This window comes from Chaetodon trifascialis, chromosome 4, assembly GCF_039877785.1.
Source record: "Chaetodon trifascialis isolate fChaTrf1 chromosome 4, fChaTrf1.hap1, whole genome shotgun sequence".
Taxonomy (NCBI): Eukaryota; Metazoa; Chordata; class Actinopteri; order Chaetodontiformes; family Chaetodontidae; genus Chaetodon; species Chaetodon trifascialis.
In genome coordinates this window covers 31434915-31579093 of record NC_092059.1, presented here as the reverse complement: position 1 = coordinate 31579093, position 144179 = coordinate 31434915, and the positions used below count along the sequence as shown (strand labels likewise).

The 144179-nt window shown below is 41.2% G+C and overlaps 2 protein-coding genes across 2 annotated transcripts; both read right to left on the bottom strand.

Annotated features, from left to right (window-relative positions):
- Positions 1-29521: 29521 nt before the first annotated feature.
- trappc8 (trafficking protein particle complex subunit 8) lies at positions 29522-118961 on the bottom strand. The gene is made up of 29 exons (XM_070960386.1): positions 118621-118961; positions 112582-112791; positions 103153-103242; positions 102254-102428; positions 101662-101815; positions 98037-98133; positions 97235-97497; positions 80737-80852; positions 80454-80604; positions 77295-77395; positions 77023-77128; positions 76340-76471; positions 75703-75927; positions 75223-75328; positions 60969-61163; positions 60635-60795; positions 60440-60514; positions 59478-59583; positions 59083-59240; positions 49477-49910; positions 47052-47208; positions 46875-46971; positions 45401-45469; positions 45241-45299; positions 42861-43067; positions 42535-42636; positions 34327-34466; positions 30803-30892; positions 29522-30506 (listed from the first exon to the last, which is right to left on the bottom strand). Exons 1-29 carry the CDS (start codon positions 118775-118777, stop codon positions 30272-30274), a joined length of 4368 nt encoding a protein of 1455 aa, XP_070816487.1. The 5' UTR covers positions 118778-118961; the 3' UTR covers positions 29522-30271.
- A 6561-nt stretch (positions 118962-125522) lies between these two features.
- commd2 (COMM domain containing 2) lies at positions 125523-142828 on the bottom strand. Its single transcript, XM_070960799.1, has 6 exons — positions 142650-142828; positions 136640-136717; positions 130703-130785; positions 129141-129215; positions 128925-129023; positions 125523-128494 (listed from the first exon to the last, which is right to left on the bottom strand). Exons 1-6 carry the CDS (start codon positions 142714-142716, stop codon positions 128297-128299), a joined length of 600 nt encoding a protein of 199 aa, XP_070816900.1. The 5' UTR covers positions 142717-142828; the 3' UTR covers positions 125523-128296.
- Positions 142829-144179: the final 1351 nt, after the last annotated feature.

The following is a 144179-nucleotide window of genomic DNA, read 5'->3' as shown; positions in this document are numbered from 1 at the left end:
ATAGAGGTTGTGTGGCTCACCCTATGATAGGCGCTGATAGATTCCAGAGGTCCGAAAGATTCGAGAGTCATGGACTGAGCCAGGCGACTTTGCCACAACATTGCTGATCAGACAGTCAGACCATCTGAAACAGTAAGATGAACACTATTAAACCTGTCAGCACACAACACAAGCAATGTGCAGTGTTCATTAATTGACAATGTCAAAAAGTCATGTTCACCTGAACATTAATGCTGTGAAAGGATTTCCTATTCACAAAATCCGCCTCATGGGCACCTGAGGGGGATTTTATCTTGATATTAGTGCAGTCCAATGCACCAATGACATTGGGGAAACCTGTAACACAAAGCAATGAGTATCCTACTATGACTGTTAACAGTTGTCCTGTAATTTGTAGTTTCTCTTACCTGCAATCCTATAAAACTCCTCCTTGATCTACTACCTCAAAGAATAGATAATCAAACCGTTCCCTCTACTCACTTTTTATTGCCATAAGGTGTTTTGATATATCTTGGAAATTGCATTTCTGGGTACATTATGTGCCTTTCTTTCTATGTACTTTAATACAGCCAGTGTTTCAACTTCCAACCAATCATAGCACTTGGGGTGCAAGTAGGATGACAGATGAAAAGTCCACAGTCTGTGTGCCTCATGTCATCTGTACAGTAGCCCTAACTGTGCATATTTTAAACAGACAGACACCACCAAAATTCCATTTCACCTTTTATTCTTTTAAGATGTGTCATCTTCTTGGAGGTGGGGGAGGAAAGGAGAATAATGATTAATACATTATTTGTGTTACAGTCAGCATACAGTGTGCATTGAAGGCATAACTCACCTCCCGCTCAAGTTTTTATTATTTCGAGGTCCAATTTTCTTATTGTCCTCCTTTTACTTTCGGACTTCATTGCGAGGTCTTCTAGCTTTTTTTTTGTAGGCCATCTCCACATCTGCCAGTTGTATTTGCCACCGTAGATGGGTGGCATACAGCTGTCTGATAGTTTGTGAGTTCTGTAAACGCATGACAATTTGCACAGCGGGAATTTTGCATAATGGGAATGTCCTTCCATTAATGCTCACTATGTTGCCAGGCTGGCTTTCTCCCAGTACAACATCTGGATCCTGTAACAGAAATGAAATTTTGTGTGGGCACCAAATGATGACTCCTCACCACTGCAGACTGAATAGTACTTCCACAAGCTTGACATGATACCGCATGCCTTCGAGAATCCAGAGAGATGGTCTCCTCATCTTCGCTGTCATCTGCTGCTGCTGCTGCTGCTGCTGCTGCTGCTGCTGCTACTGCTGCTGCTGCTGCTGCTGCTGATGCTGATGCCGCTGATGCACTGGTGCCTTCACCCTATCACATTTAATGGGATTAATATTGAAGCTAGTAGACGAGACATGCCAAGCCTACAGTACAATACAGTAGAGTACTCACTGGATCAGCATCTTCTGGTGTTGGTGACTCTGGTGTTGGTGGCTCCAACAGTGTGACGATGTTGCCAGAAACTGCAAGGCAAACCAAAGTCAGACAGTCCAAATGGATTCGATATGAATGTGGTTATGTCCCATGTAGAAATGGAAGAATGTACCTTGAATGAAGCAGGTGGCATCGTGGGAGGGACATATGTTTGTGTCTGTCCCACATGTATACCTATTGTAACCTAAAATTATTATTACCACTATCATTCTAATTTTATTACTTAGTATTGCTATTATTATTAGAATCTGATGTTATATGGTAAAATTATTATCTTTTAAATAATATTTATATATATGGTTACAATGACTTGTTGATGGTGTTGAAGCTGGCAGTGTAATGATAATAATAACTCTCTATTGTTGTTGATAATATTACAAAAAAACACTTAAGGAATACATTTATCATTATCATTATCCCTGTTATTACTAGTACTATTATTATGATAAATTATTAATATCTTGATATTGTTATTACTATCATTACAAGCACTATCTCTATTAATAAACCACGTTATATTATGCCACCATTAATAATATGTGCAACAAATAAACACACCACACAAACTATACATAATATCAGCAACATACCTGATACCTACATCAGTTCGAATTATTACACCCTCTTCTTATTTTTTTATTATATTTTCATTATTAATATTACTTTAATCATAAGATTTTATTTATCCCTTTGTTTTCTCTCTCTCCTTCAATCTTCCCCCTTCTATCTTCCTCACCCTTGCCCAATGCCTCCACGCCAAAAAGAAGGGGTAATATCTCAAAAAAAAAATTAATAACCCACATCCACCCCACGAACACCTACTCCCATTGGGTCTGGGGGTTGTTCTGCATGGGTGAAGAAGCAGTAGGTGGTGTTACCCGAAAATCGGCCTCCTCCCCAGGGTCTGGGAGCGACTGAGGTAAGACAAAGCTCTGGAATTTAACTCAATTAATAATTTATCAAAATAAATTTAAAGAGGCGAATGGAGGAAGAGAAAGAAAAGGAGAAAGGGGGAAGAAGAGGGAGGGAGGAGAAAGGGAGAGGGGGTAAAGGAGAGGGTATATTTATTTATTTATCTATTTATTTACTTATTTACATATCTCCTTTATATTTATTATTATTATTTTTATTATTTTTGGGCTGCACAGTGGGGCAGCAGGTAGTGCGCGTGCCTCACAGCAAGAAGGTCGCCGGTTCGATTCCCGGGTCGGGCCTTTCTGTGTGAAGTTTGCATGTTCTTCCCGTGCATGCGTGGGTTCTCCCCGGGTATTCCGGCTTCCTCCCACAGACCAAAAACATGCTCATTAGGTTGATTGGTGACTCTAAATTGCCTCTAGGTGTGAGTGTGAGTGTGAACAGTTCTATGTCTGTATATGTTGCCCTGCGATCGACTGGCGACCGGTTCAGTGTGTACCACCCGTTGACAGCTGGGATAGGGTCCAGCCCCCCCGCGACCCTGAAAGGGATAAGCGGCATAGAAAATGGATGGATGGATTATTATTATTATTTAAGTATTTATTTATTTATTTATTTTCTCTCGCACACGCGCGCGCGCACACGCACACACACACACACACACACACACACACACACACACACACACACACACACACACACACACAAGCTGCCTTTCAACACCCTCAACACTCAACATACAATTAACAGACTTGCCATTATGCCTGTATGTTTGTCTATCTTGCCTATTGTCTGTCCTTTTCTGTTGTCTCAGTCATTCACCTGTTGTGTACTTGCATCACCTAATAATAATAATAATAAAAAAAAACAACTAACCAAACATTGGACTTCTTGTACTGCCTACTGCTCCAGCATACTTTTACATAGAGACTCCATTTAAACTTTAAACTGTAGACACAAGTCTTGTGTATTGGTGTATTGTTCCACATTTTTATAGGTCATATAGTTTTTGATCAATCACTGTTCAATGACCATGATGAAATTTTGAGATTATAATGGGTGTGTATGGCATGGAATGCTCGTGTCAGAGTGCATGATGTCATCACTCAGAGTGGGAGCCAGTACTTCTCCAAGCACTCCTCTCCCACACACATAAACACACATATGTAGCTTCAGCTGCAGCTATGTAGCTGATTCAAATGATCAGCTTGTCATCAAGCTCTGCAGTGGCTTGATAACAAGCCACTTATCTTACTTACTATTACTGGTGAGTTTGAAATGTTAGTAATGTAATGACTGTTGTTGGCCTGTTAGCATTAGCCTCAATGCTAGCGGCTAATGCTAACCTGAGGTCCTATGAACTTGGTGCATACAGGTTTGACTTTTGATGTCTGGTTGTTGTGCTAATATGCTAATGATAAGCATTCTAATGCTAACATGCTAACCTACGGTAAAATGATTCTTAAATGCATTCTAATGGTGTTTGAGATCTTTTTAATGTGTTATTTGACATGTTAATGTTAGCTTAGCATTAATTGTTTGAAATCTCATCATAATGTACACACTCCAGCAGTAGCCCCCCAGGGGAAATTGTCTAGTTGTTTTTTTTGTTTTGTTTTGTTTTGTTTTTTTTAAGCAAGCTGTTAGGCTGTCAGCCTCCAAAAAGTTGGACCCAATGATGCAGACCCGGAGACAAGACTAAAAATCAAAACGCAGTTTATTAACAAAAGGAAAACCAAAAGCGCACTCAACAAGTAGACAGAACAAACGAAAGATGCACTCAAAAGGAGTGGAAAAACAAAAGGAGCTCTGACAAAGCGGGTATGACAAATGAGGCACGCCTGGAAGCGGCAGGTAGGCACTGAAACAAAAGAAACAAAGCACACTATGAGTGGCTGGAACAAACAATGGAACATTAACGACTTTCTGGGAATAGAGAGGAGAACAAAGATGATGTCACTTTTTATGAATCTGTACATATCTGTGATAATGTGATCTTGTGTTTACCTTTTGTCATGCTTCACTAATGGACCCCAGCCTACGCGGCCCACGGAGGCCACGGCCTCGGAGGTTCTTCCGTCGGCCGCATCAACTATCGGTAAATGGGACGGTCTAGCCTTCGGAGCATTTCCTGATTGCATCATGACGTCATAACTTCTTCCCTCCTAACCCGGGAAAAACACACATACAGAGACAAAAATTTAACAGACGACAGATGACACAACATAAACATGATTTTGACGACACATTCGTCCAGGAGCGTGAGCACAAATTTATGGTTAAAACTTTAACACCAAACAATCAGAGAAATCTAACAGATGACTCCAGCTGAAAGGCATGTTTGACAGCTGGTGGTCGGAAACGAGGAGAACTTACAAGGATGGGAAAATCCAGTCATCTGAGGAAAGCTGCGGCGGGTAGGCACAACTATGTTGAGAATGGACCAGAGTGGGGAGATTCTGACATTGATATTGATGAAAATGAATGTATGGATATGAGTCAGAGTAGTGAGCGAATGGGTGTCAAAAGAGGGGGTGATTTTGCGGAAACCAGCGCTAAGAAAACCCACAATATGGGGGGCAGTTATGGAGCAGGGATGGAGGAACAAGATCAGGAAGGGTTCGAGTTTAAAATCATACTGAGACTTGGTGAAGAGGGGGGAATTTCCTCAATGAGCACAATGAAGTTGACAACTGTTTTGAGAAATCAGGTGGGGGACATACACTCAGCTAAGGTTTTGAAGGATTGCAATCTGCCGATTGTTTGCAAGAGTGAGGAACAGAGAGAGCGAGCAAGCAGACTGAAAGAGATAGGGAGGTTTAAAGTGGTGAGTGTAAGCCGTATTGACAGAGGAAGTAAGTGGAGTAAAGGAGTCATCTGGGGGGTGCCAATTGGGCTCTCAGTGGAGGAAATAAAAGCAAACCTTAAAGGGGGGACTCGGCGGCTGCAGGTAACTCCTGAGGGAGTAAAGAAGAACAGTGAGAGTATTGTGCTTGAGTTTGAGGAGGAAGTGCTCCCAACGAAAGTCACTCTGGGCTTCTTCAGTTTTAGTGTGAGGGAATTTGTACCAAAGCCAATGAGGTGCTATAACTGTCAAAGATTTGGCCATACAACTAAAACATGTAAGGGCAAAAGAAGATGTGCTAGATGTGGAGAGGATCATGAATATGGGCAATGTAAACAGGAGCAACCAAAGTGCTGTAACTGTGGTGGCAGTCACAGTGTGGCTTATGGGGGTTGTGAAGTGATGAAGAAAGAAGTGGAAATACAACAGGTTAGAGCCCAGAACAAGATCACATACGCAGAGGCTGTGAGGAGGGTAACTCAGAGAGGAGGAGTTGAGGAAAGAAGCAGTTGAAAGAAGCAAACCATTAAAGAATCAGATCAGGTTAATGAAGTGAAAATAATGATTGACTTAAAGAAACTTGTCACATTCATTGCAGGAGTAGTCAATGCAACAATGGAGGTTAAATCAAAAACAGAAAGGCGGCAGTTTACCATCTTAACATCAGTGGGTTGTCATGGCAGGAAGTGAGGCAGGACCTCTGTAGTCAAGCGAGCCAGGAACAGTCATGGGCTGGATAGTAGTAGTGAATGATCCTCCTACTACAATGGAACGCTAGAAGTTTGTTAGCTAATGGACAGGAGTTTAAGAAGTATTTGGATGATTTATCCAGTAAGCCAGATATTATTTGCATACAAGAAACATGGTTAAGATCAAATTTAGATTTTAGAATAATTGATTATACATCTGTTAGGTGTGATAGGAGGGATGGAGTAGGAGGAGGATGTGCTACATTTATTAGAGAAGGTATTTCATTTAGAGAGGTGAGTAAAGGAAATGAACAAGAATATGTGACAGTGGAGGTATGGACAAGGGAAGGGGAGTTTATAATTGTACATTATTATAATCCTTGTAGGAAATTAGATTTGAATCTGTTGGCACAAGGGTTGGATGGCACCAGGGTGGTGGTATGTGGGGACTTTAATGCACATAGCACATTATGGGGAGGGAATAAGACAGATGCAAATGGTGAGGTTATTGAGGACCTGTTAGAGGGAAAAGGTATGGTTTGTTTAAATGACGGGAGAGGGAAAAGATTGGATGTGCACACAGGAAAGACATCAGTACTTGATTTGACTTTAGTATCCAGGAATTTAGCAGGGTTATGTGAGTGGGATGTGTTGGGAGACACATCAGTTGGAAGTGATCATTTTCCGGTGTCTTGTAGCCTCACACTACGAAGAAGCCACAGCAACCAAAAAGGGAAATACTGCGGAAATGGGTCTTTAGCACTGCAAAGTGGGAAATGTTTAATTATATATGTGAGACTGAAATAGATAAAGTTGACTTAAATGAAGATGTTGAGCTCTTTGATAAAAAGCTTAGAGATATATTATCAGAAGCCGCTAACAAGTCTATCTTTAGAAGTAAGGGACGAATGAGGAGGAATTAAATATAAACAGGCGCAAGCAAAGGTAAGGAGAACAATTCGTAATGGTAAAAGGCAAAGCTGGCAGTTTTTTTGTAACAAAATTGGGAGGTCAAGACCAATCGGAGATGTGTGGAATATGATTAAAGGTATGAGGGGAATCACAAGGGAGTGGCAATACCCAGTACTGAAGATGGAGGTGGAGACAGCAGTATCTGATGAGGAGAAGGCAGAGATGTTAGCGAAAGCTTTTACTAAAATCCATAGTTCTGATAATTTGTCCGAGGAAGGTAAGAGAGGAAGAGAAATAACAAGATCAGCATATCCTGGTGGCCTTGAGAGAAGGGATGATACACACAGTGCAATGGATGCTCCATTTACATTGGGGGAAATGAAGAGGGCAATAGCAAAGTCTGGCTTAACATCTCCAGGGAAGGATGAGATCTGCTATGTAATGCTGAAACATTTAGGAGTTTTAGGATCTATGAAACTGTTAGGGTTTTATAATAAAGTATAGGAAACAGGAAAGTTGCCAACTAGTTGGAAAGAGGCTGTAATTATTCCTATGAGGAAACCAGGCAAGGATCCGTCAAGTCCAATGAACTATAGACCAATAGCACTGACATCACACATAGGAAAGATAATGGAACGAATGATTACAGAAAGGTTGGTATATTACATGGAAAGCGGAGGAATTCTATCACCTCATCAGAGTGGGTTTAGGAGGGGAAGAGGAACCATGGATCCTGTTGTGTGCTTAGAAACAGAGATTAAAAAAAGCGCAAGTTAATAAAGAATCTGTAATGGCAGTCTTTTTTGATGTTGAAAAGGCATATGACATGGTTTGGAAAGAGGGATTAATGATCAAATTAAATATGATGGGGATATCAGGAAGATTATTTAATTGGATTAAAGGTTTTCTATTTGATAGATTTATACAAGTCAGGATTGGAACCGCTTTATCAGCAAGATATGGAGTAGATAATGGTACTCCACAGGGCAGTGTCATCAGTCCAATACTCTTCTCTATTATGATTAATTATGTTTTTTCTCAGGTTAAAGATGATATCGGAAGATCTTTGTTTGCTGATGATGGAGCCTTATGGAAAAGGGGGAAAAATATTAATCATATTATGAGTAAAATACAAGAGGCAGTTACTGTTGTGGAAAAATGGTCATATTCGTGGGGGTTCAAGTTTTCAGTAGAAAAAACCAAAACAGTAATGTTCACGAGAAAGAGAAATGTTGAAGATAAAGATGTCGCGGGGGGGCCAGAGCCTATCTCGGCTGTCAACGGGCGAGAGGCGGGGTACACCCTGGACCGGTTGCCAGCCGATTGCAGGGCACATACACACAACCATTCACACTCACACTCACACCTAGGGGCAATTTAGAGTCACCAATTAACCTAATGAGCATGTTTTTGGTCTGTGGGAGGAAGCCGGAGTACCGGGAGAGAACCCACGCATGCACGGGAAGAACATGCAAACTTCACACAGAAAGGCCCGACAACTAAGGTACTCTTGTCATGTTGGGAGAGAGAAAGAGACAAAAAGAAGTGTTTTGCATGGACTAGTGGGGAAATACAGTAGCCAAAGACATGACACTGAGTGTGAAGGCATATACCCCTACAGTACATTTATCAGTGAGTCCACCCTGGCTTATTCCCCCAGTGACAGTTGATTTTTATATATTGGAAAAAATGAAATTACATAAAGAGTTTGGAGACATTGGAGTGTTGGTCAAAGACAGATTACAAACAGTATATCAGTCATTTGTCCAAGTATACACTGATGGATCCAAGGATCCTCATACAGGGAGTACTGGGTTTGCTTTTAGTATACCAGCATTGAAAGTTTCCATGAAGAGAAGAACATCAGATCATCTATCGGTATATACAGTTGAAATGTTGGCAATTGCAGCAGCATTACAGCAGATAGAAGAATTAAGAGTAAATAAGGTCATTCTTTGTTCAGATTCATGTTCCGCGCTGATGTCAATACAATCATTTACATCTCACAGTAGACATCGTCAAATATATGAAACATTGTTTAGAATCAAGAATTTGAAAACTGTATTAAGCTTTATGTGGGTCCCAGCCCATAAGGGAATAAGTGGAAATGAATTAGTTGATACATTAGCAAAACAGGCTCTAGCAAATGAAGAGATTATGGACATTAAACTCAGTGAATCAGAGGCAAAAGCAATAATCAAAAGAAACATCACTAAAGAATGGCAGCATAACTGGGACACTGGAACAACAGGAAGACACCTTTATTCAATACAACAAGAAGTGGGTACACCGAGGACAGTGAAAAGAAGTAGTAGAGAGGAAAACATCATAACAAGGTTGAGGGTTGGACACACAAAACTCAATAAAACACTTCATTTAATAAACAAACATCCTTCAGGACTGTGTGAATATTGTCAGGTACAGGAATCAGTAGAGCATGTAATTCTCCACTGCCAAAAGTATTCCAGAGAGCGAGAAACACTAAAGCAAGAAGTCATGAAACAGGGCATAGAGGAGCTAAGCCTAAAAAATGTATTTGTCTGTTGCTTAGGGGGTTTAATTCATTTTATGAAAGAAACGAATCTGATTAAAAGAGTCTAGGTTTTTTGTTTGTTTGTTTGTTTGTTTTGCTGCTGCTGCTGCTGTTGTTGTTGTTGTTGTTGTTGTTGTTGTTGTTGTTTTCCTCCTTCTATCTCTGGTCCACACTCCAACATAGTAGGTGGCGGTAATGCTCCATAAAGCTGGTTGCCACCTGCCATAAAACAGGAAAAAGAAGAAGAACAACAACAGCAGAAACTTAACCGACAGACGACGGAAACATAACGGACAGGTTTTTTTGCGACGCCAGCGGCTCGTTTATCTCCGGCTGGGAGAGCGCCGTGGGGAGGTAACGTTAACCGGCTATTTTAACCCATATTAATGTTCATACATAGCTACCATAGTTCGTGGTAATTAATATACCCGTTAATAAACGATACCGTTTAGTGACAAACGCTTGCCATATAAACTATGGACTGACATATCATGTATCATGTATTAAGACTCATTTAACCATGAGTCTTGATACAGGGTTCTGTATGCTGTAATTTTAATGCTATGTTTTCAAGATCTGAAAAGTGCTTGAACAGTTAAATGTGTACGAACCCTGTAAATAACCCTGACTTAATTCAATAGCCCATTAAAATGTTGTGTTATTAACCATCAGAACCATATTGAGAAGCCAAAGTGTAATAGATGGAGAAATGAAGCATTATTGGTCTGAGCTTTAACATTCACTAGAGTTGTCGTATCAACTAAAATTCAGTTGCTCTTGTTTAATCCTCCTGTTCTTACCCTCCTTTCTCCATCCAGGCAAGGGTGATGTACTGCTGCATAAACATCAGTATTCCTGTTCTGCTATTATTTTTCAACGATCATGACACCAGACAAGATTTTAGGCTTGAGCAGAGAGTCCCTGGTGGTGCTGCTGGAGCCTCTACACCAGGAAAGGCGACATGGATGGGGTGCCACAATAGAGACCTTGGTCTCTTCTGGCTGGTGAGTGGGACATCCTCCAGTTGTGGTGGCAAGGGTGTTCGGGATGCCTCGCTCCACTGTTCACCGCATTGTCCATTGAGTTACTGAGGAGGTGGTGGCCATTCGCCACAGGGTCCTCTACCTCCCCAAGACCGCAGAAGACCTGGCGGCAGTAACTCAGGGGTTTGCAGGGCTGGCAAGACACAGAGCTTTTCGAAAAGCTGTTGGAGCAATCGACGGCTGCCATGTGAGGATCAAGCCTCCAAGCAATCCTGATGGTCACTGTTATCGGAACAGGAAACTGTTTACTTCAATAATCTTGCAGCACCACCAGGGACTCCTGCTCAGCCTCAACTGTATATATGTTCTCTGTAAATCTGCAAATCTCTGTAAATAGTAATTTCTGCTGATCTTTTGTAAATAGTTGTACATTTTGTAAATAGAAATATTCATATTGTATTTTTGTAAATATCTGTAAATATCACAGAAAAAATAAACTAATTGTCTTAAAGTAGTTCAAAAGTCTAAATATATTGTAAATAAGAAATGGAATAGATAATGTAACAAGGTTATAAGATTTTAATTTATAACACAATATTTTTAATTAACAATTTAAATCTAACAACACAGAACGTAATCAAACAGAAAAAAAACATTACAAAAAACATCAGCACCTGTCAATCATTTTTTGTCAATCCCATTTTTGCAGGATTGTTCTAAACATGAGTGAAGCATGACAAAAGGTAAACACACGAGATCATATTATCACAGATGTGTACAGATTCAGGGCTGCACAGTGGCGCAAGCAGGTAGTGCACATGCCTCACAGCAAGAAGGTCGCCAGTTCGATTCCTGGGTTGGGCCTTTCTGTGTGAAGTTTGCATGTTCTTCCCGTGCATGTGTGGGTTCTCTATGGGTACTCCAAAACATGCTCATTAGGTTAATTGGTGACTCTAAATTGCCCCTAGGTGTGAGTATGAGTGTAAATGGTTGTGTGTTTGTGCCCTGCAATCGGCTGGCGACTGGTTCAGGGTGTACCCCACCTCCCGCCCATTGACAGCTGAGATAGGCTCCAGCCCCCCCGCGACCCCGAAAGGGATAAGCGGCATAGAAAATGGATGGATGGATGGATGTACAGATTCAGATGCCTCAGCAGTTACCTCCATCCGATTGTGGCTGTGTTTTTGGCCCCTGTAAACAGGTGGTCCACGGAATTTAATAAATTCCTCCGTCTGCTCTTTGCTCACAAAATGACATGTAAAGCATATTTTCTGTTATGTCAACACAAAAAATTATTGTTCGATATAATAACGACAATAACAATAATAATGGTGCTGCTGGTGCTGTTGGTCGCTATTGTTAAAAAAAACAATCGGTGCGCAACGCATCTTGGGATATGGCAGGCCGCGAAGGATAGTAGCGATGCATCCTCCGAAAACAGGGAAAAGGAGGACGCATTTGTCGGCTGCATTTGGAGGACCCTTCGAATTTGGACGAATTGGGACAGCCTTCGCACAGCGATATGACGTAATCGGCCTTCAAATGTATTCTCCGAAGGATGCAGCCCCTGAATTGAGACACAGCCACACTCGCAGGAAGAACAATCAGAGCATGCAATGTGGGAGACAAACGGCCAGAGACGGGGCTTGAGAAGAGAAGACCGCAGAATTAAAAAGCTTGTTTCAAATGAGGAAGAAGGAGCCAGTGAGCTTTGATTCATTCATGCATCCCTGTATGCATGGGAAGAGTAATGTGCCATATTTAAAATCATGTGAGTTAAAATTACAGTTAAAAATGTGTATTTTTGAAGTGTTAAAGCTAAAATGTAATTTGATAAATGTGATTCATGTGTATTTAAAAATAGTTAAAAGCTGCTGAAGATTGTAAGGGTAAAATCATGATTGAACAGTGGTTTAAGAAGTATTGAAGTTATTTTGGGTGCTTTAAATGATGGTATTTTCTACTTATGTTCTAGATTAATTTCTAGTAGGTTAAAAATTGAGTATTTCTGTTTATCTCCATGATTAATTTCTAGTAGTTAAAAATTATTTGAGTTTGCTTTATATTTAATTGTGATTTTTGGGTTACATTCTTTTATGGTGCTCTTGGTCTTTGAGTGAAAACCAGTCCTATCTCCTGAAGCAAGCTACTCTTTCAAGAACTTGACACACACACACACACACATATATTTATATATATGGTGGCAAGGTGGCACAGGTGGTAACACTGTCGCCTCACAGCGAGAAGGTCCCGGTTCGAATCCCGGTGTGGGCGCTCCACCATGCCTTCAGTGCCTGCTGCTCAAGGAAAAAGGGAGCCTTTCTGTGTGGAGTTTGCATGTTCTCCCAGTGCTCACCTGGCTTATCCTCCATAAAAATACCCCCACTAAAATCATGCAAGAAGATCACCACCTGACCAATGGTGACAAAGAGGAACTGGTCCCCGGGCGCCAGTCGGCTGGCAGCCCACTGCTCCTGGTCTGCCGCGGAGGAAGGATGGTCCAAGGATGGGTTAAAAGCGGAGAATAAATTTCAATTCAATTCAGTTTATTTGTATAGCGCCAAATCACAACAGAAGTTGTCTTAGGACACTTTCCATATAGAGCTGGTACAGACCAAGCTCTTTTATCTACAGAGAACCAACCAAACAGACAGACAGACAGAAATGCAGTCAGAGACAGAGAGAGAGAGAGAGAGAGAGAGAGAGAGAGAGACAGAGAGACAGAGAGACAGACATGCAATCACAGTAACAGTGACAGTGGATGTAATAATAGCAGTAGCAGTTGCTACTTTCACATATACATGCTGTGTGCAATTTCCCCTTCTAACTTTGCATGTTGTGCATAAAAAATGTGACTAATAAAGGGATTTCTTCTTCTTTTTCTATGATGCTGCCGTAGAATGGTGGGTTTCCTCATCCTGTGCAGGAAGCGCAGCCATTGCTGTGCCAGTGATACGGTGTTCACAGACCAGGGGCCTCATGTACAAAGACTTGCGTGGATTTCCTACTGAGACATGGCGTATGCTCAAATCCAGAAAACATCGTACGCACAAAAATATCCAGATGTATGAGGTTACGTTTACACTTATGGAAAGAGGCATATGTTCTCCTGTGTGTTTGGCCTCTCGTTTACACGAGTTTTTTTCACGAAAAATGATCATTTTTAAAAACTCCAGCCAAAGTGGAGATTTCTGAAAACACCAGTTATGTGTTGGTGTGTAAACAGGGTTAAACGGCGTTTTAGGTTCCGAAATGTCACAACAACAACTGAAAATACTTAACGTCATGTGAGCGACCTATGTTTACACTCGCGCCCATAGGTTTGGCATAGTTATGATGGCCCTCAATGGCATATTTATCCGGGTTCATGTAAATGACAACAATTTTGAAAACGATGTTGTGTGCACAATGTTATTTTTAAAAACGGAGGGGCTAAAATATCTGTTTTCCAAAATACCCTGCTACATGTAAACGTAGCCTCAATCTGTGCGCACGCATGAATCCAAGCACATTTCCTTTGTACATCCCAATCAACGTGGAATTGAACGCACATGTTGGAGTACCAAACCCCTACCACGACCGTATTTAAATACGCAAATCATATTTAAGTGAACCCTGCACCTGGGATTCCCGTCTCTGCACAATCAGAAAATCAAAAAAGAATGAGTAAGACGGGAAAGAAAAAGAATTTCACCAAAAGCAAATTGGAGGCGCTACTTGCTGAAGTGGAAGTGCGCAAAAATGTGCTCTTTGGCACGCTGTCTGCAACAAACGCAAGAGGAGTGGGTGGGAGAGTGTGTATGTGAGGCTGTCAATGCTGTGGGGTCAGAGAAGTGCACACAAGCAGAAGTGAAAAAGAAGTGGTCCGACATCAAGATGGATGTGAAGCGGAGGATGGCTGCCCACTGCCAAAGTGTGGCCAAAACAGGCGGGGGGACAGGAGAAGAGGGGCCCACTCCGTTTGAACAGAGTCGCCACAATTATGGGTGACGCTACCAATTGTGATGGCCATGACATCATGGTGTTGTCAGCCTGAGCCTGTGCCTGTGAGTGCAGCTCCTTGATTGGAGTAATATCAGACACCTGTGCTTATGGTGAGGAGGTCACACAATCTCTCTCTCTCTCTCTCTCTCTCTCTCTCTCTGACCTGGCCTCCACACAGATATCACATTTGGGTTTAGTTATGTTAGTTTAGGTTTAGTTCAGTTTGCATTTTTACAACACTTACACACATTACCTTCACTCATGCACATCCTACACTACTGACTCCACTGATTTACACCCTTTGGCATGGCAGCATATCAAAGAGGATATCAAAGAAAATGTCGTTTCTCAATACCAAATACACCAAGTTTGGACTTACTTGGCAGTTTGGATTTAGAAAGTTCGACCTGGGAGTACAGTCTCTTCAGGACGAGAGGATGCAGGACGGTCATTCTGCATTTGGGACAGCAGCATACTTGATGACGTTAGCAGGACGACACATCTCCGAAAACTTTGGAGCAAATTTTAAACTACGCGCTATCGTGATAATTCGACCACAGATTTTAAGTTTTAACATCCATTTTCTCACATACAATAATCTTAAAACCACATTCCGTACTACTAAAACAGCAGTATTTCCAAACTTGTAACTTTCAGTTGTGAGTCTTCTGCTCTGGCAACCTTGCTACGAAATGCAATCTGGGATACGTGGCTGTCCCAAGTCCACACAAGTCACCACCCGATGCATCCTCGATAAAATGGGAGGTGCAAGAACACATCCGGGTATTTGACTGTACTTGGCAAGATGCAGACTTTTGAATTGGAACAGTACTTGGACTGAGACTGATGATGTTTCTCAAGTACACAAGAACACAAGTACAGCGAAGAAAACATATTGAGAAAGGCCTTTTGACTCATGTTTGAATACTCAATTTTAAAACAAAGGAGAGGACACGCAGTCACAGCCACGTGCCACAGACTCGGGGGATTCCTCCAGCATCCCCAGCATCTCTGGCGCCAGTACACCGCATCCACCGGCTGCTGCTGCTGCTGCTGCTGCTGCTGCTGCTGCTGCTGCTGCTGCTGTCTGTCCCTTTAGCAGACCGATTGCCCTCTGAACTGAGTGCGGGAATGGAGGTCATTGTACGCTCTGCTCTTGGTCAGTCTGAGGGTTGGTGAGAGGGGTCATCAGCCAGCTCTTAAGTGGGTAGCCACAGTCGCCTGGGGTCAATTGAAAGCAGACAAAGTAAACTGGATTTACAGTTTCCATTTGTTAATTTTGTACACTACTTACATGGATCACACACTATTATTGCAAATTAGTGCAGAAGTGCGCCGGGGAAAAGGTGAGGCTGATTAAGACTTTTCACATTTTCACATCATTTCACACTTTACGCACCGTGGCAGACCAGGAGCGGGGTCTACTCCCGGTGGGACATGCCTGGAACACCTCCCTAGGGAGGCGTCCAGGGGGCATCCGATAAAGATGCCCAAGCCACCTCAGCTGACTCCTCTCGATGTGGAGGAGCAGCGACTCTACTCTGAGCTCCTCCCGGGTGACAGAGCTCCTCACCCTATCTCTAAGGGAGCGCCCCGCCACCCCGCGGAAGAAACTCATTTCAGCCGCTTGTATCCGGGACCTCGTTCTTTCGGTCGGTTCTTCTAAAAGAGCTTGGTCTGTACCAGCTCTATATGGAAAGTGTCCTGAGACAACTTCTGTTGTGATTTGGCGCTATACAAATAAAATTGAAATTGAATGACCCAAAGTTCATGACCATAGGTGAGGGTAGGAATGTAGATTGACCGGTAAATCGAGAGCTTCGCCTTTCGGCTCAGCTCCTTCTTCACCATGACAGACCGGTACAGCGACTGTATTACTGCAGCCGCTGCACCGATCCGCCTGTCAATCTCACACTCCATCCTTCCCTCACTCGTGAACAGGATCCCAAGATACTTAAACTCCTCCACTTGAGGCAGGAACTCTCCCCCAACCTGAAGGGAGCAAGCCACCTTTTTCCGGTCGAGAACCATGGCCTCGGACTTGGAGGTGCTGACTCTCATCCCAGCTGCTTCACACTCGGCTGCGAACCGCCCCAGTGCATGCTTAAGGTGCTGTTCCCCAGCAGAACAATGGAGTCCCCAGTTGGAGCACTTTCCAGAACTCCTCCCAGGGACTCCAAGAAGGCCGGGTACTCTGCACTGCTGTTCGGCTCATAGGCCAAAACAACAGTGAGAGACCTATCCCCGACCCGAAGGCGCAGGGAAGCCACCCTCTCGCTCAGTGGGGAGAACTTCAACACATGGCGGCTGAGCTGGGGGGCTATAAGCAAGCCCACACCAGCTCGCCGCGGGCAACTCCAGAGTAGAAGAGAGTCCAGCCTCTCTCAAGGAGTTGGGTTCCAGAGCCCAGACTGTGCGTGGAGGTAAGCCCGACTATCTCTAGCCGGTACCGCTCAACCTCCCGCACTAGCTCAGGCTCTTTCTCCCACAGTGAGGTGACATTCCATGTCCCCAGAGCCAGAGTCATTGTCCAGGGTTTGGGTCGTCGGGGCCCCTGCCCACGACTGCCACCCATATCACATAGCACCGGCCCCTTCTGATCCTTCCTGCGGGTGGTGGGCCTACGGGAAGGCGGGCCCACATTGCTCCTTCGGGCTGTGCCCGGCCGGGTCCTGTGGGCAAAGACCCAGCCACCAGGCGCTCGCCGGCGAGCCCCAACCCCAGGCTTGGCTCCAGGATGGGGCCCCGGTGACGCCAATCCAGGCGACGTATGCTTCCTTGATTTTATCTCTTTCATAAGGGGCTTTTGAACCGCTCTTAGTCTTAGCCGAACTCTTCTTTTCTTTAACCGTCAAGGCAATCAAGTAATAATATTTTCCAGATATTTCCGACCGGCCATCAGAAGTGTTTTCAAGTTTATTACTAGCTGCAAAGTTTAATGACATAATTCCCCTACACATGTATACTTTAATCTCCACTACAAACAACTTCTTCATTACGACCAACAATGCACTGCTACAGCAACCTAAAAGGATCATCACTCAGGCGTGATGTATCACTCCGCTGAATTTTAATTTAATTTCATTTTAATTTTAATCTTAAACACAGCATGAAAACAAAATAGGCCAATATAAAATTTAGAAGTTAATCAACATAAAATGAGAGTCCTCAAATTAAATTTACAAAGTTTACAAAAATAATTCCTATCTTACACTCTTCCCTGTCTTCAAATGAAATTCAATTCAACATTCCTTTATTCGTCCCTCGAGGGGAAATTCCGAAATGTCCTCATTTCAAATAAATCTCATCTACCAAGGTAAAGAGAAAATTAATTCACTAAAACAATGCAACAGACCCATGAGTGAGAAAACAATATAACTTATGCGTCTTAGAATGACTGAAAAAAGTGTCCCATTTCAAAACATTCATGTGCAAAATATTACATGAAAACATAGTAACAGTCTGTTTCATTACTGTAATTCCATTGATTCCACTTGTTTTTGTCTTTTCTTCTTTTTTTGTATTCTTTCTAACAATTCAATTCAATTCAATTTTATTTGTATAGTGCCAAATCACAACAGAAGCTGTCTCAGGACACTTTCCATATAGAGCTGGTACAGGCTGAGCTCTTTTATCTACAAAGACCCAACAATTCCCTCATGAGCAAGCACTTGGCGAAAACTTCCTTTTAACAGGCAGAAACCTCAGGCAGAACCAGGCTCTGGGTGGGCGGCCATCTGCGTCGACCGGTTGAGAGAGAGAGAGAGTGACAGAGAGAAATTCAATCAGAGAGAGAGAGACAGAGAGAGACAGACAAAAATGCTATCACAGCAACAGTGACAGTGGATATAATAATAGTAGTCCATGGGAACCTGCGAGACAACTAACAATGTCCGTATACGCAAAACTAGTGTAAAACCTAAACACTGTCCCATCAAAAGTACATTCAGTACATATTTGTCCCTTGAACAAGTGGGGTTGGTCCCAACAAGAGGCACTGAGGACAGCAGACAACCCGCCTTGAACGAGCTTTACATGAGCCAAGTGTCCCAACAGGCACTGTTGGAGCAGCACCAGACCATTGATTTTGTTGTGGGGAGTGAGCCAGGTTATGCCGAATATCTGGGGAGAGTGTCCTGAGCATTTGTCCCAGGTTGATCTATGTGGTTTAGTTGATCATAGTGAACAACTTTAGGTCCAGCTTGAGGACGTCTGAAATCTGATAGCCTGTATTGGAGTCCTTTGTCATCTGAGGAGAAAACTTTGTAAGGACCAGTCCAGTGAGGGTCAAGGTTCTTTCTCTGTGTCGTGGGATCATCCATCCACACAAGATCTCCACACTGATGAGGTTTGAACTTCACATTTGTTGAAGTAGTACTTAGGCTTAAGTCTCTGCTCCTCATGTTGAGAGCGAACAGCTTGGAAAACTGTGTCAAGAAATTTCTCCAATTCTGTGCCATAGTTCATTTTTCTGGCAGAGGGACAAAAAAAAATTCATTCAGAGTTGACAGTGGGTGCCTTTAAGATCACAGTCTTAGCTTTGACAAGCTATGCAGGTGTACTTTAATGTCATTTCTAGAGGAACAGGTCAACAGGGTTGAAAATATTTTAAAAAGTATATATATGTGTGTGTGTGTGTGTGTGTGTGTGTGTGTGTGTAGTGATATGTACAGGTAAGTTAAAAGTATGTTAAAATAAACAGCAGAGTATCATGATACTATGTGTAGTAGTATCAGTAGTAGCAGTATGTGTCTGGCAAGAACACTGTGTAGAATAACCTGCAGGACTATAGAGTAAGTTGAAAATAGCAGCAGGAATATGCAGTAAATTAAAAAATAAGCAGCATAAATATATACTAAGGTTAATTAAAGTGCAGTTGTGAAGAATGACCTGAGGTGGTAACAATGCAAAAAAAATACTCATTTAGATTTCAGCAGTCTGATGGCCTGGGGGAAAAGCTGTTACAGAACCTGGAGGTCCTGCACCGAAAGCTGCAGAACCTCTTTCCAGAGGCCAGCAGGGAGAACAGACCATGGTGGGGATGTGAGGAGTCCCTGACGATGTTTCTGGCACGGGACATGCGCTGTTTAAGTGCAATGCCCCGTGTGGGGGCAGGTGGACTCTCCTCGTTCTGTGCAGAAAGTACAGACGTTGCTGTGCCCTCTTGACCAGTGACATAGTGTTCACAGACCATGTGAGATCGTCTATGCTGTGCACCACCAGGAACTTGATGCTGCTGACCACCTCCAAAGCCATGTTGTTGAGAAGTGGAGCATGACTGGGTTGGTTCTTCCTGAAGTCGACAATGATCTCTTTGGTTTTATCCACGTTCAGGGTTTGCTCCAGCCCACCAGCTGCTCCACCTCCTCTCTGTAGGCCAGGTTGTTGTTGTCCTTGATGAGGCCCACCACTGTTGTGTCATCTGCAAACTTCACAAAGTGGTTGGTGGCAGCCTTGGGGGCGCAGTCATGTGTCTTCAGGGTGAACAGCAGTGCCTGAGGGTGATGACACGGGAGGGGTTCTGTCCGACCCGCACCGACTGAGGTCTTTCGGTGAGGAAGTCAAGCAGCCAGCTGCACAGGGGGGTGCTGAAGCCCAGGGCTCCCAGTTTTTCTACCACATGCTGTGGAATGATGGTATTGAACACTGAAGTCCAGAAACAGCATCCGCATGAGTGTTTTTCTTCTGCTCCAGGTGTGCAAAGCTCAGGTGGAGAGCGGAGGAGATGGCGTCCTCAGTGGAGCTGTTAGGCCGGTAGGCAAACTGGAAGGGGTCGAATGTGGGAGGGAGTCCGGAGATGTTCTGCTCTTTTAACAGCCTCTCAAAGCACTTGATCTACTCAGGCTGGCCTGCTGACTTCACAAACAACCATTGGATGATTCCACAGGCATTTTAAAAGGAAACCATCATGTGATTGGATAGCAACTCCAATCACATGAGTGAGTGATCATGTGATTGGATGACAACTCTGCTGCTATTGGTCATCTGTGTGCCACAAATAATAAATACATATTAAATTCATATATCCATCCATCCATTATCTATACCGCCTATCCCTTTCGGGGTTGCAGGGGGCTGGAGCCTATCCCAGCTACAATGGGCGAGAGGCGGGGTACACCCTGAACCGGTCGCCAGCCGATTGCAGGGCCACATGCAAAGACAGACAAACATCCACACTCACACTCACACCTACAGACAATTTAGAGTCATCAATTAAACTAATGAGCATGTTTTTGGTCTGTGGGAGGAAGCCGGAGTACCCGGAGAGAACCCACGCATGCACGGGAAGAACATGCAAACTTCACACAGAAAGGCCCCGCCTGACCCGGGGATCGAACCGGCAACCTTCTTGCTGTGAGGCACCCGCACTACCTGCTGCGCCACCGTGCAGCTAAATTCATATATTATATAATAAATTAATATATTAAAAATAGCTATTATATTGTTATATTTATGTATATATAAAATATAAATGACATATATATTTTATTTGATTGATGATTCATTGATTTATTTGGCGATCCACCTTCTACACTGATCACTGATAAGAGTCTCTGGGTTGGGCCATGCCGCTGGTCCATGGTGCATGAAAAAGAGTCTAAGGCCTTTAGAAATGCTTCTTTGCTGCCTCTGGGTCATACTGAGTTGGCGCCTGTCGCTTTGAAGGGGACTCGATGCAAAGCCTCTTGCGGTGTGTCGCCACATACTTTGGGTCACTCTCCAGCCGATTTTGCAGTGTCTGGCAGAGTTTGGAGAGCTAGGACACTCCTTCTTGCTTCCAGCAGCTGTAAATACAGGTATTAATATAATATTAGTACTGCTAAGAAACAATAACACATGATAACATATGTGAGCATATTTGTCAAAAACAATGCAGATAATAAATAAAATTCAGCCCATTTTTACATTGTTGTGAAAATAAAGCAGCATTCATGGGACTCTTACCCGCTTCCTTCTTTGTCTGCTGCGAGCTGAAATCTTCACAGTTGCTGCCTGAACTGAAAGAGCTGGCTGGGCATACCTGAAGCTCCTCCACACCATCTCATAATATGTCTTACAGGCCGCTAGAAGAACATATATATTGGTTTGAAATAATTAAGACAGGCTTCAATAAAAACAACAACAAGAAACAACAGAAAGGGTTTAAAAGACTGCTGCCCACACCATCCATGTCTGGACTCCCAGATAAAGTCGCCATCAAATATGACGTCACCGTTTCGTTGTGGGGCGAGTTTAGTCTGTAAAACACAAAAAGTACAGGTCATGCAACGTTTACGTTTACTTATATTCTGCAGAATAGTTCCTGTGTATTTTATTAATTTACCCCTGCTCAGGTTCATATCGCCTGTCGTGTCCTTTACTATTGTGCAGACGTCGCACCTTTTCCTTTAAAATACAAAATACATTGTAGTGTTAAATGTAACGTGAACGATTACCAAACGTTCGGAACGTAGTGCAATAAGAATAATAAAGGTTTGGCGCCCTAAAAACTGCACAATGTGGTACTAAATGCTAACGTTACTTACGTAACTTGCGCACCCGTCTCTTCGTCTCCGCAGTTTCAGTTCGGTCGGGGCTGCTCCTCCAGAGCGAGCAGTCTGGCTTTTATCACGGTCATTCTCCTCGCCAACTGCGCAATCAGCTGCGTTAGCAGCCGAGACAATCCACTAAAGACGCACAGCAGTTTCTTCTCTAAATTGTTTGGACTTTCTGGATATGGTCGCTCCGCAGCCAGGCCGTTCACTCGTCGCAGAGGAGTGCCTTCTGGGATGAACTGAAGACGACGTCCGGCCATTGTATGAACAGAGTTAAAGTTTAGCAGGACCCGAAACGTAACTGTAGTAATCCAAGCTCAATTCGCGTCCACAGACGCGCCGAGGTCATTTTATGTCGACGTCATTGCGTCAGAGGAGGCGTCCAATCATATGCGAGGTCGCGCTCTCGGAATTTCTCGCGAGACCATTTTTGTTGCGTAAATGAAAAACATGCTGTGATTTTGTTAGGTACTTTGATTTTCTAAATTGATTTTCTAAAGTGACATCACCAAAAATAAAAAAAAGAAAAGTTACTTTGGTGTATTCCCTTTTTATTCCTACTTAAAGAATCATCAGTGGACTTACTCTGCAGGAATTTTGCAAGCTAATCACACAAGCATTGTTCATCTGGTGTTGTGTTGGCAAAATGCAAAAAATTGTGACCAGTGTCCAAGAACTGTAGATGCTTTAATTTTCACAATTTTGATTTAGCAATTTAAGTGGAAAATTAAAGACCTTTGAGAGTCAGGACACTTATCCTGTATGTAACCTATAAAATGATTTAAACACACTTTTAAATCCTCATAAAAAAAAAAAAAAAATCTTTGTATTCTCTAGGCACAGAACACACACACACAAAATTCCAATTTGCATTTGTATAGCTTTGCAGCATTTACATTAGCATTTTATCACCTCATGGTCACAGTGGCTGAGGGAGAACTTCCACGGCAATTTACAGTGATGGAAATTGACGGAAATGTGACTTTTCATGCAGTGATCATGATGGGAGTGCGTGCGATTGGCTGGAAGTCATTGAGTGTTGTGGTCTTAGGTTTCTTTGGCATTGGGATGATGGTGGCAGACTTGAAGCATGATGGGACTTTGGCTTGATACAATGAGGTGTTAAAAATATCGGTTTTGCATTCTCTGTGCACCTGTCCAGGTATATTGTCAGGGCCTGGGGCCTTCTGGGAGTTGACTCTCCTCAGAGACCTCCGTACATCAGCTGTGTTGACACAGAGTGCCTCTTCATGCTGCTGGGGAACAGCTGTCTTCGCAGGAGTGCTGTTTAGTGCATCAAACCTCCCAAAGAAGACCGTTGAGGAAGTCTATCATCATCACAAGCAGGAGAGGCTATCTTGTAAATTGTGATAGCCCGTATGCTTTGCCACATATTCCTGGTGTTGGAGGCGTCATGGAAAAAAATCCTGGATTTTTAGCTGTGGGCACACTTTGCTGGTCTGATGGCAGGGTTCATGTTGGCTTTCGCTGTTCTCAATTCCTCCGCGTCTGAGCCTCTGGCTGAGTTCCGTGCCTTAAGCATTTTCTGTACATCCATAGTCATCCAGGGTTTTTGGTTGGCCCGGGTGGTGATGTTCTTCATGGTGCTGATGTCATCCACGCATTTGTTGATGTAGGCTGACACAGACATCATATATCATATATATTACATATTGGTATGATCATTGTAAGAGGTAGTTTCCTTAAACGTGTCCCAGTCAGTGCACTCAAAACAGCCCTGTAGTGCCTCCATAGCCCCCTCAGACCACACCCTCACCTGCCTCACTGAAGATTTTTCTCTGATCAGTAGGGGCTTATATGCAGGAATTAAATCGTAATTCCAACAAGAGCTGGCGATCATATACTATTTTGCTTAGATTACTGACTGATTTTGCCATCCTAGGTGGCATAATGTGATCTTAACTGTCGGGAGCTCATGCAGGCGCAGCCAAACAGGGCACCGCCATCTTTACATACATACTCATCTTACATTAGTTTTCCCTCCTGAGGGTCAATTGACTGTCCAACCAATGGTTTTGATTACATGAAGTCCATCTCCTACACTCCGGATTACCTCAAGTGGGTTGGCTACATCTTAGTCAATCAATCAATAACTCTACTTCAGAGTCAATTTCAGGCAGATAAATGTTCTCAGATGAGGCCAGTGATCAATATCACTTTTATGTGGAATGTTTCCTTTATGCGCAGGCATAGCAATCCCTAGGCCTGAAACAATGCTAGTTAGACAACCTTCTTTTGACCAATGATTCTCAGCAAAATCTTTGACCTTCTTCTCTGAGGGTTAAGCTTATTCACTTGTCCTACTGCACAAAATGATGCAGTGCTCCCTGACTCAAGAAATGCATTGCACTGTTGTATTTACCTTCCTGGCCTTAACTTGTACAGGCATTGTTGAGTGCACTTTCCAGCTGACTGTGAATTATAAATTGGATTTTAAGTTCGGTGCTCTGTCCTCTTGAGTTGAGTTTCTGGTTTTTATTTTAATTTTGATTTTATACCCTTTTCTCTTACTCCCTCCTCTCTACTGCACATGTCCTTTTTTTTGGTAATTTTCCACTAAGCTTTTGGTCCATGCCATGGTTTGGTACAGCTCATTAGTCACAGCCTACATGACATCCTCTTTTAGGTGCTTACGTGACTTTCTCATTTTTGGGTATTGCTCAGTGGAAAATTACTTAATTCCACTCCCAAGATCATAAATTGTTTTTCATTAACTAAGCTGACCTTACAAAAGCTTGTACTTGATTCTATCACTCTTATTCCTATGATTTCTTTACATTATTTGGTTATAATAACAACGTCTTAAATTCAATCATTGTTATAACTTATGACAAAAGCTCACGTGTATTACATTACCATACCAGGATTGAGTGATAATGTCCTTTTACTCACAGATTTGTATGTGTGCTAGGGGAATAGGGAATTCAACCTCCTTTCTTGTGTCCTATCCACAAACAGCTGAAACACACTGTATTTTCTCTTAGGAAAGTGTTTTTTTTCCCACTATGTCCACCCTTTTCCATCTGTGGGGGCATCTCCAAAGCATGTCCACCATGTCAAACACATTTTCATTGGAGGCAAATTCATTTTCCTCAGTTATTTTGCCATTTTTCTTATCAGCAACAGCTACAGTAGTGGAAAAAATATTTTATCCATTATTCTTATTCTTATTCCTTTAGACTTAGACCCCCCTCCTGCTCTTCTTGATTCAAACATTTGACACACTGTCAAAGCATCAGTGGGGAATTTTCTTTAGCTAAACAGGTGCACCCTCAAGGTAAATGAGAGCAATATCTGTATTTGCAGCGATTAGAAAATCGGCAACAACATGACCTGTGTCCTGAGGGGGCTTTCAAACTTCAAAAAGCCACTGTTTCACATCAAGCCATTAAATCTGTGTTTGTTATGTGTTCGAACCAGTCACTCAGGGTCACCTGGTCCTCTCTGAGGGGCAATGAATGACTCATTTAGTGATTTTGCATTTTAATACAGCTGAATGATCTTTTCCAATTTGAATTGCCCATTTTTGGCTCTTGCACTTAGTGTTTGAAGAATATTTCTCCGAACTCTTTCTCTTTTCACCATGTTCCCCTCTGCTAAAGAAACTCTTAAGATTTCTAAAAGTCTAGAATATAGAATTAGGATGATTCCTGCTAATCATCAAAATAAAAAGAGAGCATTTAAATTTTATAATCAACTAAAAGAAAGTGATCCTCACATGCCTCAGAGAGAGAGAGAGAGAGAGAGAGAGAGAGAGAGAGAGAGAGAGAGAGAGAATGGACTGGTGAAACCTTTTTAAGTCACACAGTAGGAATTTCTTCAGTTGAAACAGAAGAAATCATTAAAATCATCTGTTGAAAGTAAGACAGTGAATATGAAATATTCACTGTATAATATATTTCAATATGATCTCTGTACAGAAGGCAGCACAGTACAGATGGCCAGTGAAGGAACACAGATGCTTCACTTGACCCTGTTGCCCCTCTAAAAAAGATGATGATACAACAGAGGAGGTTAGTTCCATGGTGAACCCCCCAAACCCAAAGAAAAAAAGTAAACTTAAAAAAATTGAAGTAAACTGAAAGGAAATGGCGTTCCAGGAATTTGGAGGAATTTTGTTTTGCCTAGCTAGTCTTAAAACATAGAGAGCTTTCCTCTCCACTGTGATAGAGCAGCCTATTACTTTCACTCACAGAGCAAGATAAGAACAATCCCAGGTCTCTCTTCAGCACTGTAGCCAGACTGAGTCATAATACCATTGAATTGCGAACCACCTTAGCCCTCAGTGGTATTAACTTCATAATAAAATTAGACACAGAATTCATCATCATTCATCCGCTGAAACACAGAAGCCATAGAAATAATTATTAAACCTGTTTTTTTTTTACTTTTTCTCTTGTTAACCTTCACCAACTAATTTCATTAATTTCTTCATGAAAATCATTAACTGTATTTTAGACCCCATCCCGACTAAGCTGCTGAAAGAAGTTTTATCCTTAATTGGCTCCTTTTTATTAGATATGCTAGATGTAATAAAAGCCTACTCTTGATCCAGGGGTTTTAGCCAATTATACACCTATATCTAACCTCTTCTTCTTGAGAATGCAGTTGCTAATTAGTTGTGTGACTTTATTCATAACAACAGTTTATTTGAGGATTTTCAGTCAGGATTTAGAGTGCATCATAGCACAGAGACAGCACTGGTTAAAGTTACAAAAGACTAATTGCATCAGACAAAGGACTTGTATCTGTACTGGTCTTGTTAGAGATTAGTGCTGCATTTGACACCATTGACCATGGTATCCTATTTGAGACTGCAACACTTCATTGGCATAGAGGAAACTGCACTAAGCTGTTTAAAATCCTACTTTTCACATTGATTTCAGTTTGTACATATTACTGATGACTCCTCTCTGCATGCTAACAGAGATTTCCGCAGGGTTCTGTGCTCAGACCAATTCTATTCATCTTATATATGCTTTCTTTAGGCAACATTATCAAAAAAACACTCCATACATTTTCAAACTGAATTTATAGTACTAGGCCATAACACCTTAAAAACTCACTATCTGATGATATAGCAACTATGGATGGCATTGCGCTGGCATCCAGCAGCACCGTAAAGGCACATCCTATCTCAAGACGATTTAGAAAAACTAGTCCATGCACTGCAGGCACTCTGCACCGCCCCCCTGTAAAATCCAGAATAATCCAGAATAGAATCCAGAATGAAAATCCTTCTTCTTACTGAAAAAGCCCTAAATGGTCAAGTACCATCTTATCTTGAAGAGCTCATAGTACCCTATTAACCCACTAGAATCCTGTTCCCAAAATGCAGGCTTACAGAAACAGAATGGGAGCGAGAATCTTTACCTATCAAACTCCTCCTCTGTGGAACCATCTTCCAGTCTTTGTCCAGGAGGCAGACCATCTCTATATTTAAGAGAAGGCTTAAAACTGCACTGCAGCTGCTACTAATATTAGTCATATTTCCATTATTATTACATCCATAGTGCTATATTATGTACATATATGTCACAAATAAGTACATATATCACATACATTATTCTATCATATATGTATGTGCTATGCTATACATACCACATATAGTTGAGTCTATTATTAGAGGTGTCACTTTGTCTTCTGATTGCATTTCTGTCTGGTTCTGCCTGAGGTTTCTGCTCATTACAAGGAAGTTTTTCTTGCCACATTTGCCAAGTGCTTGCTCATGAGAAAAATTGTTGGATCTCTGTAGATTAAAGTATTATCTGTACCAACTCTATATAGTAAGTGTCCTGAGACAATGTCTGTTGTGATTTGGTGCTATATAAATAGAATTTAACTGAACTGAACTTTGCGTGCAGCTGCTGCACAGTCTCTCTTCTCTTGGAAGCCATGTTTTTCTATAGTTGCTGCTCTTGATGGCCTCCCTGAGTCTGTATCGAGTCAAGGATTACCTTACTTTTGGGTCAGTCACAGTGGTCAAGTATTCTGCCACTGTGTAGTCTCCGTTAAGGGCCAAACAGCATTTAGTTTGTTCTGTTTTTCAGTTAATACCTTCCAATGTGTCAAAGTTTTCTTTTTGTTTTCTAATAATGTTGTATAGTCCAATGGGTTTCCTGTCTGTGGGCTCTTGTGAGCAGAGTTTCAGAACCATGTGGCTGAGGGAGCATCTCTCTAGATGGGTCTCTCTATGTGAGTACACAGTGACACAGTACACATGTGAGTATACAGTATATATATATATGGAAAAAATTTGAACCTTCCAAATTTCTACAATAAACACTTGGTATATGGAACCAGATTGAATCAGGCAGAACGAAATAATCTTTTATCCAATTCAGTTTAAATACTCCAATCATGCTTTCAAATTCAAAAGCTTTCAGGCCACAATTGCTATAGTCATTTTTCATTGGTTTCAGTGCCACATCAGTTTCTGGTATCATTAATTCTTCATTAAGTACATTTTTGTCACCCTCAGTATTTTTTAATGTCCTCTTTGATGCTCTCAGATGACATTTGCCACTGTCGCCAAGTGTTTGCTCATGAGGGAATTGTTGGATCTCTTTAGATAAAAGAGCTTGGCCTGTACCAGCTCTATATGAAAAGTGTCCTGAGACAACTTCTGTTGTGATTTGGCGCTATACAAATAAAATTGAATTGAATTGAAATTTAATTCTAATCACATCCAAGTTTCCTAATTAGGGCTTGGACTGTATCAAGATCATTGGTAACCTCACCAGTTTGCTTTTGTTTTGTTGGTTTTGCTTTTTTGGGGGGGACTGGGCAATGGTGTGTGCTCATTGGGACTTTTAGCGAAATCTTCCTTAAAGTAGTCATGGTCTTGTAGCATAGTATCTGCTTGGTCTGCATTAGCCATCTTAGTCAACCCCTTTATATTTAGAAACAAAGAGGAATTCCGGAGGTGTAACTCAACAAGCCAAACCCTAGAGAAGTTATGGTGTGATTACTGACACATTTGTAGGTGTCTTTGTTGAGGTTAGTAGGTCTAGGACGTGGTTAAAATATGTTTAAATGGCAGCTGCAAAAGTGATACTGTTCAATCAGCCACCTTGAACTGCTAACCAATATATTTGTTTATTGTCCAAGATAGGATGCTAATGTTGCTGCAATACTGGTTCTCTTCACTGATATGTCTGCTCTCTGCAGGTGAAGAGGTGATTAATGCAACTCTGATACCAGTAAGTATGACTTCCGATTTCAACTCAGTTGCTGTAGTTTCCCTGGTTGCCTCGGTGAAAAGGTGAATCTGAATGCTGCAGCCACCCTTGCTCTTCTTGCCACTGACCTTAGCAACTGCTTGCCATTTCAAACAACCTGTAGTCAACCACTTCATTAAATAAAGACAAGAGGGACAGAGTGTGTTCAAGAGCTAGTGAAAAATGTCAGGACTCAGTGAAGTATCCAGACCTGTAATGTTGTGAACTTGGTTACCTCTGACAATATTTCAATAAACGTTTGTTACAGTGCTGAGAGTCAAGTCTTAAACCAGTATTTCAGTTTCTATCGTTCTATACTTTATAGATCCAGAGCAGTGAGGGCCAGGTCTTATAAACCTCAAATTTTCCCTGCTCACATATCAGTCTCCCACAGCACTTACAGTATCATTGTTACATTTTTATTTTCTATTTACACCAAATTTGTTATATAAATATAATACAGAATTTTCAGAAAAGCTGTCAAGTCAATGCATAAGAGCTCAATCAGAATATGGTGAGGTTAAACACAGGGGGGTATGCTGATTGGACAGGTTGCACTCTAGAAAATCAACTACATGCACATGAGGCAATATGGATAGTCTTTAGTACTAACAGTGAACTCACACACAGAATGAAAGGTAAGAAGGGGTTCCTTCACAAGCCTCTTGACAAGGACATCAGGAGAAGCTGGAGATTCAGTGAAAAGATGGCTGGGGGGTGAGGTGAGGTGTAGTTCTTGTTGTTTGTCTATGGCTTTAAAGCTTTAGATCAGAGCCAACATAGCAAGAGACAACAGAGTGTCAGAGAACTGGATGGTAGGAGATTAAATGTGTGTGCTGAAGTGGGCCTTGTAAAGAAAAAGCAAAACTCTTTGATGCTTGGCAGATGAAAGTAAATAGTTCTGAGGTTCATAAACTGTCTAACCACTTCATCTGTAACATCAGCTCATCAATATCACTATAAACTGTAGCGGCTTGTTTTAAAGAAACCTTTTTCAATTTTACTAATTGGTACAAATAATCTCAATCATGTTTCCCGCTGTCCATTATTTATCAAGAAGAACATGTATGGTTATGTGTTTTGAGGACTGCTCAGTGGTCTCTGTGTCCACAGAGTCCAGATCATTCTGTCAGCAGGCCATAATGTTCTGCTCAGGCATTGTTGATGATTATGAGAGCAGGACTAGCTGTCTGCTGACTCGTCCCACACATGCCACCCTTCTCTGCTGGCGTGGCGAAGACTCGTGGTGTGTTGAGGTTGTAGACTCCTGCCTGGAGGAAACAGGCTCGCAGAGTCAGGCACAGCACCTCTTGAGGCTTCAGCTGCAGCTTGTACTGGGTCTGACCCACCCAGGTGAATGAGCTGTGGACCTCCAGAGACTCTGGGCTGGAAATGGCATGGATGGATGGAGATCTTTATCACTTTATCCAAGACTACTGAAAATTTAAGTTATATTCAACTGGCCATCAAGTTAAAGTCCTGTTGTCAACATCTTTCCACGGTCAGATAGCAACAACATTCATTGCACTCATATCATTGAATACACAGGTTAAACATTAAACATAATCTTGATGATTTCATGGCAACTGCCATTGTCATTTTGGGCCTAGAGATTAAAAACTAATAGCAGTTGGCCTGTGTTACAAACTGGAGGTGTGAAGTTTGAAATATCAAAAACTTACCTAGTGCTTTTGTGCCGCAAGTCAATGATGACATCCACTTGAGCCAAGGAACAGTTGGACAGAGTCAGCGTAACTGGTACCATACAAAGACTAGAGACGGAGAGAAATTTTTAGAACATATTTAGAACATTGGAGAAATTAAACAAAAACCCAAAGTAGACTAAACTGTTATCTGACTCTAAACAGAGAATATAAACTGGCTGAATATCTCCAGTCTGTCAGAGATACGAAGCAGAGATGGATCCTGACCAGATACAGGCTCAGTGACCACCAGCTGGCAGTAGAAACAGGAAGACACAGACAGACATGGCTGCCCAGAGACCAATGTATATGTGGTCACTGCTCGACAGGGGAGGTGGAGACAGAGATGTACTTCCTCCTTCACTGTAACAAGTTCTCTGCAGTAAGAGACTTCCACTATGGGGGAAACCCCCAGAGAGGAAACTGTCCGACCTCCTGGGTGAAGGGACAGCAGCTTCTCTGACAGCTAAATATGTCTCTGCCTGCCATAGCCTGAGGGACTCACAACCACCATTGTAGAATTGTACTGTGTGACAATGGACTGCATCAGTAGAACATGCATATATGACACCTGTTTATTTAATATGTATACAAAATATGTAATGTATATGTGTGAATCTTTGTGTTTCATGTTTAATATGTGAATCTTTTTCTTTAATGTTTAGTGTATGAATCTTTTTGCTTCATGTGTAGTATGTGAATCTTTTTCTCTTTAATGTGTGAATCTTTTCTTAAATGTTTAATATGTAAACCTACTTCTGCTTTGGCAACAACATGTCTTTGTTCATGCCAATAAAGCAATTTGAATTTGACAAAAAATTTTGAGAAAACCAGCTTCACTAACAGTTTTATTAATAAGTTAATCTTGTTTTTATTGATTAGCACGCATCTCTGCATTTCTGACTCAGTAGATGTCTGCACACCACCAGATGCTATACTCGACAAGATCTCTCCATTAACACAAAGAACTCATCGGTGTCCCCAGCCCGGACTGCATGGAACCTGGGTGTGACACTGGATGACCAGCTACACTTTGAAGCTGTATTGCAAACATTACTGTGACAAGACACTCCTGCAAGTTCATGCAGCATCAGAGGGATGTGCAGGTTCAGAAGGCAGCGCAGATTCTGGTCCAGGCTCTTATCACCTTGCTCCTAAACTACTGCAACTCGCTGCTGCCTGGTGTGCCTGAATGTGCCATCCAACCTCTGCAACTCATCCAGAACGCAGCAGCCTGGCTGGTCTTCAACTTAAGTTTTGCCACACTTAACTTCTGCTTGGCACCCTGCACTGGCTATCGGTGGCTGCTCAAATCCAATTCAAGACAGTGGCACTTGCCTACCATGCTGGGAGTGGTTCAGGCCCATCCTACATTCAATACATATATATGTCCACCACTCTCTGCTACTGCCAAATGGCTTGCTTGTCTCTCACTATGACTTGCGAAGAGGGCCCAGCACAACAAATGACTGTTTCCTGTCCTGTTTCCTGGCTCCACAATGGTGGAAAGGGCTTCCAATTGATATCAGGACAGCAGACACCTAACACATCATCTGTCGCAGGCTGAAAACTCACCTTGGGCCACAAATACTTCAGCTTCAAGCTGTTTGTTGTATTTGATGGAATTGGATATACAATTTTTTCAAGTTTTGGGTTGCATACACATGGCTGAAAGCACATATTTTAAGTTGCTTCTAGAATATGTCCATACCGATCAAGAGATTTTAAGGCTGAATCCCATTTCACCCCTTGGCCCTCCCCCTTGGCCCTACCCCTCCGTTTTGCGCGTTCACGTGGAGGGGTAGGGGTGTCCCAATTCCCATTATGACGGAGGGGTAGGGGGAAGTGGTAGGGCTATGTACCCCTCCAAACGGAGATTTTTCCGAGGCACACTCCAAACGGAGGGGTACGACAGATTTCTCAGAATGCCTTGCAAGACCGGTATTTTCTCCATGAACGAAGTTTTAAAATGTACGAAAACCACTTTATTGTCTATTTTAACGTTGTTTCAATGTGTAGTGGTCATTTTCCTCGTAAAAAAAAAACCCCCGAAAAAAATCGATAGTAGTCAAGGCTTCAGTTACGTGGTTACCGTTGCCAGGCTGAATGCCACTAGCGGTGCTCTGTGGGCAGCCTGATAATCTGCAGTGATAACGTTATCAATAATAACTTTGGCAACCTCGCTGCTGGTATTCAGTTACATTGACAGCGTTGTGGGATACAGCATGCAGGAATGTCATACACAAATCGAATGTGACGGTAGCATTAGCTTGTCGCATCTGCCTACTTAAGAGGCAGCGGCGACTACTGATGACGTACGTGATTGTCGAAGGGGTGTCCCAATTCGGAGGGGTTGACTTTCGGCCCTACCCCTTGGCACTCCGTTTCAAGGGGCAAGGGACAAGGGGTAGGGCTAAGGGGTAGGGGTAGAAAAGAAAAATGGGATTCACCCTAAAACTTGCATTGCTATCTTTTGTATCAAGCTACTCAAGACACATCTCTGCCACTCATACACTCATCTTCTTGGGACAAACATTGATAACTAGTACGACATCGGTAACTACAGTGCAGAGCACCACGGTCCTGTAGTGCATAGGCCTGCTCCACCTAAACCAGATATCTAACCTCTTCACCTCTCCCACTCTTTATATAAACTGAGAGGGTGTTACACAGGATGTTACTATGTGTGAAAAGAGGAAGAAAAGATTAGATAACACACACAAACCTGTGTTTGGAGAAGCTTTTTAAAGTTTGTGAAAAGCTGTCTACAACCTATACCTAATTACGGTTCAAGCCCCTTTGTGTTTTCCATTTTATTATTACTATTAGGATTCAAGCACAGAGGGGTCAGAACCTGTTTGTGTTTATGCTGGTTTATTGTGATTATTGCTATCATTATTAACAGTGGTCTCATGTCATGTTCAAATAGCTGTGGATGATGTAGCTGAAATGATTTAGATATATGAAACTCAGCCCCACAACTGGAAATTAGAAATATAAGCAAAACTGGCCAGATGGTGGTGTTGTAATTAAGGTCCTTAAACACAATTTTTGAAAGGTCATGTCCATCCACTGCAAGTCCTATTGACTTGAAACTGCACACACAAGTCCAACTCAAAGTATTCAAAAAAGCCTTTTTGACTGTGCCAACACGAAAATGGGTACATAGCATCGAGGGACTGAGCTACACATTTCAATTATAAATTAGCAAGATTGGTCAAAAAACATGACTGTCCTCAACCACAAACTTCACAAGGGTAGAGTTAGCAGGAAAATGGCTACAACTCATTAATAATTAGTCCAATCATCATAAATCTGGGTAAATTTCTTCAGGCCATGAATGGGAATAGGCCTGCATGATGAGTCTGGCCCATAGTGGATGCCATAAATACCAAAAATGTGGACCTCAAAATCCAGTGGATATATTTTCAACAATTTCAACAGATCATTCCTTGTTTAAACAAAATTTATTTAGCTGCAGTGAGTGCATGTGTGTGTCCCACCTATCCTGGACAAAAAGATGTGTGTAGGTCTCAGGGTAGTGCAGGTTTGTTTTGATGAGTTGGGACAGCTCTGCAGAGGGGAGGGTGACTGGAGGAGGAAGCTCTGATTTGAACTTAAGCAGCATCATCTCCTGGGCTTCCTGCAAAACACACACACAGGCGCACGCACACACACAAAGTTGATAAACAGGCAACACTGGCACTGGCATAACCTTATATTTTCTTATATTTTGTTTTGGTGGTGGTCACAGAAGAGTTTGTGTTTGCATCTAAAGCTGCACATTCTGTATTCGGCATGTCTTAAGAATTTTGATTACAGCAAGATTACTATTTGTCTGGTAATGTAATTCCAGGTGTAAGTGCTGGCAGCAAACTATTAGTAGGGGGACATATATGTGTTTATAGTTAAGTCAACATCGCCAAGAATCTGACATGGTCCAGGCACATACACACTGTGCATGTACTGGGAGTGTAGCCTCTTTTGTTTCACAGAGAACTGGCTAAGTCATCTCATGTGGGACTCGCTTGTCGCTTTGAATGGATTTCAATTGCTGAGAGCGGACAGGAGAGCAAAGGTGAGTGGTAAGAGGAAAGGTCAGGACATTGCAATGTCTGTGAACAACAGATGGTGTAACCCAGGGCACATCAGTATAAAAGAGCAGCGCTGCACAAGACATTGAGCTGTTGAGAAGTGAGCAAATTGGTCAGGAGAGCTGGCTCTGTCCTGGACTGACCTCTGGACATCATCAAGGAGGTGGGTGAGAGAAGGCTATTAGCCAAGCTGACATCAATCATTGACAACCCATCCCACCCCCTGCATGAGATGGTGGGGGCCCTAAGCAGCACCTTCAGCAGCAGACTGCTGCATCCACTCTGTAAGAAGGAACGCTGACACAGTTTGATCAGACTGTTAAACACTAGTATTGTTTTAATGTAGCACTGTGAGCAACAGTGGAAAAAAACTGTACTTGGATGTGCATGTCTAAATCCATGTGCAATTCTTAATTTCCTGTGCAATTTTTCAATTACTCTATCTCAATCTACTTAGCAATACTATTTTTCAATGCCCTCCTTTGAATAGAATGTATATACACTATATTGCTAAAAGTATTGGCTCACCTGCCTTGACACACATATGAACTTAAGTGAGATCCCATTCTTTTTTTTTTTTTAAATCATATATTTATCAACATTTTGATTTAGATACAAAGTGTACATAAGCATACAACCCCAACCCAAAACACCCACCAAGCGTCTCCTCAATCAAAGCTTACAGAGAAGAAAGAGAAAAGAAAACCTAATGAAAATAAAAATGTAAGAATACATAGAATTACAAAATTAAATACATAGTGCAGTGCTATTAAAATGTATACAGACAACTGAGTGACATAACCCAGGGGACTATAAAGCCAGTCTAGAGAAAGGCATACAAGTATTATTGTGATATGCCTAATGGCAGATAAATTTATGGCATAAGAAAGTAATCAATTTTACAAATTAACAGAGTGCCTATGTATTGAGTGCTTACAGGACGCATTAGGAAGGAGTTTCATGTCTTCTGGCTCTCAACGAAGACAAACGCTTTTTCTCTCGTTCCCTCCCTGCCCTTAACTGCCCTGCTGCTGCTCTTCGTCTTGTGATGTCTCTGTCTGATCTATTGGAGCCTCTCTCTGCATTTCTCTCCGAAACCTACAATCAGGGATTTGATCAGCTGGTCTCTCAATGCAATTGACCAAATTTTCTCAACAAAGAGACTGGGTCAAGGAGAGCCCTCCTGCCCTAATGGAACGTTTGCAGCCGGATACACGATGGACTCCTGGGAACAGTGGAGGATCGTGTGCCTGTCGATCCTTTCCGTTGAGGATGATGAAGATGTCTACATATTTGGATTTATGATAACAGGCTTTCTGCTGGTTGGAGTTAGCAGCTTCCTGATTTATCGCAAAGTTCGGAATATGTTGGCAGCACTTTTGGCAATCGAGAAGCTGCCCATCATAACTGAGGGTATGTGCAGGGCTGTCAACACTCAAGCGAGATGTGAGCTTGGTCGCAAACTGGATGTTATTCTTGATCAAAATCGCAAACTGGATGCGATTCTTGATCAACATCGCAAAACTGGATGCAATTCTTGATCAAAATCGCAAGCTGGATGCGATTCCTGAACTCCTTTGCAGGGTGGATGCCAACTTGGAGAAGTTGTCAGCTTGGCTGGGCTGAAATTGGCCACCAAATTTGGATATATTTGATGTACAGCCACCGGGAGACTCAGAGAGACTGAAGGTAGACGAAAATTGCAGTGTCGGCCTAACCCAAACAATTGTTATCTTCATTGGCTCCCTGAGATAACCGGCCTTCCCAAAGTCGGTATCTCTCCACTCTCCTGGATGTTATGCAGACAAGACGCTCTGGCCCTTTTTCCCTCTTCCTCCCTCTTGTTCTTATTTTTTCTCATCTAAGTAAACGGGGCGCTGCTCGTGAGAGATTTGTGCGACCCACAGTTCTCCCGCTCCTGTACTCCCCATGCTATTGTCCTTTTTTATGTTTCTTGGACGGGATGTAGCTGAAACAAAATTTCCCCTCTGGGGGACTAATAAAGGCATTCTGATTTCAGGATCAACGTATATTGCAGCTCTGTTTTTTCAAGAAAATGTAAGAAAAGATGTCAGATTTCATTAAATCCACCAAGCCTATGTTTAAGACTATGTCAGCTTCTCTAAAGCCGTCATCTCCGAACACCCCGCACAAGTTTTTGGTCGTTATATATAAGAGATGCTGGGCCATCATCTGAGATTACGATGGAGTCATATACACAATCTGTTATTCTCGGAAAAAGGTCATTGGACACCAAAAAATAATCATTCGTGGATGGCCTTTGGATACATTTGCACAACAAGAGTATTCTTTGTTATTAAAAACAGTCTCCTCCGGGGCTCACATAAATTTAGCTCTTCTATAAAATATTGCAGCGTTTTCCTATTCTGTATATGAGTTGTGCCAGTGCCAGAAGAGCGATCAAGGTCAGGAGAGACTGTGCAGTTGAAATATCCACCAATTATTAATTTTCCAGGTCCGTATAAGTTAACCATTGTAATATTTTCATGAAAGAGCGAACCTTGCAAAATCAGACATCTTCGAGTAGGGTCTGATAATGTTTTCATAACTTGAAAAGGGAGAGCCTTGTGGATCAATGTAATAACTCCCCTAGCATTAATAGAGAACGAAGCGGAGTAAGCTTGACCCGGCCATCGTCTCCTTACCTTTAACATATCACTCGACATTAAAAGAGATTCTTGTAAAAATATAATTGTTGATTTAAGATGTTTAAGCCTTGTCATAACCTGCTTCAATTTAGATAGTTTCCCTAAGCCCCTCATGTTCCAAGTAGTTATCTTTATACCTGTGTCACCATTCATCATTTATCATCAGTGATATTTTGTATTGCAGCACGGTGGAGCAGTAGGTAGTGCGCGTGCCTCACAGCAAGAAGGTCGCCGGTTCAATCCCCGGGTCGGGCAGGACCTTTCTGTGTGAAGTTTGCATGTTCTTCCCGTGCATGCATGGGTTCTCTCCGGGCACTCTGGCTTCCTCCCACAGACCAAAAACATGTTTATTAGGTTAATTGGTGACTCAATTGCCCTTAAGTGTGAGTGTGAGCATGAATGGTTGTATGTCTGTATATGTTGCCCTGCGATCGACTGGCGACCGGTTCAGGGTGTACCCCGCCTCTCGTTCATTGACAGCTGGGATATGCTCCAGCCCCCCTGCAACCCCGAAAAAGGGATAGACGGGTATAGACAATGGATGGATGGATGGATATTTTGTAATGAGTATTGCACCGTGTGTACTCTAAACACAAACAGCCAAAAAGGGTGGAATGATTGAAGTGAGGACAAAAAGAGGGCTGGCAGCACTATGACATTAAATTGAACTTCAGTGAAAGATGAGAAAATCCCTCCCCTGCTGTTATCTAGAACTTGACAGAATCCCTGCTAACCCAATCAGATGGAAACACAACATAAGGCTCGTCTGATCCTACAGAGAGGAGCAGAGTAACAATACTCAAACACGTCCATCATCTGCCGCCCCAGCCAAATGGCATAAAGAGAAAAAAAAACCTTTAGCATTTAACAGATGCAACTTCCTCTAGCTGTCTCATTATTTCCATGAGTATTAAGTAGGGGAAGAAAAAAATAAACCGAGTATTTCCACTATTATCTTCAGTAGATCTGACCAACATGGTGTTATTCCCAACAGAGACCATTAAAGAAAGAGAAAGAAAGTATGTATCCTCACCTCCAGGATCTATACCGGTGCCTGAGACCCGTTGTGCTGGCCGATGGAGAGATTTTGGGCGAACGCTGCAACGTCCTCTGGGTTGTCAAAAATCTGGGACCTCGACCTGTGTGCGTAACCTGGAGCCGCGCTGGGTGTTGGATTCTGTACTGGACGTTCAGGGCTTCAAGATGCTGCTTCACTGTATCAAAGCACTTCCTTTTCATGTGTGTCTCCCTGGCAACATCCTGGAAGAATTTCACCTCCTGGTCTTTAAACATCACTTTCCCTTTGGCCCTGGCTGCCCGGGTTACTCTTTCTTTATCTTTAAAGTTGAGGAAATACATTATCAGCGTTCTGGGGACATTGCGATCTTGGTGGCCTTGCAAGCGGTGGGCTTGTTCGATGAAGACCGGGTAAGGGAAGGAGTCAGCCCCATTTTTTTGACCATTCTTCCCGAAGCACATTTGTGAGGTCACACACTGATGTTGGATGAGAAGGCCTGGCTCTCAGTCTCCACTCTAATTCATCCCAAAGGTGTTTTATCGGGTTGAGGTCAGGATTCTGTGCACGTCAGTCAAGTTCATCCACACCAAACTCTTTCATCTATGTCTTTCTTTCTTCTTCTTCTTCTTCTTTATGGAACTTGCTTTGTGCACTGGTGCACAGTCATGTTGAAATAAGTACACGAACAGCTGCACCTCCAGTCACCAGTCTGTCAAGCTCCTGAAGTTTGCGGACGACACCACCCTCGTCGAACTCATCTCTGATGGCGACGAGCCCACCTACTAGTGATGGGAATTCCGTCTCTTTTTAGAGAACCGGCTCTTTCGGCTCGGCTCACTAAAAAGAGCTGGTTCTTTCGGCTCCCAAACGGCTTTTCAGATTTTTTTGCTGCTTTAATTGATATATTACCAATAATAATGTAACATTATGCACAAAATGAATTAATAATGTAAAAAAACTGTATTATACTTCTTATTTATATATGTTTATTATATAAATATGCCTTTATTTTTTCACTCTACAGTGAACGTTTAACTAATTTAAACTTTTAACTTTTTTATACTAAGCAACTTTAAAGTCAGACAAACTGCTTTATTAACCCTCTCTTGCAGTGAAGCACGTTCTCCGTGATACAGGTCTGGGATCATTTTCTGAGAGAGGGTTTTCCTGCTTGGAATGGCATACACTGGATTGAGTGCATGCGTAAACTTTCTGAAACCCTTGTCATCCACAACTGAAAATGGTTGAAAATCAAGTGCAACCATTTTAGCCAGCTCTTCATCAATTATTTTCTGTCTTGCAGAGGTCAAAGACTTCTGCAAAAACTGTTTCATTGAGCTCTGGGTTGCTGTTTTTGGTGGCTGTGGTGGTGTGCTGCATGATGCTGTTGACACTGCAGCAGCAGCAGGAGCAGCAGCAGCAGTTGCAGACAACACACTGGCACCTTCATTAATACCAGGTTCAACTGGTCGCTTCTCCAGTGGAACTGTTGGGTGGACAGTTCTTAAGTGCCTGTGGTGGTTGTTGGTGGAGCCGATATGAAATTTTCATCCTGCAGACAATGCACTCTGCTTTGGAGCCATCAATATAATTAAAGTGACTCAATATTTAGCTCCTTTTTCTGTTTTCACTCATTTTCTTAACATACCTTTGGTTGATAAATGTCCCTCCGTGTTGCTCTCTCTCTGCTCTCTTGACCCGTTTGTGTGCTGCTGCTGTGTGTGGAACTGCCGCCCCTCCCCCCTCTGCTCAGCGCAGTGAGCGCACTAAGCGGCGCAAACACAGAGACGATACCACACATATTGACCAATTACGTGCGGCTTCAAGAGAAAAAAAAAAGAGAGAGAGAAAAAAAGCGGCTCCCCCAATCAGGAGCCGTTCCCGTCGTTCACTTCAAAGAGCCGGCTCTCAGAGCCGTTACGTTCGCGAACGACACATCACTACCACCTACAGGTGGGAGGTTGATCATCTGGTGAACTGGTGCAACCAGAACAACCTAGAGCTCAACGCTCTAAAAACAGTGGAGATGGTTGTGGACTACAGGAAAAACTCAGCATCACCTGCCCCCATCACCCTCTGTGACTCCACTATTGACACTGTGGAGTCTTTCCGTTTCATGGGAACTATCATCTCCCAGGACCTCAAGTGGGAGCCGAACATCAGCTACCTCATCAAGAAAGCACAGCAGAGGATGTATTTCCTACAGCAGCTGAAGAAATTCAGTCTGCCAAAGACAATAATGGTGCACTTCTACACAGCCATCATTGAGTCCATCCTCAGCTCCTCCATCACCATCTGGTATGCTGCTGCCACTGCCAAGGACAAGGGCAGACTGCAGCATGTCATTAGGTCTGCAGAGACGGTGATCGGCTGCAATCTTCCATCTCTTCAGGACCTGTATGCCTCCAGAACCCTGAGGCTTGCAGAAAAGATTGTCGCTGATCCCCCCCACCCCAGACATAAACTCTTTACACTCCCCTCTGGCAGGAGGCTGCGGTTCATCAGGACCAAAACCTCATGCCACAAGAACAGTTTTTTCCCGTTTGCTGTCAGCCTTATCAACAAGGCCCAGAACCCCCCCGACACTCTTCACACTCCACCTCTGACTCTACTTGTCATTGACATTGCCATAATCATATGCGTTACATTAACGTTCTGCTTGGACTTCCTTTGAAAAAACAGACTGTGCCTCTGTTAAAAAACAACAACAACAAAAAAAAAAACTGACTTGTGTACATATATTTATATTGTTAGATTTTTTTACTTACTGTTACAGTTTCTACTATTGTTATATTTTTTACTTATTTTTAGATTATTTACTTACTGTTTTACTTTTCTAATAGCTTCTTTTTAATAGACGTGTCATGCACCAACCTCACCAAAGCAAATTCCTCGTATGTGTAAAATCGTACTTGGCAATAAAGCTTTTCTGATTCTGATTTTTGATTGTGATTCTGAAGGGTCACCCTCAAACTGTTCCTACAAAGTTGAGAGCATGGAATTGTCCAAAATCTTCTGGTATCCTGAAGCATTCAGAGTTGCTTTCACTGGAACTAAGGGGCCAAGCCCAGCTACCGAAAAACAACCCCACACCATAATCCCCCCTCCACCAAACGTTACACTTGGCACAAGGCAGTCAGACAAGTACCGTTCTCCTGGCAACCGCCAAACCCAGACTCATCTATCAGATCACCAGATAGTGAAGCGCAATTCGTCACTCCAGAGAACGCGTCTCCACTGCTCTAGAGTCCAGCGGCGGCGTGCTTTACACCACTGCATCTGACGCTTTTCATTGCACTTGGTGATGTATGGCTTGGATGCAGCTGCTCGGCCATGGAAACCCATTCCATGAAGCTCTCTATGCACTGTTCTTGAGCTAATCTGAACGCTACATGAAGTTAGGAGGTCTGTAGCGATTGACTTCGCAGAAAGTTGCCGACCTCTGCGCACTATGCGCTCTGTCATTTTACGTGGCCTGCCATTTCATGGCTGAGTTGCTGTAGTTCCCAATCGCTTCCACTTTGTTAAAATACCACTGACGATTGACTGTGGAATATTTAGGAGCAAGGAAATATCATGACTGGACTTGTTGCACAGGTGGCATCCTATCATAGTGCCACATTGGAATTCACTGAGTTCCTGAGAGCAACCCATTCTTTCACAAATGTTTGAAGAAACAGTCTGCATGCCTTGGTGCTTGATTTTATACACCTGTGGCCATGGAAGTGATTGGAACACCTGATTTCAATTATTTGGATGGGTGAGTGAATGCTTCTGGCAATATAGTGTATATAGAGTGTGATTTTTTATTTTCTATTTTGTATTTTATTCCCTTATATGCCCTTTTCATATTCCTGATACTGTCGCTGCTGCCTGTAACACCCTAATTTCTCCTACGGAGGATCAATAAAGTGTTATCTTATACTATACCTCTTTGGGAGTCACAGAACTGGCCTCTTTGCCAATGGTCTCCAGTGCCACGTGGAGCTGGCCCTCTAGGATTAGCTGTTTGTTGTCCTCAACCACATAGGCCTATACAGACACACACAACACAAACTGGAAACTCAAGCACCAATTTCAATTTAAACAAAAAATGAACCACTGTGCTAGGTTTGTTTAGATCTAACAACTAAGTTTTGTCCATCGTCTAGAAAACAAAATGCCTACATCATGAAGGGAGTCCAATATTAGACTTATTGGCCTGAAACTGACACTGTGTCATGGAGATGGTTATCATCTGGCTCTGTTATATGTACCTTCCAGATGATGATAATGTTGAGGTCCAGCTCATTACATTTCTTCACAATGTTGGTGATATCAGAGGCTCTGTCCTCAGTGGGGGCACAGCTCTGACTCTTGATGCTGGATGCTGTCTTGGATGATGCCACATCCACTTGCTGAGACTCTGAGGTTCGACAGCCACGGAAGAAAAAATCTCCACAGGGTGTGGAGGAACTGATGATCTACACAGAAACAGTAGCAAGAGGTGAGGGCAGAGAGAGATAGCACAAAATACACAGAAAGAACACTCAGTGTGCATATTACACGAGCTAAAGGAAAAAAAAGAGGAGCAATTCTTCATGAATTAAAGTTGCACTAAGCAGCCCATTGGTCAGCCAGTCACCAGTATACCATTGCTTACATGTTCATCATGCAAACCTTTACCTAGTGTTGCTTTCGTCAACGAAAATTCTGACTAAATATCGACGTCACGTGACGAAAACGAGACAAGACGCAACATAAATGCTGGTCATGTGATGATAACTATAATTAAATATGTAATGCAATATTGTTGACGAATAAAAACGAGACTAAATGTGGTTTATAGAATAAAAACTCTGCTAAAATGTCTCTTCATTTTCGTTGACTAAACGAGACAAGACTAAATGTTATGACATTATTTCTTCTCCTTTAGTCGCGTTATTCTTATTATGTTGCAGTATTTCTGTTTATCGAGTCTCACTACAGGGGCTGCATCAGGTCGCACTGCGCAGTCGCAGGCGACGTCACGGCATTAGTTCCCACTCGCTGCATTATTTAGAACAGTGGTTTTCAAAGTGGGGGCCGGGGCCCCCTGGGGGGCCGCCAGGGGGTGCTACGGGGGCCTAAGAAAATTGGAGGGAAGTTAAGAAAAAAAAAGAGCAAAAAAGCAAAACATTAGTTCATAATATTCTTATGCTAAACAAATGTAATAATTATTGAAATGTGAATAAAAGTAAGAAAATCATTCTAAAAGTTGATGTTTCGTTCCATATTTTGTAGCATTGTCGGTGGGTTTGCAAAGAGGGTCCCCAGCCAGAAGCTAATGCTGTTTGGGGGGCCATGGCATGGAAAAGTTTGGGAACCCCTGATTTAGAAGATGCAGCTGCGGTAGGTTACCCTTAAGGACAGACAACTGACACAGAGAACAGGAGTGATGGCCGGCCAGCGGGCTTTGCTTGGTAAAATAAATATGTTGTAAATTCAAATCAGAGCGTCTTCCATGTCTGGAATGGATGTATTCTTGAGTCTAACAATAATATAATAATAAGACAACCTTGTTTGAATTGTGAAATGGGTTTGGTTAAAAGAAAATTTTGGTTTTCGTGCATACTACGAGGTACTTATACTATATTGACTGGGTTAAACAGAATTACATCACTAGAAAGAGACTAAAATACAATTTTCATTGACTAAAATAAGACTAAAATGCTCAGACTTTTAGTCGACTGAAACTTGACTAGACTAAAAAGAGTATGAATGTGACTAAAACTAATAAAAACTAAAATGACAGCTTGACACAAAGACCAGACTAAGACTAAAATTAAAACAGGCTGCCAAAATCAACACTACTTTTACCATGGGAATTTGTCATTGTGGGCACCTTAAGGTCATTTGTATTATGCGTTTCTTCTTAATTTCATTTTTTAACTGCATTTACAGCAACAGAAAAACATCTACCATTATGGGGACTTAGTAAATTAATGATATTTTTAAGCATTTACTTGTGTAACCTTTCTGTGGCTAAAATCAATATTCGTTATATTAATGATCGATCACTTGCGTGAAGAATACGTCTCATTGTCATGCTCCTACAGAGAATTACAGCCAACTCCACAGGTCCTCTCATGTCTATGGAACTTTATAGCTTCTTTCAGCTTGTTGTTTTGGTTTTATGGCCTGCAAGTTTAAAGTTTTATTTCACTCTCACTGTGCTCATCAGCATCTTTTCAGCCATAGCAGGCAGCTGTTTTCTTAGATAAAGCTCTAAAAACCCACTATACATGACCTGCCCAGCACCAAATGGCAGACACAGTTAATAAATAGCTGGTGAACATAGTCAGGGATTTGATAACAACCAAAAAAGAACTAAAAGGGTGGTGAATATTGGACTAACATTCATCAGGTAGAAAAAAATCTTGAATCCAAATGAATGCAAAAATTGTTCCACATCCGGTTGATTTGTTCAAAGGCAACTGTTTATTGTGGTGAAATATCATTGTTTTCTTCATAGCAACCACTGGGAGTATCCACACAATGTGAAATCAGGATTATATGACAAATTATCAGTTTTTTCATAAAGCTCTTATTAAGTATCACAATGAGAATGTTCATCAGTCAAATTAAACTGACGACAAAATTTTACTTTCAACTTACCCGTTCATTTCCCAGATTCAGGTCTGCAAAGGTGTATTTATCTACGGCATCCGAAGTACCTAGAAATAACAGACAATACGCATATTGTTCAGATACTTATTCAAAACCACAAATACAAATAAAACAGATTGACACAGTTTGCTTTTTCTGTATGATGTACCTTGGTGGGGCTTGCATCGTGTGGCCCTGAAACACAGCTTGGCTCTTTCTCTACTGATGAGTTTGCAGTCTGGAGAGGAAAAGGGCAGACAAAGAGAGTATGTGGTTGATACTGAAAAAAAATCATGTGCAAGCACTGTATAGATAGAAGAATGGCTGTAATGAATCATGTACTCGTGACGAAACGTCACACTACTAGGTTCACAGTCTGATGCACACAGACTATGCAATATGTAGACTGATGTATGTAGCAGGGAACCAAAGTTCACAAGCATGAGTTCCATCCGTTAACGTTTAGTTGTACGCTATTAACAACATTTGATAAAGTTAGTACAGCAAACCGATTGAAGTGTGCATTGTCAGGTAAGTGAATAGAAACACATAGTACATGCTAATGCACATTTAATAGCATTACCGACCCAGATGAAAATGTCCTGGGTCATAACATATAACATATCATTATGCATTTGTTGTTTTTCCTTTGTTTTCCCTGCTGCATTGAACTCGCACAGAACCATGAATCCTAAACCAGGGTATGAACTGAACCATGACTTCTGTGTGCCATTTACACCCCTAGACAGAATAATGTGTCATTTTTGTTAAATGTTTCAGTAATATTAGAATAGAATATTTATCATACATGCATTATGAAATGTACTTCCTGCTTGTTGGTTAAAGATGAAATACATTTACATTATTTTTTGCCATTATTAGAGTGAAAGGTTTTAATTCAATTCAATTCAATTCAATTCAATTCAATTCAATTCAATTCAATTCAATTCAATTCAATTTCATTTGTATAGCGCCAAATCACAACAAAAGTTGTCTCAGGACACTTTCCATTATAATAGTAATATAGTATTATAAAAAATCATTATTACACGTTAAAAGGTCTAAGAGATTTATGAACCATTTTTGTTAAATGTGCCCTGTAAAGTTTTGTACACTGCAGCATTTTGGGGTAAAGTGCCTTGCTCAAGGGCAGTTCACAGGTGTGTATTTAAGGATGGCTGGGTGATGGCTGGCCTTTCATCCAGATACCACCTGTACGAACCATGCAGCCATCTTAAAATATTATTTGGCAAGCAAAAGATATAGACTTAAATGATAGCTAAATGAATTATGGATTCACTCTTGTTAATTTCCAGGTGATACTTGACAAAAATATAGTTGATCTTCACGTTAACTGGATTTTGGACATGTTTTTTGTTGAGAAAACTAGTTGTGAAATCAGCACGGACAGCAGCTCATTTGTTCAATGTTTTTTAGACACTGGGAAAGGTTCTATTAAATGAAGACCACATCAGTGTTCACCATGCATGCTGCAAACAATAAAGAAATGAAAGCCTAAATACTACTAATAAATACTACTACTACTACTACTAATAATAATAATAATGATAATAATACAAAGAATAAAATTAAATAGACCACTGAAGAAATTAAGCACAGATTACTCATTGTGCCAGACTCACCTTTATCCGTGGCTGGGTTGATACACTTTTGGAGGCGCCAGTGTTGACTGCTGCTGGAAACCTGGACAATGTGGAACTCACGTACACCAGCTTCACTCTGGGAGCCAAGAGGATGCAGATTAAAACAAAGTTTTGAACAGTGGCAGGTACATGTGTGTGGCATGCTGCATGTCTCACCGTATTGATGTTCTCCACATCAATAAAGACGAGTGTCCCACCACTGCCTTTGTCATCCAGACTGTGATGTGGAGGAACACTGCTGCGGCAGGCTGTTGCCTGCACACTCAGAGACCGACTAGCACAGATGAAGACTGTGTGACGTAAGACCCGATGACTTCACATGAAGAAAGAGGACAAAGAGTAACAGATGGAGAAGCGTTGTCTACACAATAATCAGTCTGATCTGCCCTCACTGGTAGGTTAGTGCAGTGTCAATGAAGAGACTTAGTTTATGATAGAACTGTTACATTAAATTCATTATAAAAAGGCAAGAAAAAGTATTTTTAAATTTGATTAATACTATTCTGTGTGTTCAGCCATCATAGATAATCTGCTGAGTTTCTCCTTAATGATTAAGAGGGGATTATCTTCAATACAACATCTTAAATAATACATGCATGGCTAGATACTTAGAAAAATGCCAAAATAACTGAATTAACAGAGTCAATGGCAAAGAATATATATAACCCTAACCCATTAAGCAGTGGGGGATACAAGAAATAATGTCCACTTTGAAAAACAACAGAAGTCCAGATAGACAGAGAAAACATCTCCCTTCTACTACAAGCATATCATTATCCTGTGTAATCTGGTACAATGGCTCATAATGGAGGGAAGCATATATAAACAGCCTTTTTATCTTAAAGAGTTAATAATGTTGTTACTCAAATTATACATCTGGACCAAATGATATTATTTTGGTAGGAATAAATAATGGTGTATGGCAAACATCTTTCCAGATTCTTAAGTATAATGATCAATTCAAAAATCCAAGCGGGGGGGAAGGCTTTGTTTCTATCTCTTGATGTACACATAGTAGGGGTGTCCAAACAAACTACATTTGGTACGCAGACTACAGTTTCTATTTTCAATGCTAGATGGCATTATCACCACATTTAATGATCAGTCAGTAAAAGCACTCTGTGGTAAACCACCCAGCTGGATGTTGTGATGACTGCTCTCTTGAAAAATATAAATTTATTCCCATCAAGAGTGATTCATTAGAAGGAGTCTCAGGCTTTCCCATCAGAATCGTCTGTAATCTACCATTCATATGTGTGCTGGCTTAGTTGAGGGACCGTTCTAGAGCTTTTCAATTATCTGAGATCTGAAATTGATTGTATTTTGAATGAAAAAGTTCACAACCTTGTTTTTGAATGGCTGACAGACCTTGCTTTTTCATCTGAACACGATGAAGCTGTGACTTTTTGAGAGCTAAATCAGTGACGGTATTCCTGTACAACTCACAACTCTGTGAGAAACTGTCCGCAGTTTACAAAATGCAAACATTTCTATGAAAATGGGGAAAATTGTCACTATGCTAACATCACTGATCACAGAATTTGAACATTTGCATGCACTGCTCTTTTGAGGTCTGTTCATAGATTTTTGATGATGTTTAGGTTGGGGGACTGTGACGGCAATGGCAAAACCTTCAGCTTGTGCTTCTTGGGGTAGCCCATTGTCAATTTTTGAAGTGTTTCTGATCATTATCCTGCTAACCCATCTTTAGCTTTTATTACACACACTGTGATGTTTGCTTCCAGGTATTTAATTAAATTCATTCTTACCTCTACCGGTGAAATGTTCCTTGTGTCACTAACGACAGCACAAGCCTAAAGCATGATCAATACACCCCCATTCTTAACAGTTCAGAGATACTCTTTTCATGGCATTCTGCATCCTTTTTTCTTACACACATACCTTTGCTTATTGTGACAAAAAAGTTCTATGACTTCATCATTAGCCATGTTTAGATATTCCTTTGCAAACTTCTGATGCTGAATTTTGTGGTGAGGATGCAGCAAAGGTTGTCTTCTATTGAAAATCTAGCTTTTCTCGTGTGCACCTGCAACATGGAATAACATACAGAATAATCTAAAACTGACCTCATTCTTATCCTCATAAAGTTTTGATATCATTTTATTTCACTTCCAACTGCTGTTTTAGTTGATATATCAGCTTTAAATTTTAGTTGCTATATGTATTCTTAAGGTTTTATTATTTAACTGAAATGGCTTTTTATTATCATTTTTTATTTTTTAGTCGCAATTTTTAACTTAGCCTCCTATTTCTGTCTCTTGGTGTCTAGGATCTTTTGTCCATGTTTTTTACTCAGTTATATTTATAAATGAGAGCTCTTCTACAATGCATTTCCAAGTTAAGATAAAGGTTGAATTAATGTATATTTCCTTTGGCTTAAAAATGCTTAATATTGATCATATGTATTCATTATGAGTTTTTTTTTCTGTGATATAAGCTGTCAATTCTTATGTTAGAATGAGTGGATTTTACTTCTAAATCATTACATTAATCATTACATCATCACATTATGCATCCCCTCAAGCCAACTGACATTCCTTAAGTTTACTTGGAGTTTTACCTAATTTTGTTTCCTTTGTCTGTGCTTTCGTAGTAGAACAGAAAATTGATTTCATGGACTCCCTCCAGGTCTGGTCCTCTGAGCCAGAGAGGCAGCTGGGTGGACTCCCCAGGTTGCAGTGTGCGGCAATTTATTGGGATCTCCATCACACCCGACGGCTGACTAAAATCTTCAGCTGAAACCAACATCTCAAATGCCGCTGAGCCTGGCTGGGGGTGTGTAACCAAGGTTGTATAGGCTGAGATGTTTTCAGCTGAGGTAGGGCTGAGGGGCGTGTCTGGTGTTGTAGCCTGGCTGCCAAAGGTGAAGAACTCGGGGTGTGTGGACACCACTCGAAGGTCACACAAGGCAACACTGCTGACGTTACAGAACTCAACATAAGCCTTTCTGATCTCACCACACAGCAGAGCAGTGGGAAACTGCAAGAAAAAGACCTGACACACAGACACACAGACACAAAAGTTGATAAACAGGCAGCATTGGCATAACCCTTTATTCTAGTTATTTTTAACATTTTGTTTTGGGTGGTCACAGAAGAGCTTGTGAGCAGTCCAATTCTATTATTATTCTAATTCAATTATACACCACTCACAAAAAGTTAGGGATATTTGGCTTTCAGGTGAAATTTATGGTTCAGGCTACAGTGACATTATATCACGAAAGTAGGGCATTTAAGAAGGAGCATGCTATGGTGATTTCCTCATCTCAAACAATTTATTGAAAACAAAAGCCAACATGGGGACATGGAATGTCACCTCACTGTGGGGGAAAGAGCCTGAGCTAGTGCGGGAGGTTGAGCGGTACGGGCTAGAGATAGTCGGGCTCACCTCCACGCACAGTCTGGGCTCTGGAACCCAACTCCTTGAGAGAGGCTGGACTCTCTTCTACTCTGGAGTTGCCCGATGTGAGAGGCGGCGAGCTGGTGTGGGCTTGCTTATAGCCCCCCAGCTCAGCCGCCATGTGTTGAAGTTCTCCCCACTGAGCAAGAGGGTGGCTTCCCTGCGCCTTCGGGTCGGGGATAGGTCTCTCACTGTTGTTTTGGCCTATGAGCCGAACAGCAGTGCAGAGTACCCGGCCTTCTTGGAGTCCCTGGGAGGAGTTCTGGAAAGTGCTCCAACTGGGGACTCCATTGTTCTGCTGGGGGACTTCAATGCTCATGTGGGTAGTGACAGTGATACCTGGAGGGGTGTGATCGGGAGGAACAGCCTCCCCGATCTGAACCCGAGTGGTGTTCTGTTATTGGATTTCTGTGCTAGTCACAGTTTGTCCATAACAAACACCATGTTCAAGCATAAGGGTGTCCATCAGTGCACGTGGCACCAGGACACCCCAGGCCGGAGGTCAATGATTGACTTTGTAGTCGTATCATCTGACCTTCGGCGGTATGTCTTGGACACTCGGGTAAAGAGAGGGGCTGAGCTGTCAACTGATCACCACCTGGTGGTGAGTTGGATTCGCTGGCAGGGGAGGAAGTGGGACAGACTTGGCAGACCCAAACGTACCGTGAGGGTCTGTTGGGAACGTCTGGCGGAACCCGCTGTCAGGGAGGTTTTCAACTCCCACCTCCAGGAGAGCTTCGACCAGATTCTGAGGGAGGTTGGAGACATTGAGTCCGAATGGCCCATGTTCTCCAGTCCTATCAGGTCTGGCTGGCTCACAGGACTCCTGAGGCAGCTGACGGGTACCGGCAGTCCAAGCGCGCAGCAGCTCGGGCGGTTGTAGAAGCAAAAACTCTGGTCTGGGAGGAGTTTGGGGAGGCCATGGAGGAGGACTACCGGTCGGCCTTGAGGAAATTCTGGCAAACCATTCGGCGCCTCAGGAAGGGGAAGCAGCTTTCTGTCAATACTGTTTACAGTGGAGATGGGGAGCTGTTGACCTCGACTGGGGATATTGTCGGTTGGTGGAAGGAATACTTCGAGGATCTCCTCAATCCAACTGTCATGTCTTCTGTAGAGGAAGCAGAGACTGGGGACCTGGAGGTCAATTCATCCATCACCGGGGCTGAAGTCACTGAGGTAGTTTGTAAGCTCCTCGGTGGCAGACCGCCGGGGGTGGATGAGATCCACCCTGAGTACCTCAAGTCTCTGAATGTTGTAGGTTTGTCTTGGTTGACACACCTCTGCAACATCGCGTGGCAGATGGGGACAGTGCCTCTGGACTGGCAGACTGGGGTGGTGGTCCCTCTTTTTAAAAAGGGGGACCGGAGGGTGTGTTCCAACTATCGGGGGATCACACTCCTCAGCCTCCCTGGGAAAGTCTATTCCAGGGTACTGGAGAGGAGAATCCGGCCGATAGTTGAACCTCGGATTCAGGAAGAACAATGCGGTTTTCGTCCTGGCCGTGGAACACTGGACCAGCTCTATACCCTCCACAGGGTGCTTGAGGGTTCACGGGAGTTTGCCCAACCAGTCTACATGTGCTTTGTGGACTTGGAGAAGGCATTCGACCGTGTCCCTCGCGTCATTCTGTGGGAGGTACTCCGGGAGTATGGGTTGGAGGCCCTCTATTGAGAGCTGTACAGCAGGGGCGGTTCGCAGCCGAGTGTGAAGCAGCTGGGATGAGAGTCAGCACCTCCAAGTCCGAGGCCATGGTTCTCGACCGGAAAAAGGTGGCTTGCTCCCTTCAGGTTGGGGGAGAGTTCCTGCCTCAAGTGGAGGAGTTTAAGTACCTTGGGATCTTGTTCATGAGTGAGGGAAAGATGGAGCGTGAGATAGACAGGCGGATCGGTGCAGCGGCTGCAGTAATGCAGTCGCTGTACCGGTCTGTCATGGTGAAGAAGGAGCTGAGCCGAAAGGCTAAGCTCTCGATTTACCGGTCAATCTACGTTCCTACCCTCACCTATGGTCATGAACTTTGGATCATGACCGAAAGAACGAGGTCCTGGATACAAGTGGCTGAAATGAGTTTCCTCCGCAGGGTGGCGGGGCGCTCCCTTAGAGATAGGGTGAGGAGCTCTGTCACCCGGGAGGAGCTCAGAGTAGAGTCGCTGCTCCTCCACATCGAGAGGAGTCAGCTGAGGTGGCTCGAGCATCTCTGTCGAATGCCCCCGGATGCCTCCCTAGGGAGGTGTTCCAGGCATGTCCCACCGGGAGGAGGCCCCATGGAAGACCCAGGACACGCTGGGGTGACTATGTCACTCAGCTGGCCTGGGAACGCCTCGGGATACCCCCGGAAGAGCTGGGGGAAGTGTCCGGGGAGAGGGAAGTCTGGGCGTTCCTGCTCAGACTGCTCCCCCGCAACCTGGCCCCGGATAAGGGGGAGGAGAAGATAGATAGATAGATAGATAGATAGATAGATAGATAGATAGATAGATAGATAGATAGATAGATAGATAGATAGATAGATAGAAAAGCCAACAACAATGGTGGGTATACCACAACAAAAAATGTCAGCGTCTCAATAACTTGTCATGTGCCCTTGAGCATCAACTACAGCTTAAAAACAACGTCTCATGCTGTTCACAAGTCGATTTATTGTCTGCTGAGGCATGGCATCCCACTCTTCTTGAAGGGTCATTGAGGCTCTGGTGTACAGTTTGTGGTGGAGTTACGAGCTTCTACACAGTGACTCAGCTGATCCGTATGTCCATATGTCCGCCATCCGTAAATGGCGCCGTACGAACGCCTCTCTGAGGACATTGACAGTTTGACAGACAGCATCACGGACTACATAAATTTCTGTGTGGAGAACACTGTACCCATCAGGACTGTACGGCGTCACTCAAACAACAAACCCTGGATTCATCCTGACATTAAGGCTCCTTTAAAGGAGAAGAAGAGGGCCTTCAAGTCAGGAAGGAATCAGCTCAGGAGGATAAAGACTAGGAAGGCTGCAGGACCGGACGGCCTCAGTCCCAGGCTCCTCAGATCCTGCTCTGATCAGCTGAGTGGGATCATTGGACATTTGTTCAACCTGAGCCTGAGACTGGGAAGGGTGCCACGCCTCTGGAAGACGTCCTGCGTGGTACCTGTGCCAAAGACCCCACATCCCAAGGACCCTTGCTGCTACAGGCCGGTGGCCCTAACATCCCACCTCATGAAGGCCCTGGAGCGGCTGGTCCTTGCCCACCTGCGCCCCTTGGTGAGCTCGTCCACGGACCCGCTGCAGTTCGCGCATCAGAGTGGACAATGCCCTCGTCTTGCTCCTACATCGAGCTCTGTGGGGGGGAGCAGCATCACAACAGCTGACAGGAAGAGGCTGGACAAACTCATTAGGAAAGCCATCTCTGTCCTGGGATGCCCTCTGGAACTGGTGGAGGAGGTGGGGGAAAGGAGAATGATAGCCAAGCTGTCCTCCATGACAGCCAATGACTCCCACTCCCTCCAATACACACTCACTGCACTGAGGAGCTCCATCAGTGACAGGATGCTACATCCAATGTGTGTGAAGGAGCAGTATCACAGGTCATTCCTTCCTGCAGCTGTCAGACTACATAACAAAAACTGCTCCAAGTAATCTGTGCAATAGTCTGTGCACTCTAACCTGTACATAACAGTCTGTAAATAGTACTTATAATTTCTTAAGAAATTTTTATTTTTTATTCCACTCTTTTGTATATATTTATTGTTTTTGATTTGCATGGACTTGTTACACTACTCTATCTGCTTTATGGTGTGGTGAATAATAAAGTATATCTACTACTTGAGGCACCACAGTCTCCAGCAGCCGTTCCCTAATGATGAAACCTCGATGAGCTGGAGCATTGTCGTCCATGAAGAGGAAATAAGGCCTGTGTTGTTCATGCAGGGGCACAATGACTGGATTAATAATGTTATTCAGGTAGTATGGGCTTGTCACTATACCATTCACAAAGTGTAGGGTAGTTCTGTATTGACTAGACTGTGTCTGGAGTTGAGTAGCATTCATCATCCGGTTCTGCAGGGTACTCTTCACAATGAAGCAGTCATCAGTGTGGGATGTAGCCAAAGGACGTCCACTTCTATGTCTTTCTGTGAGTCTTCCAGTCTCTCTGTATCTCTGTTGCAACCTGCTGATGACTCTCTGTGACACTCTAAGCTCATTGACCACTTCCCTCTGAGAACATCCAGTTTGAAGGCTTGTAATGGTGAGGCACTGTTGATCAATTGTCAGGTGTCGTCTTGATCTCATGATGTAAAAATGTGAACAGCATGATAAAAGGATTGTTTAAATACCAATTCTAATTGAACCGGAAATTCACTGGTCAATTCATGGATGAAACAGCTGTTGTGAATTCTGTCTTTCAGCTCCTTGTTAGAGAACAGCAAGTTGTGCAAAAAGTACTGAAACACTGAACAGTTGGACACGTGCATTCAAAAGTTAAGAGAAGGCCAAATTAAGTTCACCTGGAAAGGCTAAAGTGCATTTTAAGCTCATTCTGAAAATTCAGCCGAATATTCCTAACTTTTTGTGAGTAGTGTATTTATATACCACCAAATCGCAAAAGCAGTTGTAAATGGGACATTTCCCATATAGTGCAGGTCAGAACCATACTCTTAATCAGCAGAGACCCAACAATTCCCCAATCATCAAGCATGTGGCAACAAAGGCGACGAAAAACTTCCTTTTAACATGCAAAAACCTTGAGTAGAACCAGGCTATGGGTGGGTGGCCATCAAGTCTGGTGAAGACTGCCACTTTCCCCATCAAATTCAGATCTAATTCAAGATTCTTGTGGTCACTTTAAGAGCACTGTATGGTCAGGCACCTGACTACATTTGAGATCTACTGCAACCCAATACTATTATCAGTGGGTCTCTGAGAATTTGTCATCAGGGTTGGTTTGTTCTTCACTCCAGGCTTAAAACTAAACAAGATTGAGCCTTTGAAGTTGTGGCATCGAAACTTTGCAACTCTCACTGGATTTGCAGATGCCATGGACTGCTTTAAAAAACAGCTCAAGACTTTCCTTTCTAGTCTCATCTTTATGCCGTTTGGATTTATTTCATTTTATTCATTGATTACTTTTTGTTTGCTTGTCTTCATGACAACTTAGTATATGTCTACTCCTCTATAGTTTGTGTGCTTTGAAAAAGTGCTATAAAAAATAATACTTCAACTCGAATTCAAAAAAACTTCGGACACCACGTAAAACATAAATAAAAGAATATAATTTGTTCATCCTTTTTCATATATAACTGTATTTTCCAGACTATAAGTCACTCCAGAGTATAAGTTGCATCAGTCAAAAAAATGGATCAAGAAGGAGGGGAAAAAACATATATAAGTCGCATTGGACTATAAAGTCGCATTTATTTAGAAATTTATTTCACAAAACTCAAGACCAAGAACAGACATTTAATGTGAAAAGGCAGGTTATTCAACTACACAATAGCACACAGAACAACAGGCTGAATAGGTGTCCAGTATGTTAATGTAACAGTTATTCAGCTACACAATAGCATAAAGAACATACCTGGGAAGCTGAATAGGCTAAATTAACATAACAGGCCAGCAAGTCCAACAAGCAAGTTACCAGTAAGCTCCCGATCTCATTCCACATCAGCGTCACTTATGAACAACTCTGCCAACTCCGGAGGAAGATGAAGCGCCGTCTCCTCTTATGTGAGGTTTTTTCAGGCTTTCTGAATGCTGACAGGATGGTTTTGGTTGTCACTGAAGTCCATGCTTTGTTGATCAATCCGAGGACTTGCTGGGAAGTTGCCGCATCCTCCCAGTTGCCACGAAGCTGTGCTCTCCATCCACTCCTTCCACAGGCAACGCAAGACTGCCTTAAAGCTTCGGTTCACTGAGATGTCGAGTGGCTAGGGTACTTTGGTTAAGCCTCCAGGGATGATGGCACGTATGGAGTTGCAAGCTTTTATTTTATCTTTGAACTGTGGCGTTATGTTCATTCGCATTCTATTCATCACAAGCAGGGCTTTGCATGTTTTAAATAAGTCATAAGGATGCTTAGTGTAGCCCTTTGTAAGCCAAAAGTTCATAATTTCTTAATCCATCCACCCTTTCTCATTCATGGCACGACAACTGTTGGGGGGGGGGGTTCATCTTTTGGCAAGGTTTTCATGACCATCGGTGGCAATTTCGATCCATCTCCACAACATGCTAGCACCACTGTGAAGTGTGATATCTCATGACCAGTTGTCACTATATTCACACTTTTCTGCCCTTTCTCTGCAACACTTCAGCCCATGGGGATGTCAAACGTGAGGAGGTCCTCGTCCATGTTGATAATATGATCCGCTGACACGTGCTCAGTTACCTGCTTTTCAACGAACTCACGAAAATGTCGACCCTGGATTGGAATTCTGCTGGCAGTTTCTTTCTCACTGTTGTCCGTGCTCTGATAGAGAGGTGGTTGCATTGCATGAAGCGGTAACACCAAGAAGGCCTGCCTGCAAAGTCATTTGAGCAGCATCAAGGCAGCACGTTGTTCAAGCACCCATCTGTGGACTTTCTCACTCACTCCAAATTTTGTTTCTGCTGCTCGATTACTGTTTTCGGCTGCTTATTTTACTACCTGCAGTTTGTATTGTGCAGAATAGGATTTTCTTTTGGGGGGCATTTTGTTAGTATTCAGTCTTTCACAGCTGTCTTTAAGTTAATATTTCAGTCATTTTTTTCTGTGATACAGGAGCAGCATATAGTTGTCACAAGCCTAGAGCGCCCTCTCGCAGCTGTAGACGGTAATGTTTACTCCTTGGTTCATGTCAGTCAGTATGAATTAACATTAAAAACATGTTAAATTATATACAGTGGTGGGGATTGAGCTGGTCACTCTAAGACCTGGATACTGTGCTCCTGCAGCCAAGTGCTACTGGCCCTGGATGTGTGGCAAGGGGCATTATCTTGTTGAATCATCCAGTTTTGACCTCGACGGAACAATGCATGTGCAGAAGGGAGCATGTGGGTTTCGAGAATGGCACAATACTTGGCAGAGTTCAATGTGCCATCACAGACAGTGAGATGACTAACACCAGCAGCACTCATGCATCCCCAAACCATAATACTGCCTCCACCATGCTTGACAGTAGGTACTGTACATGCTGGAGATAATGCTTCGCCTGGCCTTCTGCATATCCTCACATTAGCGGGAGGAAGATAAAGCTGGAAACTGGACTCATCTGACCACAGAATCTTCTTCCAGTTCCTGGCTGTCCACTTGTGTGCTTGGGCCCAATGACGCCGGGCTAACCTCTGTCTCTCATTGATCAGGGGCTTCTTGACAGCCTTGTAGGACCTTAAGCCATGATCTTAAAGTCGGCAACGTACAGTGCGGGTGGAACACTGGACACCAGTTTGGTTTGACCACTGCTGCTGAAGCTCCTGTGATGTCATTCAGCGGTTTTCCCTGCACATGCGGATCAGGATGCGGTCATTTCTTACAGAAGGAACCCTTGGACGCCCAGATCTTGGTTTGTCTTCCAAGCTGTTGGTTTGTCTGTATTTCTGCAGAGTGTATCCAACTGCTGAAGGTCTGTATCTGCACTTCCTGGCTATCTGGCAGCAGCTGTACCGTTCCTGGCTGAGAATCTGTATCTTCAGGCGTGTTTCCTGTGTTAGGTTCCTTATTTTAGCCATTTTTGTCTCCGAAGAACTTTCAAATGTGCTTGCTTTATATAGACATGAAGCACAGCAACAAAAATTGTGTCTTTTCATAAAAAGCACGACCTTCATTAGCAGATCACTGGCACCAAAATGACCGAATACTCAAATTTTTTTTTTGTATTTTTATGGAACCAATTAATTTTTAGTTTTTAATGCCTTTTTTAGGATTTGTTTAGTATTTTGGCTGTGACTGTACTGAAAGAAATAGAACTTGAACACCGAAGAGTGATTCTTAATGCAATATTTCACAAATGCATAGGGTGTCCGAAAACTTTTTTCCACCACTGTATATTTTGATATATAAGTCACACCTGACTATAAGTCACAGGACCAGCCAAACTATGAACAAAAGTACGACTTATAGTCCGGAAAATACGGTACTCAACTGATGACAGTACACAGACAACATACTTGTATTTAATGTTTTACCTCATCAACTTAATTGATTTCTATAAATATATGCAAACACCTGTTTGGAACATTCCAGAGGTTAACAGGTTAATTGGTAACATGATTGGGGCTCGGCCGGTCTTAAGCAAGGATGCGGCAAGTTTCACCACTTTGTGAAAGACATAATTGTACAAAACGATATTACTTCATGGGCTCAGGAACACTTTTTATTTATGTTTTATACGGCATCTCAGCGTTTTTGGAATTGGGGTTGTTCTACATTTAGTGTGGTTAACCATGTGCTGTTATTAAGTATTTTTATTCCTTTCTGAGCTTGGCAATATCATCGGTAAGTGCGCCTATCAATTCAGAAACAACATTAAAGGATAGCTGGGATGCATACTTAATTGTCTTGATGCAGAGCTAATCAGTGGTCAGATACACTGAGAGGTAGCATTCCTTTGTGTTAAATCAGCGAAGTGTGCACTGGCCAGTTGTACTATGTGTCAAAATGTGAAATTGTAAAAGTAAATTGTAGTTATAATGACAGTATCAGCACATAACATGAAATGACTGGGTTCGGGGGCAACAGAAAATTGATATCCTTAGTCTTAGTCTTAGCAATGCAGAATGGGATGAGTGCCTCTGCAGTTGGTGAATAAGTGGTACCTCCATTAGGGGCATAGGTGGTGTTATGATGGGATCCAGACGTTGATCAGGACCATATCGAACCAACATCTTGTCCTCTTTGGTCTGGTTGAGTCGAGGGCCCTGGATTTTCAGGTCCTGTCTGCCACGAACCACCATTAAATCCAATGTCTGCTGGCCTGTACACAGGAAGAAATCCACACTGTGTGTTAGTGCAGCGGCAAAATACAAAACACCCTGGATGATCTGTCACTGGGATTCTTAATTTCTTTGATAAACATTTTCTCTAAAAACGGACATAAGAAAAAAGCAATACAAACACAGCACAATTCCTTCACATGTGAGTCAGCAGCATGTTCCTGCGTGACACTTAAGTAGCCAACAATAATTACTGCAAATACAGATGTGTGCATTACCTTCAGTGCTGGGAGCCATCTCTCCAGAGGAGGCAGCAGCTAGGTTGTACACCACACCCACAATATTCAACTGTCCTGTTCTGTGTGGCAACAGCCTGAGTCGAGCCTGAGATCAAAGGTCACATTGACTGTTATTAGCACAACTATATTTTTTTCAAGTATGCCATGAGCCAAAGAAGGTACAGTTCTACATTTTAATGCTCTTTAAGCATTTCAACTATACATGAAATTTGCTTTCTATGTGGCTTTTTACATGTGTGCATGTGCAGGACAAAGATTTCAGACAGAAAAAGGAATGCTGTGAAAGCAGAGCACGTAGAGAGATAACAACATTTAGCAATGCATTCTCAGAGTCAAAATTATTCTAAGGTCTTTTACGTAATCCTCAATGTAATCCTTGTATGTTTGCCTTGTAAAGTGTTTGCTATACTGAAAGACTGTGTTGTCAGAACAATCTGTCTGTCACTGCGCCCTCATCCCTAAGCCTTCACAAAAAAAAAAAAAGGAGTCAGTTCCTTGTACAAATTGGTAAGCTTTGCCTCCTAGATAAGTTTGGGGGAGAGTAAGTGTTTACAGTTTTTTTTTTTTTTTTTTTGCATTAACGGAGTGTTTCTCAATTCCGGTCCATACTAGCTAGCTACTAGCTCATTTGACAGGGTCTACCTTGCAACTGATTAGATGTTTCCAGTACATCCAACCAAGTGTGACTTGAACTTTGATCCTTCATCAGACTGATGATCGATACTGCACTGACTAATAAATCCAGACAACTCTTAATAACACAATGCAAATAAATCAATTTCTTGATCTATACTTTTCATTCTGTCACACACTTGCATTACTGTCTCTGTGGTCTGCTGGTATATCAGAAGACACAAACAATCAGAGCCCGGTCATCACTTCCACACCACAATGGTTGATATTCCATAGCTAACCTTCAGAAAGTCATGTGAGCACCTTACCATTTTGATTTCCTCTGGACCCATATGAAACTCCAAAATGACTTCAGTGGTGACAACATCATCTTTCTGTTTCATCTGCAAGAATAAAAGATATTGAAGAGGTAATGAAAATCTGAGATTTGTTTTGATGGCACGTATCCACAAAACTGTATAAAAATCATGTTTTCTACAAGGAAATATGGCCAAGTTACCCACCTCAAGAGCCAGGTTCTCTTCATTGGTGATGACCAACTCAGTTGTTTTCTCCTTGGATGGAGACACAACATTGGCAGTGAACTTCCAGAGGAGTGAGAGGTTGGACAGAGCCAGAGAAACCTTCAGAGGGTTCCTGAATGTCACCTCCACTATGATTGGCTCTGCAGAGACAAAGAGATGGCTGTAAACTGCACAGGCAAAATTTGATTAGATAGTGATGCGATGGTATTACTATTCCTTATACAATGGTAAACAACCTTTAAAACTGTCTTCAGATCACCTAGTCCAGGTACCGTTTTAATGAGAGTTCCACTGTGTACTGAGGACGTCTTACCCTCCATAACTGCCAGTGGGTGGTGCAGGTTGTCTGTATGGCTGTTTAGGCAGCACTGGGTGGGCTGGAAGTTTACTGGGATAGTCCCCCGGTTGGCGGCAGCCACAAGCTGCTCCTCTAGGTGGCACCACATGGCTGCCATATCCTGGTCATATTCCTGATCCAGGGACACATGAGTGGCTGCCTGCTTTTCCCCTGAACACATAAAATTAAAATCAAGAACTGCTGATTAGTTGTTCAATATAAAAAATAGATAGATATCATTATTATTCTCATCATTATTTAACAATTCTCTGTCACATTTACACATTCATATCTCGGAGCCGAGTAAACCTTTGCAGAAAGGCACCTCAACAGCTAATGCACAATTTTCTCTGAAATAGCTTGAAACTTCATTGGCATTAAGGGAACTGCGCTAAGTTGGTTTAAATCCTACTTGTCAGATCGCTCTCAGTTTGTACGCGTTAATGACGACTCCTCTGTGCTCACTAAAGTCAGCTATGGAGTACCGCAGGGTTCTGTACTTGGACCAATTCTATTCACCTTATATATGCTTCCTTTAGGTAAGATTATCAGGAAGCACTCAATAAATTTTCATTGCTATGCAGATGATACCCAGCTATATTTATCAATGAAGCCGGAAGAAACCAGTCAGTTAACTAGACTACAAGCATGTCTTCATGACATAAAGACCTGGATGACCTGCAATTTTCTGATGCTAAACTCGGACAAAACTGAAGTTACAGTAGTAGGCCCTAAACATCTTAGAGAGTCACTTTCTGATGACATAGCAGTTATGGACGGCATTACGCTGGCCTCCAGCACCACTGTAAAGAATCTGGGAGTCATCTTTGACCAAGACATGTCCTTTCACTCCCATGCAAAACAAATTTCAAGGACTGCCTTTTTTCACCTACGTAATATCGCAAAAATCAGGCATATTTTGTCTCAAAATGATGCAGAAAAACTAGTCCATGCATTCATAACTTCCAGACTGGATTACTGCAATTCCTTACTATCAGGCTGCCCAAATTTGTTGGTGAATATTCTCCAGTTGCTCCAGAATGCTGCAGCACGTGTTCTGACAAAAAACCAGGAAGAGAGATCATATTTCTCCAATACTAGCCACTAGCCCAAAGCCATAAATGGCCAGGCACCTTCTTATCTTAAAGAGCTCCTTATTAGAGTACCTTATTGCCCCACTAGAACACTGCGTTCCCAGAATGCAGGTCTACTTATGGTTCCTAAAGTCTCAAAAAGCAGAACAGGAGTCAGAGCATTTAGCTATCAAGCTCCTCTCCTGTGGAACCATCTTCCAGTCTTTGTCCGGGAGGCAGACACTGTCTCTACATTTAAGAGTAGGCTTAAAACTTTCCTTTTTGATAAAGCTTATAGTTAGGGCTGGCTCAGGCTTGTCCTGGACCAGCCCCTAGTTATGCTGATATAGGATTAGACTTTGCTTTGATTTCTTTTTTTTTTCCCAAACATAATATTTTAAAAAATAAAACATGAAAATGGCATGGACAAAAATGATGGTACCCTAATATTTTGTTGCATGACCTTCAGAAGCGATCACTGCAATCAGATGTTTTTTGTAGCTCTCTGCACCTGTTAACAGGTAGTTTGGCCCACTCTTCCTGAGCAAACTGCTCCAGCTGTCTGAGGCTTGATGGGTGCCTTCACCAGACTGCAAGTTTCAGCTCTTTCCATAGATGTTCAATAGGATTCAGAGGCTACTTCAGAATAGTCCTATGTTTTGTTCTTATCCATTCTTGGGTCTTTTTAGCTGTGTGTTTTGGGTCATTATCTTGTTGGAGGACCCATGACCTGCAACTGAGACAGAGCTTTCTGACACTGGGCAATACGATTCGCTCCAGAATACCTTGATAGTCTTGAGATTTCATTGTGCCCTGCACAGATTCAAGGTACCCTGTGCCAGGTATGGTGTTCTTTTCTTTGAAAGATTCATTTTTTTCATCTGTGAACTTAGAGCTGATGTGACTTGCCAAAAAGCTCCAGTTTTGACTCATTTGTCCAAAGGACACTCTCCCTGAAGGATTGTGGCTTCTCAATATGCGTTTTAGCAAATTCCAGTCCTCCTAGGTCTTCTTCCATGAAGCCCATTTTCAGTCAAAAAGCGACGGATGGTGTGATCAGAAACTGATGTACCTTCACCTTGGAGTTCAGCTTGTACCTCTTTGGCAGTCATCCTTGGTTCTTTTTCTACCATTCGCACTATCCTTCTTGTGAATCTGTGGTCGATTTTCCTCTTGTGGCTGCGCCCAGGGACGTTATCTCTTGTTCCATGGACCTTAAACTTCTTAATAATATTTGAAACTGTCGTCACAGGAACATCAAGCTGCTTGGAGATGGTCTTGTAGCCTTTACCTTTACCATGCTCATCTATTATTTTCTTTCCGATCTCCTCAGACAACTCTCTCCTTTGCTTTCTCTGGTCCATGTTAAGTGTTGTGCACACAATGATAACAAACAGCACAGTGACTACTTTTCTCCATTTAAATAGGCTGGATGACTGATTACAAGATTGGAGACATGTGTGATACTAATTAAAGAACCTAATTAGTTTGAAATATTACTATAATCCAAACTTTTCTAAAGGGTACCAACAAATGTGTCCAGGCCATTTTAGAACATCTCTGAAGAATGAGCAATAATTTATCTCTTCTCACAGCTTCTTTGCTTTATTCTATAACATACCAAAAGCATGCAAGTATACATGACAAAATAGCTTTTAATGTCATCACTTTTTAAGAGGAATGAGACATTATTTGAGCACGCCTGTATATATATATATACACACACACACACACACACACACACACACACACACACACACACACACACACACACACACACGTGTATATATATATATATACATATGTGTATGTATGTATGTATGTATGTATGTATGTATGTATATGTATACACACACACACACACACACATTAGTGCTGTCAAAAATATCGCAAGATTAACGCTCTTTGTGAACTAGTGAACTTGTAGTTTTTTATAAGCTGTGGCCACTGCTAGTAACGTAAGAAAAACTACAGGATCCAGTTATAAACCAGAAACAAAACAATAGTTACGCCCCACGCCCATATTTGGTCTTGTCTGCTCACTAGCTGTAAAGGAGTAGGCCACCGGTTTGTGTGGATGTCAAGTGTGAAACGGCGAATTGGATGACAAGATTCTGAATGGAAAGTTTAGTTTCAAAAAGTTGCCAGATGGGTTGACTGACGAGACCAAAGTTATCTGTGTGTATTGTCCCTGTGAACTGAATTATCAATGTAGCACATCCAGTCTGAAATACCACTTGATGGCCAAACACATGGCCAATGTGAATCCTCCGCCGCCCCCTTGTCAAAACTAGGCGACAATGGATGACTTTTGACAGAGGAATATGGATGCTATTATGTTCAAAGGAAACCCAAAAGCCATGGTTTAACTGAACCATAGGCTGAGTTCTAGTTTACAATGATGTGCACTTTGTAATTTTATCTTGTATCACCCTGTCTTGATCCCTTAGAAAGGGTTGTTGGAGGGGCTTTTTTGTAAACAAGTATTTTTTTTTTGTCATCTGTTTATTGACAGTGTTAAATTGTGTGAGATTTGATTCATTAAAATGTGAATGACTGCTAAAAGTGAGAATGTTAGTGTGAAATATAATACATATTTACTATAATATATATATATTATATATAATATATATTTACATACTATAATACACTTTGTTTTCAATTAAAAACATTTGCACAAAGCAAGCCTATCCACTTTTCCATGTTGATAACAGTATTAAAATGATTATTCAAGGGACATTTAGAATAGATGAAAATGTGTGAAAAAATAATCGCGAGTTAACTATGACATTCATGCGATTAATTGCGAATAAATATTTTAATCGATTGACAGCACTGGTTCAAACTGGTCCATAATCCCTGATATGCGATAAATAAGTCCAACACCATGAGAAACATCCCCATATGATAATGCTTGCGCCACCATGCTTCACTGTCTTTACAGTGTACTGTGGCTTGAATTCAGTGTTTGGGGGTCATCTGACAAACTGCCTGTGGCCCCTAGACTCAAAAAGAACAATCTTGCTTTCATCAGTCCACAAAATGTTGCGCCATTTCTCTTTAGGCCAGTCAATGTATTCGTTGGAAAACTGTAACCTCTTCAGCATCGTTCTTTTCAACAAAGGGACTTTGTAGGGGTCCTCTTGCCAATAGCTTGGCTCCACATAGGTGTTTTCTAATTGTTACAGTACTCACAGGTAACTTTGGACCTTCTATGATCATCCTGGAGCTGATCATTGGCTGAGTCTTTGCCATTTTGGCTATTCTTCGATCCATTCGTATAGTTGTTTATTGAATTTAGAAAGAAAGAAATCCCTTTATTAGTCACAATTTAACACAATATGCGAAGTTAGGGAGGGGAAACTGCACACGCCATGCATATGTGAATTTTTTTCTCCACATTTAACCCATCCTGGCCAGTCCTTCCTCCGTGGGAAAGACCAGGAGCAGTGGGCTGCCAGCAAACCGGCGCCCGGGGACCAGTTCCTTTTGTCGTCACGTGGTGATCTTCTTGCATGTTTTTAGTGGGGGTATTTTATGGAGGATACCCCAGGTGAGCACGGGGAGAACATACAAACTCCACACAACGGCCACTTTCCTCAAGCAGCAGGCACTGAAGGCATGGTAGAGGACACGCCACCAGCGCCCACTGTGGGATTCAAACTAATGATGCAACCTTGATGAGCTGGAGCATTGTCCTCCATGAAGAGGAAATTAGGCCTGTGTTGTTCATGCAGGGGCACAATGACTGGATAAATGATGTTATTCAGGTAGTATGGGCTTGTCGTTGTACCATTCACAAAGTATAGGGCAGTTCTGTATTGACTAGACACATCTGCCCCCACTGTAACACCACCATCACCAAAGGCTCATCTGGTGACAACAGTGGCTGATGCATAGCGCTCTACTTGACATCTCCAATATCGTTGCCGGCCATCATTTCTGCTCAACGTGAATCGACTTTCATCAGACAACAGCACTAAGGCCCACTGGTCCCTCAGACAGCGTAAACGATGACGCCTATGCCTGGTATTGTGGTCAGGTACCCTTGCAGGTCGCATGCAAACCATGCTGATGTGAATATCTTTGACATCTGACGTGACACTTGGGTGCCTTTCACCTCCCTTAAATGTGCCTGGAGTTGAGTGACATTCATCATCCGGTTCCACAGGGTACTGTTCACGATGAAGCAGTCATCAGTGTGGGATGTCCACTTCTATGCCTTTCTGTGACTCTTCCAGTCTCTCTGTATCTCTTTTGCAACCTGCTGATGACACGCTGTGACACTCTAAGCTCAGTGGCCGCTTCCCTCTGAGAACATCCTGTTTGAAACCTTACAATGGCAAGGTACTGCTGATCAATTGTTAGGTGTCGTCTTGGTCTCGTGATGTCAAAATGTGCATGATGAGCAGCATGATGAAGCGGACTGTTTAAATACCAATTCTAATTGAACCAGGAAATTTATTGGTCAATTCATGGATCAAACACCTGCTGTGAATTTTGCCGTTCAGCTCAACAAGTTGTGCAAAAAGTACTGAAACACTGAACAGTTGGACATGTGCATATGGTTCTCAAGATGGCGGCACAGATGGCTGCCTCAGTGTGTTGGTGCACATTGTTTTGTTTTGTGTTTTAACTCCGTTTTCTGCGACGGTACCCGAAGCTCTTTCACCAGAGAAGAGCTCATGAACACCAGGGTAACAACACCAGAGGATTTATTTCCTAACTTTCTGCTCCCAACATTGGAAATTTTGAACATCCTGGTCAAAGGCGCACTCACCTTTGCTCACGCATCAAAATGGCGGAGGAGAGGAAAATGGGCTGGTGCACTCGTGCGTCTTGCCAGCACAGACTACACACAGCATTACTGGGAATATTTCTCTCTAACGTGCATTCACTGTTCAACAAACTGGAGGAATTGCAACTGCTGTTGGGTAAAAACAGGAACTTTTCTTCATCTGCGGTTTTGTGCTTCACGGAGAGGTGGCTGTATGGATTAATATCGGACTCTGCGCTGCAGTTGGCAGGCTTCCAACTCTACAGCGTGGACAGAGACACAGAACTTTCCAGCAAAACTAAAGGTGGAGGAATCTGTCTCTACATCAACAGTGGTTGGTGCAATGACGTGACAGTGATCCAGCAGCACTGTTCTCCTGACCTGGAATCTTTTATCATTAACTGTAAGCCTTTTTATGCACCCTGTGAGTTTGTTTCATTCATTCTGGTCGGCGTTTACATCCCGCTGCAGGCCAGCGTGCAGGATGCACAGCACATGCTCAACGACCCTCTCCTGGACCCCCTGCAGATTGCCTATAGAGCCAACAGGTATGTAGACAATGAAGTCAAACTGGCCCTCCACTTCATCCTCCAGCACCTGGACTCCGCAGGAACCTACGCCAGGATCCTGTTTGTGGATTTCAGCTCTGCTTTTAACACCATCATCCCAACTCTGCTTCAGGAGCAGCTCTCCCAGCTGAGCATGCCTGACTCCACCTGCAGGTGGACTTCCTGTCTGACAGTGTGTGAAGCTAGGGAAACACGCCTCCAACGTTAAGACGATCAGCACCGGATCCCCTCAGGGCTGCGTTCTTTCTCCTCTGCTCTTCTCCCTGTATACAAACAGCTGCACCTCCAGTAACCAGTCCATCAAGCTCCTGAAGCTTGCAGACGACACCACCCTCAATGGACTCATCTCTGATGGCGAAGAGTCCGCCTACAGGTGGGAGGTTGATCACCTGGTGACCTGGTGCAACCAGAACAACCTAGAGCTCACCTGCCCCCATCACCCTCTGTGTCTCCACCATTGACACTGTGGAGTCTTTCCACTTCCTGGGAACTATCATCTCCCAGGACCTCAAGTGGGAGCTGAATATCAGCTCCCTCATCAAGAAAGCACAGCAGAGGATGTACTTCCTACGGCAGCTGAAGAAATTCAATCTGCCAAAGACAATGATGGGGCACTTCTACACAGCCGTCATTGAGTCCATCCTCACCTCCTCCATCACCTTCTGGTACACTGCTGCCACCGCCAAGGACAAGGGCAGACTGCAGCGTGTCATTCGGTCTGCAGAGAAGGTGATTGACTGCAATCTCCAGTCTCTTCAGGACCTGTACACCTCCAGGACCAGGCCTCTACTTGTCACACTGACATTGACATAACTCTATGCGTTACATTAACGCTCAGTTTCTTTCTGGACCAAAAAAAAAAAAAAAAACTGACTGTGTTTCTGACTTGTGTATATATATTTATATATTTATATTTTTTCTTTTAATAGTATAGTATTTTTTAGTGGATGTGTCATGAGCCAACTTCACCAAAGCAAATTCCTCATATGTCTAAAATCGTACCTGGCAATAAAGCTTGTTGTCTATATCTATAGATATATATATATATGTGTGTGTGTGTGTGTGTGTGTGTGTGTGTGTGTGTGTGTGTGTGTGTGTGTGTGTGTGTGTGTGTGTGTGTGTGTGTGTGTGTGTGTGTGTGTGTGTGTGTACAGTACAGGCCAAAAGTTTGGACACACCTTCTCATTCAATGCATTTTCTTTTATTTATTCTTTATTTTCATGACTATTTACATTGTAGATTCTCACTGAAGGCATCAAAACTGTGGAGTCTTTCCACTTCCTGGGAACTATCATCTCCCAGGACCTCAAGTGGGAGCTGAATATCAGCTCCCTCATCAAGAAAGCACAGCAGAGGATGTACTTCCTACGGCAGCTGAAGAAATTCAATCTGCCAAAGACAATGATGGGGCACTTCTACACAGCCGTCATTGAGTCCATCCTCACCTCCTCCATCACCTTCTGGTACACTGCTGCCACCGCCAAGGACAAGGGCAGACTGCAGCGTGTCATTCGGTCTGCAGAGAAGGTGATTGACTGCAATCTCCAGTCTCTTCAGGACCTGTACACCTCCAGGACCAGGCCTCTACTTGTCACACTGACATTGACATAACTCTATGCGTTACATTAACGCTCAGTTTCTTTCTGGACCAAAAAAAAAAAAAAAAACTGACTGTGTTTCTGACTTGTGTATATATATTTATATATTTATATTTTTTCTTTTAATAGTATAGTATTTTTTAGTGGATGTGTCATGAGCCAACTTCACCAAAGCAAATTCCTCATATGTCTAAAATCGTACCTGGCAATAAAGCTTGTTGTCTATATCTATAGATATATATATATATGTGTGTGTGTGTGTGTGTGTGTGTGTGTGTGTGTGTGTGTGTGTGTACAGTACAGGCCAAAAGTTTGGACACACCTTCTCATTCAATGCATTTTCTTTTATTTATTCTTTATTTTCATGACTATTTACATTGTAGATTCTCACTGAAGGCATCAAAACTATGAATGAACACGTGTGGAGTTATGTACTTAACAAAAAAAGGTGAAATAACTGAAAACACATTTCATATTCTAGTTTCATTAAAATAGCCACCCTTTGGTCTGATTACTGCTTTGCACACTCGTGGCATTCTCTCGATGAGCTTCAAGAGGTAGTCACCTGAAATGGTTTTCCAACAGTCTTGAAGGAGTTCCCAGAGGTGTGTAGCACTCGTTGGCCCCTTTGCCTTCACTCTGCAGTCCAGCTCACCCCAAATCATCTCGATTGGGTTCAGGTCCCGTGACTGTGGAGGCCAGGTCATCTGCTGCAACACTCCATCACTCTCCTTCTTGGGCAAATAGCCCTTACACAGCCTGGAGGTGTGTTTGGGGTCATTGTCCTGTTGAAAAATAAATGATCGTCTAACTAAACGCAAACCGGATGGGATGGCATGTCGCTGCAGGATGCTGTTGTAGCCCAGAGTAACTGAACCAGTCAAAAAGAATCCCTACTCTATGCAAACGTGCATAATTTCATACAATTGCGTTTTAAATAAATACAGTCATGATTTAAAAGCAATTAATATAAATAGAATAATGGGTAAAACATACAAATTCATTTTCAATAAGTAAACAGGTTTAAAAAGTGATTAAAAATGGTAAATTCATGTGATTAAAATACTCCAAGAGATAAAAAGTAAGTTCCTGTTGACAAACTGGTTAATTAGCCAATTGAGTCAAGTTTATGGTCGCTGTGACCAATCAAAAGTTTGAGCCCACCTCCTGACTGTCTATTGACTGGTCACAGAAGTAAAGGTAGATTGATCTGCCAGTCGTAGCTGAGCGCTCGATGAAAACAAGAGAGTCGACACTGAAGTGTGTGGATGAAAGGGGGGAGAACGCCATCCGTTTCACCGAGCAGTCTGGGGCCTGACGCCTTTCTTCATGCTAATGCACTACAGGTGCTGGTCATAAAATTAGAATATCATGGAAAAGTTGATTTTTTTCAGTAATTCCATTCAAAAAGTGAAACTTGTATAATGTATACATTCATTTCACACAGACCGACATATTTCAAGTATTTACTTCTTTTAATATTGATGATTATACCTGACAACTAATGAAAACCCCCAATTGAGTATCTCAGAAAATTAGAATATTGTGGAAAAGGTCAATATTGAAGATATCTGGTGCCACACTCTAATCAGCTAATTAACTTAAAACACCTGCAAAGGCTTTTAAATGGTCTCTCAGTCTAGTTCTGTAAGCTACACAATCATGGGGAAGACTGCTGACCTGACAGTTGTCCAAAAGACGATCATTGACACGTTGAACAAGGAGGGCAAGTCCCAAAAGGTCATTGCTAAAGAGGCTGGATGTTCACAGAGCTCTGTGTCCAAGCACATTAGTAGAAAGGCAAAGGGAAGGAAAAGATGTGGTAGAAAAAAGTGTACAAGCAATAGGTATAACCGCACCCTGGAGAGGATAATGAGACAAAACCCATTCAAAACTGCGGGGGAGATTCACAAAGAGTGGACTGCAGCTGGAGTCAGTGCTTCAAGAACCACCACTCAAAGACGTATGCAAGACATGAGTTTCAGCTGTCGCATTCCTTGTGTCAAGCCACTCTTGAACAAGAGACAGCGTCAGAAGCGTCTCATCTGGGCTAAAGACAAAAAGGACTGGACTGCTGCTGAGTGGTCCAAAGTCATGTTCTCGGATGAAAGTAAATTTTGCATGTCCTTTGGTAATCAAGGTCCCAGAGTCTGGAAGAAGAGAGGAGAGGCACAGAATCCACGTTGCCTGAGGTCGAGTGTCAAGTTTCCACAGTCAGTGATGGTTTGGGGTGCCATGTCATCTGCGGGTGTTGGTCCACTGTGTTTCCTTAGGTCCAAGGTCAATGCAGTTGTCTATCAGGAAGTTTTGGAGCACTTCATGCTTCCTGCTGCTGACCAACTTTATGGAGATGCAGATTTCATTTTTCAACAGGACTTGGTACCTGCTCACAGTGCCAAAGCTACCAGTAACTGGTTTAAGGACCATGGTATCCCTGTTCTTGATTGGCCAGCAAACTCCCCTGACCTTAACCCCATAGAAAATCTATTGGGTATTGTGAAGAGGAAGATGCGAGATGTCAGACTCAACAACGCAAAACCATCAAAGCAACCTGGGCTCTCATAACACCTGAGCAGTGCCACAGACTGATCGACTCCATGCCACGCGGCATTGCTGCAGTAATTCAGGCAAAAGGAGCCCCAACTAAGTATTGAGTGCTGACATGCTCATACTTTTCATGTTTATACTTTTCAGTTGGACAACATTTTTAGAAATCCTTTTTTTGTATCAGTCTTAAGTGATATTCTAGTTTTCTGAGATACTGAAATTTGGATTTTCATTAGTTGTTAGTTTAAAATCATCAAAATTAAAGAACTAAACATCTGAAATATATCAGTCTGTGTGTAGTGTAATGAATGAATATAATATACAAGTTTCACTTTTTGAATGGAATTACTGAAATAAATCAACTTTCCCATGATATTCTAATTTTATGACCAGCACCTGTATTCCTAGCCTGGTGAGTCAGCACATTGTTAGCATTTAGCTAATTTGCGGACAAGTCCGCTAGCCGCAATGCTAATTTTCGCCATGCTTTATGCCATATCTGTGCTAAAAAATCTTAGCGACGCATAAGCCTGTTAGTTGGTATGTTAATCTCTGCCGTCGTGAACTAAATTGGGTCATGCTAACAGTGTTAATGAGTTTTGAAACCTTGAATACAATGATTTAGAAAAGTACTGCTGATAAGCAGACACCTTCATCCTTATGGTGTGTTGAGTGCACTTAGACACTTAATGTGTTTAAGTGCACTTTTGTCCTTGTTTCTTGTCAATTCCTGCAGCTGGTCTGCTAGGTAAAATGTTAACTTGTGAATTTCTATTGTTACTACTGATATTTCTACAGTTCATAGGAGTTTAACAATATGTGAAAGGTACATAGTGCTTCTACATTTTTGAGTTCAATATTTTAAAGGGGCACTACTGACTGACATTTATGTTATTTTTGGGGGGGTTCTTTTATGCATCTATGCAGAGATTGAGTTTATACTAAAACGTATTAGCTCTTTAAGTAAATAACTTTAATTGGAAATGAATGAAATTGATATTTTTGCACTTAAAGTGAGCTGTTTATGTTGTACAACACTGAGATGAGAATTGATGCATTGAGTTTATACACTAAGCTTTATCCTGTTATCAGGAATGCTCATAAAATTAGCATAAAGTTAATTTTATCTTGACCTTATTTGTAGGTCAGGTTTTTTTTGTGTGAGTTGGAAAACACCCTGTTCCGGTACAAGACTTCGGAGGAAGATCTTGGAGCCAACAGAGAGTGACTCTAGAGACCTGAGAAGATTTCAGAGAAATACAGAAAGAGATGTTGCCAGTGCTGGATGGCGAGCCAAGCCCAGAGCGACTTCGATCTCCCTGCTTGCAGTAAGGAGACTGCAGCTTAAGGAAGAGTCAGATATTCCATCCCTTCCTCAAGTTCGGTAGGATTTGAACAGTACACCTACATACTGGTCCCACGGACGGTACCTGGATCCGTGTGCTAGTTTGAGAGACAATTTAAGACCCGGGTATTAGTTTATTTTGGTTTTTATTTTTTGTGGCCACAGTTTGTTATTTTAGTTTATTGTTTTACATGATCTCAGAAATTTAAAGCTGTACCTACTGTACAGGAGAAATGGTATGGTTTTCCACCTGCTTGTTACACATCTAAATATTCATTACAGCATGCTAAAATTTTGCTGCAGTGTCCTGTGTCTTTATTTCATTGAGGTCATCCATCCGCTTGGCTCCTGCCGTTCCTAAATCTTCTGATCTGGTCCAAAACCTTTACACTTACCTTTTTCTTATTTGACTGTATACACTATCACAAGGTAGTAAGAACTGGTTACACTGTGGTAGCCATGCTGGTTCAGTGTGTGTTCAGTTTGAAGAAATCCCCAACACTGTCACCAGCAAAACACCCCTACACCATCACACTTCCTCCTCCATGCTTCACAGTGGGAACCAAGCATGAGGAATCCATCCGTTCACCTTTTCTGCATCTCACAAAGACACGGCGGTTGGAACCAAAGATCTCAAATTTGGACTCATCAGACCAAAGCACAGATTTACACTGGTCTAATGTCCATTCCTTGTGTTTCTTGGCCCAAACAAATCTCTTCTGCTTGTTGCCTCTCCTTAGCAGTGGTTTCCTAGCAGCTATTTGACCATGAAGGCCTGATTCGTCTCCTCTTAACAGTTGTTCTAGAGATGGGTCTGCTGCTAGAACTCTGTGTGGCATTCATCTGGTCTCTGATCTGAGCTGCTGTTAACTTGCAATTTCTGAGGCTGGTGACTCGGATGAACTTATCCTCAGAAGCAGAGGTGACTTTTGGTCTTCCTTTCCTGGGTCGGTCCTCATGTGTGCCAGTTTCGTTGTAGCGCTTGATGGTTTTTGCGACTCCACTTGGAGACACATTTAAAGTTTTTGCAATTTTCTGGACTGACTGACCTTCATTTCTTAAAGTAATGATGGGCACTCGTTTTTCTTTAGTTAGCTGATTGGTTCTTGCCATAATATGAATTTTAACAGTTGTCCAATAGGGCTGTCGGCTGTGTATTAACCTGACTTCTGCACAACACAACTGATGGTTCCAACCCCATTGATAAAGCAAGAAATTCCACTAATTAACCCTGATAAGACACATCTGTGAAGTGAAAACCAGTGACTACCTCTTGAAGCTCATCGAGAGAATGCCAAGAGTGTGCAAAGCAGTAATCAGAGCAAAGGGTGGCTATTTTGAAGAAATTAGAATATAATGCATGTTTTCAGTTATTTCACCTTTTTCTGTTAAGTACATAACTCCACATGTGTTCATTCATAGTTTTGATGCCTTTAGTGAGAATCTACAATGTAAATAGTCATGAAAATAAGGAAAATGCATTGAATGAGAAGGCGTGTCCAAACTTTTGGCCTATACTGTGTGTGTGTGTGTGTGTGTGTGTGTGTGTGTGTGTGTATATATATATATATATATATATATATATAGACAGATAGATAGATAGATAGATAGATAGATAGATAGATAGATAGATAGATAGATAGATAGATAGATACACACACACACACACACACACACACACACACACACACACACACACACACACATTTCTTTAATAATGCCAGAATGCACTTAAAGGCTCTTTCAGGCACGAAATATGCAGTATTGTTGGTTTCACCTATCTGTTAAAGTGATGCTGTTTTGTCAGGAAGATGGAAGGTGATACAGCTGAGTTGAAAATGTTTTTAACTCACCTGGAGGAAGAGAGCTATTTCAAGCACAAGGGACACTTGCCCCTGCATTCTATGGTGAATTGAATGAAGTGATGTGTGAATGAATGAAAAACCATGATGAATGCACCTAAAGAAAATGATCAAGGGTGATGAGCTGTAATTACCATTCTGTCAGCTTGGAAGATGGTAAATGTAAGTGGACTGCATTTAAATTTTCTAGTCTTAATGAACACTCAAAGCACTTTTACAATACAAGTCAGCATTAACCCATTCGTACACTATGAGCAGTCACCATTCACTCACATAGACACACACTGATGACACAGCATCAGGAACAATTTGGGGTTCAGTGTGTTGCCTAAGGATACTTCAACATGTAGACTGCAGGCCAGGGATCAAACACCAATCTTCTGATAAGTGGACGACTGCTCTACCTCCTGAACAACAGTTGCACCAGAAGAAATCAGAAATTACTAATCAGTGTGTTACCTTCTGCAAGGCGGCGTTCATGTCCAAAGTAAATCCTTGTGGCTGAGCTGTGGATGCAGGGTAGAGGAAGCAGGGGAAGGCTGACTTCATTTCCCCCTATCACACTCTGAAAAACACACACAAATATTTGTCAACTTATTTTTTTTTTATCTTAACCAATTGTATTATTTTAATATAATCTATCTATACAGAGTGCTATAATGATAGGTATATTTTAAATGTGATACTGTGCAACATGGCAGACTCCATGAAAGAGGACCTGCTCCTTCTGTCGATGTAAAAGGCTCATTCAAAGGTTACAAAAACACAGCGCTTCATATTTCAGATTATACACTTGTAAAAAAAATGTGAAAATTATATTCAATTTCTCAATGTCATTATTATTAATTCACTTGTGTAGTTACTGATCAGCAAAAAGTAGTCTCTATCCTGTACAGTCAGCACTTTTAGTCTAGAGACATGATTACAAACTGTAGTTGCCTTGTAGACATAGAGATACTCTCTGAGAAAGGCGCCCTGCTGTGTGGCCGTCTGCCTGCTGTCATTAGTCAGGATCTGTCTGAAAGCTGTTGCAGCATTCTCTGGTTGGCGAAGTGTGAAGGATTGACGGCCGATTGTGAAGTTGATATGGTCCTCTGCCAAAGACCAGCCCCTCTCCTTGTACACCTGCATTGCTTGGCAGTAACACCGCAGAGCGTGCCTCCTCTACACGAAAAGACAGTTCAAAGGGTGAGGGATAGGAAAAAGAAGAGTTTGTGAGTAAGTGTTAATACTGCAAAAAGTGAAAAAAAAAAAAAAAAAAAAAAAAAAAAAATTGTATTTGACTTAACTAAAGAAGCTCAAAGCAACAAACCTTAATTTAATGCCACATGCACATAGGTACGCTGACATTCTCTATTGGCTGACAAAGAGCGACTGCCTAAATAAGTCCTTTAATGAGCAGACTAAGTCTAGGGTGAACCATAGTTCTCATTGGGGCATCTCTGTTTCTCACCTAAAACAGGTAAGTGAAGTAACAAATTAGCGTTAAACTTAGTAACCATTACAAATTACACAAATCACAAAAGCAGAGTGTGTTTGGGTGTGATAAATTAGCAGTGATGGTCAAAAGACTCACCTGACCAGCTTTGCTGAAACGATGACCAGCAAGAATCATATGGAAAGCAAACTTGCGTACCATTGGGTTACGCATATTAATAAAGCAGTGGGCAGCCTGTTCCAACAGCAGAGCACTGCGCAGGTCAGAGTCCTGGATAAGAAAGTGAAATTTAAGGTCTAAGCAGAATTACCCACTGCAATTTTATTTGAGCCCATTTCTTAATGTGCAGTAACTATGAATTAATCCATCCACATAAAAATATAAGATCATTTATTGAGTCACTTGGGTCTCTAGATTCACAACATTAAACTGGTGGGAAAAAAAGCTTCCACCATACTCCAGTCATTAATCTCTGAAAGTTGCATTTACAATTTTCTGTCTTCGGTGCAAGATGTGACCAATTTTGTACATGGCATTGTGGAAAAATAATGTGTCCATGATATAAGAGACATAGAGCTTCTCATTTTGACATCACTGCAAAACAGCCTACATAATGGACTATTGAGAGAAAAGCAAAAAAAGTAATTAGCAAAAATTTTGTGTATCACACAAGTAAACAATTTATCTCAGTCTTACCTGTGCATCTACTTGAGTATGGAGTACACGTGTCCCTATTATTCTGTAAGTGGAGTTAAATGTGCAGTGCACCTGGGATATTTACAGATGGACAACAGGACTGAAAATGAAGTGGGTTTCCTCACCTCGCTGGTCATCTTAATGAGGAGCGTTGCAGCCTCTGAGTATTTGCCCTGACTCTTAAGTATCTCAGCACTGAGTAAAGCACAGCGCTCAGCCAGCACCATGTTCCTGTTGAAGGCAGAGGGAAAAGGTGCTGTCAGAAGAAAAAATGTTAGCATGTTGGAGAAAAGCCACAGACACTGCCAAAACTGAAATTAAATTGAGACAGCTGCCAGATAAAAATGATGTGTGCAATAATATATAATTAGGTATACTGTATTTAATTAGGTCATACTTGCAGACATCTCTGTATGTCTGTATTGCGGTGTCCATGTAGTGTGCTGGATATGGTCTTGGAGCTCCAGCCTGCAGAAAGGCAGACACTGCAGCCATTTCCTACAGAAGATGTCAGGATCAATGGTTGGAACATGACAACAGATGGAGTAATCAACAAAAAAATAGAGAGATAAACAGAGGGATTGAGGAAAATTAACTCATGGTTATGAGCATGCAGGGGTCAAATTATGATTACGGTGACTTTTGAAAGAAGAAAGAACAGCTCAATTCATTCAAGGGTTTTGCTGTTACAGCCTTATTTGGTCTGGTATAAGCAATAATTTAGACTTAGTGGCTGCCCCCTATTGTACGGACACAAGTTTTCCTTGGGAAAAAAAAAAATGCTTGCAGAAGTCCCCATGTCACCAAGCTTCCAGAGATTGGTGACATGGTGACTACTGTGTTCTATGTGACTGACCACACCATCATTTAACAGTCAGTTCAAGAAATGTATTATACCATCCTTTTCTGTCTGATGAGTAACTACCGACCAAACTGTGGAACACTTTTACTTCAACAGGCATTATTTTTTTTCCCCAGACAGTTAGGGTTAGGGTAATAATGCTTTAATTATGACTACTATTTGACCCAATGACAATCTCTGCTGAATAAATTGTAAACCATACTTTAGAACCCTGTTTCCAAAAAAGTTGTGACACTGCAAAATGTAAATAGTAACAGAATATGATGATTTGCAAAACACTGAAACAGCATGTTTAAGTGAAAATTATATCGTTGTTTAAAATTTGATGCCAACACGTTTCAAAAAAGCTGGTATAGTGTCATGTTTACCACTCTGGTGCATCAGCTCTTCTTTTAACAACACTGCAAGTATTTGAGAACTGAGGAGACCAATTGTGGCCATTTTGAAAGCAGGATGTTTTCCCATTCTTGCATGATGTATAATTTAATCTGCTCAACCATTCAGGGTCTCCTTTGTCGTATTTTACATTTCAGAATGCACTAAACATTTTCATTAGGCAACAAGTCAGGACTGCAAGCACGCTTGTCCAGCAACTATTCTTTTATTCCAGAGCCACACTGTGGTAATACATGCAGAATGTGGTTTGACATTGTCTTGCTGAAACAAGGACAGCCTTCCCTGAAAAAGACGTTGTCATAGCATAAGTTGCTCCAAAAGCAGTATATATTGTTGAGTATTAATCATGCCTTCATAAATGCGCAGATTACCCATGCTATGTGCACTAATGCATCCCCATACCATCACGGATGCTGACTTCTAAACTGTGCGCTGATAACAAGCTGGATGGTCCCTCTCTTCTTTACCTGGAGGACATGTCATCCATAATTTCCTGAAGTTTTCCAGTTTTTCAACTTGCATTTGTGGATGCATCGATAAACTGTGTTCACAGACAATGGTTTTTGGAAGTGTTCCTAAGCCGATGCAGTGATCTCCACCACAGAATTGTGTCTGCTTTCAATGCAATGTCATCTGAGGGCCCGAAGATCACGGCCATCCAGTATTGGTTTTTGGTCTTGTCCCTTGCATACAGAAATTTCTTCTGATTCTCTGAATCTTATAATGACATTATGAACTGCAATGAAATCATCCCCCAATTCATTGCAATTTTACATTAAGAGACATTATTTCTAAATTGTTCCACTATTTGCCAGGACAGTCTGACACAGAGTGGTGAAGCCCTCCCTATCTTTACCTCAGAAACATGTTACTAACCTGTTGCTAACTGATTAACTGTGAGTTGTTCCACCAGGTGTTTTCTTTCAGCATTTTACAATGTTTCCAGTATTTTGTTGCACAGTCCCAACTTTTTCAAACATGCTGCTCTAAATGAGGGTAATTTTCAAAAAACAATGACATTTTCAACACTTGCTATTTTGTCTTTGTGCTATTTTCAATAAAATTTGGGGTTGCAATGTTCACATGCATGCAAATCATAACAGTGTGTTTCTATTTACATTTTACACAATGTCCCAACTTTTTGTAAACAGGTTTGTAAAAGTAAAATACAAAAGTTGAAAACACAGGCCTACTTGCGCAGTAACCTACTCACATGCTGACAGTTGTTGTCATTTTGTTGTCATTCAGCGTTTGGACAATATTTCTCCTATCTCTTTGTCTTTCTGTCATTTTCTCCTCTGCTTAAGAAACTCCTAAGCCAGTTAAAACCCCTCCTCCCTACTCCTAACAGTTTTTCACTTCAGGAGCTCTCTTAAAGGTTAACATGCTTTGTGAATAACTTGTATCTTACTGTATCTAGACTACGTACATCGCTTGAGAGAGATAGTATAAGTACACCATTGGTTGAGGACATTTCTGGCTTCTCTCATGGTCTGGGATGGGGTAGTGTCACTGGTGATTGGGCGGCATGTGAGGCTTATTATGAACACGCAATTGGGGGTGGGTGGAGGTAGCTGTACTGATCAAAATTAGCCTTATTACGTAATATGTATATACGTAATACACATTGTCTTTTACTTCAACAAAAAAAAATCATTTGTACATTTCTCTTGGTAGTCACAACACTCTGCATCTATTTGGGTTTTGTTAACAGACGCCATGAGGCATTGATGTGTTATTAGTTTCTCCATGGGTGTTGTGTTCAAGGGCCACTTGGAAGAAAGTGTTAGTCTACAAAATGATATTATTTTTTCATCACTGAAAAAACGAATTGCTTTTTTGTATTTATTAATTGCCTCGCCGACTGGATCAGACGGTCTCACATCTCGTGTACCCCGGATTTATACATTAATCATAATAATATTGTCTCTTTTTGTGTAAATAAAATTGTCTCCTGGGCGAAAGTCCTGCAATTCATCCATTCATCCTCCACGGTATTTCACCACAAAGGCAGTTTTCCCAGTTGGGTGGGACTTGTGCCCACAGGTAGCATTTTATCAGGACATGCTGAGTCACTGTATACTAGACAACCACAGGCTTCCTCTAATAGTTTTAAGGTTTGGATTGGGGAATTAATGTTTAGTTAATTAATAAATTAATTAACACATGGTCCTCATGAGGACAGGCAGGCTGTGTTTCAACCGAGCAGTTTCAGTTCAGTTCAGCTCAGTTCATTATATATCTACACTACATATATCTTGTTGAAAGAAAGGTGTATGTGAGTGCATGTGTTCTCACCAGTGCCCCTGCAGCATACAGCATGGCCTGGTCTGACAGGAAGTCTTTCTTGGCAGTGTGGTAACAGCTGTAGGCCAGCTCATAGTGCTGAACCAAGAAGCAAAGGTCTGCCATCTTCCTGATCTGCAGCTCAGGGGCTTCTGGGGGATATCTGACATCATAGATGATAAAAGATCGAACCAACAATGTATATAGTGTAACATGGTGCTAATGCAAAAATGTATGGGAGACCTTTTGAAGTCTCATATGAAGTGTGACAGGGGAGTGGTGCTGGTGAGCTTACAGAGGGCCACACGTGCTCCTTGGTTCACTGATGCCCTTCTCAGGAACTTTCCCTCCACCAAACCACTTCTTGGTCGCAGTGAACAGAGATCGACTCAGACCTTTTCTGGAGACCAGCTGTGGACAGAGAGTAACATCATGCATCTCAATACTGAGAGGATATTGGCAGGTGTACTGGTAAACAGCACCAGTCCAGCTGAGGACCGTGCAACAGCTAGTGTTGTTATCATTAACAACTGGGATATTACTGTAGCAATATTATTTGGAAATGTGTGTGCAAATTTGCAAAAACTGTACCTCAATTCATATTTGCGTGCATCTTTTAATGCACACACCAATTTGTGGGTAAGTACACAAGTCTCTAAATGTGCCGCAGATTTGTACGTCTTAAAGAATCTGAATATCTGTTGTAAAAAAAAAAAATCAATGTAAATAACATTTTATTGAGTGAAAAGATTAAGTACTGAGATTCAATTAGCTGGAAAAAAAATAGACAATTCTTCCACTTCACTTGAGTACTCCTCTCAATTGTCTTTTCATATGTGACTTTTGCTATGCCTGAAAATTTTAAACATGTGTGGCAACTTGTCTTAAACTTCAGGTTTTCTTTACCCTGAACTGAGGTTTACAGACTTCACTGCCATGCTGATCCTTCTTAATAAAGAACTTCCACTTCCATAGCGAAGTAAAAAAAAAATCAATGATGAGTGCCATAGAGCCGTAAATGTCACTTTGGTGCTCGTAATTGCTCTAATAACAAGTAAAAACAGGTATACAAACATTTTGAGTGCAACCTGAAGATCTGTAATGTTTTTGGGTTGCTAGAAATTGCTTAAGGCACCATATTCTGTAAAATATACTTTTTCATAGTTTTTCAAAAAAATGTGTGTCCCCGGTATGTTTAGAGACTCCTAAAACAAGACAAAGGCTACGCTCTCTTTTCTGCTTGCTCCACCTTTCAGAAAATGTGTGTTCCAAAATGCCAGTCAGTTGCTCCTCATCTGACGTCTTATGGGGCTTAGCACCATGTCTTCCGGCTGACATCTTCCAGCCATGTGACCTTAAGGCCCACTAAATACATAGTGAATCTACTTCATGGTCGCTATTGTTCCTTAAGTGCTAACACTACTAAAGTTCCATGCCAAACATGCCAGTTTCTCTGTTGTTGGTTGCAAAAAAGATTCAAAGTCTTTATCTAGTACATCTGAGGATGTCAAGACCCAGTGGATTAATTGTATTTGTTGAATGGAAATGTGACGGAAATGTCCTCATAACCATGGAAAACTGTGCGTATGTACTTTCTCAAAGGGTGCTTGGTAAACAAGGGCTTGTAATGTACAAGCTCAAGGATGGGTCAATATTGGCTGTCCGTGACAACTTAAAATATGAAAGCTGTAAATTCTGCCATTTTCATGTTGTATATTTTATGTTTACTCTGTTTTAAATGCCCCACAGTCTGTTGGTATTGAAGCATCCCCTGAACTGTGCAATAACTTCCTGCACTTTTTCATTGATAAAATTGTTAGCACAAGGGCTCTCATCTCAGCTCCTGCATCTGACCCCTCTGTGTCTGTTCCCTGCCCGGCTGTGTTTGATAAGTTTGAACCTGTGACTCTGTCATATTTAGAGGATCTGGTCAGCCATATTAAGCCATCAGGCTCCCCTCACAATGCTGTCCCTCCTCATTTCTTTAAAGAGGTTTTCCCCAGTATAGGGCAGCTGGTCCTTACCATTATTAACAGCAGCTTGTCTTTTGGTGTTGTCCCCAGAAGTTTTAAACACGCAGTAGTGCAACCCCTGCTGAAGAAACCTGGTCTTGACCCTGCGATAGCGGCTAATTTCAGGCCCATCTCCAAGCTGCCTTTTATTTCAAAAATCTTAGAGAAAGTTGTCTATGCTCAGCTGAAGTGTTTTCTGGATGAACATGATATTCTTGAGGTCTTCCAGTCTGGTTTTAAAACTCTACATAGCACAGAATCAGCGTTACTCAGGGTCTTCAATGACATCCTCCTGGCTAGTGATTCAGGTGACTATGTGATTCTTGTCTTGCTGGACCTAACTGCTGCCTTTGACACAGTGGACCACAATATTTCAGTATCTCGGCTGCAGCCTCTAGTGGGCATTTGTGGTAGTGCACTGGAATGGTTTAAGTCATATCTGGCAGACAGAACTATGTGTGTGAACATTGCTGGTTCTGAATCTTCCTCTGCTCCTCTACTGTATGGGGTTCCACAGGGCTCAGTTTTAGGCCCCCTGCTCTTTTCATTGTATTTACTTCCTCTGGGTTCCATTCTGAGAAAACATGGCATCTCCTTCCACTGTTATGCTGATGACAGTCAGATATATGTGCCACTGAAGAAAAAACATGCTTTCTCTATTAAACAACTTCTGTTATGTCTTGACGACATCAAAGCCTGGATGGCCCTGAACTTTTAAAATTTTAATGAAAATAAAACGGAGGTGTTGATGTTTGGACCCAGTGGCCCCTGTGAAACCCCCCCTGTTGATTTGGGCCCCTTGGCCCTATATGTGAAGCCAACAGTCTCAAACCTGGGTTTTAAGATGGACTGTGATTTTAAATTGGACCGTCAGATAAGTGCAGTGGTCAAATCGAGCTTCTTCCATCTCAGGCAATTGGCAAAGGTGAAGCCTATTCTCCAAAGTCAGCACTTTGAAACAGTGATTCATGCCTTTGTTACTTCTAGGCTGGATTACTGTAATGCCCTTTATTTTGGAGTCAGCCAGTCTTCCCTCTCACGTCTCCAGTTGGTCCAGAACGCTGCTGCTCGTCTCCTGACTGGAACACGTAAGAGGGAACACATAACGCCCGTCCTGACCTCCCTCCACTGGCTGCCTGTGCATTTTAGAGTTCACTTTAAGATTCTTTTATTTGTTTTTAAATCTTTAAATGGTCTCGCCCCGCCTTACCTCTCTGAGCTGCTTCATCTTTACGCCCCTGCTCAGAGGGGATCGTGCCTTTTCTGTCGCTGTCCCAAGATTATGGAACGACCTACCTTTGTGCATCAGACAGGCCCCCTCATTGTCCATTTTTAAAACTCGTCTTAAAACACATTTTTATTCCTTGGCTTTTGACCAAGCTTGAGACCTTGCTCCTGTTTTATTGTGTCTATTGTTTTTATTGTTTGTCTTATATTTTAGGTTTATTAATTTTATCTATTTATTTATGTTCCTATGTGCAGCACTTTGTCACAGCTGTGGTTGTTTTTTAAAGTGCTTTATAAATAAAGTTGAGTTGAGTTGAGTTGAGTTTACTGTGTATTTTGAAGGTTAGACTGTTGTTTGCTTGGCTATTGTGGCTGTGCGCAATCCTCATTTGTGTTCTGTTGTTGCTTGCTTGTCTACAAGGAATAAAGTATCATTATTAACAGGTAATGCAAGTGCCAACTATGGAGCACCAAATGGGACACACTGAAATATATAAATACATCTTTAAATAAATGATTATGAATAAATAAATGACGATGTCATTAATTAATTAAATAAATAAAAGTGTCATTAAATGTTTCATTAATTAATTAAAATGGGAATTAAATGAATACATATATAATTATTTCACTATTTATTTAATTATTTCACTATTTAATTATTTCATGGACCTTTGTTGCAGCGCTTCATGAATTTATTTTATCTGTCAAACTCACCCATCAAAGTCAGTGGGCGGGACTAACGATGATCTAGTGAATCGATTGCTTTCGACTGAAGTCTTCAAGCATGGCGGATACAGAAGAGCTACTTCAACTTTCACGAGAGTTGGTTTCAGATATTTTAAACCTTGCAGAGTACGTGGAAGCAGGACCTGCTGACCCAGAGCATGTGGTCTGTAAAGCAGAGGAATTCATCGAAGTGGTTGGCGTTATTTCGGCACTTTACGACCAAGACATTGATCCAAGAGTGAAATCAAATTTAGAAGAAGTCTTCCACCGCTTTGCTGCTCAACAGCCACTTCAACACACACATGGACCAGGGTGACTGGCACTTGACATTCCGACTGCAGTTTTGGAGCACCAAGTTCTTTCTGGTGTACCACCTTGTGAAATTGCAGCAATGTTCGGAGTATCAATGAAAACCATCAGGAGGCGTATGCAACAATGCGGTCTAAGGTATTTATGCTAAATGATTTGATTCAAAATAATTACTTCACAGTCTATATATTGCTGGTCCCGCCCGGACATTACGCGTAATATCAGAATCAGAATCAGAAAGAAATATACAACACAAATTAAGAAATATACAACACAAAATATGCAACACAATGAAATGTACAGTAATAAAAATAAGTAATATACTGAGTATATTGGATGTACAAAAAAATGTGCAAAATGGAATCAGATGTGCAAAGTGAAATTGTAAAATACAGAACAGAACAGACAGTGACAGTGAAGTCCAAGGGCCATTCAGAGGAAGGAGTTGTACAGGTTAATGGCCACATGCAGGAATGATTTCCTGTATGGTTCAGTCCTCAGTTTTGGTGGTATTAGTCTCTTACTGAACGTACTCCTGTGCCTGGCCAGCACATCATGAAGTGGGTGTGAGACATTGTCCATGATAGTCCTTAGCTTATTCAGCATCCTCCTCTCTGACACCACCATCAGAGAGTCACACTCCATCCCCACAATGTCACTGGCCTTGCGGATCAGTTTGTTGAGTCTGTTGGCGTCTGCCATCCTCAGCCTGCTACCCCAGCATGCAACAGCATAGAGAATTGCACTTGCCACCACAGACTCATAAAAAATCCTGAGCATAGTCCGGCAGATGTTGAAGGACCTCAGTCGCCTCAGGAAATAGAGACGACTCTGGCCCTTCCTGTAGAGAGCGTCAGTGTTCTTTGCCCAGTCCAGATTATTGTCAATATGAACCCCCAGGTACTTATAATCCTCCACTATGTCCACAACAACCCCCTGCATGGAAACAGGAGTCACAGGTGCCTTAGCTCTCCTCAGGTCCACTACCAGTTCCTTAGTCTTTGCCACATTTAGTTGCAGATGGTTCTGCTCACACCACGTGACAAAGTTGTCCACAGCAGCCCTGTACTCATCCTCATCGCCCTTGCTGATACATCCAACTATCGCAGAGTCATCAGAAAACTTCTGAAGGTGGCAGGTCTCTGTGCAATAGCTGAAGTCAGTGGTGTAGAGGGTGAAGAGGAAGGGAGAGAGAACAGTCCCCTGCAGGGCCCCAGTGTTGCTGACCACTCTGTCTGACATACAGTGTTGCAGGCGCACATACTGTGGTCTACCAGTCAGGTAGTCCACAATCCAGGACACCACCTGCATCGCTGTCAGCTTGTCACCCAGTAGAGCTGGACGAATGGTGTTGAAGGGACTGGAGAAGTCAAAAAACAGGACTCTCACAGTGCTCGCCGGCTTGTCCAGGTGGGCGTAGACACAGTCGAGCAGGTAGATGATGGCATCCTCAACTCCAAGTCGGGGCTGATAGGCGAACTGGAGGGGGTCCAACAGTGGCTTGACCAGGGGTTGGAGCTGTTCCAGGACGAGTCTCTCCAGAGTCTTCATAATGCGGGAGGTCAATGCCACAGGTCTGTAATCCTTTGAGTCCCTGGGCTGTGATGTCTTTGGCACAGGAACGAGGCATGACGTCTTCCACAGCATGGGGACCCTCTGGAGACTTAGGCTCATATTGAAGACATGTTGAATAACTCCACACAGCTGGGGGGCACAGGCTTTGAGCACCCTGGGGCTGACACCATCAGGGCCTGGAGCTTTGTTAGAGTGGAATCTCATCAGCTGTCTTCTCACCTGGTCAGCAGTGAAGCACACTGTGGAGGTGACAGGTGGGGGAGGTGTGGTGTAATCCTCAAGTTGGTTAGTGAGGACAGTCTGGCAGTCTGAGGAGGTGTGAAGAGGGCTCACACAGGAAGATGGGGGGGTGTGAGAAGGAGGAGAAGGAGGAGGGGGAGAAGGAGAAGGAGGCGGGGAGAGGGGAGTGGTTGATGATGGTCGTCCAGGGCAGACAGCAGCGGAGTCAGAGGCAGCATGAGCCAGGCCTGCAGTGTCGAATCTATTAAAAAACAAATTCAGGGGGCTTCCGGGTGGGACACAGACAAGATGGCAGCTTAGTTAAGGAGCTCCCGACTGCACCCCTTAAAAAGTCATTGAACTACCCCCTAAAAAGCGAAATATCATCTTTATAGACTTTGTGAAAACGGGGGTAACAATGGATATCAGGCAAAAGGGCAAGAAGGGGACTCAGCAGCCAGAAATAAATGATGATGAAGGACCACGAGGCGACACGCAGACCACCGCTAGCAAACAGGTTAACGTAATGCCAGGTGAAGAGAAAGCTGATCTTGACGTGATCCTTCGGGAGCTGAGGGGTTTTCGCCGGGACAACAAGCAACAGTTGGAGGACATTAAGGGGGAAATTTTAAAGACCAACGCAAGACTAGACGAGGCAGAAGAGCGAATAATGAAAGTCGAGGAACGAGTCCAAAACACAGAGGATATCTTAGCAGAAATGCTAAAGCTGCATAACTCGTTAGATGCAAAAATAACAGATCAGGAAAGCCGTTCTAGACGTGAAAACATACGGATCTATGGGGTTGCCGAGGGAGCCGAAAAGCAGTCTCAATCCATGACTTCATTTGTAGAAAAGTTACTCCGCGAAAACCTCGACATACCGGACGAGATGCCTTTGCAGCTGGAAAGAGCGCACCGTGCGCTCGGTTCACAGCCACCCGAGGACGCAGCGCCAAGATCCATCCTGGTGGGATTTCTCAGCTTCAAAACAAAGGAGAATGTTCTCCGTTCAGCTTGGCAGAAAAAGGGCTTTACCTGGCAAGGTAGGCGTATAAACCTGGACAACAATTACGCACCGCGTATTCTTCAAAAAAGAAGGGCATATACAGAAATACGCAAGATCCTGAAGGACCGCCAGATCCCGTTCCAAACCCTGTACCCAGCGTGGCTCAAAGTTAAATATAATGATGAAACCCGGATCTACGAGAGCGCCAAGGAAGCAGCAACTGACATGTGAAACAGAGGATACCCGGTAGAGATCATCAAACCTCCAGAGACTCTGATGGACAAATTGCAGCAGCTGACATGGGAGAGAAGCAGCCAGCGAAGGGGGAGACGCGCATCCCGTTCCAGACGTGAGTCCAACTTCAAGGAGCGGCTACAATCTTTCAGACGGGCCTCACCTCCAACAACTTGAGTTAAGACTGGTCATGCTTATCTGGTAGATGAGCCCCCTTTCTTGATGTTTTCCCCTCCAACGTTTGAGGGATTGGACAAGTGCATTTATAAATATAAAAACCTAAATCTAAACAGGGAAATGTTTGTATTACCTGGTTATTCTGGTCAAATATGTTAATCACTAAATGTAAGAATTACAGGGGGCAACAGGGGACTTTGTGGTGCAGCTATCTTGAGAAGGGCCCCCTCTTCTGAATACAGGGAGGGGCTTTCCCTAGAGACTCTAGTAGGGTCACAACAAAGACCTCTGAAGTGGAAGTCATACGCAGCTTTGTTATGTTATATGTTTATCTGTTCTGTGTATATGGTTCAATAATGTTTTTCTATGTTCACTCCCTGTCAGTTCCTTCAGGGAGGGGGGGCTTTCCTAGGAAGTATGTGGAGGTTGATTTCTGTTTACGTGTATGCAAGGTAAAACTTTGAAAGTAGCTTCTTTTAATTATAATGGTATACATAGTCCAATCAAAAGAGGGAAAATTTTGTCCAAATTAAAAAAAGAAAAAATTCAAATCGCTTTCCTACAGGAAACACACTTGAGTGATACAGAGCATAATAAGCTAAACAAAATGGGTTTCAAATACATATACTCATCTTCTCATAAATCAGGACGCCGCAGAGGAGTGGCTGTATTGATATCAGGTCAAGTTAAGTATGAACATGTGTCAGAAATGAGGGACAAAGAAGGAAGATTTGTTTTGGTTACTGGGAGAATTAACGGAGCCTTAATAACCCTCCTGAATGTCTATATCCCCCCTGGAAGTGATTGGCTATTTTACAAGAAAATATTTGAAATAATGACTACAAAAAGCGAGGGCACTTTAATCTGTGGAGGAGACTTTAATATTTGTTTGAATCCTAGATTAGACTCCTCCAATAGAAAGTCAGATTTAAATGCTATCAGTAAGAAAGTAAAGGTTTTGATGAAAGAAGTGGGAATTATCGATGTTTGGAGGGAATTGTACCCGTTTGGCCAAGATTTTACCCACTTCTCCTCACCTCACACAGTTAGAATAGAATAGATTATTTTTTCACCTTTAGTAAAGACTTTCACAGAATAGAACAATGCAATATTGGTCCAATTACTTTATCTGACCATAGCCCTATATACATGTCAATAAATTTAGACAATAAACCAAGATCTTTACCTTGGCGCCTGAATTCGAATCTTCTGAACAACCCACAGATTAAGGAAAAAATTGAGAAGGAAATTAAAACATATCTGGAGCTAAATGATAATGGGGAGGTGACACCATCTGTGTTCTGGGATGCACTTAAAGCGGTACTCCAAGGTAAAATAATAGCTATTTCGTCGTATGAAAAGAAACTCAGAAAAGAAAGGCTCATTAATTTGGAAGAGAAATTAAAGGAATTACAAAGAGACCATGTAGAGACTCTAAATAAGGAAACCAGATTAAAAATGAATAAAATTAAAAAGGAAATAGATGAAATTAACACTTTGGAAATACAGAAAATGCTGTTATTTACAAAACAACATTATTATGAAGCTGGTGGAAAATCTCTCAAACTACTATCTTACAGATTACGTAAACAACAAGCAGATAATTCAATACATAAAATAAGGAATCCTCACTCGGGGAACATTGAGACACATACAGAGAAAATTCAGCAGAGTTTTGAGATGATCTATAAATCGTTGTACTCCCAACCAGAAACGAATAATGACCTTCAGATTGAATCATTTTTTGCCACTCTTAATTTACCTACCATTACTAATGAACAAAATGACAAACTAATGTCTGAAATAGAAATAGGAGAATTAAATGCAGTAATAAGTAAATTGAAAACAGGAAAGTCGACGGGCGAAGGTGGCTTCGCCTCTGAATGGTACAGGACTATGAAGGAAACACTGGCTCCAGTACTATTGAGAACCTTTAATTGGGTATGGAAGAAGAAAGAAATTCCGGCCTCCTGGAGATATGCCATTATTTCTGTGTTACCAAAGGATGGAAAAGACAAGTTGGAGTGCAGTAATTACCGACCGATTAGTGTATTGAATATAGACTACAAATTATTTACAACTGTACTGTCCAAAAGAATTGAAAATATATTACCAGAACTAATCCACTTCGACCAAACTATAAACTATAATATTAGGAGAACTTTGCATAGAATAGATTGGATTATCGAACAAGGTATAGAAACAGCCATTATTAGTATAGATGCCGAAAAGGCTTTTGATTCGGTCAGGTGGTCCTTTTTGTATAAAGTTTTAGAAAGATTTGGCTTTCATAAATCTATTATTGAAGTATTTGAAGCCCTATATGATAAACCTTCTGCAAAAATAAAAATCAATGGTGACTTATCTAATCCATTCATCCTTGAAAGGGGAACTAGACAAGGCTGCTGTGCCTCACCTCTCCTCTTCTCTCTATTTATTGAGCCTTTGGCCCAATGGATCAGACAAAATACAGACATTAAAGGAATAAATATGCCATCAGGAGAAAATAAATTGGCCTTATTTGCGGATGATGTATTGATATATTTATCACAACCCACACAGTCACTTCCAAAGCTTATGAACCTGCTAGAACAATATGGGATGTATTCAGGATATAAACTTAATATACAAAAAACACAGGTAATCACCTTTAATTATAACCCACCTAATCACATCAGAAGCAAATACAAAATGAAATGGGATGCAGAATCAATCAGATACCTAGGGGTAAACTTAACAAAGGATATCACAAAATTATTTGATCTGAATTATAACCCCTGAAATTCCCAGTTGAAATCTGATATTTCACGTTGGAATGTTATCCCTTTCTTGAGTTTAAGTTCCAGGGTGGAGTCCATTAAAATTAACATATTGCCAAGATTGCTTTATCTTTTCCAAAGCCTACCAGTGTCAATACCAACCAAACAATTCCTAGTATGGGATGTGATGATATCCAGGTATCTATGGCAGGGGAAAAAGCCCAGGATCAAGTTTAAGACCTTACAACTAAGCAAAGAGAGTGGGGGTATGGGTCTCCCCTCCTTCAGAGAATATTATTTAGCAGCACAGTTGAGGCCATTGATTTGCTTATGTACCCCAGCTTATTCTGCACGTTGGAAAAAAATTGAAAATGAGCTACTAGAAGGGATACCCATTGAAGCTATTATTGCAGATAATGAACTTTTAAATAAACAGCTGAACATGGGCAACCCTTGGTTAAATATACTATTGAGAACCTGGCAGGAAATTGTGAAAACTTGTAATTTAAAAGATTCAACTAAATTACTGCGATGGTGTGCTTATGACACTGAATTTATACCAAACAGATCTGATGGTAGATTTAAAAAATGGGCTGCTAAAGGTTTAACAAATTATTACTCATTCACTAAGGAGGGGACTTTCCATAGTTTTGAATTCTTAAAGAAAAGATACAATCTTGAACAAAAGGATTTCTATAGATATCTTCAAGTTAGAAATTATTTCAACCAGAATCTGAGACCAAATTTAGGTAAAGTAGAAATAGGAATTTTGAAAATTCTTTTGCCAGTATCAGAATCTCTGTGTACTAAGATTATCTCTAAACTATATAAAGGAATACTCCATCTCAAATCAGGAAATACCTGGTATATAAAAGAAAAGTGGGAAAAAGAAGGCAATTTGATCATAACGGAGGACGCTTGGAAAAGAATATGCCTCATACAATGGACTTCAACTTGCTCAACTACTTGGCAGGAATTTTGTTGGAAAAATTTAGCTAGATTTTTTTATTACACCCTTACAAAAGAGACATGGGGGAGGGGGTTCCAGCTGCTGGAGACAGTGTGGGATGGACGACGCCAATCATTATCATGTTTTCTGGATCTGTCCAGTCATCGTTCCTTATTGGCAGGAAATCCACAAACATATTAACAATATATTTGGAGTAAATATCCCTTTTACTATGGATACAGTTTATATGGGAGACATTCAATTCGATGGATGGAGAAATAATGATAAAAAGTTGGTTCAAATTCTCCTGGCTGGAAGTAAAAAAGTTATTACGAGAAATTGGCTTAAACCCCATCTACCCACTATAGATGAATGGATAGATATTATTCATGAAATTTACGTAATGGGGCGGCTGACATATTCCCTTAAAGTCCAGAAAGATAGATTTTACAAAAACTGGAGTAAATGGACTTGAGTACATCAAACCTATAAGACTTGACTTCTCTTAAATTACTGAAAAAAGGTCAGGAGAACTGTTTATTGATCTAAACCTTTTTTTTTTTCTTATGTTTTTTTTGGTGACCTTTAACCTGAATCTATTCTATTATATTGTTATATTACTGGTACTTTATTTCCTATACCTCTCCAATGTGAAAGCTTCCCGTGTTCTTTTTGTAAATAATTCACACTAATGTTAACATACAATGCTAAAAACATTTGAAAGAGCTACTTAGAAAAATACTTAGATGACCTGTGATTATTTATATGATAATGTCATTATATACATGTGTGTTTTAGGCTGAATGTTACAGATTGTGGCATTGTCATCTGAAAGTGCTCTTTCTAAATAAAAAATTAAAAAAACAAAAAAAAAAAACAAATTCAGCTCGTTTGCCTTGTCAATGCTGCCTTCAACTCCTCTGCTGCTTGTCCCGAAGCCAGTAATGGTCCTCATACCACTCCAGACCTCTCTCAAGTTGTTTTGCTGGAGTTTCCACTCCAGCTTCCTCCTGTATTTCTCCTAAACCTCCTTGATTCTCACTTTTAGTTCCTTCTGTATCGTTCTCACCTCCTCCCTGTTACCCACCCTGAAGGCCCTCTTCTTCTGATTGAGGACGTCTTTGATGTCCTTTGTCACCCATGGCTTGTTGTTTGGATAACAATGGACAGTCTTGGATGGGACAGTGGAGTCCACACAGAAGGTGATGTAGTCCGTGATGCACGCTGTGAGCCCATCAATGTCCTCCCCATGCGGCTCACAGAGTGCCTGCCAGTCTGTCACCTCAAAACAGCCCTGCAGTGTCTGATATGTCTCCTCTGACCATCTCCTCACTGTCCTCGTGGTCGTAGGCTGACTTTTTACCAGAGGCACATAACAGGGAGTGAGGAGCACAAGGTTGTGATCTGACCTGCCCAGAGGGGGGAGGGGGGAGCAGATGTATGCATCCTTGACGTTAGCATACAGCAAGTCCAGGGTTCTCTCCTCTCTTGTGGGACAGCTCACATACTGTGTGAAATTGGGCAGTGTTCTTGCCATGGTGACGTGGTTGAAGTCACCCGAGATAGCGATGAATGCACTCGGGTGTTGGGTTTGCAGACGGGCCACAGCGGAGTGAATGACGTCACATGCCAACGTCAGGTTGGCAGAGGGGGGGATGTAAACAGCAACGATGATGGCATGTGAAAACTCCCTGGGCAAATAATATGGCCTGAGTCCAACAGCCAGCAGTTCAATGTCCCGGCAACAAATACATTCCTTGATGGTAATGTGACCAGGATTACACCAACAGTTGTTGACTAGAACGGTGAGCCCCCCTCCTTTACGCTTACCGCTCTGGGTGCAGTCCCGGCCAGCCCGAACAGTCTGAAAGCCACTGATGGAGACGTTATCGTCGGGTATGTCCGAATGCAACCACGTTTCCGAAAAACAGATCAGACTGCACTCCCGATACTCCCTTTGACTCCTGGTGAGTGCTGTTAGCTCGTCCGCCTTGTTCGCCAGCGACCGCACGTTGCCCATGATGAGAGAGGGGAGACACGGCTTATACCTCCTCTTCTCCGTAAACCTCTGTTGTCTCGACCCAGCTCTTTTCCTCCGCTGTTTCTGTCCTCCCCTGCATCCTCTGTGTGTTTTTCTCCAGATTTCAGCGGGGATCTCTGTTGTTCTAGCCGACAAGCCCGCCGGCCGCAACGCGATCAGCTGATCTCTGGCGTAAACAATGCACTGCACATCGGTGCTGTGTCCCAGTGAGAGTAGTATTTTCAAAGTGAAAAAACAAACCAGAACTCTCTCAGCCAGCATGTTTGGAGAGGGCACAGCTTCAAAATGACAGTCCTTACGTTGCAATATATTAATAATAAAGAATAGAGCAAAAGAATTGTAATAGAATAGAGCAAAAGAATTGTAAAAACTAAGAAAAGAAACAGGAGCGACTGCAACAGGCTGCACGCGCGGTCGGCGCATGCGCACTAGTATCTAGTATATTACTCGTTTGTTTTTTTCCAGAAAGACAGACCTCTACTCAGCTGTGACTGATGAAGAGTTAGACCGCATTGTTACAGAAGTCCACAGAAGTCATCCAAACACTGGCTACAAGCTAATGCATGGCCATCTGAAAGCAAGAGGTGTGCGTGTTCCAGGTAATAATATGGCCAGAAATTGTATATGTAGGAATGGCCCAGTCGTTATGTAAGGGATACTGTATAGTGCGGAGGTTGTTATGTACGGGATAATGTATAATTCAGAGGTTATTATGGAGAAATAAACCCCGACGTCTGCGGCTGTGTCCGAAATCACTCCAGTTTGATCTGGCGGCGAGTTATACTTGGTTGGTCAATCACCAAAATTCTGTGGTGTTTATTTCTCGATAACCCACCGCTGCAAAGTATCATAGATATCTTTGCAAAGTTTGGCAAAGTATAACTCGCCGTTGCTAAGTATAACCCACTGTTGCTAGGGACGCCGTTCTGATCAGAGGAGCACAGATCAAACTGGAGTGATTTCGGACACAGCCGCAGGCATCAGGGTTTATTTCTCCATTTCACAAGGTGGTACACCAGAAAGAACTTGGTGCTCCAAAACTACAGTCAGAATGTCAAGTGCCAGTCGCCCTGGTCCATGTGTGTGTTGCAGTGGCTGCTGCTTCTAAATTTGATTTCACTTTCGGATCAATGTCTTGGTTGTAAAGTGCCGAAATAACGCAAACCACTTCGATGAATTCCTCTGCTTTACAGACCACATGCTCTGGGTCAGCAGGTCCTGCTTCCACGTACTCTGCAAGGTTTAAAATATCTGAAACCAACCTTCGTGAAAGCTGAAGGAGCTCTTCTGTAGCCGCCATGCTTGAAGACTTCAGTCGAAAGCAATCGATTCACTAGATCAGGCATGTCCAAACTATTCCACAAAGGGCCGAGTGGCTGAAGGTTTTCTTTCCAACCAAGCAGCAGCACACCAGACTTGACTCATTTCATCAGCTGATCTCAGTCTTCAGACAGCTAATTGGTCAGACTGCATCCTCTTGATTGGTTGGAGGAAAAACCTGCAGCCACACGGCCCTTTGTGGAATAGTTTGGACATGCCTGCACTAGATCATCGTTAGTCCCGCCCACTGACTTTGATGGGTGAGTTTGACAGATAAAATAAATTCATGAAGCGCTGCAACAAAGGTCCATGAAATAATTAAATAGTGAAATAATTAAATAAATAGTGAAATAATTATATATGTATTCATTTAATTCCCATTTTAAATAATTAATGAAACATTTAATGACACTTCTATTTATTTAATTCCCATTATAATTAATTAATGACATATTTAATCATTTATTGAAAGATGTATTTATATATTTCAATGTGTCCCATTTGGTGATCCATAGCCAACAGCCTGCATGTTTGACTATATATGAGCCAGATTAATTGTCATTGAATGCATGCCTTGACAGCATGTCTGCTCCAAAATGTATGCTGACGAATGAATCTGCAGGAATTTTGTTTACAAGTTCACATGGCAGAGAATTCAATATTGGTTGAACCAAATCACAATTTAAAAATTACAAGACCTATGATTTTTGAAAAGGTTGCAACAGTTTGATATTTGTATGTGTTGAACAAGATTTGAAGAGTGTCCAAAACCACAGCTTATATGTGCTCATCCTATTTATCTCAAGTGGTTTCCTTTATCAAACAGACATTCCGAGATTAGTGTACATATTCACAAACTGGTATATGCATTCACAGATTTGTGTACACACAGACAAATCTGAGTGCGCATTTAGAGACTCTTGTGCATATTCACATTTCTGAGCCGTACATCACAAATAATGCTGCCATAGCATAGCAATAGCCCCATAACACGTCACTAATCATAATATGCTCCTTGGGGTTACTGAACCCTAAGGTTGAGTAGTTGTGGGGCAAAATGTGAAGTGCTATATTAATGGCCTCATAGTGGCACCACTGCTCCCAAACCACATCAAAAACTAATCACTTATTCCTTGATAATCTTGATTGAAATCTCTAGTCTAATTTTTTTTAGATATTCCTGAACAGACAGAGAAACAAAACAGATAAAAACAACTGAAAACATACAAAGGTAACAAATATAAATAAAGTGAAAAAATAAAGCGTAAAAATGTAATGTATAATTTGAATATTTACTGATATTATACACCCAGTTAGTGATTTATTAGGATTATCTGGCTGAAACTAATGTAGTCTAATACAGCAGTCTTTCAATAAATCCTATCTTAATGAAAGTTCTAATATTGAGTTTTTGTTGGAACTGCTCAAGAGCACTAATCTAACTATGCGGTTGTTTAGGAGACTGCAGCTTTGGTGTTCTTGGATTGTATCATATTATAGGTCTTTCAATTATTTTGTCTACCCCTTTACAACCCTGATTAAGAAAATGCTGGGATACTGTGGAAAATGTACACAAAAACAACATGCAAACATTTGCAAACAAACTGTGTTTGCAGATGATCTACAGTGTTCCAGCATTCCCGTAGTAATATCTACAATACATCATGTTTTACACTAAGTGGTGAACCTCGCACTATCCTTGCTTGTTAATGACTAGGCCTTTTGAGGATGCCTATTTCATACCCAATCATGACACTATCTCCTCATACCAAGTAACCTGCGTAACCTTGGTGTCTTTGAGCATCCCACAACTTTCTCTGTCTTTTCTTGCCCCTTTCCCAACTTGTCTGAATTTTAATCAGGGCTGTATATCAATGATAGTAGGTTAAATAATGGAAGCACCACCCTGAATGCTATAATTGAATCCATACCTCACCTCTGAACATTGGTTTAATCTGTCATTCAGTGATTTATTTTTATAATTACAATTTTAGTTAGAGGTTTGCTATAGCTGGATCGTAAAATATTGTGTTCTATGTCTATGTCTGTGGATCATTTTGGACATCATGGAGAAGATGGAATTTAATAAATTTTTGAATTTGAGTAGTATGTCGATTCACTCAGAATCAGAATCAGCATTCCTTTATTGATCCCCGAGGGGAAATTGTTTAAACTCTTAATGCTCATTTATCTCAATCAAAATTTGTTAAAAATTGTCAAGACTTGGGAGATGTACCTGGTCGTTGAGCTGTCTGATGTTCTTCTCTATGTGTGGAAGCAAGCCTCTGAAGGTGAACTCTTGAATGAACTGTCTGATGTGGTCATGGTCATTCAGGGTCAGACATGCCCCGTGGCTCCCTGCGCCCCCTGCCAGACTCTCTGGATCTTTTGCACCTTTCTTCAGGTCAGTGCTGACAGCACTGAGGGTGTGCAGGCTCCCCGAGCTGCTTGGTGTATCCAGCTGAAGAGGATGGCTTTTCAGGGTGTTGGATGCTCCATCTAGTAGGAAACAGTGTCAAAGCTCTCACTCACGGCAAAGGGTCCTTTACTCTTCACTAATTTTATCAGCGCTTTTATTTGTTACAGAAACCAAACCACCCTGTGCTGACAAATTAGAGGATATAATAGATATACATTTGCCCTCAACTTGATAGCCAGTCGGGTAAAAATCAAAAAGCCTTCAGCACTGTATCAGCCAAGAAATATCAAAAGCTTTTTACCATAGTCAGGATTGCTTTAGATTTAATTTCTTGTGGCCAATGACTCAAAACAGCACCTTTGTTGGTTGACTGCGACTTTCAGAAATGTTTTACCAAAGTAAACGCATATGGTAATTTTTAATTTTTCTGAAATAAATAAAGCATTACATCATAATATTATATGTACAGAATTTTGTTAGGGTTGCCTTGTTTGTCACTGTGTGTGCCTCAGAATCCATACAACATAAAAACCTGCTTAAATCACTTAAAATTTCAGTTAGTTCAAAAGATCACTATTGGTTGTCTAATTAACATTAAGGAGTTGTTGAATTAACTGACCTTTTTCTGCGGAATAATGGCAGTCCACTTCAGGTGCACAGATATTGTTCTCAACAGCAGCACTGTTCACGGCTGGAGCTACCTCATCAAGCATATCCTGCAATAATGGTCACCATGTTAACATCAGGCACATTTTTGGACAGATGACAAAACAGACTAATCTTCTGGCTGATTCATGTGTTGTGGACTATCACAACCCTGCCATTACTGTTGTGACGGAATCAAACTGAACACAACTTTATTGACAACAGCAACACAGATGTTTGGGCTCACAATCACCCCCTACAATTGATGAAGGTAATGAGTATGTATCTTAGCCAAGCTGACATTGATCATGGACAGCTCGTCCCACCCCCTGTATGAGAGAGTAGGGAGCTTGAGCAGCTCCTTCAGTAACAGACTGCTGCATCCAGTCTGTAAGAAAGAATGCAACCGCAGGTCCTTCATCTCAACAGCTGTCAGACATTTTAACACCAGCATGATGAAATGTAGCACTCTGCTGATGCTGTCTTTCTCAATTCTACATCATGAACCCGCTTTTGATTTGCACCACTGTTATCAATGTTAATGTGATCACATTATCCATTTCATCTGGTGCAATGTCTAAGTTGTATATTTCTCTCAGTTGTGCAATAACACTATTTATTATCCATATTGGCAACAGTACTTTATTAGGTACACCTGTTCAATTGCTTGTCAACACAAATAGCCAATCACTAGGCAGCAACTCAATGCATTTAGGCATGTAGATGTGGTCAAGACAACTTGCTGAAGCTCAAACCGAGCACCAGAATGGGGAAAAAAGGGGGTTTAAGTGACTTTGATTGTGGCATGGTTGTTGGTGTCTGACGGGCTGGTCTGAGTATTTCAGAAACTGCTGATCTAGTGGGACTTTCACACATAACCATCACTAGGGAGAATAGCCCGAAAAAGAGAAAATATCCGGTGAGCAGCAGTTGTGTGGACGAAAATGCCCTGTTGATGTCAGAGGTCAGAAGAGAATGGGCAGACTGGTTCCGGATGATAGAAAGGCAACAGTAACTCAAATAACCACTCGTTAAAACCAAGGTATGCAGAATACAATCTCTGAACGCACAACACGTCGAACCTTGAAGCAGATGGGCTACAGCAGCAGAGGACCACACCCGGGTGCCATTCCTGTCAGAACAGAAAACTGAGGCTACAATTCGCACAGGCTCACCAATAGAGGCCAATAGAGGATTGGAAAAAACGTTGCCTGGTCTGATGGGTCTCGATTTCAGCTGCGACATTCAGATGGTAGGGTCAGAAATTGGCATAAACAACATGAAAATGGCCCTCCACTTCATCCTCCAGCACCTGGACTCTACAGGAACCTATGCCAGGATCCTGTTTGTGGATTTCAGCTCTGCTTTTAACACCATCATCCCAACTCTGCTTCACGAGAAGCTCTCCCAGCTGAGCATGCCTGACTCCACCTGCAGGTGGATTACACACTTCCTGTCTGACAGGAAGCAGTGCGTGAAGCTTGGGAAACACGTCTCTGACGCAAAGACTATCAGACTATCAGCACCGGATCCCCTCAGGGCTGCGTTCTTTCTCCTCTGCTCTTCTCCCTGTATACAAACAGCTGCACCTCCAGTCACCAGTCCATCAAGCTCCTGAAGTTTGTAGACAACACCACCCCATGCCACTCAGCTCTGATGGCAAAGAGTCCGTCTACAGGTGGGAGGTTGACCATCTGGTAACCTGGTGCAACCAGAACAACTTAGAGCCCAACGCTCTAAAGACAGTGGAGCTGAGTTGTGGACTACAGGAAAAACTCAACCTCACCTTCCCCCATCACCCTCTGTGACTTCACCATTGACACTGTGGAGTCTTTCCGCTTCCTGGGAACTATCATCTCCCAGGACCTTAAGTGGGAGCTGAATATCAGCTCCCTCATCAAGAAAGCACAGCAGAGGATGTACTTCCTACGGCAGCTGAAGAAATTCAATCTGCCAAAGACAATGATGGTGCACTTCTACACAGCCGTCATTGAGTCCATCCTCACCTCCTCCATCACCATCTGTCACGCTGCTGCCATGGCCAAGGACAAGGGCAGACTGCAGCGTGTCATTAGGACAGCAGAGAAGGTGATCAACTGCAATCTCCCATCTCTTCAGGACCTGTACACCTCCAGGACCCTGAGGCATGCAGAAAAGATTGTGGCTGATCTCTCCCAACCCAGACACAAACACTTCGAGACACTCCCCTCTGGCAAAAGGCTGCAGTCCATCAGGACCAAAACCTCACACCACAAGAACAGTTTTTTCCCATCTGTTGTCAACCTTATCAACAAGGCCCGGAACCCCCAGACATTCTGATTCTGAAAGCATGGATCCATCCTGCCTTGTATCAACGGCTCAGGCTGGTGGTGGTGGTGGTGTAATGGTGTGGGGATATTTTCTTGGCACACTTTGGGCCCCTTAGTACCTATTTAGCATCGTTTAAATGCCACAGCTACCTGAGTATTGTTGCTGACCATGCCTATCCCTTTATGACCACATACCCATCTTCTGACAGCTACTTCCAGCAGGATAATGCACCATGTCACACAGCTCAAATCATCTCAAACTAGCTTCTTGAACATGACAATGAGTATACTGTACTCCAATGGCCTCCACAGTCACCAGATTTCAATCCAATAGAGCACCTTTGGGATGTGATGGAATGAGAGATTCGCATCATGGATGCGCAGCCGACAAATCTGCAGCAACTGCGTGATGCTATCATGTCAATATGGACCAAAATCTCTGAGGATTGTTTCCAACACCTTGTTGAAAGTATGCCACGAACAATTAAGGCAGTTCTGAAGGCAAAAGGACGTCCAACCCGGTACTGGCAAGGTGTACCTCGTACCTGAGTCAGTGAGTGTATATTGTGCATATTCATAGTCCCAGTATTTCTGAAGTGCAATACAAGATATGACATTAGTGGTTTCTCATAAGAATATTGTAATAGTACTTTATGGCAGTAGGATATTTATGGCATTTACTATTTTTTATACTCTGTTCAATATGTAATGTACACATACAGAGTTGTTTTTCTATTCTGTACACTTTTTATTTTGACCCCCTTATGCCACTGTGCTTGCTCTTTGTAATACTTGCTGGCTGTAACAACTGAATTTCCCCGGTGTGGGATCAATAAAGTCTTATCTTATCTGGAAGTCAGAACACAAGTGTAAAATAAACTATGACATAAGCTTTGGGAAACAGTAACCATTAATGTACCAATGCACCAAAATCTACATCATAGAGAATAAAGTTCTGTGTAGTACTTAAACTGGCATTACCTGCAAATGTATTATTATAAATCAACAAACTTGAAATTTCTGGTTTCTTGCATTGCCATTGCATGAAATAAACAATTAAAAACAAAAGCTCTGCTGCAGGCGAGCACGGGGAAACTACAGGTAGATTTTCTTGACAGGCCGACTTTCCAGCTCACCACTGACCCTGCTCACTCTTTAAGGGTCCTCAGTCAGATGATTTTGGATTTTGTTTTCTGTTTATTTTCCCCCATGTTGAACTGTTCTTTTGCTGTAGCTGATGACACTGGGTCATGATCCCTCATTACATGTGGAGGAAGCTACAGTGTTTACCTGGTTATGCAGATTATTCTTGTGCAGGTATTGACTCCAGGGGTCTGGAATCTGGTCATCATCTTCAGCTGAGAAGGTACGAGTGTTAATTTTCAACAGATAGCAGCCCTGAGAACCATACCTCTGTTTCATATCCTCATACATTGTATCTGCCCTGGAAAGAAGGAGAACACTGGTCAAACACAAAAAAGCTGGCTTTAACTAAAAACCCATCAATATGACAGCATGATCCATTTTTGCAAACTTGTCTATAGTAGTTCTGGGTTATTTTAAACATTGGTCAATATTGACTTCATGGTTTTGATAGGATTTTTAAAGACAATCTTCAATAATGTAATGTATAATTCCTTTTCTCTAATCATGCATTCATGCCTTTTCAATTAAGAAGCAATAACAAAAAAAAAAACAAAAACACAAAGCTCAAAGTCTAGTTATTAATAGAAAAAAAAATATTTCAGTAATGTCACCTATTTGCACCAACACTGCAACCAAGAAAATAATGCTCATTTTTTGCACAACCTTAGATGATATAATGGTATCTTGTGACACACTCTATATCTATGCATACTGGTAGTAAAGCTTTTTTCAGTACCTCTTTTCATCTCCTTCGCTCATGTCATGCAGTAACACATAGTACTTGAGTGTGTTGGGGATAAACCACTTGGGATTAGTGTATTCTCCACTATGCTGAATCCTGTGCTGCTCCTGAGAAAGCTTGAGGAACTGCTCCACAGGGACTGTCTCAGTGGAAGACACTACCAGTAGGCCTGTCAGTTCCAGGATGTCAAGGACACCACTACAAACAATTTGGATTCATCCAAAAATTACAGATACACTAAATCACCGGAGGGTCTATGAGAAAAGACTAATACTACGAATACTACTACCAGTACTACTATGACTACAACCACTAATATTAACAACAACAACAACAACAAAAATAATAATGATAATAATGATGATGATGATAACAATATAAATATATGTCCTGAATAAAAAGAAGAACATTGCATTATGTAATTAAGTTGGAATTTAAGATCAAGAAGTTCTCCTCTGTGGTTTGAAGTGGCCGTGATTCTGTTGGGAAAAGGTGATGTGTATTTCTGTGCACCAATCATATGAATCAAAATCTGATGACATTTGGGATTATTATCTTATTATTTACTGAGACAGATACATTATCAAAATATGAAACCACATTTTCAGGGGCTACAAGGTGATAGGCTTGATATGATGTGCTTAAAGTTTACCAAGGAGATTCTGACTACTGTTCACTACTTTTTACCTCTGACATACATGTAGTAAAACTTTCTACTCTAATTTTCCTTTTTTTGCTGTTATTAAATAACACACACTCAGTGGAGTCTGTGATACAAGTTATATCACACCACTTAACCAGGACACTGCTTAACATATTAAGAAGTGATCAGACCATAACCTGTTGACTTATTCATGACAAGTGGCCAGAATTGTGCGCTCTTGCAAGGATACAGGCAAGGTAGTGATTAAGGAATTCATGGTCAGAGGCAGGCATGGACTGCAGGAAGTTCTCCCTGTAGGTTTCAAACCAGGGCGTGGTTGCTAGAAACACAAAGACAAAATGAGAGGATTTCATCAGGATTTTCAACAGACACCAATAAGCCATTGTCTTATACTATGTTTTTCCTTGTATAAGATAATGATTAAAAACTATTGCTTTCAGTTTATGATTTCGGTGTTACAATGCATATGTTGTGTTGCATATGTTAAGCAACTGTGTCATTATTTCACCAAGATAACACAACGTGGGCTGCTAAATAAGATAAAGGAATTTTCCTCTGAAAGTCACTATGTATAAATCCTTTCTCTAATCACTGTTTTCTAAACTTTTGTTGAGAAATTACTATCCCATTAAAAATTGGTGCCACCCAAGTTAGTACTTGCATTATGCTTATGCTTCCCCCATGATAACTGAAAGCAGGCAATGGGCTATCCAAAACCTCTAATAAGAGTTTAGGAGATATTAAGTCCAGTGGACTTGGAAAATGGAATCATGAATGACATGTTTTTAGTTAATTCTTGAATAGTAATTTCATAAAAAATGCAAATAATGCACCTAAGGAAAAGAAGTCACAAAAAGAAGTAGGGGTCTTTCATCTTGTTTAGAAAAAGGCTAAAAACCACACACACACAGTTGAGGCAATAGGGACATCAGGAGAAACAGTGTTGACTAGACAATCAATGGTCTTAAATAAGAACCTAGGTTTGTGCTGGTTGGTGGTGCAACCAATCGCCTTCAGAAGTCATATAATTAATTAAATACAGCCCACCCGCATCCAATTTAATCTGTATATGAAAATCTGTGAAGGTCTCAGAGTTTGTGAGAGAACATTACCAAATGAACAGCATCATGAAGACCAATGAGCTCACTAACCTGGTCAAGTTGCAAAGAAGTACAAAGCAGGACTAGGTTACAAAAATATATCCCAAGCTTTTAATCTAATGGAGCACCATGAAATCCATCATTAGAAAATGCTTTTGTGTCTGGTAATGTTTGGTTGCATGTTGTGTTAATCTAATGGTAAAGAACCCAATAAAATCAATTAGAATTCCAGGTCACAATGATGCAAAACTGTCAATTTTGACAAGAATTTTAAATTTAGTTTTAGTTGCAAACTGAAGTCTTAGTCGCTTACTGAAAATAATTTAAAATTTAGTGTTAGTCTTAGTCGCTTTCTGAAAGTAATATTAAATTTAGTTTTAGTCTAAGTCGCTTTCTGAAAATAATATTAAATTTAGTTTAATTAACTAATTTAGTTTAAATCGCTTGAGTGAAAATCGTAGTGAGTTTAAATCACATTTTGTTTTCGTCAAGATTTTTGTGCAATAAAACAATTATGTTTCCTCAAAGGTCATCCTATTTATTTTCTGCATACATGGCGCTATGACTGGATGTACACTAAAAGTAAGGCAGACCTTGTAGACATGGCACATTGCCCTCTTCATTTGCATACAACGTGGAGAAATACAAATACTGTGAAATGATTTGGTCCAACTTATCTTCTCATTGGCTTGGGGGGGTGACACTGGTAACAAAACAAAAATGTGATGGGGCAGAGAATTTGACTTGCAGAAGTGATTGGTTAAAAGACACCCAAGATGTCTGACCGTACACAGACATTTTCGTCTCGTCTTTACTCGTCAGGGCATGATGAACAGATATTTCGCTGTAATTTTTGATATCGATATTTTTTCATTTACGTTGTCGTTATAATTTAGTCATGCAATAAAATGACGTCAACGAATACTTATAGTTGGAATTTTTGTTGACAAAATTAACACTGATGCAAAATGTGGGAAAAGTCCGAGGGAAATGAATACAGTCCCATTTCCAAAAAAGTTGGGATGTTGTGTTGAAATGTAAATAGAAACTGAATGCGATGATTTGCAAAACACTGAAACCCCATATCAGTGGTTTTTGGAAGTTTTCCTGAGCCCATGCAGTGATGTCTACTAAAGAAGTGTGTCTGTTTTCAATGCAGTGCCGTCTGAGGGCCTGAAAGTCTTGCTCAAAGTCTTACCACACTTAGATTATTGTTGGGCAGTATGGTCTAAATCAAGAGCAAATAATTTTAACAGGTTACAGGTAGTAAAGAACAATGCAGTTCACATGGCACTATTGTACTGTTTGAATTATTGTGTTGTTTTGTCTCAGTTTTTTTTTTTTTTTTTTACCATTTAAATCGGTAAATACTCTATGGACTATGGAAACAAACTTTCTAGGTTTTGGTCTTTTCCCTGTTGACAACAATAGCGAAAATGCCAACTAATGACAGCATTTATGTACATAGCCAAGGCTCCCACAGGGATTAATCTTGCAGTTACAATGTCCAACGTGATGATTTTTTGATTGCAAAATATATATTTTTGACTTTTATCTTGTGATGTAACACCAACTGGATGCAACAAATCATTTAGCTTAAAATCAAATAAAATTGACCATTTTACCCAGTCATCTGTCTGGTGCTGTGCTTCTTTGCATATAATTAATTCCAATGATGAAAAATTCTCAAACGAGCAGAATGTAGAATGTACCTATAGTTAATGGCTGATCCCAGCACCCCACATCTTCTGAGTGTGACTTGGGGAGACCCACTGAGAAACATACTCATTGTGTAAAAATAGTGTCAAAATGCAAATGTCTTGACCATTTGCTGATGTGCACCACTTTTTTATCTGTGAGTTTGAGTTTATTGCAGATAAACTGGTGTCTGCGTTTATGATGGCCGACAATTTACAAACATGGCTTTGAGTCACATGTCTCTGTGGTCATCTCTGTGAGGCAAGTATGTGACAGACAACCTCTGTACACACACCTGTTTTGTTTATTTATTTTATTTATTGATTTGCATTTTATAAGCTAATACACACAAAGTGTATTTCAGATAGAAGGGAAATTAATAAAATAAAATAAATATCAGTGCTGGTGAGGTAAGAAACCCTGGGAGGGCTTATCGAGACCCTCACCAAAAAAAAAAAAGCGAGATACATAAACTAATAAAATAAATAGAAAATAAAATAAGTAAAAATGAAAGGTCAGAAAAAAAATATGTATAGATCTTAATTAGACCAATGGATATGGTACAAATAATAATCCATATATAGTAAAAAAAATAATAATGATAATAATAAAACAGCAGCGAACAAGCTCAATAATTAAGCAATTCATCAAAAGAGTCAAATTACGATGGCAACAGAAATTAGCACAATTCAATCAAGCACAGATGTTCTTTTAATTTCCTTTTGTAGACGGGTAGGGAGGGTGAGCTGTCTATCAAGTGAATATATTTGTTCCATAAGATAACACCTTTGTATTTGATAGAGAACTGGCCTCTGGTGGTACGACAAAGTGGAGTGTGCAGGAGAGTTGATTGTCTAGTAGTTCTGGAGTGAATGTTTGAGTTTTTATGAAAATATTGTTGAAAGTGATATGGAAGTGTGTGACCCTGATACTGGACCTTGAAAAGAAAGGTACATGATTGCACGATATTTAAGTGATATATCGACAGTATTTTCAATTTAGAAAATAAGGGGGCAGATGTGACTAAGGATTTTGAACTAGTGGCTATTCTAACAAAACATTTCTGAATTAAGTGAAGTTTATGTAGGTATGTTGGATAAGTGCTGGCCCATACAATGTTACTTTAAGTAAGGTAAGGATATACAAGACTATAATATAAAATGAATATACCAGATCTGTTCAGGTATTTATGAACCTTCCTGATAATTCCCACAGATTTAGACATTTTTTTGGACACAAAGTCAATATGTTCTTTCCAGGAGCATTTTTCATCAACTGGAATATACTCTCTGGATTTCTTTTCCTTCAATTAATACTTTGGCATCATCAAATTGCTTCTTGCCAGCAAAAATTATATAATTTGTTTTCTTTATATTTAAAGATAATTTGTTTAGTTGAAACCATTTTGAATAGGCAAGGAGTCCAGAGTTAGCTTCAGTAATGAGGGTTTTAAAATGCTTATGGGAAAGAAAAAGATTAGTGTCATCTGCAAACAGAATAGGAGATATAGAGCTAGATACAACGGTAAGATCATTTATGTAAATCAAAAATAATAAAGGGCCAAGAATAGAACCTTGTGCCACACCACAAGTCATAACACTCATTCATTCTCTAACATTTGTTAGACATACAATTATTGAAACAAACAAATTGACTTCTATTGAGAATAAAACTCTTAAACCTTTTATAAACATCACCTTGAAAACCATATCTGAGCAATTTTAGCAATAAAACACTGTGGTTCACTGTATCAAATGCTTTAGACAGATCAAGGAAGATGCCCAGTGCGAATTCATTATTATCTAATGCAGAGGAAATTTGGTCGATAAGGTGTAATAAAGCCATGTAAGTTGAACGTTCCTTTCTGAAGCCATATTGATGGTTGTACAATATATTATTTGAATTTATGTGTTGGAGGGTTCTTCTGTATACAAGTTTCTCAAGTATCTTAGAAAAACAAGGTAATAAAGAGATTGGTCGATAATTGGTAAAAATGCTTTGATCGTCTGATTTGTGAATGGGAATGACTTTCGCTGTCTTTAGGTCATTCGGAACAATGCCAGTTTCTAGTGAAAGTGAAAAAATAAAAGTTAAAGGTTAGATAATGGAGTATTTTACCTCCTTTACAAGAGTTGGTCTGATGTCATCATGACCTGCTGCTGATGGTTTGAGTTGATCAATAATTTTGAGTATTTCATTTGTATTAGGAGGATCAAAACTACTAAAAGAAGAAAAACAACCATCAATATAGTCAAGGGGGCTTTCGCTTGGAGTAGGAATATTTCCTCCAATAGTAGGACCCACATTCACAAAAAAATCATTAAACCCACATGCGATTTCATAAGGATTGGAGATGTTGTTCCCAGATTCAACAAAGTGACTTGGTGGTTGTAATAATGTGTTTTTCCCATTCAGAAGGTGTTTAATAGTTGACCATGTTTCTTTAATATTATTAGAGCAGTCTTTAAATTTCTCACTATAGTATTTTTTCTTTGCTGCCCTAATAGTATGATTAAATTTATTTTTACACAATTTGTAATTTATTTGGTTGAGGGGGTGGGATTTAGTACAAATTTCTTATAGAGACGATTTTTTTTCTTTGAAGACTTTTGTATCTCACCAGTAAACCAAGGCTTAGAAAGGTCTTGCTTTCTGGCTTTCTGTGCTGTAACTAATGGGAAGCATTTATCAAAAACAAAATTAAAGGATTCAATAAAAGTTTGGTATGCACAGTTTACATCAGTTTGGATATACACATTCTCCCAGGATAGACCATCAATTAGTTTTTTAAATGTAGTTATACTTTTTTCATTAAATTTCCTGTAAGTAGTTTTACCAACAAATTGTTTTTCCTTTTTCCCCTCTACAAGGGAAATTTGAAAAACAGGGAAATGATCAGAGTGTACCTGAACTGAGCACTTTATCTCCTGAGTTAGTCAGAATATTATCTATTAATGTTGCTGATTTTTCTGTCACTCTAGTGGGTACAGTAATAATTGGATAAAAGTAAATGGAGTATAAATTATTCAAAAAATCCAGGGTTGATGAGTGTGTCTTACTTTTGTAGAGATCTATATTGTAGTCTCCAAGGATATAGGCCATTTTGCCTTCTTTATTTATTAATTCAATTCAATATTCCTTTATTCGTCCCACGAGGGGAAATTCCGAATTCAATGTATGTATGTATGTGTACATATGTGTGTGTGTGTGTGTGTTTGTGTGTGTATATATATATGTGTGTGTGTGTGTGTGTGTGTGTGTGTGTGTGTGTGTGTGTGTGTGTGTGTCTATATGTGTGTATGTATATGTATATATGTATAATATATATATATGTGTGTGTGTATATTAAGAGAAAGAGACACATAATACATTCAGCGTGTCCTGGGTGAGCCCCGAGGTCTCCTCCCTGATGGACATTTCCGAAACACCTCTCTGGGGAGACGTCCAGGAGGCATCCTCACCAGATGCCTAAACCACCTCAACTGGTTCCTCTCGCCATCGAGGAGCAGCGGATCTACTCCGAGCTCCTCCCGGTTGTCCTCACCCTATCACTAAGGCTGAGCCCAGACACAGCCCAACCCTGCGGAGGAATCTCATTTCAGCTGCCCATATTCGTGATCCGTTCTTTCAGTCATTACCCAAAGTTCATGACCAGAGGTGAAGGTCAGAATGTAGATCAAACAATAAATTGAGGGCTTCATTTTCCGGCTTAGCTGCCTCACTACACTACAACGGACTGTTTAAGTGCCTGCATCACTGCAGCCGCTGCCCCATGAGCTCCCATTCATTCCTACCCTCCCTTATGAACAGTCAGTATCTGGTGGGCGATAAACGCATCCGATTATTATTTTCTTTTCAGTTCTAGACAGAAATATTTCAATGAAAGTAAACTCGATGTCCCTTGATTCTGTTTTAAGCTTAAGGTCCTCCCTGTTGATGAAGTTGCTATCACTATGGACAAACAGGGAAACACCACCACCCTTCCTGCCCTCCCTATTGGAGTGAACTGCAATGTAATTCGGTAGATCATATAGTGATTTTACGTCATTTGAGAGCCAAGTCTCAGTGACAGCAATGACAGTAAAATCATGTTTCAAACAGGATAAGTAGTGAATTAGATGGTCATAATTTTTAGGCAGACTATATATATTCATGTGAAAAGTTTAAAATGTCATTGGAACCATAGTGAGGCTTCCACACAAGGAATTAAACTGTGCTTCAGTCTAAGACAAACATTTTTTATGATTGTGCCATTAGTGGACGAAAAACATTCAAGTCAGGGTCAAAACAATCATTATACACAAAATCTGTTCCATCGTCACACCCTTCGAATAGGTTGAAAGCTAAGTTCTCCTGGGTATAACTACTATTAGTAAGGATGCTTAAAGGGTCCAATTCCATAGATAAGAAATGAAAAAAGCAATAGAAAGTGAAATCAGAAAAATTTATTAAAAAAAAAAAAAAATATATATATATATATATATATATATATATATATATATATATATATATATATATATATATATATATATATATATATATATATATATATATATATATATATATATATATATAAGATAAATTAGAACAGCAGCTTCAGCACTGTCCACCAGGACAGAGCGTAGGTTACTCACTCAGGTTTACCATTGCGTTGGTTGGCAGGATGGACAATGAGACGGTCATGGTTTAAATAGGGAATGTCCCCACGTTCTCGGGCTGCACGCATGGCTGGGAGCAACTCCTTACGCCTTTGACGAACTGCTTCAGTATAGTCCTCATTGATATAGATGCCTGTACCTTTGAGGGATTTGGCTTTCGAAAGGACAGTCTGCTTATCCTTGTAGCGGAGGAACTTGACCACCACTGGTCTGGATCTGCCATTTTGAGCTGGTTTACCGGTGCGATGTGCCCGTTCCATCTCTATGGCATGCTGGGGACCCATTTTCAGGTTTTCCACCAGTAGTTTACGGACCTTATCCTCCGACTCAGCCCAGGTCTCATTAGGTGATTTAGGGAGGCCCTCAAAGACCAGATTGTTCCTTCTAGATTGGCCATTTAAGTACTCCATACGTGTAGCTGAGGAAAGAAGACAACTCTGCAGACAGGATCAACTTCATTTTGGGTATACTGGAAGCTCATTTTGAGATCTTGGTTTTCTCTCGTTAGGTCATCAAGCCGTTTGTTTAAGCTATCCAGGATAAGCTTAATGAAATCTTTGCAGTTACTCTGCTGTTGTTGAAGAAGCTCAGTGAAGTGCTCTTTTTGTATTTGAAGCATTTCCTGAACCTGTGTCAGTGTATCATAGGCTTCTTCATCAGATTTAAAGTCCATCTTGTTACCTTTGTGGTTCGCCATGGCTGGCCTAATGGCAGCCACTGGGGGCTGGGGCTCGAGGTACCCTCTGAAGCTGAGAGCTGGAGATAGGCCTCTGGAGCCAGGGCCTGGAGATAGCCTGTGGGGCCTGGCCAAATGGCTGGGGGACTATTTTGGTCCAGTTTAAGTCCCAAGTTGCACTTTCCAGAACAAAAACTCCAACAGTATTATAAAACATACACTTAGACGTCCACTGGAGAAAGTTCAGTGTAAAAATACTGAGGATTTTGAAGTTATTGGTTGGATTGTCTTCTGCTGTTCTCAAACAAAGAGACACCTCACCTCACACCACACCACATGTCTCCTAGATGTGGATGCCAAAGACATATGCAACATATTTCACTGCATTGATCGTGAGTTTCATGCCGCAGTAGATCTTGGAGTTGTCAGAGAGAAGTTTTTTCTTCTGCTCTGGTTCGGTTGGGCATTTCTTTGTACACGGAAGAACAACAATGTCGGTTTGTTTTTTGGACATCTCTCACAGTTGGTTACTTGGAGCAAATGTGTCAACTTAAAACATGTGTAGATGAGAAATGTGTAATGATGACCAATGACAGTTGCTGCCATCTTTTTCTGCTGAGATTTATAGTGGTTGGCATCCATAAGTGTTGCATTATTGACATCTGCTGGATTGTAAAAGCTTCACAGTGTAAAGTATCCACAGTGTCCACCCAACATGATCCCATTCACAACATTGTCCAGTCTATAACACAGACCCCATTCAATTGCTGCCAAGCAGGCAAAAGTGTGTGTTTCTAATCAAGCATGCATTCCTGCAAACCACCTATGTGGACACCTTCTTATGAATAAACTGGATTAATTTCTGCATGAAAATAAATACATCAATGATGACAGGGTATTGTAAACCAGCATTATAATGGTGTCTTGGTAGGTGGGCATACTGTGGCTTCAACCTAATAGAAATTATTTGAATTCTAAAGAAATTGTTACATGAAAAAAAATGTATGTACTGAGATTGCAGATTGCACTGCCCCGTATATAAAGTACATATACAAAATTGTTAAAACTAGCTCTAACTCAATCAACTACAGAACATTAAACATGAGTACAATGCTGCCTCAAAATCAAGGCATCAACATATAACCAAAGAACCAAATAATAACCAAACAATAGTGCAATGGAGTATTTTTAGATTGCAGTGTTGCTTCAGGATCTGGATACTTCATCCTCTGGCATCTGGTGTAATGTCATTATTTAACATTATGCCCATTGCATCATCTCCCTCAGGAGATGGGTGTCTCTCTCTAGCGCATAACAATCATCAGTGTAATTGCAAACTATTCATATTTTTTGACTTGTAAGTACAGTGAGTTCAATAGTGGACAATCACCAAACATAAGGAATCATTATCATAAACATTTGTTTGTGTAATGTATTTCTGTAACAAAAAAAATGTATTGGCCAATAGATCATCTGTTTTTCTAAACCCTCAAATATAAATGTATCATTCAAGCTCTAGTCCTTACCACTGAAACTGAGGTCATAGTCTCCTGCTGTGATCACACTGGTCACAGCACTCTCCTGTGGCTGGCAGGATAATACCACTTCATTGAGCAGGTGACACTGGGTGGGGCTGAGGGCAGCAGATGCTGTGTTTGGACTTGTCACCACATTGTTGACACAGATACGTAGGTTTTTCACAACCTGCACCTGGTTGTTTGGATCTCGGATGTGACCTAGAAAAGAACACTTTCCTCAGTGATCCAGGACATATCATTTGGAGTCACATGGTCTCTAAAAACATACATTAAAAAGTAGCTGTGATTTGTAAGAAATACTGTATGTGTTTATGCATATTTATTAACTTCCTTGTGGCTATAGATGTTCTCTGGGTCTCACTGAAATAGTTTAAGTATTACAACAGCAAATATATTTAGACATTTATCTGTTGTATTTGTGGTAGAGTTACAAATTATTATTAATTACTTTAAAAACATTTTATCCCTTTTATTTACAGAATTGAAAAGTAACAGTATCAATAGGCAGGACCAGTATGCAGTGCTGAAATGATTAGTTGATTGACAAAAAATGAACTAGTTCCTTGCATAAGTCATGTGATGACGACAGAGGCCAGACCTGTCAACCATGCTGTTTTTCCCAGGATTCTCTAGTATTTTACCATTCTCTACCCCGTCCACATATTTAAATATTTCCTCACAAAGCTCCCATATTTTTGACATTTCAAAAAAAAAAACAACAACAAAAAAAACATTGGCTATAATGTTGACAGGAGGTATAACTACCAAGTCCTCAGGCTAATGTGGGTAGCAGTATGTACAACATTAGCTGTAATATCGAATGATGAGAAGTCATTCACTCAAATGGCACCTGCCAATAGAAGCAGAAGCAGAAGAAATAATGATTGAATGATTGAATGAATGAATGAATGAATGAATGAATGAATGAATGAATGAATGAATGAACAGGAGAAGAATGGAGTACCTAAAAATTTGAGCAAGTATTTCACCAAATGGGAGGAGGCTTGCCTGTACTTAATGAAGAATACAGATTTAAATGCATCACACGGAGGGAAAAGACATGTGAGCCAACATGAGAGATCAATCAAACGCAATCCATTATCGTGATCAGCCTCTCCTACCCGAGGCGTTCCCAGGCCAGCCGAGACACATAATACATTCAGCGTGTCCTGGGTGAGCCCCGAGGTCTCCTCCCTGATGGACATTTCCGAAACACCTCTCTGGGGAGACGTCCAGGAGGCATCCTCACCAGATGCCTAAACCACCTCAACTGGTTCCTCTCGCCATGGAGGAGCAGCGGATCTACTCCGAGCTCCTCCCGGTTGTCCTCACCCTATCACTAAGGCTGAGCCCAGACCGCAGCCCAACCCTGCGGAGGAATCTCATTTCAGCTGCCCATATTCGTGATCCGTTCTTTCAGTCATTACCCAAAGTTCATGACCAGAGGTGAAGGTCAGAATGTAGATCAAACAATAAATTGAGGGCTTCATTTTCCGGCTTAGCTGCCTCACTACACTACAACGGACTGTTTAAGTGCCTGCATCACTGCAGCCGCTGCCCCATGAGCTCCCATTCATTCCTACCCTCCCTTATGAACAAGACCCCAAGATACTTAAACGCCTACACTTGGGGTAGGACCTGACCCAAAGCAGGCAATCCATCCTTTTCCGCATGAGGACCATGGCCTCAGACTTAAAGGTGCTGATTCACACTCGGCTGCGAACCACCATTTGGAGGCTACAGTTTGTGCTGTTGTAGAACTGGATCATATCTTACCAAGAGATGTTTCAATATTCAGTGTGCCCTAATTGATAGGAAACGTCAAGGGCAAAATATATATACAAATGCCTCTCAGTATAACACAATACAATTCAACAGCAGCAGAGACAACAACCTCAAAAATTACTCTCAAGTTGAATCAACACCTCCCCAATGTATTTTTGCCTTGTAAATTGTCCTGCTCTCTACATATCTTGGTCGCAATTCTCGTAGAACCATATTTCAAGGATTTTTGTGTTTAAATACAGTGTCTGTAGTTAATTTGGCCTGTTATTAACATTTAATCTTTGTCTTGATATATATCTGTATCAGTATCAATACAGCAGGTGTGAATGCATGCAGAACACATTGTAATTGGAGAACAATCAAATTGCTCTAGTACACACTGATCAAATATCAGCCATTTGTAATATTAATATGTGGTCTGTACAGTGTGGCCACATTTTAAAGAAAAAAATATCCAAATATCCACCCAATAAACTGAAAGGTCACCTAACTCAGAGTGTATATTAGACGTTAATACCGAGGTTTAATGGCTCATGGTGTCAGTTTTCTCCTTTTTTGTGCTGCCACACAAATGTTCTCTTCCCAGCATACTATCACAGGGCTTTCACCTGTTTTGGTTCGTTGCCTGGTCTGCAGGGCTTTTCCAGTGGAAAAGCATAACAACTAACTTTTTTTTTTTTTTTTTCCGAACACAAAAGTACGATATGGAAAAACGGAATACTGCCCATAACAAGCTAAATCTAAAAACAATGTTTATATATGTCCCTACTGTCATTTTCAGGTTGTTTTCTTGAAGATCAATGTCCCCAGGAAAATGATTAAAACTTTAACACTGTCCATACCTGCTGTGATCACCATTTCTGTGTTTCAATACAGCGTAACTGATAATTTAATTTTTTCCATTTACAGATGCTTCTGTTTCCAGTTGTCAGACAACTGAATGATCAATTTTACACATCTAGTTCAGTTTACTAGACACACAGAGTACTATTCAGCAAATTAATAGCTGTATGTCTTGTGGCTCTTGAGGGGACTTTCCAAAGTCCGAGAAAATAACCCTGATGAAGTTCTTGAGGTTATCTCTTATCTAGGGAATTTTCGCAGATTCTGCATACTAGTTTGCAACTGAAAGACGTTGGGACTTGAGGTCAGAAGACTAGAGGTCAACCAATGGTGGATTTTTAAAGGCCAATATAACAATGATAGATTTTAGCAGCAAAAATCAGATATTACTGTTGCACCTATTAATATTAACATTGTTGCTACTACTTATTTTGCAGATTCAAATTATAATAAAATAAAAATCAAGTAATAAATTCATGTATTATTACAGACTAAGATACCCAGCAGTGCATAAAATAATTAAAATGAGCCCAACCTTTACCATTAAAAATGAAAGTAATAAAAACATTAATGCATCAATAATTGTAATGCAGTAAGTATGATAAATATTATTCTGGCCAACTTTTACATTTGGTACTTTAAGTATATTTTTGATGCCAATACTTTCATTATATATATATATATATATATATATATATATATATATATATATATATATATATATATATATATATATATATATATATATATATATATATATTAGGGGCTGCACGGTGGCGCAGCAGGTAGTGCGCGTGCCTCACAGCAAGAAGGTTGCCGGTTCGATCCCCGGGTCAGGCGGGGCCCTTCTGTGTGAAGTTTGCATGTTCTTCCCGTGCATGCGTGGGCTCTCTCCGGGTACTCCGGCTTCCTCCCACAGACCAAAAACATGCTCATTAGGTTAATTGATGACTCTAAATTGTCCGTAGGTGTGAGTGTGAGTGTGAATGTTTGTTTGTCATTACATGTGGCCCTGCAATCGGCTGGCGATCGGTTCAGGGTGTACCCCGCCTCTCGCCCATTGTAACTGGGATAGGCTCCAGCCCCCCGCAACCCCGAAAGGGATAGGCGGTATAGATAATGGATGGATGGATATATATATTACTTGCATAAAAGATATGAGTACTTGTTCCACAACTTGGCAGAGTGATGTTATGTAAAACAATGACAACTGCTGCTCTAAGTTGCTTGTTTGCATGGAGCAATGCAAATTATGTTATGAATCCTTATAAAATATTTTGGTAGTGGCTAGGCTCTGAGAACGTAAAGTGATCTGGTTGTCTTGCAAGAGTGCCATCAACAATCATACATGATGATACTCACATACATGATGATACATGATGCTTTTCCAGTCTGATGACCACTCAAAGCACTTTTACAACAAGTAACCCATTCACATGCACATTTGTACAGCAGCTAAGCTCATGCTCTGCTCAACTGTTATCCATTCACACAGTATCTTGTCATGCAGGCTACCGAGGCCAGGGATTGAACCACCGACCCTCTGATTGGTGGACGACTGCTCTACCTCCTGAGCCACAGCCACCCTGCACATTAAGAATAATGTTTCTCAATGTAAATTTGCAAAGAATTTGGGGATTTCATTGTCTGCAGAACATAATGTCATTAAAAGATTCAGAGAATCCGAAGAAATCTCTGTATACAAAGGACAAAGGCTGAAAACCATGACCATGATCATGACCATGATCTTCGGGGCCCTAAGACAACGCTGCATTGAAAACAGACATGATTCTGCAGTGGAGATCATTGTAAGGGCTCAGGAACACTTGCAAAAAACATTGTCTGTGAACACATCTGTCCTTGAGTTATGATCCGCCCGTCGCTGCATCAACAAACACAAGTTGAAACTCTATCATGCAAAGAGAAAACCATATATAAACCAGATCCAGACACATTCCACCTTCTCTGGTTCCAGGCTCATTTAAGATGGACTGAGGCAACATGGAAAACTGTCCTGTGGCCTGATGGGTTAAAATTTGAAATTCTTTTTGGAAATCATGGACGCCACATTCTGTGGGCTTAAGACGAGAGGGACCATCCGGGTTGTTATCAGTGCACAGTTTAACTTTTTTGCAAAAACCAACACCCATGATGGTATGGGGGGTGCATTAGTGCTTAGGCGTGGGTAACCCGAACACTTGTGAAGGCATCATTAATGCTGGCCTGCCTGCAGTCCCAACTAAATAACAATATTGGATTATTAGGGAATGAGTGTGCAGCCACATGGTGACAGGTGGAATGGAAAGGAATGGACAGAAAATGGACTCGCTAACTCGCTAACCCGCACCAACCTCATAAAAATGGCAGCCTTAAATCATTTGAACAGTTAAGAGGAATTTAGGCCAAAGTATTGGAGCCCTTTACAACTGAAAAATTCTTGACAAAAATACAAACAGGAAACTGGGTTACGAAAGTTATATGTCATTTTCACAAAGTATTCCTAGGCATGAATTTGAATAATACACTCAAGATAAAAGAAAGGTGGGAAACTGAAACAAACACAGATATATCACAGGACAGGTGGGAAAAAGTATGCACCAAAGCACATCTAGTTACCAACTGAAATATGTAGAGGGAGTTTTAAGTGGAAGGCAATTATAAGATATTTTTGAACACCATAAATAGTTGCTTAAATAAGCTCAGCATATGCAAGTAAATGTTACAGAAATTGTGGTGCGCAAATTGGCAACCATAACAAACTTATTTTGGAAATGTCCTAAATTAAAAACATTTTGGGAAGAGGTGTTTGATGCTCTTAAAGAAGTGTTAGTGACTTCCTGTACAGACTGTGAAGACTGTTGGAAAAGTCTTCAGTCAAGCCTTCTGACACTGCCCCTGCTACCGTCGCTTGCCCTCGTCAACATTTCAGGCGATGTGCAGTTCATCTCGAGTGAATCTAATATGTCGTCAATGATTTGGGACAATGCTTGCATATTGGTCTTACTTGGACAGCGAATTCACGTTAGCCTTCCTGAGTGGACTGCAACTAAAGCCCATTTGCTAATTAGCTTACTCAACGTTACGACTTCAGCTATTTCTTGTTTGGTCTGACAATCCAACATTCACAAAAAATGTTGCCTGTTGCTAGTGTTGCTATCTGAAAGTTATTCTTGACATAATCAACATCTCAAAGACTGAATGCCCCCCCCCCCCCCCCCCCCCCCTTCACACACAGCTGCTGGGTCGGAATCCAGTCTGCTAGCCGGCTGTGGACGCGGAGCTAATGTCAGCTATAACCATCTCAGGCCAAAGATGCAGCTACCTCACTTAAGCTTGATTTGTGACTGCGATGAGACTGAGAGTCGATGGTCGTGGTGGGGTCAGAATAGCTGGTCTCACCTTCGGACGTTAGTCGGCAGAAAGGCCTCAGCAGCTCAGCGAAATTCAGGTTGTTCTTGCGAGTCACTTTGTCCGCGTCTTCACTACATAAGACGGCCACCATCGGGACAAACGAGTCCTGAATGAACTCCTGCACAGACTGAACACATTGGGCCATGTCGCACCAGCGTCAAAACCAATTAGCAAGTCGAGTCGAGAGTACAGCAGTTTGAGAAAGCCTAATTATTTCTTTGTTTAAGGACAATATTCCTCAATTTGCGGACTACGGCCATATTGAATTCACAAAACCACTTCCTGTGTAGAGATGAGAGGATCAGGTGACGCCTAGCACAGAGTTATTTCCGCTTCCTTTAGTGCTTCTTCTTCTTCTTTTTTTTTTTTTTTTTTTTCATTTTCTCTTTTTTTTTTATCTTTATTGAACGAGTACAAATACAAAAATGAATGACATACTCATTTCTGTCCATATGTGCAGATTTACATTAAAAGGAAAATAGCGCCTCCAACATACAGAGTCAAGATACAGCTTCAATCACTGTTGAGTGCAGTTTGAAAAGAATAGTGTAAAATAATATAAAAAAAAGAAAAAAAATAAGAATAAAAATTACAAGGGGTTCATCTCAATTGAAGATTTTCCAGAAGTGTATATAATTTCTTCCCTTGAACGTTAACAATTCTTTTCAGACATTCGGGGGACATTTTGTTCTGATCGCTGATCTGACGGATTTGTTGTAATTTTGGAGGATAAGAGTGCTCAGGGCCGTGCAGAGACCTTAGTTAAGTTAAAAGGGGGCACATGGAGCACGAATTTGACGGACTTTCACACACACACACACACACACACACACACACACACACACACACACACACACACAGTGACAAAATCCCCCCCCCCCCGCATAATAAATAAAACAAAAATAAAAAAAATAAATTTTAAAAATTTTATTTAAAAATAAAATAAAACACCTGCCGTGCCCAGACGTGCCCTGCTGCAAATCGCTAAGCTGCTGGAGATGGTCACTGCTAGTCTCATGAAACCGAAGAAGATCCGAGGCAGTAAACAACTGGTCCGATGAATAGGTTTTGCAGCGTATTCGCTTGTGCACGGTGTATTCTTGCAAGATGACTGACAAAGTGAAGTGAGCAATGAGCATCCTCTGTGTCATCCAACTCTGCATACACACCTCTCACAAGTTATAGCCGCAAGTTAAGCACACACAGCGTGTGAGAGGCTTTTTTGTTTGTTTGTTTCTGTATGTTTCTCTTGTCATGGGCAAAGTGCATTACCGAGATATCGTGTTATTTTACTGTCAAGCTGTTTTTTCCTATGTTTCTAGAGGCAGTGAGGCATAGACTATGTTATTTTACTAAAACTTTGCAATATGCATATTCACATAATTTTGGACTATTACAGTATAAATACAACAATAATAGAAGAATTTGAATTTTGATTTTCTCAACCTCTCATTTAAACATATCAGTACTTGTTTGTTTATAACATTTACACACAAATGAAATATAATATGCATATAAATTATATAACTTTTAGAACCTTGCTGTCAAAGTTGATAGTCAAACTGAATAAAAGCACAAAAATATTTAAATACATGATTTCTATATCATTTAATTATTTTTTACTTTATTAATTTAGCACTAGGAATAATAAAGGGCAGATTATGAATGGATTAAATTTGTGGCTATACAGTTCAATTTTTGAAAAGGTATGAAATGTCATAGCAGCAGCAGCATAGCCTCCTCACCAACCCCCTCAACAGAAGCTGTTTAATGTACCCCATCAGGTAAAACAGAGACTAAATTTGCTTTGCACTGGCCTCTTACAGATATATGAGGTGTGGACAATGATATGGTATGTTGTGATTCCATGTTACATTCTTTATGAATATGGGTTGCTACCATTCAACCGGTTATATTGCAAGGTATGTTTCTGTATGGTGTTTCAAATTCGTGCTCCATGTGCCCCCTTTTAACTTTGAGTACCTTCCCTCCAAAGGTCTCTGCACGGCCCTGCTTTTCGTCACCATTGGTCAGGTGGTGATCTTCTTGCATGTTTTTAGTGGGGGTATATTTTTATGGAGGATACCCCAGGTGAACACGGGGAGAACATGCAAACTCCACATAGAAAGGCCCCTTTCCTCAAGCAGCAGGCACCAAAGGCATGGTGGAGGACACGCCCCCAGCGCCCACAGCGACCCGGACGGGAATTGAACCCGGGACCTTCTAGCTGTGAGGCGACAGTGTTTCCACCGTGACACCGTGCTACCCAAGTTGAGTTGAAGACATTTATATTTATAGCTTTTAATCTAGTCCTAACAAATTTCTTGATTTTACTCTGTAAATACATTTTGTAATTCTTGTCAGACCCTTATTTACCCTTGACTGTATTGCTACAAACTATCTGTGGGCTTTTAGCCAGCTTGAGTTGGGTGATAACCTAAAAGTTTAAAGAAAAGTAAATCAAGCCTTGGCCTTGCAACGGCCTGGCCACAGATGCAATATAGAAATGGAGGTGGAGAAGGCAAAGAAGGTGACTAGTGTTGGGAAAGTCAAAGCGTCCAGGATTGTAAGGGTAGGGGAGCAGAAGTTCAATGGCTGCAAGGGGGTCAACTTCTGGAATCCCCCTTAGTGTTAGTATGAAAAAAACTGATGGAAAACCTGAAGGTGAGGAATAACTCAGTGGATTCAAGTTGTGAAAGCTGTAGAACACCATTTAAAGATTAAAATGGGAAGAAGTAATTGACCTCAGGGTACAGTCAAGTCAGAAAACAGCATGTGTGGGTTGATACAAAAAGTTAATGTTTTCAGTATAATGTGAAAGCCTAATTGATAATGGTCAAGATTTCAAGCTGTTTATAGTAAATAAGAAAACAAATCCAGACATAGTATGTGTTCAAAAGTCCTGGTTAAAACCTAATTTAGATTTTGTTTTGTATGTATATGTAGCAGTGAGGTAGGACCCGGGGGGGGGGGGGGGGGGGGGGGTGGATGTGTCACATTTGCAAAGCAAGGCATTCCCTACAGAATAATGGATGAAGGAAATTAACAAGAATATGTGGTAGTGGAGGTGTGGGCTGAAAGGAAAGAGCTGGTGATTGTGAATTATTATGATCCTTGAAGAGATCAGAACAGCTGTAACATTTTCCGGTGTGGTGATTTCAGTGGACACAACACTTTATAGGGGAGCAAAACAAAAGACTGTAATGGTCAGGTAATAGAAGAGTTGCTTGACGAAAATAGTTTGGTGTACTTAAATGATAGCAATTTTACAAGAATTGACGTAAATACAGGGACAGACTGTGCTTGGGCTTACATTAGTGTCAAGCACTAAAGCATCAAACTGATGACCATGTAAAACTCTGATGGGAAATGCATCCTGGAGAAAGATGACTGGGTGAAATTTCTTGAAAAAGGTGAGTCACGTTAACGATGGAATGAACATGGAAACGCTTGACAGGAGAATACTGCATTAGAATCCATTCCCGAAACTAAAGCTAGTGAAAGTAGTGCCATGGTGGAATGATAAGTGTAAGGAGACAGTAAGAAATAAAAATAAGACATTTAAACCAGTCAAAAGTACTCACAATTGTCAACATTTTACTCAGTGCAAGCAAGCTCAGGCAGCAGTGAGGAGGACAATAAGACAAGAATAAGACAAAAGTGGCACAGTGGAGAAAGTACTGCCATTCAGTTGGGACCATTTTGGAATTTCCCCTTGTGGGACTAATAAAGGTATATTGAATATTGAATTAATTCAGGTAGAATGGGTGTGGGGGATGACTAAAAAAATGAGAGGGGATAGAAGGGGCAGGAGATATCCAGTTTTGAACGATGGAAACAAAATTGCAGTAACAAATAAGGAAAAGGCAGAGATGTTGGCAAAGTCTTTTTTATGGTGCATAGCTCCAGTAATTCATCAGAAGAAGGTAGATTTCACCTTATAGAGCAAGGATTAGTTAATGATTCGTACGAGGGGCTCATCTGCTTCTCACTATGGTCAATCAAATATATTTTAAATGATCAATTTTCAAGGGCATTTCAACATTGTTCACAGCATGTGTTAGGCAATTCTTATGAACAAATGTCAACATTCAACAATAAACATGGTAGCATTTCCTTATACTCATCCTAATAAACATGATGACTATATAACCCTACCTTAAAGGAAGGAATAAAGAAAGGCAGACTCTATTTGCCGAAATGATAAGCGCTATTTATCATAATTGTCTTATATCAAGTATCTAATGTAACTGCTACAAACCCAGATCTAGATGGCAGTATGGTTCCATGGTAGAAATTTTTAGGGGAATTCAAATCACAGTTTTGTCATTTTATGAGCCAGAAACACGGGAAAAGCATTGATATCACATAGATTATTGGCTTAGTATTGTAAGAACATCCAACGTTGAATCAAACATATAGATTGCATTATCCTGGTGTGATGGGACAGAAGGCAAACAGACATACAAAACAGTTTGCTTCAGGAATGTCTAATTTGCAACCTATCAGCATTATCTGATTTTGTAAGTTCCTCTGGGACCTGGCACTTTTCATTCAGACAGTTTTTACCGTTCTTATCTCTCATGGGGCTAGCAAGAAAGAATTAGCATCTCCATGAGAAACATCCTGGGTGAAAGGTAGCCTTTGAAGTGGGAGCCATCTGTGACTCTTGTCCCCCTGAAAGAATGTGAGAAGTTGTTCTTTAGCCAGACATCTTGTGTCTCTCCGAATTCACACCTCCCTGTGAACAGTCCAAATGGTCAATGACTCTTAAAAGTTGGGAAATTTACGACTTCATTTCTCCTGAAGGAATGCAAAAAAGGGGGAAAGAGGGACAGTTACAGGTCAGTTCTGCTACACTACCAACAAAGAATGATGTAAGGATAGTCCAACACATTCTTTAACTTCAGTTTTGATTGTTTATTTGCAATTGACTAAGTATATATTAAGCAAGGGCAAGCGAACAGCTCCATCAGGTTTAAATTCCTCAATGAACATATAAAGTCAATCAGTATATAATCAACAATATTGCAAAGGAATATTTAATCTTTAATAAGAGGGCTGATCTAACACTCATTTAATGGAGAGGGGGAGAGAGATTGGTCTTCAGGCCAGTGCGACTTTTCCTATCCTGCTGAGATGTGGAACTTGAAAAAACGCACAACTTCTTTCAAAGTCCCATCCTTGGTGTAACGCAGTGAGTGAAGAGGAACTTAAACTCCAATTTATAATCTGCATTAAAAGTAGCATTTCCGTCAATTATCGTCACTGTATATTGCCGTGGAAGTTCTCTCTCAGTCCCTGTGACCATGAGGTGTTAAAATGTAAATGTAAATGCTGCAAGCTATACAAATGCAAATTGGTATTGTGTGTGTGTGTGTGTGTGTGTGTGTGCGTGTGTGTATTCTGTGCCAACAGAATACAAAATTTTTTTTTTTCATGAGGATTTAAAAGTGTGTTTAAATAATTTTATAGGTTACATACAGGATAAGAGGCTAGGGTTGCCACCTCTCAGAAATGAAAATAAGGGATGCCCACCACAGCTCCTCGCGGCCATGACCACCACAGCCTGACTCCCGTGGGGTGCGGCGCCCGCAGCAGTGGTATGTTTTATTTTGTACGACTGTTTTTAGTAAAGGGATGATCAAGAAAGCAATTAGTCATTCTTAAAGCTTGAAATGCTTTATTACCAGTGAACACATTCTTTATTGTGCAACATTGTTGTATATAAAGTGCTGTTAATGAGGCTACATAAAGCCATATTTACATGCATCCCTATTTAACATACAATGAGGAAAATATATAACAAAGAGCCATACAATTTAGTTATTGCACAATCAATTAACCTAGTTAATGAGATAGGTCAGATGAGGTCATCCAAACAGTTAAACCACACTAATAAAAGAATTTATGTAATGATCACTGAACACTGTATTCCTCAAAAATAAAAACATTTTGATTATAGAACATAGATTACACAGAAAGCTCTACAAACATTTTTAGTCTAGGAAATGTATATATATTTAAAAAAATAAACATTTTCTCTTAACAATATTTATTTATTAACTGTCCATTAGTGTGATTTGTTCTTAAAATGGCCATTTATATTGGCTAATACTGCTGTATATTAAATAAATGATCATTCATTCGACTTTAAAAAGTCAACATCCTAAACAATCAATCAGACCACAATAGTCTATAGTAATCATCTCCACTGACGCTGTCCAGCCCAGGATGTGCCTCTTCCCACTCACGTCTGTACTTTTGCAAGCGTTTTCGCTTTTGAGGACGTGGTGGAGTATCAGGTGTAGTGAACTTTTTTAAAAGGCGCGGGTGTTGTGAGCAGCAGAGTCCTAGGCAACTGTGACAGCAACACATGCAGGCAGCCAGGCACAGACACACAACCAGGGTCGTGCGTAGATCCCGCCACGACAGTTATGCTGGCCTTAGTATTTCCTGTTTTATTTTGTTCATTATTGTTAGATTTAGTGTTGATGTGTGTGTGTGACAGACATATGTATTGGACATTTGTGAAAATACGGAACAAATCGCGTCCCGTGTTGGTTCAATACGGGACGCAACATTTAATTGTCAATTAAAGGACGATTCCGTATTTTACGGGAGAGATGGCAACCCTATAAGAGTTTTGACTCTCAAAAGCCTTTAATTTTCCACTTAAATTGCTAAATCGAATTGTGAAAATTAAAGCATCTACAGTTCTTGGACACATCACATTTTTTTGCATTTTGCCACCACAACACCACATGAACAATGGTTGCGTGAATAGCTTGCAAAATTCCAGCAGGGTAAGTCCACTAAAGGTTTCTTTAAGTAGGAATAAAAAGGGAACACACCAAAGTAACTTTTCTCTTTTTTTTTTTTTTTATTTTCGATGATGTCAGTTTAAAAAGTTTATATCCATCCATCCATTATCTATACTGCCTATCCCTTTCGGGGTTGCGGGGGGCTGGAGCCTATCCCAGCTACAATGGGCGAGAGGTGGGGTACACCCTGAACTGGTCGCCAGCCAATTGCAGGGCCACATGCAAGGACAAACAAACATTCACACTCACACCTATGGACAATTTAGAGTCATCAATTAACCTAATGAGCATGTTTTTGGTCTGTGGGAGGAAGCTGGAGTACCTGGAGAGAACCCACGCATGCATGGGAAGAACATGCAAACTTCACACAGAAAGGCCCTGCCTGACCCAGGGATCGAACCGGCAACCTTCTTGCTGTGAGGCACGCGCACTACCTGCTGCGCCACTGTGCAGCCCCAAGAAGTTCACATGTTTTATAAAATATGCAGGTACAAAAGTAGAAAATCAAAGTACCTAGCAAAATCACAGCATGTTTTTCTTTCTACACAACAAAAATTGTCGCGCGAGAAATTCTGAGAGCGCGACCTCGCATATGATTGGACGCCTCCTCTGATGCAATGACGTCGGCAGAAAACGACCTCGGAGTGTCTGTGAACGCGAATGGAGTTTGGAAAGTCCAAACAATTTAGAGAAGAAATTGCTGAGCGCGTTCAGTGGATTGTCTCGGCTGATCGCGCAATTGGTGAGGAGAATGGCCAAGAAAAAAAAAGATAAGAAGGAGTGTCCTAGCTCTCCCAACTCTGCCAGACACTGCAAGAGCGGCTGGAGAGCGACCCAAAGTATGTGGCGACACACCGCAAGAGGCTTCACATCGAGTCCCCTTCAAAGCGACAGGCGCCAACTCAGTATGACCCAGAGGCTGCATTTCCAGGGCCTTAGACTCTTTTTTTTTTTCATGCACCATGGACCAGCAGCATGGCCCAACCCAGAGACTCTTATCAGTGAACCCCTCTGCACATTTCCTTGCTTTTTCCCCCCAGTGGTCTATGATTTTATTTGGTTGATCTCCTTGTTGATGTGTGTTTGTCACAATTTCATTATAGACTTTTTCAAAATGTTTCTGTCAACTGTGCTCTTTGTGTTCTACTGTGTGGTAGTGTAGTTTTCATAAGGTGGATAGTCAAATAAATGAATCGTAAAAAAATATTTATTTATTTTTTTGTTTGTTTGTTTGTTTGTTTGTTTGTGGTGCACAGATGACCAATAACAGCAGAGTTGCTATCCAATCACATGAGGGTTTCCTTTTAAAATGCCTGTGGAATCATCCAATGGTTGTTTGTGAAGCCAGCAGGGCAGCCTGAGACATCAATGTTGGTAGCATTCATGTGCTAATTAGCTATTTGCACCTTCACGGAGGCGCGAATAACCACGTCCCCTGCTGACGGAGGGTCCGTTTCCGACGATATTCGGAGCGGGCAAACTTCCCCATAAACTGGCTGTAAATTGCCGATAATCAACAAACTTCGCAGGGGTTTACTGGTCGGAAATGTGGTTTTTCATGCAGTGTCAATTCCTCAATGAACATATAAAGTCAATCAGTATATAATCAACAAATATAGCAAAGGAATCTTTAATCTTTAATAATGAAGCTGATCTAACACTCATCTAATGGAGAGGGGGAGAGAGATTGGTCTTCAGGCCAGTGCGACTTTTCCTATCCTGCTGAGATGTGGAACTTGAAAAAATGCACAATTTCTTTCAAAGTCCCATCCTTGGTGTAGCGCAGTGAGTGAAGAACAACTTAAATTCCGATTTATAATCCACAATCAGTTGGAACATGGTTATTCCTCCTGTGCTCGATCTAGTTTACTGTAGAATTTCAGTAAACTAGATGTAGAAAGTCCTCCTTTGCAATGTTAGGCTTCTCACATACTCCTTCTCGCGTTGGCCAGTTTATACCCTTTCTCTGAATCCCTCCTCTTCATTGCACAAATCGTTTTTGACACGAAACTGACAAAACTAGTGTGTGTGCCACTTTATGTGTGCATATCCTTTTTGTAATTTCCTGCCAAGCTCCAGCCTTTGACTCAGTTTGGCACAGGCCACTAGCTATCGCCTTACATGACTTTCTCATCTGGATGAAGCTAATCTCCAGTGGAGAAATACATGACCTATCATTTATTAACTAGCTGAGCCAGATACACTTGAAACAGTTTATGATTGCCTTACATCATTAGTATCAACAGCAGTTTATGATAAACATCACCATAACTTGATATATGGCCAAAACCCATGCATTACATAATCATATTAGGACTAGGTGCTAAAAGTCCTTCTTACTCACAGATCTTCTGTGTGATAGGGAATGGGGATCTCAACCCTTTTGACAGCATTATATCACCATGTAGATCATGTTCAAGTTCTTTATTGCCATGTGTACAGCAATTAAAGAGAAGCAGTCATTGGCAATGACATTCTTTCATTCTGTTCCACTCAAATCTGGACACAGGAGTCTGTCAGGGCTTTGGTGCCTTTACACAGTTAGCCTTGACAGACCACAATAATGGTGTTTCATCCTCATCTTACACTTTAATACATTATCAGCAGCACTGTAGAAAGCTTCTATACAATACAGTCAATATCATTTGGCACATATTGTGACTTAGAGGGAATAAAATGGCAGCCATTCAGATGGGCAAACCTTGCTTAACATCCAGGATTAAATCAAAAGAAACATTCAACATGCACTGACACTGTAATGTTTTTCCGTTATAAAGGCAGTAATGTGATGTTTCGCAGGTAGCAGGAGGCACACGTTATACAGAAAGTGACCTTGGGCATTATTTGATGTTGCGTAATATACGGCGAGCGTGACTAGTTTTCATGGCAGCCAGAGCAGCCTCCAGTGTGGAGATAAGGTGAAGAAGGGTGTTGGGGTCTGTCTGGAGAACCCTGCTGCTGCTGTCACAACCTCTCCTCAGAAGCAGATGCATCATCAGCATGGGAATGACCTGTTGATGGACTGAACGACTCGCCAACTGACAGGAAGGAGTGAGGGAAATCACAATAAGAAGTAATAGAAAAATATGAATATTGATAAATGGAACCTTTACAGCTCCAAGTGCTAAAAACACAAAATGTATGAGCACAGGTTACGTATTATCCCAGACTATACATGTTTATGTTTTTCAGTTTGCAATGTACCCTCTTTCCATCCTTTCCACATTTCATACTTGTGGGCTCACAATGTAGGATGGTGGAAGTGATTGACTAACTAATGGTCTGATTTTGGTAACTGACTTACTTGAAAACTACTAAGTTAACAAACAAAGTACACATAAAAAGATGGAACATAACAGAATATATTGAACATATTCATGTACAGTAACAACATTATCCATTGTAATCCACAGCAGTTGAATAATAATTTCTAAAATATCTAGCATGCACACATAAACACACTCAAACCTGTACATCCAGTCTCCACTCCAGGCTGTGGTAGGCAGGCAGGCTGGAGGGCAGTTGACTCAGAATGCTGCGGATCTGATTGTGGTGCTGCAGGTACAACTGAAACAAAACCCTCACACGCTCAGCTGGAGTGCAGCGAACATTTCTACATACTGACTGATTCAAAGTGTACACTGCTCAGATCATCTCAGACAAATAAAACAGATTAAAAGTCACCTGTAAGAGGATCTGGTTAAGCTCTTCACCAAACCCCAAAACCAGCACTGAATCCAGGAAATCCACTTCAGAGATCTGCACAACCACAAAACAAGGATTAGTGACACTGAGAACAGCTGAGTCCTTCAGTGTTTGGATGTACCCCACAGTTGTTGAAATATCTGGCTCGCCAGTTTTTTGGTGTTTCAGTGTTTTGTGAAGATACAGGAAACACAGAGTGTTTGCAGTGTTTCCCCAACCATTATATTAGGGGAGTTCCGCCCCAATGTGGGCACACCCGCACACCTGCCCACACACACAAAAGCACACAGAGACACATGAGCGTGCACACACAGACATGTGAGTGCACACACAGGTGAACACACTCCAGCGGACTCCGAGTGCTTGTCGGAAAATATGTCACGTCAACCATCTGAAAGGCAGACAAAAACATCTGCATTTTATCTTGATAGGTGGGCCAGATGTTTCTGACTGAACATATCAAGAGGCTCTGAAAATGTTCTTCCAGAAGCCGAGAAAGATACACTGCAATGTCCAACAACATCTGCAACCGCAGCAGCAGCGCACAAGCAGCAGACCACCATGCAGAGGTGCTCTGCTTCAGTGCCTGATGACAAATCATCTAAAAGGCACGAAGACATAACGGAGCCAGGTTATAAAAATGTCTTACACATGCTTTTTTTTTTTTTAAACACACTTGCAATAAAAATATAATTGAATAGTTCATGTATGTTTAGAGTAAGAAGAGTGACTAAAGTTGTTCATATGTCTAGGCTGGTTTTATAGTTCAGTCAATCTTACTGTACTGTCTATCATGTTTGTTTGTATGCTACAGATGTCAAGTCCACCTCAGTTTCTGCTATGTTTCCAAAACACTGCACATATCTGAAAACATTTTATTCACCAGAAGGTGAATCAGCTTGTGAACTCAGTGCACTAAACCTGCAGAAAAAAAAGTTCTCAGGTTTCTCTCTGTTTACATTTTTACACTTTTTTTTACATTTATTATTTGAGTGTTTTCCATGGTTGTGTTGACATTTCCTTTCCTTTCTGCCTTGATAGCTGAGAGGATTATAATCAGAGGAAGGTTAAATTTAAAATAAAAATGTTAAAATTGAATGTTTTTTTCTCCAGGTCCTTATTTTAAATAGGTAATAAAAAATATCAATAATTATTGATATTGACCAATATAAAACACTTAAATCGTGATAGAGTTTTCAGCCATATCGCCCAGCCCTAGGTATACCTATTGTATTCTGGGCCATCATTAATAGTATTACATCTGTGCTTCTCCTGAAGGAAAAAGTCTATTAACCTGTATATACAATACACAGGCCCACTCTCAGTTCAAGGTTATGGTAATTCACCTATTCATCTTTACCAGTGTTTTCTCTGAAGGCTTTCTCCTTCTTCCCACTTGTTATGCATCGTTCTAAAATTTATTGGCGCTTACCTGTGGGATGGAGTTTGGAATTCACAGTAGTCTAGGCAACGCAAGATAGTCTTAATTAACCTCAGCCAGTTCAAACTCAGAGAGAAGTGTTCGAGTGTGAGTGACTCACCATGTGTTTGGAGCTCTCTGTCATCAGAAACATCAGGCCTTCCACTCCATGCTGCACCATTTCCACAGGAACACACAGCTTCTCTGCAAGTAGAGGGTCATTATGGATTTACTTTTAAGTCCTGGCAGGTGGTACATAAGTAGGTAGTATGTGTGTTAAAGCTGCATGATATGGAAAAATGTCCTAAGGATTTATTCAGTTCTGATTAGCATGAACAATAATAAGCTTGAACCACCCTTATTACCATGTTTATATCCTCCTGAGACCCAGCCTATTCATATATGTCCTCTGTAGTGGACATTTGGTTTTGGTCTATATCTTTTGACTCATTTGAGCTACCCTACTAAGTCCTAGTGTGCTCAGTAGAGGACATTCTGGCCTTTCGAATGATATCTCATATGTTTGGGTGGGATGAGGGGAACTTTGTGTTCATGCTGAGACAAAGTGGAGACTGCAGCAATGCCAGGAAAAGAGAAAAGAGAAGTCAAATATTGTTGAGATATATATATATATATATATATATTTTTTTTTTAAGTATGGTTGTAGGAGCTATTTGTAAGTTCAGTCTTTGGCTGTAGTTTTAGTTGTAAATATAAAAGGCTAATTATGAGTAACTTTGTTTCAATCCAATCCAATTCAATTCAATTCAATTCAATTCAATTCAATTCAATTCAATTCAATTCAATTCAATTCAATTCAATTCAATATACCTTTATTTATTTTGTTTGCTTGATTAATTTAAGTGTTTGCTTTATTTAGATTTTTTTTTTGGATAATATTCTTTGTTAGTTATTTGTTTAGGATATTTAGATTTGAATAGTTAATATTTTGGTTGATTTTTTAGTAATTGGTAACACTGGGCACCTGAGGTTATTTGTGTAGGTAGGCACCTTGAGTACTAGCAGGCACCGGGGCGGGCCTATGGGTTTTTACCAGTGCAAAGTAGGGTTGGGCGGTAATTCGGTAATAAGGTATCTAAAAATAGCAACGTATCAGTTTCATTACCGTCATTAAAAAAAAATGCTGCACATGTAGGTCTATAGGGGTCTAACATAATTGTAGCATCGTCATAACAAAAATGAAGTCCACTCCGTTCAATGTGTCTGGTTGAATTTTTACTCGAGAAAAAGGTGACTGTGCAAAATTACATACAAAAAAAATTAACCTGAGCAGTTTTACAGATGTTTTAACACAGGTATGTCCAGGCGCTCATATGGGCGCGTCTGGGCAGAGTACCGTTATCTCGTCCAAGCATACGGAGAAACTCCTCTGTTGAAAACACTTTTTCAGCCTTTTTTCTGCTTGATATTTTTCTTAGCTCTTATAAAAGGACGAGATGCAAATAAAACTGTAAAATAACACTTCGGGCTGCTCAGCAGAGTGAGCGCTCTGCTCGTTCACGAGACAGAGCGGTGAAAACTAACTGCGTGGTTACGCCGGTCAATAGCTCAGCGACCCACCCACATTCACCATAGAAACACCAATGACGAACCAGAAGTAAGTAAGCCCAGAGATAGGGGTGCTTTTCATTACATAAATTAGTCTCCTCGTCTCCCCCACTCGCTTCCTCTCCTCGCGTCTTAGCTCCGCCCAGCGAGGACATGAAAGAGGGATGCGAGGAAGGGACGTGAGGACGGAGGAAACGAAACTCCGAAATTAAAAATCCTCGCTCCACAACGTCAGTCCGAAGCGACGTCAATTACTGATGACGTTTGCGTGATAAAAAAAAAAACAACGTGATATTATGGTCAGATCTGCAGTCAGACTGTTCTACTCCTGATTGCTATTGATGAGGTTTCAATTATATGCCGTTAGAGACATAACAGAGGACGGGTGTGTGGTAGATTAAACCAACAGCCTTGTAGCCTTGCTTTAAAAAACCGTACGACACGCCCCTTAAATAATAAAAGACTTCCGCGTAGGCTACACCGGTGTATCCTCACTCTGATCTCCTTCAGAAGCCTCCTCTCTCCTCGCTCCTCGTCTCCTTCAGGTGCATTTAAGCAATTGGAAGATCCTTCATCATGGCGGAGAGGAAACGACTTCTGGGTCGACGAAGGAGAGAGGAGACGAGGAGGCACAATTAAATGTAAAGAAAAGCACCCAGGTTATTGCATGAAGAGCGCTCCCTCCATTCTAGAAACCCCTCCTTTTCATGTAAACAAGCAGGACCTTCGTGATTGATCTCAAACTAACGCAGAGTCATAGGAGGAGACATTAGCAATGTTTTTTTTGGGCTGGTATATAACTTTTGACCACAAAACAGCAAAGGTAAAACATACTTTATGATTTAGCGAAGTTTTTCCTGGTACTCTTTGGCTGCTAGCTCGCCGAGTTTTCATCGCACATTGTGGAGGCAGACATCTTCGTGGTCATCAGACTGTCTGCTTTCATATGATATTGACGGTATATTCATATTGACGGTATCAAAATTTGAATACTGCCCAACTCTAACATGGAGTATGAATTATGTTTCGTTTGGGTGACAATGCTTGGTAGAGGCTTTTAACTGAGTTTCTCCCCGTCATTCTGGTATGGTATAAGTTAGGACTGGTGCTTCTTCGTGTGAGCATTGACCGTCTGAACTGCACGCATCAAAATTTGGATACCGGCCAACTCTAGTGCAAAGGACGCACCAGCAGCCATGATTTTCTTTGTTCTTTTGTTTGTTTTATTATTTTGAAATAAATCATCACAAAACACAAGAATCCAGCTTGGGCATTTATCCTTTTTTGCCTGCATTAAACCACATCCCCATGGTGCATCAGTGGCCTTTTGATTATGTTTGTGTAGCCCAGAGTAACTGAACCGGTCAAAAAGAATCCCTACTAATTTAACACTATCACAAGGAAGCAAGAACTGGTTACATTTGGTTTAAAGTATAATTTGTTTTTTATGAACAAATGGCCTCTACAATGGTAATCATATATTTTCTTGTTTATGAACATGTCAGGAATCATAAAATTGAAGTCAGAGTTCAGTTAAACTTTTTGTTAGGAAAAATAATAGTAATGTTATGAATGTTTAATAATGTGTATTTTGTTCAGTAGTTCAACAAAAGATACAGGCCAAATGTTCAGTTTCATTTAAAAATAGATTGACATTCTTATGTTCTTGTCAGCCTATTATGATTTCGTTGTGTTATGGTAAAATCTAAAATAAAAATATTTTTGCAAAATTCTAAATTGTGAGTTGTGGTTTTAGCTCCAAAGAGGCAGGAAATCACAAAAAAATTAAACTGAAAGATGCTTTTTTTCCCCCTTGGTTCTTAGGAGGATATGACAAATTTGGGATCATAGAAATCTTACAGTATTATATGCTATTTTATTATTAGTCAAATTAGTCAAAGCTATTATTATAGCTCTGTCAAGTTCTCTCCCTATAACCAACAGGTCAAGGCAGATGGTTGCCCACCCAGAGCCTGGTTCTTGTGTTGTGATTTGGCACTACATAAATAACACTGAATTGGATTGAATGTGATTTATTAGTTAGTGAACACTGGGTCATTCATTAATACAAAAAAAGCAACTTTTTTCCAGCAAGAAAGAAAATAACATAAAACATTCCACTAACACGTTTTTGTTCGTGGTCTCTGAACTCAGCATGCACATAATGCTTGACATCACGTCAATGCAACACGGCAACTCTCAAGAAAACAAAAGTAGATATGGAGTGTCATGCTTTCCAAGAGAAATGGACAAATTATTTTTTTTTTGTAGAAATAAAAGGCAAGCCAATGTGCCTAAATTAGCTTATGGGGACATGCTCGCAGTGATGAAAAAGGCTAATCTCGAGCATTATTACAGCTTGAAACGTGCTAAATTGGATGGGCTGCAAATTACAAATGTAATTTGATAAAGTTAATGCTCTTCGGTGAAGTTTGGATGTCTAACAAGCAGCTTTCACAAGACCACATTGTGAGAGAGACAGTGTTAAGCAGGCACGTTTTGTGTTGAGTGAGCTAACAGCTAAGATGTTGAAGCCTAATTAAGAAGAAGAATTTATGAAAGAGTCCCTTGTTGCTGCTATGGAGCTGCCAGCACTGGACAAGATAAAATTCTTCCAAAGTGTCAGTTTGTCTCTGTTAATTCCTGATAACCTACAGCACGAAATCATTGAATTGCAAAGCAATGACCTACTATTGAGAGCAGCTCGTTTTAAAACTGACTTTTGCAAAGACTTGGTTCTGCTCATGACTGACTGACCCAACCCTGGAAACCCAGCTGCAAGTAGCATCATCATCACTACATCTGACATCAGATACCTCACACAAATAAGTCCATAAATTAAATTATTTGAAATAAAGTGGAATGACAAAGGCAAGAAGTATTGAACACACAAACTGAAAATGATTTAATACTTGGTAGAAAAGCCTTTGTTGGTAATGACAGCTTCAAGACGCCTCCTGTATGAAGAAACTAGCCACATGCATTGCTCAGGTGTGATTTCGCCTTTTCTTCCACCCAAACTCTCTTCAAATCTTCAATGTTCCGTGCGCCCCTTCTATGAACTCTGATCTTCAGTTCTTTCCATAGATTTCCAAATGGATTCAAGTTGGGTGATTGACTGGGCCACTCTGGCAGCTTTATTTTCTTTCTCTGAAACCAACTGAGAGTTTCCTTGGCTGTGTGTTTGGGGCCAATGTCTTGCTGAAGTGTCCACCCTCGCTTCAGCATCCTATTTGATGGCAGCAGATTATTATCAAGAATCTCTCTGTACATTTCTCCATTCATTCTTCCTTCAATTATCAAGTCTGCCAGTACCATGTGCTGAAAAACAACCCCACACCGTGATGTTCCCACCCCAAACTTCACTGTTGGTATGGTGTTTTGGGGGTGATGTGTAGTTCCATATCTCCTCCAAACATGGTGTGTGTTGTGTTCTGACAAGACTATTTCATCAGCCTGTCCAAATGTTGTGCAGCAAACTTCAAAAGAGCTTCAACATGTTTTTTTCTTCAGTAGTGGAGTCTTGCGTGATGAGCGTGCATAGAGGCCTTGGCGGTTGAGTGCATTACTTATTGTGTTCTTTGAAACAAGTAAACCTGCTGATTCCAGGTTTTTCTGAAGCCCTCCATGAGTGGTTCTTGGCTCTTGGACAACTCTTCGGATTATTCTTTTGACTCCTCTGAAATCTTGTGAGAAGCACCTGGTCGTGGCCAGTTTAAGGTGAAATGATGTTCTTTCCACTTCCGGATAATGGCTCCAACGGTGCTCACTGGAACATTCAGAAGCCCCTGCAGCCCCAAACTTGCAAGGAACCTCCACCATGCTTCACTGCTGCCTGCAGACACTCATTATCGTAGCGCTCCCCAGCCCTTCAGCAAACAAACTGCCTTTGTGCATAGTTGAGTCACTTGGCCTTGTTTCCATGTCGGAAGAATGGCTTTTTGGCTGCAACTCTTCCATGAAGACCACCTCTGGCAAGACTTCTCCGGATAGTAGATGGGTGTGCCTGGGTCCCACTCGTTTCTGCCAGTTCTGAGCTGATCTGAATTCAAATAGAAATGAGCTTGATGTGTTTTTCATCTGCTGCACTGTTTCCTTGGCGGACCACTGTGCTTCAATCGCTTTGCATTTTGTAAATTGATAAAAACAAACAATTATTTATATTTTTGAAAGCATTCTTAGTTTACGGCATTTTCTCACACCTGCCTAAAACTTTTGCACAGTACCGTATGTGTTCAATATTTACTGGGTCCATTGGAGGATGCTATAAAAATTGAAATTGCCCTTGATAGGAAAAAGGTTCCCCACCAAGACGAGCATGCAGACGAGCATTAACCTTTTGGACAGTTGTGTGCTGTTGTGCTGTTTTGAACAATATTACTCATGACTAGTCCACTACTGTTCACTGCGTCAAATTGTGGTTTTTTATCAGCTGTCTAAGTGGACCAAGTCAGCTGTTTGGTAAGGAGTATGTAAAGAAAGGTCTTACTGGCTGCTCCCTCATAGATCTTGGGACTGGTTCCTCTCCTTAGGAACTCCAGTGCTATGCGCCCAAACTCTCCAACCACTGAGGACAAAAACACATGGACATATACAGTATGATCAATTTATTAAATACAAAATTCATCAGTATGTTAAATTCATACTTGGGGTTAGGATAATATACTATATAAACAAAGTTGATGTCTGTCTGTGTTTTGCCATTTATTCAATTCAATCATTCAGTTCTTATATATAAGAGACACATTTTTCAGAGGCAGCACTTGAGAAACTGAGACCATTACTGTCTTTTCCTCCCTCATTCAAATTTCACATGAGATGGGTGGCTGTCATTAAAAAATGAGATGCAGAGGGCTGTTTTATTGTCACAAATGGTTTGATTGGTAGAGCATATCACATAGTTCCAATGTCTGTGTTTCAAATAAAGACTGCCTCTCTCATTCCTTGAATTGCTCTCCTCATCGGTTTTAGTATTCCAATTGTGGTGACTATCCAAAAAAAATCAACTTAATTAGTCACATAATGGTGGGTTGAGGATTGAACTTAACTGGATTCCAGGTAAAATAAAGTACTGTGCAAAGCTGTTCTCCTGTGGGTGATGTTCCGATTTATTGCAACAAAAAAATACAACAAAAACAGAACGTTACTATGAAAGCTGATGTGAACTGAAGCTCAAAGACGCGGGCTGTCCTCTGGATATCGGTAAGAACTGTTGTGCCCCCCCCCCATCTAACTCATACTGATTTATACCTTATTTCATTCACCTACTGCTGGGTGGTTACCAATTAAACAGAAACAGAAATATGCTACACCTTGTGGTCAAATAAGGTATTTGCACAAAACATAAATGAAGAATGGCTCCAATTTTGTAACTTTTTTTTGTTCTGGGGGGAAAAAAAAAACAACAACACTATTTCATAGTACTGGCCCATTTCAACAGTAAATCACAGAACTTTGCTAATTGGCATCTAAGAAGCACACAGTAACATCATAATGTATGATTATACACTAGAAAACCATATGTGAGCATACATGAAATCTTATTCTTCAAATAAATTACCTCTTTTGCTGCTATCCTTCCTCCATTACTCCAGTCTTCCTGCCTTCATACATATTTGTATGTTGCAAATTCACACAACAGTTAATTCTGGTAGGGTGTCCCTGATTGTTTCCACATACCAAGAGAAAGACTACAGCATGGAAATTCTTATACACCATCTTCAAGGCAGATATTGAATGCATATCTACAGCCTTCTTAAAATAGCATTAGAATCAATGCATCATTTCATTTCAAATACACAACAAAATGAAATCTCTATGAAATCTATCAATATTATAATGTGCCAATTGAAGCTCAATTCAATTTTTGATTTAATCATTTTCTATTTCAGCACTGACAGCTATGCCATTGTTAGACAATTGAGCCTTGATTTGTAAAGATCAACAGATCATTGGTTTTATGGCCTAACAAGACAAGATAAGATAAGATAAGATAAGATAAGATAAGATAAGATAAGATAAGATAAGATAAGATAAGACTTTATTGATCCCACACTGGGGAAATTTAGTTGTTGCAAACTGTCATTTCAAATTCTTCTTAAAAAAGATAAAAAAGACCATTAAACCTGGAGGGGTGCCTGTCAAAGTCATGTCTGACAAATATTAAAATTAGAAAGACGATAGCTCCATCAAACCATATAGAATAATAAAACAACTAAGAAGTTGTGATAAACTATAATTCAAGTCAGCACAGCAAAAACAAATAGACCACAACTCAATTCAGTTTTCAATAGGTGTATTACAAAAAGAAAGCGATTTTGGTGAGTAAAGGAGTGTGTGCGTCCCACACAAGGCCGCCTTAATGCATGGGCTTACCTGGGCTACAGCCCAGGAGCCCACGGAGTTTAGGGGCCTATCATTTTGGGACAAATTAGCATAAAAAGTCAAATTGTTATGTAACTTGTCAGTTTTCCTGTCAATCACATTGGGCTCTATTTTCGACTCCGCCACCAGAGGTGCGGCGCAAAGTCAGGTCCGCTGCGCCGATGGGGCGTGGCGGCGCAGACTTTGGTATTTTCGTGAGCTGCAACTCGAAAAGAGGGAGGGGACAAGGCGTGGAGTGGGTTTGGCACAGCCGAGTCAAATCTTCACGAATCACAGCTCCTCGCCTCACCTTTAGGAACGCCGCTGGCGAGGCTCATGGCAAGTTTCCGGGAGACTGACGTCACTCATGTCTCCTGACATCCCTTTGTATTACTTTGCACAACCGTTTGTATATACTGTTTAATTTTTCTCAGTATATATATATGTATATATTGTTTTATATTGTGTTCTATATTTTGTGGTATATTTTGTTTATATATTTATATTTTCAATATAAATATTTTGGTTTTATATTTGCTTTTTATATATATAGTTCTCTTTCTTTTCTTTCTTCTCTAATTTTATTCTAATTCTATTCTTGTAAGGAGCACTGCAACAACAACAATTTCCCCTCGGAGATAAATAAAGAATTTCTCATTCTGATTCTGATGTCTAAATATGAGGTCCTTAGATGGTAAATCCTCGGCCTCCTCTTCATCCTCCTCAAAGCAATGATGTACTCCATCGTTGCAGATAACGTTAAGCATTACAATGATAACATTTGTATTTGGAATGAAATGACGTGGGTAATAGCGGACAACATCATCACTTACGTTTTTTCATGTGTCTGTCTCTCTCTGTCTCTCGAGTGCTCTGAGATAGATGCAGTATATATGCTCTGTAGGATGCCACGGCTGTTTCTGTTGGCACAGCGACGTTAACCGATTAGTTCGCATCCCTGTTTCACCTGTGTACATTCGGTCAGGGTGAGTGACCATTACGCGTGCCGAACGCGCTTGTATGTGCTGACTCAGACAGTTACATTGAATCGTCGCTGTTGCTAATTATTGATCGCAGTGTGCGTTCGATGACTGACCGAGCACTGCTGAAAACACCGTTAAAACCACGCTGCCGTCTTGTTGACGGTGTGATATATGGCGTCATCACGTTTTCAGTGGATAGCCGTTATTACCTAGCAGCCACCCATCCAGAGAGGTGTCCCCCTGAAAGACTGTAGTGATGCTAGAATTCGCCGGATGAACGAGTCATGTGCCGACCCGGGGAAAGTGGCATACACATTCGTCACCAGACATCCCTGTTTCACCTGTGTACATTCAGTCAGGTTGAGTGACCATTATGGCCAGATGAGATACGGATCAAAATATATAAATTTAGGTCTGACTGTATGTGCTGACTCAGATAGTTGTATTGAATCGCGGCTGTTGCTAATAATTGATCGCAGTGAAATGCCAGACACTGTGGAAACCTGCCTGTGAGGTATTGGTGACGTGAGCGCACAACTCCGCCGGTTTACAAAAATCCACTTGCGCCGCCGGCGCACAAAGTTGACCAGGTCTGAGGTGGCGAGCTTTCAGCGCACTTTTACGCCGGCTCATTATGCCGACACCTCCCCCCTACTGCGCCGCAACGCCCATCCTGGCGCACCTCTGTACGCCTCGGTCTACCAAAATACCAAATGCGCCGTGCGCCTGCCCATTATGTGCAAATTTGAGATTGAGCTAAATTAACCCGTTACCACCATGCCCAACCCTGCCCCCCTATGTGTCAATCTGGTCACGCTTCATCACTTTGATAGAGAGACAGGTGGAAGATGTCGGCAAAAAAAAGTTCGAGAGTGGTGCTTCCAAAAGAAAATCGGCAGAACAGAACAGGGAGAAAAATTTACTATAGAGCATCCCGAAGCTCACGGGATTCTTTCAGTCTCACACGGATGACAGCGGAGGAAGCAGCCCATCTAACCCAGAGGGTGGGGAAATGGCTTTGACCAGCGCAAAGTACCCGCTTATTGGGCAAAAATGGGACCAACGGCTTGTCAAAATAAAAGCGCTGATATGTCTGTGTCAGAGCGCACATATAAACAACAGACTTTTTTTTTTTTTTTTTTTTCAAAAACATGCAAAGACAGAGTCAGTAACCTTAAACTTATGTCCATTGAGCATGACATTCTTCATGATTTGGATTTGGCTGTGCATTGTTTGAAAAGTGATGTTGATTAAGCTATTATTTAGTTACATCTTATGGAAGGTGATATTTAGGCCATGCTCTGTCTATGGAGCTGTGTGTGTGTGTGTGTGTGTGTGTGTGTGTGTGTGTGTGTGTGTGTGTGTGTGTGTGTGTATACCTGTATTTATAATGGAGTAGTTTTTGATCGTAGCTTTGCTACATTTACAAATAGGGTTGCCACCTTTCAGAAATGAAAATAAGGGACGCCCACCACAGCTCCTTGGGGCCATGACCACCACGGCCCGACTCCCGTAGGGTGGGGCGCCCGCAGCAGTGGTATGTTTTATTCTGTGCCACTGTTTTTCGTAAAGGGGTGATCAAGAAAGCAATTAGTCATACTTAAAGCTTGAAATGCTTTATTACCAGTAAACACATTCTTTATTGTGCAACATTGTTGCATATAAAGTGCTGTTAATTAGGCTACATAAAGCCGTAATTACATGCATCCCTATTTAACATACAATGAGGAAAATATATAACAAAGTGCCATATGCATACAATTTAGTTATTGCACAATCAATTAACCTAATTAATGAGATAGGTCAGATGAGGTCATCCAAACAGTTAAACCACACTAAAAAAAGAATTTATGTAATGATCACTGAACACTGTATTCCTCAAAAATATAAACATTTTGACATAGATTACACAGAAAGCCCTACAAACATTTTTAGTCTAGGAAATGTAAATATATTTAAAAAATAAACGTTTTCTTTTAACAATATTTATTTATTAACTGTCCATTAGTGTGATTTGTTCTTGAAATGGCCATTTATTGGCTAATACTGCTGTATATTAAATAAATGATCATTCATTCGACTTTAAAAACTCAACATCCTAAACAATCAATCAAATCACAATAGTCTAATAGTAATCATCTCCACTGACGCTGTCCAGCCAAGCATGTGCCTCTTCCCACTCACGTCTGTACTTTTGCAAGCGTTTCCGCTTTTGAGGACGTGATGGAGTATCGGGTGTAGTGGACATTTTTAAAAGGCGGGGGAGTTTTGAGCAGCGCCGGTGTGTGGTGTCTGTCTCTAAGCAACCGTGACAGCCACACACGCAGGCAGTCAGGCACAGACACACGACCGGGGTCCTGCGTAGATCCCGCCACAACAATTTTGCTGGCCTTAGTATTTCCTGTGTTTTATTTTGTTCATTATTGTTAGATTTAGTGTTGATGTGTGTGTGTGTGTGTGTGTGTGTGTGTGTGTGTGTGTGTGTGTGTGTGTGTGTGTGTGTGTGTGTGTGACAGACATGTGTATTGGACATTTATGAAAATACGGAACAAATCGCGTATTTTCCCGTCCCTTATTGGTTCAAAACGGGACGCAAAATTTAATTGTCAATTAAAGGACGATTCCGTATTTTACGGGACGGGTGGCAACGCTAGATGCACACTGGTCGAAGCCAGAATACTTAGACTACGGGTGGCAACCCTATTTACAAAAGCATGTGAATTGTTCTTCCAACAATACAATGTAATATTTGATAATATTGCTACTGCGGGAAATACAATGCGGTAATTTTGAATTGTGAGTTACCCTGACATTTCCCAACCATTGTCATAAAATAAACACATGTGGCAGGACAGAGAGCAAGCTTGAAAGAAGAGTGTCCACAGAGACTACTACAATATTATATAGTTTCTATTAGTGATAGAATTATAATGCTGCTATTGTGACGCGTATGTGTAGGCTACGTTAATACCATATGTTGGCGAAACAGACGACTAAATATTGTACTGATCTTGCCTATGCAATCCAAGCTACACATCCCGTATTCACAATCAGCGCATTCAGCTTACAGGAGTAAGGCTTAAGTGTTGTAGTAGCAAAGATGTTGTCATGATCCTGATCCTCTGCCATACCAATGACAGACCGGTTATTTACCTGCGGCGTCAATCTTTAGCAGGAAGGTGAGGTGTTCTTTAAGGTCTTCAGACAAAACTAGCAGCATACTGAACAGGAGCGTCTTGTTCAACAACACCTCTTACTATACTAACCGGGACAAGCGTATTTATTAACCCGGAAGGCGAATTGGAACGTAGGTTTTCCTTCTTCTTTGGTGTCCTACCGCAGCTGCAATGCATATCATTGCATCACTGCCATCTTCTGGACTTAGTCAACTCCGTTAGCGTACCTGTCCATATTCCTGTTGAGTCCCAGTGATTTCGATCGTATATAAAATATATGTCAAACGCAAGCTCGCGATGGAATTATCTTTGACCGCATCATCATATCTAATTAATAGAGCTGGCCCGCCGGGATGTTTCACGCACCACTAGTACTACAAGTCCCATAATGCACTGCCAGTGCATTGGCACGTCAATCAAAGGCCCGCGAGCGCGAGTCCCTGCCCCCACTCGTTCATCAGCAGCCTGATAGAGAACTAGTTAGCTGTGGTCAACTTTCAACCACCCTCTCCCCGAAAAATGGCTAAACGAAAGGTGGAATTTGAAAACAGAGGTTTTCAAGGCAGGTGTGAGGCAGAGTATATGTTCGAGGATATGAAGGGCAAAGCTGTCTGTCTGTCTTCTGTGAGGAGACAGTGTGGCTGTAATGAAAGAAAATAACGTAAGATACTATGAAACGAAACACCATAACAGGTAAATGACTGTGGAAAAGCTGCATAAAGAGCCTTAAGAACCTAATGCAACTGATTTTTCTTGTATTTAATGTTTAATGTTGTTGTTTAGATAAAAACGGTCTTATAAGCTGTGTTAGTTTCAGGTTCAAGTATTCTGGCTTAGACTAGTGTGCATCTAGGGTTGCCACCCGTCCCATAAAATACGGAATCGTCCTTTAATTGACAATTAAATGTTGCGTCCTGTATTGAACCAATACGTTACGCAATTTGTTCCGTATTTTCATAAATACATGTCTGTCACACACAAATCAACACTAAATCTAACAATAATGAACAAAATAAAGCAGAGGAAATACTCAGGCCAGCAAAATTGTCGTGGCGGAATCTACACAGGACCCCGGTCGTGTGTGTTGTGTGCATATTGTGGCACTTTGTTATATATTTTCCTCACTGTATGTGAAATAGGGATGCATGTAATTATGGCTTTATGTAGTCTAATTAACAGCACTTTATATGCAATAATGTTGCACAATAAAGAATGTGTTCACTGGTAATAAAGCATTTCAAGCTTTAAGTATGACTAATTGCTTTCTTGATCACCCCTTTACAGTAGCACAAAATAAAACATACCACTGCTGCGGGCGCCCCACCCCACAGGAGTCGGGCTGTGGTGGTCATGGCCCCAAGGAGCTGTGGTGGGCGTCCCTTATTTTCATTTCTGAAAGGTGGCAACCCTATGTGCATCAGAGAGCAGCAAACTCAGGTTTAATACATGTTTACTTTTTGCACTCTTTTCTTGCTACCACTGGGCATGTTTGGTTTTTCTTTGAAGG

Bases quoted from the DNA above. Each gene is read 5' to 3' on its own strand.
- trappc8 (XM_070960386.1), bottom strand. From the start codon at position 118,777: ATGGCCCAATGTGTTCAGTCTGTGCAGGAGTTCATTCAGGACTCGTTT. The intron at 80,853-97,234 runs GTACATCTCCCA...CTCTGTCCACAG, and splicing joins TCAGACAGCTCAACGACCAG to CTGGTCTCCAGAAAAGGTCT. The intron at 76,472-77,022 runs GTGAGGAAACCC...TTTCTTATCCAG, and splicing joins TCATTAAGATGACCAGCGAG to GACTCTGACCTGCGCAGTGC.
- commd2 (XM_070960799.1), bottom strand. From the start codon at position 142,716: ATGCTGCTAGTTTTGTCTGAAGACCTTAAAGAACACCTCACCTTCCTG. The intron at 130,786-136,639 runs GTAAGACCTTTC...CTCTACTTGCAG, and splicing joins GATCTATGAGGGAGCAGCCA to AGAAGCTGTGTGTTCCTGTG. The intron at 129,024-129,140 runs GTGACTTTTAAT...GTTTTGTTTCAG, and splicing joins TTAACCAGATCCTCTTACAG to TTGTACCTGCAGCACCACAA.